At 39.8% G+C, this 144,179-nt stretch overlaps 2 protein-coding genes across 4 annotated transcripts in view; one reads left to right on the plus strand and one right to left on the minus strand.

Annotated features, from left to right (window-relative positions):
- The first annotated feature begins 38,817 nt into the window (after positions 1–38,817).
- On the plus strand, positions 38,818–97,204 carry SACS (sacsin molecular chaperone). The gene is made up of 10 exons (XM_075198841.1): positions 38,818–39,177; positions 46,423–46,870; positions 59,874–60,024; positions 68,972–69,059; positions 70,018–70,103; positions 72,302–72,413; positions 74,802–74,948; positions 75,115–76,597; positions 77,677–77,768; positions 83,629–97,204. Exons 2-10 carry the CDS (start codon positions 46,848–46,850, stop codon positions 95,172–95,174), a joined length of 13,728 nt encoding a protein of 4,575 aa, XP_075054942.1. The 5' UTR covers positions 38,818–39,177; positions 46,423–46,847; the 3' UTR covers positions 95,175–97,204.
- Positions 97,205–135,396: 38,192 nt separating this feature from the next.
- The window catches only part of SGCG (sarcoglycan gamma), a 333,094-nt gene continuing 324,311 nt past the window's right edge, over positions 135,397–144,179 (minus strand). For all 3 annotated transcript variants that reach the window (XM_075198842.1, XM_075198844.1, XM_075198843.1), the window contains exons 7-8: positions 142,715–142,838; positions 135,397–137,678 (exon numbers count right to left, since the gene is read on the minus strand). In XM_075198842.1, coding sequence (XP_075054943.1) covers positions 137,502–137,678; positions 142,715–142,838 — 301 coding nt within the window. In that variant the 3' untranslated portion in view covers positions 135,397–137,501. The remainder of the gene's footprint in view (positions 137,679–142,714; positions 142,839–144,179) is intronic.

Consider the following 144,179-nt stretch of genomic DNA (forward strand, 5'->3'; position numbering starts at 1 on the left):
TCCATTCTCATAAGCAGGAAATTCCTGAAGATTTGATTGATTATCCACTATTAATAACAGCTTGGAAAAACCTGGCATTTTGTATGTCACAAATATAACCTTGACAGTCATCATTCCCTATATATGACTTTTGAAATGCTTCCTACAATTCAAGCAATGGCAAACAAGAGGCATCATAAACATTAATGGCCTGGGTCATTAAGGAAAGTAAAGCAAAAAAAATGTGTAAATAGTACCTGGTTAAACCATGATGTATTGCAGGGGCAGCTAAATTTGTGGGCACAGATGTATAGTTGGGATAAGGCTTGTACTAGATCAACTTTAAATTTCAGTTTAAATATAAAGCTATCAAGTATTTGTGTGCTACATGAAAAAACAGCCAGTACTTATCTTATGTGCAAAATAATAAACTAATTTGCGTTGCATTGTAACATGGTTTGTCCAGGAGAAAACATACTGCTTTTTTTTCCTTTGCTCTCCTTTATGACTCAGGCCCTAACTCATTAGTTAACCTGTCTTTGAAAGAATGACTTACGATAGCCCAGGTTTTCGAAAAATTCGAATTGCCGATTACACAGACCTTCACTCTATTTCAAACTTGGCATTTTGTGAACAAAGTCTCAGAATCATTATCACCCCAAGAACCCACGATTCAATATTAAATAAACCCCTTAGCGGTAAAAGTGCCTATTTAAAGCAGTATAAATGATTGTAAAGGGCATTTGATTTGACTAAACTAAGAGCTGGGCTTTCCCATTGGTTAGAGATTTTCCATATCTTACTATTGAGATAATACTTAAAGCATTATTATATTTACTTTCTTCTTTATCTCCCAGTATGTAAAATGAAATGTTCTACAACATCTTCCATCGTGGTTACCTGTGCCCACATCAAAGATTTACAATTGGCTTTTCAGACTCTTGTTTATGAAGTAAACGTCATACCAATGAAGCCTCTTTCTATCACTGTATGTGGGATTTTCTATATATAAAACATTTCTGGAGGCAAGTACAACTTTATGCTTTTGATAGTCTACTAAATTATGCCACCTGAATGGGCAATACTCGATATAACACGCAAAACGCTCAGAGACAGAGGGCAGTGAAAAGTTATTGCTAATCATGTTGGCTGTGCCTAGAGTGTTCTACAGATGTGGATTCAGAGATAACCCTCCAACCGTGTCCACTTTCAGGAACAAATAGTTTTTACCTTCAGAATAGATTGAGCTAAATCCTCCTTACTTAAGGATAAACTAATTAAACACTCTTTTTTTTATTTGGAAAAGCTTTATTGGTTCATTGTCCAATACAATAAAGTCTTAAAATCATATTTGGTTTGGCACTTCAATCCCAGAAGCCATCCAAGGCTCCTGGCCCATATGGACTCCCTATGGTTTATTATAAAACCTTTGTGCTCATCTCCAAGCTAACCAGGCTTTTCAACCACATTCTCAGGGGTAACAAATTTCATCCTGATAGGATATGATTGTAGTTATTCCTAAATCTGGTAAAGATTGTACTATCTGTTCAAGTTACAGACCCATTTCCCTCATAAACACTGATGTTAAACCGTCAAAATATTGGCGATGAGATTGAGTCCTGCCTACTTTGATTGAATCAGATCAGGTGGGGTTTATACACTATAGAAAATCTTCTGATAATACCAGAAGGATTCTTAATCTCTTACACCATTGCCAATAGGCATAAAACCCCAATGGTCCTTTTGGCCCTTGATGCTGAAAAGGCATTTGACCGTGTATCTTGGCCTTTTATGTTCTCTACGTTGAAATCATTTGGCCTTTCAGGGGCTATATAAGCTTTATATAATTTCGCTACTGCGGTTGTTTTGACAAATGGGCAGGACTCCGATTTGTTTCGATTGCATAACAGTACTAGACAAGGTTGCCCATTATCTCCTTTGATTTTTGCCTTGTGTATTGAACCCCTGGCGGCCCAAATCCATTCCAAAATATCTAACGTGGCTTACCTTGGGCGACCGTCAGTGTAACATATCACTTTTAGCAGACGATTGTCGATTCTTACGTTGTCGGATCAGGTTCACTCCATTCCCCACCTACTGTTTGCCCTACAGAAATATGGCTCTTTCTAGGGCTATAAAATCAATGATTCAAAGTCTAAGGCTCTGGCAATTAATGTCCCTCGCAAAGCCAGGGAACACTTGGAATTTTCATTTTGTTTTCAATGGTATCTTTAGGTTCTTCGTTATCTTGGGGTACTCATTTCCAAAAAACATTCTAGTTTGTATCAACTCAACTACATCCCGTTGATTAATACTGTTCTGAGAGATCTACCTAGCTGGACAAATATGTATAACTCCTTGTTTGGGAGAATAAATGTCTTTAAGATGAATATTCTCCCTCGCTTGTTAAATTTATTTCAGACTCCCCTTACCACTCTCAGGAATATTTAAGCGTCTTGTAATAAATTTATTTGGGGTAAGAAACCTAGGGTTAGTAGCCACATAATGTCTCAAGCACCTTTAGCAGGATGGCTGGGAGTCCCACAACTTGAAAATTATTAATTTGCTGTTCAACTGAACCATGTTATGTCATGGCACATCAACTCGGGTATCAAGACCGCCCAGCCTCTCTCAGATACAGCAATCTAAAACAGCTGACTGTGACTGGGGTTACCTTGGTCACTTACCAATTAATAAACCTTTTCTGCCACCACAAAGGATTTACTATGGAGTCCTTACATTCACCAAAACCACTTATTAATCTTACACACTTAAATCACATATACCTGTAGGATGAGTGTTACTTGGCTTCGTAAGTTCACATAGAATAACAGAGAATACACTAGATTAATAGTATTTAATCCAAAAAAAAATTCCAAGGCTTACAAAATAGTTAATAATAAGACATACAAAATAGGTTGCACAAATAAGTTTCAGAAATAAAATAGGAAATAAAACTCTAACTTACTAGTGTAAGACTGGGCATGATAGGAGTACACTTTGAGAGAGATGACACACTTCTGACCTAGGCACAGGTCTCCTCTTACAAAATGCACACTTTTACTAGGTAAGGCAGTTAATTTAAACCTTTCTCACATAGCTCTCACCCCCACCTTTGGAGGTCAGGACAGATTGATACCCAGAATGACACAGGGCTTTCGAAGTGAGTTATCTATCACTGAAATACGTCTGGCATTTCAGAGGGCATGATTCTCACCTCTGCTTGTTCGGCCCGGCTGGTCAGTTCCACATCCTCTGTATACACAAACTCCTCAGAAATGCTTATCTGTCCCTGCGCCTGGCTAATTTCAAAAGACTTTTTGTCAATTGCACAGGTCACTTAGGTCAGTCATCAAAGCACACTTTGAAAGGTTACATACAATATACACATTGTCATACATGAATATTAAGGGAAAATAACAATAATACATAATCGTCAAAACGGGATTTAAAATAAGGGTTGACATTGAGAACGTCTTAGTTTCAGACCTGCCTATTTCCCGATGATGTCTACGATACACAGACCCGCCTCGGCCTACCTTTGCCCAACAGTTGCTTTTACCCTCACCTTATGGGACAAAGTAAATTCTAAATACAAATTGGCTCCTTACCCCTCACTTTTGATCCCGAAATGGAAGCATCCCCAGTTTCCTACAGGTTGCGATGATCATGTGGCGGCTATATAGAAATGTAGAAATTTTGATAGAAGTGAACAGAGGCAACTTCTAGTGAGCCGAGGCATCTTCTAGTGAGCCGAGGCATCTTCTAGTGAGTGGAGGCATTTTTTAGCGAGCAGCGGCATCTTCTAGTAAGAGGAGGCATCTTCTAGTGAGCGGAGGGATCTTCTATACATATTATGGGTGAATCTGCCCTGGCTACATTTGCAGATATCTAAGAAAAACATAATTTCCCCCTGTTGTTACACTTTCAGTATCAACAAATTTGCGGTTCTATATAATCTCATGAGAGTCATAGAGTCATGTTATTTCGAAAGGCGCAGTGACGTGCAGCCAACTAGCGGAAGCACTGCTGTGATTAGTCGCTGACTGCACTGCTCTCCTACCCACTGCGCCTCCTCTGTAGTGAAAAAAATTGTCAAGCAAGACATTAACTAACATCTATCTGGGTGGTAGGGAGGCATCCAAAAAGTGCAGGAAAGAAAGGACCCAGCTTTGCATGGGGAGTAATATGAAGAGAACTATGCCACTCCCCATGGATCCTATTGGCTGGATATCAGAAATACTTTAACACTGAATGGGTAAGTACCTGCAGTTCATAAACCAATGCTTTTTAGTGCCTTCAGCTTAATGGCTTCACTTAACATTAGTCTTTGTTCCATTTCCTCTTAACCTTGTCCTCTGGAAAATTGGTAAAAATCGTAAACTGCATCATGCGGTCAAGGAAAGCTTTTACTCTATGCTGCACAATAGTCAGTTTCTTAGTGCATGTTGTCCAGTATCTATGGCAACTGAACCACCCCCATTATGCTGCTGGATTGTGTTCAGTTTATTGCTCTGAATCTTGGATACATCTTTGTAAGACAACCTTTACATTTCCTAGTATGTATTTTTGAGGCAGTTTAAAATAAAGAGTTTAAAAAAATATGGTACAAAACAAGAATTCTTGTGGGAGATCTGCTGGTTACTCTTGAAGGTGGCTCACCCACCTAGATACAATGAACATATGTTATTTATACATATAATTAGATGTTTTGAGAGAATCTCCAAAAAGTCCTGATCATACCACATGTAATAAATAACACAATGGTTATGATTCACTGAGAACACTGGTTATGTCAAAATGATAGTTATTTTCTTGTTTGTGACTAGTCTAATGCCGCACATATGGGACCTTAACTGCACCATACTATATTGTATTACACTAAAGCTGGGTACATACTAATACAATCTTACTTCAGATTTTTGTAACGATTTTACCAATGACTGAAAGTCCTGATGATCATGCAGATTCATGCGTACACACCTACACAATTTACCATCAGATCTGAGATCTGAATCTCTCGCGAGTGCATACTCACTTCCACAGCTGCCTGACGTTGATCCATCGTTTTATTGTGATTTTTTAGGTAGTTTATAAAACCGATTCAAACGATACAATGTGTTTTGGTAGAATAAAACATGATCGTTGGTAGGGGGTGCAGGCAAGTTTAAAAAAACCCAAAACATACTCACCTGATCTCGGAGCGGGCATCCCTCCTCTCTGCTGCTCTGTGCTCCTTTCAGACTGTCTGAATGCCGGGTGTGATGGCATCATGTCATGCCCAGCATTCAGTCAGTCTGGAGCAATGGAGCACAGAGCAGCAGAGAAGACCAAGAAAGGAGAAAAGGTAAGTGAAGGGAGGAAAATGAGGGGGGGCACAGAGGGGTTAAAAAACGGAGGGGGAGAGGCAGCATGACAGAGGGGTTAAAAAATGAGGGGGGGCACGGAGGGGTTAAAAAACGGGGAAGCAGCATGACAGAGGGGTTTAAAAAATGAGGGGGGGCAGCATGTGAGAGGGGTTAAAAACGTGGGGGGAAGCAGCATGACAGAGGGGTTAAAAAATGAGGGGGGCACAGAGGGTTTAAAAAACAGGGGGGGCAGCATGACAGAGGGGTTAAAAAATGAGGGGGCACAGAGGGGTTAAAAATGGGGGGGCAGCATGACAGAGGGGTTAAAAAAGCATGGCACAGTGGGGTTAAAAAACAGGGGTCAGCATGGCACAGTGGGGTTAAAAAATGGTGGGCAGCATGGCACAGTGGGGTTAAAAAGGGGGGGATGCATGGCACAGTGGGATTGAAAAAGGGAGGAGCAGCATAGTATAGTGTGATGAAGGGGAGCCAGATGAAGGGGGCAAAAGCAGCATGGAGGGTGCAGTGTTATCATAAGGCATGGCGATGATGAAGGGGCACATTATTGTAATATTGGAGCTGGAGGAAGGCCTAATTATTAATCGTGGGTGGCATTGATTTAATGCCAGGGTTGTTTGGAATTATCTATATGTAGCTATTTTTTTCCAAATAGGGCCCCCAGCATTCCAAGATCCAGACAAGCCGCAACTAAAGAAACATGCAGCAACAGGTGGTGAAAGTGAGAAGAACAGGTAGGAGAGAACAGAACAGTATGTGAAATGTTGTGATTCTAGTAGAGACAATGTCAATTTTTGGTGAGTGTTGTGCCCAATGTAAGGTGGAGGCCAAAACTGAACTCTTTGTGTACACACTGCATTTTTTCTATACTACACTTTGGTGCTAGATGTCCTGAAAGTCAGGAGTGCTTGGACATATGTGACGCTCGGGAGAATTGAGAGCCTAGTGATTTTGATGTGTTAGCCACGTCCCAATGGCGCATTTGCCACACCCCCAAATGCATGACCACACCCCCGAAAAATTTTGCGCCGCCGCGGCACAATTTTTTTTACCATACTCAACTATGAGGGGGGTCCCATGAATTTATTGTACCGGGGCCCTGAATTCCTCTTGGCAGCCCTGAATTTATGATGCAGAAAATGATTGAGGAGAAGCAATATGTGCAGGTGCTTCTAATCTTTCCGCTAAGAGTTAATGGGTTTGTGAAGCAAGATGGCATTGTTTGTCAAGGAGCAAATGTTTGCCTCAGTCGATGCAAGGATTTGGCATTTGTTACCCACTGCTAGGCTCACTTTGCCCAAATGCATTAAATGAGTCTAAATTGAGCAGTATATTAGGAGAAAAATGTAAAAGTTTAATTTAATTAAAGGGTTGGTTCTAACTTGTTAGGAGGCTGGTGTGACGTTTACAGTTTTGCCACTTAATTGTTTTTGGTGGGCTTCTAGCGAGCAGGGTCATCTTCCAGTGATTGGAGGCATCTTCTAGTGAACAGAGGCATCTTCTAGAGCGCAGAGGCATCTTCTAGCGAGCAGAGGCATCTTCTAGTAAGAGGAAGCATCTTCTAGGGAGCGGAAGCATCTTCTAGTGAGCGGAAGCATCTTCTAGTGAGTGGAGGCATCTTCTAGTGAGCAGAGGCATCGTCTAGCGAGCAGAGGCATCTTCTAGTGAGAGGAAGTATCTTCTAGTGAGTGGAGGCATCTTCTAGTGAACGGAGGCAACTTCTAGTGAGCAGAAGCATCTTCTAGTGAGTGGAGGCATCTTCTAGTAAGAGGAGACATCTTCTAGTAAGTGGAGGCATCTTCTAGTAAGAGGAGACATCTTCTAGTGAGTGGAGGCATCTTCTAGAGTGCAGAGGCATCTTCTAGTGAGAGGAAGCATCTTCTAGTGAGTGGAGGCATCTTCTAGAGCACAGAGGCATCTTCTAGTGAGAGGAAGCATCTTCTAGTGAGTGGAGGCATCTTCTAGTGAACAGAGGCAACTTCTAGTGAGCAGAAGCATCTTCTAGTGAGTGGAGGCATCTTCTAGTAAGAGGAGACATCTTCTAGTGAGTGGAGGCATCTTCTAGTAAGAGGAGACATCTTCTAGTGAGTGGAGGCATCTTCTAGAGTGCAGAGGCATCTTCTAGTGAGAGGAAGCATCTTCTAGTGAGCGGAAGCATCTTCTAGTGAACAAAGGCAACTTCTACTGAGCAGAAGCATCTTCTAGTGAGTGGAGGCATCTTCTAGTGAACAAAGGCAACTTCTAGTGAGCGGAAGCATCTTCTAGTGAGTGGAGGCATCTTCTAGTGAGCGGAAGCATCTTCTAGTGAACAAAGGCAACTTCTACTGAGCGGAAGCATCTTCTAGTGAGTGGAGGCATCTTCTAGTGAACAAAGGCAACTTCTAGTGAGCGGAAGCATCTTCTAGTGAGTGGAGGCATCTTCTAGTGAACGGAAGCATCTTCTAGTGAGTGGAGGCATCCTCTAGAGCACAGAGGCATCTTCTAGCGAGCAGAGGCATCTTCTAGTGAGAGGAAGCATCTTCTAGTGAGTGGAGGCATCTTCTAGTGAATAGAGGCAACTTCTAGTGAGCAGAAGCATCTCTAGTGAGTGGAGGCATCTTCTAGTAAGAGGAGACATCTTCTAGTGAGTGGAGGCATCTTCTAGTAAGAGGAGACATCTTCTAGTGAGTGGAGACATCTTCTAGTAAGAGGAGACATCTTCTAGTGAGTGGAGGCATCTTCTAGAGTGCAGAGGCATCTTCTAGTGAGAGGAAGCATCTTCTAGTGAGCGGAAGCATCTTCTAGTGAACAAAGGCAACTTCTACTGAGCGGAAGCATCTTCTAGTGAGTGGAGGCATCTTCTAGTGAACAAAGGCAACTTCTAGTGAGCGGAAGCATCTTCTAGTGAGTAGAGGCATCTTCTAGTGAGCGGAAGCATCTTCTAGTGAACAAAGGCAACTTCTACTGAGCGGAAGCATCTTCTAGTGAGTGGAGGCATCTTCTAGTGAACAAAGGCAACTTCTAGTGAGCGGAAGCATCTTCTAGTGAGTGGAGGCATCTTCTAGTGAACGGAAGCATCTTCTAGTGAGTGGAGGCATCCTCTAGAGCACAGAGGCATCTTCTAGCGAGCAGAGGCATCTTCTAGTGAGAGGAAGCATCTTCTAGTGAGTGGAGGCATCTTCTAGTGAACAGAGGCAACTTCTAGTGAGCAGAAGCATCTCTAGTGAGTGGAGGCATCTTCTAGTAAGAGGAGACATCTTCTAGTGAGTGGAGGCATCTTCTAGTAAGAGGAGACATCTTCTAGTGAGTGGAGACATCTTCTAGAGTGCAGAGGCATCTTCTAGTGAGAGGAGACATCTTCTAGTGAGTGGAGGCATCTTCTAGTAAGAGGAGACATCTTCTAGTGAGTGGAGGCATCTTCTAGTAAGAGGAGACATCTTCTAGTGAGTGGAGGCATCTTCTAGTAAGAGGAGACATCTTCTAGTGAGTGGAGGCATCTTCTAGTAAGAGGAGACATCTTCTAGTGAGTGGAGGCATCTTCTAGTGAGAGGAAGCATCTTCTAGTGAGTGGAGGCATCTTCTAGAGCACAGAGGCATCTTCTAGGGAGCAGAGACATCTTCTAGTGAGAGGAAGCATCTTCTAGTGAGCGGAAGCATCTTCTAGTGAACAAAGGCAACTTCTAGTGAGCGGAAGCATCTTCTAGTGAGTGGAGGCATCTTCTAGTGAGTGGAAGCATCTTCTAGTGAACAAAGGCAACTTCTAATGAACGGAAGCATCTTCTAGCGAGCAGAGGCATCTTCTAGTGAGCGGAGGCATCTTCTAGTGAGAGGAGGCATCTTCCAAGAGCGGAAAATCTATTCTATTTTATTCTGATAGAGTTGATGTTTAAGTTGAATGTAGGAACTGAAGTGGACAACGAATTGTTCAGCTAAACGTGTATTTCAATATATGAAACTAACATTCCATGTTTTAATAATTAAGTGAATCTTGAATTGATATAATAGCAAAGGTCTTTGGTGAGTGCAAATGATAAATATGACAGACCATATAGATACAAGTTCACAAACCCAAGGCCGTTTTTGTGGTGCTTATTTAGTCTGTTTTGCCTCGTTTAGCTTCTTTTGGCAAAAAAAATACTTGGTAACATAGAATTAAAACTTCCATGTAACAAAATAAATACGATGCTTGACATCTCAAGTGCACACTTCTCTGTACTGAATATATGTGTAAATGTTATTAATAGCTTGGGATAGGCAGCACATCAGCACTCTAGCTGTTGTCCAGCATTTCAGCCAGTGAATGACACAGAGCCAGGACTGAGCATCAGGGAGGTGTAGATCGGAACGTTGCAGATTCTACATGAAAGAGTAAAATAAAATGGTACCAAGCGAAACATGCAGCAAGAAGCTTATCTTTTGCAGGGAATACCTATATTTAAATATTAAACTGGATTTTTCTGCACGAGAAAGTCACTTGTAAGAAATGATAGGTTTGTGTAATCTGGATTACTAATGAAATGTACATTTAAGAGAGTTGAAAAGTGCTGCTTGACAAGTCCTTGCTTGCTTGGCCCCGAGGTTGGCTGAACTGCAACGTAAGCTGAATGAGAAAGCCTTACACAGCTTTTCATTTCCATATCTGTGGATTTCAACATTTCAACTGTTAAAATGTATATTTCAATGAAAATCGGCCAATCAGAGCTTTGATGCTGCAACAAAATATCTGTTGAATATTAAATCAAATTCTGACATGTTTATAGTATCTATTTTAAGGACACAGCTATGCATGTGAAATATGTGTAACATGTTTTTGAAATACTGGTTTAAATTGAAAACAGTGCAAAATTTGAATTCAAATCACCATATTAATTTATTAACTAATAAAAATGTTCCCTGCTTTTTAAAACCACAGGATCCAAAATTTATTTTTGTACCCAGATTAAGGGTCACTTACTTTTAAGTCTGCACATGCATTTATGAACATGGAAAATGCGCATAATTATATCTGATCCATTTTTGCTGATCCAAGTTGGATAGTGCAGATCTCTATATTTCTACCCACATGAATTTAAACAGCTCTTTAAATGTGGCATTGAAATAAATTATTTAAACGTAATATTTGAGCATTTGGGGGGTGATATAGGAAGAAGGTACAGTTAAATTACAATTCCTCCTTCTCTAGATGTTTTACCATAAATCCATTATGCAGTACAGCAGTGGCGCACGCAGGGGGGGTTTCTGGTTCCCCAGAAACCCCTCCCCTCCGGGAACCAACGGTACTCCACAGCAGCCGCGGCGCTGTCAAAGAAGCATCCGCGGCTGCTGTATTGTAGTATAATACAGCACTGCCGCGGATGCTTCTTGACAGCGCCGCGGCTGCTGTAGAATTCAGACTCACTGAAATGGCTCTCTCTCGCTCTATTTTTTTTCCCCCGGGGGGGCGGAAACCGCCCCTTCTAAATCCTGCGTTCGCCTCTGTACAAGTATTACCTCGCTGCTTCTGTTGACTAGCTAACTATTGGTAGCTGTAACTACTTTATAGTAAATGGTTTCCCCTGGTTGCCAGGGGGAGAAAATGTATTTTAATGCATAAAATATTTGGTAGGAAATGTTAGCAAGAGTGGTCATGGTATATACATATTGTGACTTGTAAGTCTCTTGTGCCACTATAGGGGTAAAACGATATTGTTTTCGGTGGGGTTACAATATGATATCCAGATAAGTGTCAGCTGTGCGGTTATTAGTTCTGGTTTCACGTTTGCAATTGTAATCCTATACCTACAAACTAAGGACCTGATTCATTAAGGATCTTAACTTGAGAAACTTCTTATTTCAGTCTCCTGGACAAAACCATGTTACAATGGTATTCTGTTTTGCACATAAGTTAAATACTGACTGTTTTTTCATGTAGCACACAAATAATTGATAGCTTATTTGTACACTGAAATTTAAAGTTGATATTTGTGTGCTACATGAAAAAACAGGCAGTATTTAACTTATGTGCTAAACAGAATACTAATTTGCACCCCTTGCATTGTAACATGGTTTTGTCCAGGAGACTGAAATAAGAAGTTTCTCAAGTTAAGATCCTTAATGAATCAGGCCCTAAATCTTGTACCCATGCCCTTTACAAAATTAATTTTGTGATAAAACTTTACCGCTTAGCTTGTACTGATTTTCAGTGACATAGAATTCAAGAATCTCTTGCACACCCTACTCACACTGGCGTGTATCTTTTTGCCATGCATTGCACTACGTTACACTACTATTTTACACTGAGTAAATAAAAAAGCAAGTCTTTTGTGCTTTCCATCTCAGGAAACCACTATGACGGCTGGCTCTGACTGTCAGATGTTTCCTGGAAGTGGCCCACAAGATATGCACACACTGCTTGTGTCAATCTCTGTAGAATTCCGGACTATCACATTTCAGGAACATCTCACATCCGTCTCAAGGGATGAACATTTGTTGTGGGAGCACTGTGAACAAATGCTGGGATCCCTGTCATTATAACCTTTCCCCAATGTAATCCATTTATGATTTACAGATTTTCACAATAGTTATGAATATTATAATATAATAATATTAATTGCTTTGGCACGGTAAGCATTGAAGAGCAATTAAACCAATGAGTAGCCATTTAAATAATAAACACTATTCCCCTGAAGCCCTATTTTTTATTTTTAATTAACCAACCTGCCATTTAAAATTACTGCCCTCCCCAACTCATATGCCTTTCTCCTGATGGCAGGAGAACCGTGAAATTCACATATTGACATGTGTCAGGAACACTTACTGGTTGATATTTTTTCCTCAGCAGTATCTCATCCCGCTCATGAACTATGAAGACAAGAGATCAGGGCTTTTTTTGTCATAGAAAGCTCAGAACGGAGTTTCGGCACCTTTATTCCATGGGTTTTCAAAGTTTAATGAACTTTTTAACATTTTATTTATTTTTTCTCTGTGGTGCTGCTATAGTGCAGCATTGTACCTTAGTGTGTGTCCTGCTTCCGGCTCCGGCAGCGTCGGGACATCACAACGCTGCCAGTGAGAGAAGTCGCGATCAAGCAGAGAAGTGAGAAAAGAAGCATAGAAGGTAAGTACAGACTAAAGAAAGTGAAGGAGGGGGCAGAAAGAGTGGACTACAGAAAAATGAGGGGGGAGAAAGAGGGCTACAGAAAAATGAGGGGGGCAAAAAGAGAAGGCTACTGAAAAATGAGGGGGGCAGAAAGAGAGGGCTACAGAATAATGAGGGGGACAGCAAGAGAGGGCTACAGAGAAATGAGGGGGCAGAAAGAGAGGGCTACACAAAAAATGAGGGGGCAGAAAGAGGTGTGTTCCGGCACCTTTTTCTTACAAAAAAAGCACTGCACGAGACCATTTGCTTTACAAAGTGAAGCCTCTCCTTATATTGATTAATCACGGTGATCCCTGGGTAAAAGGACAACAAAAATATGAACACTTGCATAGCCCATTACAAACCTAACTTTGCTAACAGATCTAACCTTAGCTCTCAACTCTCATCCAAGTATCCTTCAAAACCAGAGACCCAAGATCTAAAATTATCTGAACCTTAGAAACCTATTTCTGATCATACCTCCCCAAATTATACAAATAAAAGTGACCCTTATTGCATATTTGAACAGATAAAATAATAGTGGAAGTGCAAAGAAACTTCTCCTCAGTAATGTATACCATCAACACAATATAATATTAAAACTCTTTATTAAAAATATGTGTTACAGCTATAAAATATTATCTGGAGTTTTTATATGAAACATAGAGAATCAAGCACTTATAGCATTAAACGCTCAAAAAATACTGTGACTGGATCACTTAAAAATAACTTACAGTATAAATTTATGTAAAGGAAATAGCGCAGGGCGCTTATTTATATAATTGCCAATGTACATATTTTTGATATTCTGTGTATTTTGGTAAAGGAAATATCTTTATTTCTGAGACCAGGGGAGGAAATTCGTTTTTTGTTTTAACTTTGCTAGAGGAAATGCATTATTTCTGAGGTATATACCTGATGCAAAAAGCATTTGTTGAGGAAGTCTGTGTATTTTGGTGTGGGGAAATAACTTGGTTGGGGTTTTGTAACTTTTCTTCAACTGTCTGAATAAAGGATCCATGTTAATCTAATATTAATTAGACCTTTTGATGTGTGAGGGTCCAACACCGGAAGGCACAGGAAGGTTTAATTAGACTTGCTGTAAGATTTCCGCTGTGTCTAAAACAAGATGCAGGAAATCACAGCAAGTTTTAGGATATCACAGATTAGTGTTAATATTGTAAGCTTTGCATTGCATGTAAATCCATGTTTGGGTAAACATATTGCATCCTGATACTAAAAAAAGCTCAGATGTCAGGGAGCTGGCTTACCCTGTGAGGCTGTGTCCAAAACTGTATAAAAAAGCACTGTTTTGTATTAAAAATTGTTCTTCTTGTTTCATCTGACCTGAACCTTAATAAATGTGTACAATTTACAAGTGTAAGTGGTAATGTAAATGTGTGTGTTATTAATCTGTGCGATTGCATCACTACACGTGGGGGTAAATGTATCAAAGTACGGTTTTTTCATCTCGCAGGAGATCTGCATCTTTGCAGATAAAATTGTAAAGGCACGTTTACCTTTACAAGCCATCACCGCTTTAAATTTTATCTGCAAATACGCCGATCTCCCGCGAGATGAAGAAAACGGACTTTGATACATTTACCCCGTGGAGTACTAATCGCAATCACACGGTAAAACAATATTAATCAATGTAGCTTACTTCATCCACCTATTTGACTGTGCTGAATTCCCGAGAACAATATTTATTTTACATCACGCTCACACTTGTCTCCATCTGGTAGAAACCCTAACTTATCATCATGTTCCAGTTTTTTATTTGTTTTTTATTTCTGTGGATGTAATGTGAAATAAATTTTTTTTTTTAATATAAACGGTATTATACTAGATCCATTTTCTCTCTTTTTTACTACTTTCTGCATGTCAATATTGAGAGATCAGTTTAAGAGGATCAGTAAACAACATCGCAGAGGAAAGGAGAATTATCAAGCAATCTGATACAACGCCTATTTTATCTCTTCTGCTAGTAAGTGTAATCACATAAGGTGGAGTTAACGGTGAAGGGAGAAGACCACAACACATTCACAGCATTAATGTTTATTAATGGCGAATTTACAGATGGTTGTCTAGTAAGTGAAATTCCATAAAAGAGACACGGTGCAGGATCATGTCACTTGGATATATTTATTCATAAGAAAAAATAATTATTTGAACCATTCAAAATATAGGATAGATGTTCTTATGTTTGAAACAATATCACACTAAGGGGTATATTTATTAAGCTGTGGGTTTGAAAAAGTGGAGATGTTGCCTATAGCAACCAATCAGATTCTAGCTGTCATTCTGTAGAATGTACTAAATAAATGATAACTAGAATCTGATTGGTTGCTATAGGCAACATCTCCACTTTATCAAACCCGCAGTTTAGTAAATATACCCCCAAGTGTTGTTTTAATTTTCTCTTTTCATGTCACATATCACTTTGAATAATTTATGTGGAGTTGATATCACAAAGCAGTGGAGAAAGGATCTACACTTCAGAAAAATCTGGGAATTTGTTTTTTGATACATTATCACAATATCCTATTTTTGAGTATTTGAGTTTATGTGAATACAGGCAGTAGCGCTGGACACTCTTTCCATTCTGTAGATAAAGGCTCTAAGGCCGCCTATAGCCCATCACTGATTTATCTTGTACAGCTCTGTTGCAGAAAAGTTGATATTTATTGGATACAGTAGAAACTCAACCTTAGTGTTTTGCATACGAAAATATTGCAATTAATGTGATATGTACCTTGGGCCTTCTAATATCTTAAAGTGGCACTGTCTTTAGTTAAAAAAATGTGTTTGGGGGAAATTCTATTTAATATATGTCAATGACTTTGCATTACTGAGTTAGAAATTGCACCTGAAATTGCTGATTTTTTACAGTTGACCAAGTCTGTCCAGCATGTAGTCTTATTTCAGTAGGGAATTATCACGCATCTTAACGGTTTAGTCCCATTCTGATCCTTGTGTACATGGGTTTCCCGTGGTTACTCCTATCTGTTGTACAGCCTGGCATTCGTCTATTCCCGGATGTCATCTTGCCAAGTATTCTGCACATGCGCAACCTGGGAACCTTTTAAAACCTCTGCTCTGTGGTGATAGGACGATTACCAGCCAGTTCCCTTTATAAGGGCCCTCTGCCTTTCTATGGGTGTCAGATCATCAGGTCTCCCTACCTGATAGGAAGCATCTTCTTTGACTCCTGTCTGTGCTCATTCTTACCCTGCTCCGGTCTTCGCAAGTTAGGCTGCTCATTCTTCGGCTGCAGCTTCACCCGTCATTGGTCCTCTTCCAGAGTTATAACACCTGTGTGGATCTTATTGCGTTCGCTCCCCGCAGTTCACCACTTCACAGCAATACCTGTTTAGCTTACTCTGCAATTAAGTCCTGTGACTATACTTCATCGCACAGCATCCGTCCTGTTCCTGAATTCCCATACACCTGAGGCTACATCTTATTTTGCCTTATAGTTACTTCATGGTTCTTCAAATTATCTGCTCTGAGCCCCCCAGAGGACCGCAACCTGTGGTTGAGAGCAGCTAAGACTATATTTCCTTTGCGAGAATCCCTGGTGAATTCCTCTCTTCCGTTATACTCCACACCTCTCTGGGGGTAAGCTGTCACTCAAGCACAGATCAAGCCCATTCCAACTATTTGGCTTTTGTGACAGGAAGACACAAAACCAAATACTGATTTTAGAATAAACGGACACAGGGCCTGTACCCACTGACATGCAAAACATTGTGAATTTCCTCTGTATGGCTGACAGAATAATCCCTTCTCTTTATGGATTGATAGCTGACATATTTAATGAGATTTTTGCTCTAGACTACATTAGAGGTTTTGACCTGTTATAGCATACATCTACAAATATCTAGCATGCTGCACTTCTCCCCAATGTGACACACGTGTAGCTGGTCCCGAAGGGTGATAGAAGTTTCATTTTAGATAGTAGGATGCATGCAAATTTGGACCTGTGAGCATGAGGCTACCAAATGCAGGTGAAAATCACCAGCCCATTAAGTATCTTGCATTACTCTTAAACCATTACACTTTATATATATGTGAATATTTACATTTTTTATTTAGCTGTGCCAACTGATGCCCTCTGTCCTTGTATTTTTACTTGAAATTGATCATGTTCAGCGCCGTCTTAACAGCATTATAGGCCCCCGAGCAAAGCAGCGCACTCAGGCCCTACCTACGCAGTCACTCACAAGAATAAAAATGTAAATTATCAATAAAATTAATCTTATATTTATTGATACCTGCAAAAAAAATCAGAGTTTAAACATTAAAAATACATGCTGTGCAGCAGAGATTAATCTACACAAATGTTTGGACAATATTACATGAAATGGTACTCAGTTGGTGAATTATACAGACGGAGATGACACAGTGCGATATAACTATGAATTATTTATTACACAGGTCTGCAACCAAAAAGCTGTTTTCATAATTTTATCTGATTCTTATTTTTTTTGGTGCGCTGAATTCGAAAATGACCACCGTTTTTTCCTGGGACGTCAGGTTTTTTTTACAATCGAAATGTGCCTTGGTCAAACAGGTAGCTGGAAATTGCTAAATTTCAAATTCATCATACTTGGTGAAAAAAAAAACTGAACACTTAAAAACCAAATTTATTTTCACTGCCAGTGCTCCCAAAAACATGAAAGTACATGTTTTTTTGATCCTGATGGTGATCACTGCATTGTTGAATGTGCTTGCTAGGGCCTGCCCGGACATGTTCTTTCATGCATTAACTTGTTCTCTGATTCCTCCACAATCTTGTATTTCATTTCAGTCGTCATCCTGCTATTGTCTGTGGGGTTCAAAATTAGTGCAATGCCTCCAAGAAAGTGTGTAAATTCGCCTGACAGTTTCTGTTTCATATGTGGAGTGCTCATGGTGAAAAAGCAGCAGTTGAATATTACGGATTTTGTTAAGAAAGTTTATTTAGTTTATTTTAAATTAAAACTTGGTGACCAAGATAAAGTTTGGGCTCCTCATAAAGTATGTAAGCGGTGCATTGAAGATCTTCGTAATTGGTCAAAAAGCAAGATAAAAGCTTTTCGATTTGGAATTCCTATGATGTGGCGCGAGCAAAAGAATCATAGTGATGGTTGTTATTTCTGTTCCTGTGATGTGAAGGGGTACAATTCAAAGTGGAAGTGCACCATCACGTATCCCAATCTTCCTTCTGCTATTCGTCCCATTCCCCATGGTCCAGACGTCCCTGTGCCCGACCCTCCTACAAACCTGGATGAAGTCAATTGGCCTGATGAGAATGGAACTGTACCTCAGCCTGAAGATGGATCAAGTTCTTCAGATGTTGAAGTTGACGAACCAAAACTTTTCTTGCAAGAGGAACTCAATGATTTGCTGAGAGACCTAGATCTACCTAAGCAATCTGCTGAATTACTTGGTTCTAGACTTAAAAGCAAAAATTTGTTGATGGAAGGTACATCTTTTGCATGGTACAGACATCGGGAAAAAGACTTTCTGTCTTACTTTTTTTCATGAGGGCAATTTGGTGTTTTGCTCTGATTTAGAGGGGTTGATGGCTCAGTTCCACATTCAGTATAAATCTTCTGAATGGAGGCTTTTCATTGACTCTTCCAAAACAAGCTTAAAAGCAGTTTTACTTCACAATGGTGGCCATTATGCGTCCATTCCTGTTGCTCATTCGATGTACTTGAAGGAGACTTATGAGAACTTGGAGTTGGTACTCAAGAAAGTGGGTTATCAAAACCAAAACTGGTTGGTATGTGGGGATTTAAAAGTAATGTGTATGCTGCTGGGACAACAGGCTGGGTACACCAAATACCCTTGTTTTCTATGCTTATGGGACAGTAGAGACCGACAAAATCACTGGAAGCAAAAAAATTGGCCACCAAGAATTCTAGTTGTTGGTGAAAAGAATGTTCTCAGAGATACATTGGTACCCCCTGAGAAGGTTTTATTACCACCACTCCATATAAAATTAGGATTAATGAAGCAATTTGTTAAGGCACTTCCCAAAGATAGCGAATGCTTCAAGTACTTGGGATCCAAGTTTCCAGGTTTAACGGAGGCAAAACTGAAAGAGGGGGTTCTTGTTGGCCTGGATATTAGAAAACTCATATCCGACAAAGACTTCATCAGTTCAATGACTCCAACTCAAAAAGAAGCATGGGTTGCCTTTACTGTGGTCATAAAAAAACTTTTTGGGAAACCAAAAGGACCCAAATTACAAGGAAACAATGTAATATAGGGAAGCACCTGCGCATAAAACCACAAGCTGCCTCTTATTCCTTAAACAAAAAATCCCCTTTTTTTTGTGACATAAGAAACCACCATACAATACAAAAGGAATTAGATGGCGCTATGGGTGTATACAACAAACATACAAACATATATAAATATCAAAATGGTGAAAAACGATCAAAATCACAGTCCCATAAAATGTGCACTTCAAACAATTAAATTTTCATGCTTAGATGATCCATCCTGATATTCTCCAAAATCCATTGGTGTAGGTTCCATGTAAAAAAAACATCCAGAGAAATATCTCAGTAAACTTATATCTGGCAACTAACCGGTAAATTCTATGAATCCCCTATTAGCCAGTGAGATAATATATAGCATGCAGCACCACGTGAAAAAAATGCTCTGTTTTCCTTTAAGGATAAACACTTACATAAGAGCAAATACACGATTCATCTGCAATGTCATAAATAGGTCCACTTCCACTCCTTTAAAATCGAAATATACTCCGATGCAATATAAAAGACAAAATATACGTTTCCATGTGTAAAAACGTACATACATTTATTTTTTAAAACAATCGGCATCAGCCGCAATGCAATGGGTAAAACTTAAAATCAGGACCGCTTGAGAAGGGTGGACTCTTACCCCCACTCAGGAAATAGCAGGCATGTAGTTTTAGATGTCAAATGTCCGATTATCGGACCGCCGGCTGTTTCAACCACAAGTCCCGCTACCGCTGGATGAAAGGGAGTTCCTTCTCAATTTTCACTGACGTCACCTCCTCCTTGCCGACGCGTTTCGAATATAGAATCTTTATCAAGGCATGATAAAGATTCTATATTCGAAACGCGTCTAGAGTTTAAAAAAAGACGATTTCACAAGCAATCTACTTGAGTGTGGTGTTAATTTTGTCGTCACCTGTACAAATGAGTTAATATTTTTCATGTAAATAAAATATTTGCGTTAAGAGATTTTTTCAAACGATGACCACCCGTTTGTTCGAAAACCTGGACAAAACGGCTGTCATTTTTGGATTCAGCACACCAAAATACGTAAGAATCAGTCAACTAATCCAAACCAGCTGTCCAAAATTTTTTTTTTGCAGGCCTGTGTTATTAATCAAGTGTTCAACACAAACATTTGCAAAATTTCTCTGCAGTAAATTGCTTTATAATTGGCTTGAAGTCAATGGTCTTCAGGATGTCTTTTTTCATAGCCTTCAACCTTAATTCCGCTCCGTTCCAGTTCTTTTATTATTTACGTTTAGTAGATAGCAGGGGGAGGCAACTGACATGGACTGTTAAAAATATTCAAAAAACTTTATTATAGTTTTACGGCTTCAAAAAATTATGTGTGTTGATTTTGTCTTGCTAATGTACAATTTGTATATGTACATTATTTTCGTCAAGATATGTATTCGCAACAGATCGCATGTACAGATAACAGTTGATACTGAGGTGATGAGTCCTCCTGAACGGTTTAATAAAGAGGGTTTGAAGGTCCTGAATAAATCTCCCAGAACAATATACTGAAAAGTTGGCAAGTCTATAGGGCCCTTATGCTCGTTGGGCCCCCGGGCAACTGCCCAGTATGCCCACTCATTCATGCGGCTCTGCATGTCAATATTTGGTTTCAAAATCTAATCTGCTGCTTTTCTAAAACTTTGGGATCAGTAACTCCAAAATTTACTGCAAGACTACTTAATTCTTTCCTCCCTTAAATAGGTCAAGACCCCTTACATCAGTCTTATTTTTAAGCATTTAAATGATATTCACGCCCTCCACTTAAAACACTGATTATTGTGTTGCAAACTACAGGTTGTTATCCAGGAGGATTCTGGCTCATTTTTAATGTGAGCTATATTAATTAAATAATTGCTTTAAAATCAACCAAAGTTCCAGTATAGGATGAAATGATAATCTGCTTTCAATTAAATAGAAATGGACGGTGGTCCTTCAGAAGTACGAGAGTCAAGTTTTTTTGTTTCGTTTTGGGGGGGAGGGGTTGTTTTATAGGCACTATTAATCAATACTGTCATATAAGTCAGTGCTATTCAAGTAAGTGCTACGCAAGAGTTCTCTGTATAGTCCAGCCAAATAAATGGAGTCAGGCTTTTGAAAGAAAAATCTCTTTTGTGTAACCTTTGCTGTGGCAGCATTACTCATACTGAATGGTAATTTCATCTTGACAGATGCTAATGAGATCGCAGTAAATAACAAATGCAATCTTGTTAATTCTGTCTTCAATGTATTGATCAATTCAAATGACACAAGTGTAACTGCTCACTTGAAATGTGTTTGAATCAGTGTGTCAATAAAGCATCCACAATTATTTAAAACTAAACAGAGAGTTGTACTTATACATTCTACTAGAAAGAAAGTGTAATTGATTACGTTTACAACAATTTACTATAAATTTCCTAAGTGCCATATAACAGAGCTGTCTAAAATTCTTACAGGTTATGAATAATTCCTAACTTTATATCTGTAGAATAACCACTAAAACTGCTTCCAAAATGTTAATAAATATGCAGATAAATCAGTTTCTATGTATATATATTATTTGAAAGGAAAACATATTTTAACACACACACAGACACAAACACACACCATGCTTTGCACAATCAGACACATTTGTGTGGTGTCATTTGATTTATATAAAGCTGTATAGCTAAGTGCATAAGCGTTGTTAATGTTGGGTCTGTGTTGTTCTTGTAGGAATATATTACATGGAAAGAATCTGTAACCTTCAGACGGATGTGTGAGTATGAAGTCATGCAGCAGGCTAAACATAAAGCATATGTCATTGTAGCCTGGATAATAGTATATATGAGTTGGCAGAAATGTGCTGGATCAGCCTGTGTTCTCCTTACATCACCTGCACATTGTTATAATCATGTCATTGAGGCTTGAAGTTCACAAGACGCTGATGCTGAACGGATTCAAAACTTACTGTTAAAGCAGATGTGACATCCCCACGTAAAGTTAAATTGATCATCATCATCATCATTTATTTATATAGCGCCAGCAAATTCCGTAGCGCTTTACAATTGGGAACAAACATTAATAAAACAATACTGGGTAATACATACAGACAGAGAGGTAAGAGAACCCTGCTCACAAGCTTACAATCTATGGGACAATGGGAGTTTGAAACACAAGGACCTGTGCTACATCATATTGCACAATGGACCAGCTAGAATACAAAGGTAAATGTATTGAGTGGGCTGTGTGTGTACCAATGTTGGTCAGAGGGTTGTTGTCTTGTGTTAGCTGTGTAGAGGATGGTAATAGGGGAGATTAAGATGGTGGTTGAGGAATATCATAACCTTGTCTGAAGAGGTAGGTTTTCAGAGAACACTTGAAACTTTAAAGACTAGAGGAAAGTCTTACTGTGCGAGGGAGGGAATTCCACAAAGTGGGTGCAGCCCGAAAAAAGTCCTGTAACCGAGCATGGGAGGATGTGATGAGAGTGGAAGAGAGACACATATCTTGTGCAGAATGGAAGTGTCGAGTTGGAAGATATTTTGAGACAAGTGAGGAAATGTATGTCAGTGCAATTTTGTTGACGGCCTTGTATGTTAGTAGAAGAATTTTATATTGGATTCGTTGAAATACTAAAATCATTAAAACATGATTTGTTTAGAACAGACCATGCATGACTATTAAAAATAAGTAAGTAATTAATAAGTAAGAATTACATGAACAAATAGCCCCATTATAAACGCAGGAAAAATTAAGTGACATCAAAATTGCAAAGTAAAACCCCATTGGTCTGATATAAAAGATTTGACTGAAGTATTTATTTAAAATAGATTGTCACGGCTCTGAGGGTTTTTTGCAGATCCCTTGCCTCTATAGAGGATGGTGGAGGCAGAACACAATGATATTCTCAGGATAAGTTCACGGCTTACAAGCATCAATAATAACACAGGAGAAAGTAGTAGTGCTGCAACGTAGTGTATTGAATGTTGGTACAACAGGAATGGAAGGAAATAAATATATATATTGGCAGAGATGAATACATGGCAATTCGTTGTATTGCAGACACAAATCACATATGCTACTTCATAGTCAGTAACCCTTGGCAACAGCATGAGATGAGATGATATACAGTTCAACGCAGTGATGATAAACAAGAACACTAGGATCCAATAGAGAACCACACAGCAGATGAATGTGAATCACTGGTACAGCTTACAGTCCCAACAGAGTAGTATATAGAACTTAGCTGATCCGAGAGTAGCGATGACTCAACATAGCAGGTGGTACTGGAATCGCTGTGATACTTATTAAGTAGAGCATTAAGCGTTAAACATCACCCAAGGACTTGGATGAACACTGACACATGCAGTAGAATGTTGCCTAGAAGTAGCAGAGACGTGAGTAGTATCTGAACCATGCGTGGAACTACAGGTAGCAGGATTCATTGTAACTGCAATGGTAAGTTCGCTGTAGTATGAAGCAACTGAACAGAAACACGTAACTTGAGCCCAAGTACTAGCCACCGGCACAACGAGTAGTTCACAATAACAGTCCAGTAAACAGGTAACAGCAGAGTAAGGATAACCCGTGTCAGACGTGGAACTACAGGTGACAGGTAACTTGCTAGTAGCTCTAACAGCGAGATGCAGCAATCTCAGCCAACCAGACGTAAAGTTGAACCAATAGATAAGGCACAGGATTAGCAACAACTCACGATACTTGTTCAACACGATAGCGGAGAGGAGTTCCAGCTTGCAGGTGAACAGCGGTAAGGAGTTACAACTTGCAGGTGAACAGCGGTGAGGAGTTATAGCTTGCAGATGAACAGCGGTGAGGAGTTTGCAACTTGCAGGTGAACAGCGGTAAGGAGTTACAGCTTGCAGGTAAACAGCGGTAAGGAGTTACAGCTTGCAGGGGAACAGCGGTGAGGAGTATAGTCCAGCGAACAGGTAACGGACACACGGAAGGAAAAGGTACACAGCCAGATCCAAATGCAACCAGAGTAACACGAAGAACAGGCAATGAGCCCATAAACATGGGAGGTTAATATAGTGCTGCAGGACCAATGGGGTTTGGGAGATGGTCCAGATCACAGTAGCCAGGAACACCTGTGAAAGTAATGTCTCTAAGGCAGAAGCAAGCAGAATCATGGTTCTTAAAGGGAAAGTCACAGCGCCGGCACCTAACTATGGGACTGGCGTGTGACATAGATAAACTGGATTATTGGTTTTAGTTCATTTGAGAAAGGGCTAATTTATTAATATGGTGCAATGTGCCCAGGTGAGATGTAATGAAATCAAAGGTCGGATTCAGATGCGGAACTACCAGCGGTGCGGCCAGTGCACGGCAACGGTAATGGGGCTCGCTGCCACTGCCGGCGTCCATTAAATAAAAAATAATAATAATTATAACTACCAATCCGGTGGCGCCTGGGAAAGGGCACCCTCCTCCCTGTTCCCCTCTCACTGCATGTCAGGGATGATGTCAATGATGCCATCAGATTCATTTCTCAGCATCAAAGAAGACAGAAGAGAGCAGAGAAAAAGAACAAAAAAGGCTAAGTAAAAGGTAAGTAAAGGAACGGAGACATTGGGCACAGTGTGATACAGAAGGGGCACAGTGTGATGGTGAAGGGGACCAGGGGCACAGTGTGATACAGAAGGGGCACCGTGTGATGGTAAAGGCGACCAGGGGCACAGTGTGATACAGAAGGGGCATTGTGTGATAGTGAAGGGGGCGAGGGACACAGTGTGTTACAGAAGGGGCACAGTGTGATGGTGAAGGGGACCAGGGGCACAGTGTGATGGTGAAGGTGACCAGGGGCACAGTGTGATACAGAAGGGGCATAGTGTGATGGTGAAGGGGACCAGGGGAACAGTGTGTTACAGAAGGGGCACAGTTTAATGGTGAAGGGGGCCAGGGACACAGTGTGTTACAGAAGGGGCACAGTGGGATGGTCAAGGGGACAGGGATACAGTGTGTTACAGAAGGGGCACAGTGTGATGGTGAAGAGCGCCAGGGGGCACAGTGTGATGGTGTAGAGGGCCAGGAGGCACAGTGTGTTACAGAAGGGGCAACATGTGATACAAAAGGGGCACAGTTGTTACAGAAGGGGCACAATGTGATACAGAAGGGTGCACAGTGTGATAGAGAAGGGGGCCAGGGGGCACAGTGTGATGAAGTATAGGGCCAGGAGGCACAGTGCGTTACAGAAGGGGCACAGTGTGTTACAGAAGGGGCACAGTGTGATACAGAAGGGTGCACAGTGTGATACAGAAGGGTGCACAGTGTGATACAGAAGGGTGCACAGTGTGATACAGAAGGGTGCACAGTGTGATACAGAAGTTGCACAGTGTGATACAGAAGGGTGCACAGTGTGATACAGAAGGGTGCCAGGGGGCATAGAGTGATGCTCTAGAAGGCCATGAGGCATAGTGTGTTACAGAAGGGGCACAGTGTGATACAGAAGGGGCACAGTTGTTACAGAAGGGGCACAGTGTGATACAGAAGGGTGCACAGTGTGATAGAGAAGGGGGCCAGGGGGCACAGTGTGATGAAGTATAGGGCCAGGAGGCACAGTGCGTTACAGAAGGGGCACAGTGTGTTACAGAAGGGGCACAGTGTGATACAGAAGGGTGCACAGTGTGATACAGAAGGGTGCACAGTGTGATACAGAAGGGTGCACAGTGTGATACAGAAGGGGCACAGTGTGATACAGAAGGGTGCACAGTGTGATACAGAAGGGTGCCAGGGGGCATAGAGTGATGCTCTAGAAGGCCATGAGGCATAGTGTGTTACAGAAGGGGCACAGTGTGATACAGAAGGGGCACAGTGTGATACAGAAGGGTGCACAGTGTGATACAGAAGGGTGCACAGTGTGATAGAGTAGGGGGTCAGGGGGCATAGTGTAATGGTGTAGAGGGCCAGGAGGCATAGTGTGTTACAGAAGGGGCACAGTGTGATACAGAAGAGGCACAGTGTGATACAGAAGCGGGCACAGTGTGTTACAGAAGGGGCACATGTTATATATTTATATTGCTTATACTTGAAATTTGAAGTAAACAAAACAAAAAGATACTATACGCTTTTTGTTTTTGCGTGCGTACTGTACACAAGTTGTACACATACTCAAAGGGCTAGATTTACTAAACTGCGGTTTTCAACATTGATAGGAGCCCGTTGTATAGCTCCACATCTTTTACCAGGTCTCTGAATCCCAGCACAGGGAGTGAGTTAGACATAGATCTTTATTAAGTAATCTGTTAGCCCCCCACAGCATGTGAATCACCACATATCTATGTAATGCCTAGTCAGGGGGCTCAGCTTAACGAGAGTGTTTCTTCAGCTGCTTTTCCTTTTCATTTAAGATGTTATCATTATTCTGTAATTGATTTGTGAAATGTGATTCACAAAGCTGAAAATTCAGCACTATCATCTTCCCCCTATTGTAAATGACACATAGCAGAATCTGCTTGTCATTGAATAATACACTCACACATCAGAGCGTAATTAAATACATGTACTTTAACCGTTTACAACATGTACAATATGCAGAAATGTGCAGTGACCTATAGAAATCTATGTAATATAAGGTATATTGTCAGAGACTTTAGGGGGAGAGTGAGATCAGGTGGCTTCGAAAGACCAATAATAAAGTTGAAATAAAAGTTGGTTCCATGATTAGCGCTATAGAAATAAATGATAATAAATATAATAAAGAACTATAAAAAATAGCAACGACGTCTCATGTAGAGCATAGGGGGAGTTCCATTTCTTTGATGTACTTGAAGCGGGTACATTAGACTACTTGCCAGAGCTAGGCAATGAGAAGGGGAATCAGGCAGATAAAATAGACAAAACCGTCTAATTGTGGATCTCAAAGGAGAAGCAGTAGTGGGTTCCTTGACATCTGACCCAATGGGACGCTAGGTGTACGCACCATTACCCTGCTGGAGAATGCAAGGTTAAGTCCAAATACTCAAGTAAGAGCACAGGCAGCTATAGAGTCATCTTTTGACGGGAGTTCCTGTGGTAAGGTTTGCAGATGTGGCATGGGTTGTGGGTCATAAGATGGGCTCTAACTCAGTTATTCAATACCTCAATGCTTTTCTTTTTGTTGCTCACAAGACATTAGTTTTTTTTACCAGTATTTGTTGAACTATATTTTTTTTTTACAAAATTTCAGGTCCCTCTCTATGGGAATAACCTATGCCATTGTCATAGTGTTAGTGAAATTGATACAGCGAATATGGTATTTAGGCTGCTGTGTTGGCGTTGTTTTGGGGGTCTGAGTGAATAGTTTGTGGCTGCCAAAAAAGTAACTTTAAAACACATGCAGTATTTATAAGACCTTCTGTTTTTGCTTGTCCTGCATGAGGTGTATCAAGAAGTCCACCAATTTTACATGGACAACCAGATCCCATGTGCAATACTTAGTAGTATGATATGCGTGTTTGCAGGGTAGTAATGGTCATTCCTATGGTCACTGAAGTTAGTAATATTGCTTTTTGTTTATTTACAGCGAGTACATGTGGCTTTGGGATGATTTTTGGGTAAGTGGGTGGGCGCAGGGTAAACAACTATATACCCTGCCCCCTGTACTGGTGGGAATGTGGTATTTGAAGATATTTTTCCTTGCTAGAACTGTTCCTAATTGTTACTGTGGCTGAGATTTGAGATAATCATCAGATTAGTATCTGGTCTGTAGACCTAGAATGAATAGAATGTCTATCGTTGCTATGGGAGATTGTGGAAACAAGCTTGTGAGCCTGATTCAAGTATCTATTGCAGCATCTACGTGGTCTAGTCATAGCAAAGCTTGAGGTGAATGACCGGCTACTACAGGTTCCAGGAGAGTAAGATATAATCCTCACGCATACATAAAGATGACATTATATTATGTACTGAAGCTATAGGCAAGGCCAGCTTATTTTACGCTCCTAGACATGGTCAGGCGTGTTTACTCGCTGGCCTTTGAAGAAGCTTTGTTAGAAGTGGTGTTCGGTAGAGCGTTCTTTGGGGCTTTGTGAATTAGTGATGGTGTTTCCAAGAGTAATAGAAGAGTGGGTGACGAGCAACTAGGAAGTAATTCTTTCTGCATCCAGAGGTGCAAGACTGATACGCTACGTAGAGGGTTGTTATTTTCATTGCAGGGTGAGTTATGACTGGTGCATGTTATTAGGCAATATGATGCACTTAAGACAGTGCAGGAGGGTCTGTCTTTCACATGGATCCTCCATGTCTTTATTTGAAGCCATCTTTACGAAATGTTTGCTAGACTTAGGTTTGATATCTGATGGCTTTGGCACACGTTTATCGTGGATCTGTGCAGTGATTGTGGCAAGTGATGACTGTCAGATGTGGAAGGGGCATTGGGCAATGGTGGTCAAGGTGTTTTAATCGTTACCATAAGCCCAACCTGAACATAGATTAATGTTTTATATTTATTTTCCAGATGCTATTTAACCCTGTGTTTGGCTAGTCTGACACTTCTAATATTTTTGAGGGTCCCAGAAAGATAAATGCCATATGTGGGCAGGAATCTTGGTTCCCATTACATTTTAGTGAACTGGAGAGAAGTGCCGGGCCTTTGTTAGCTGCATGTTCTACCTGAGGCAATAGATATTAGTAGATATTAGCGAGCAATGTGATTGTTAAACACAGGAATCAAGAAATCCACACAGTGCACTGTCTGCTTGTTTAGGTAGAGAAGCGTCACCCTCCCAACATGATAGATAATTAACTGAGAGCATGATGGACTTATTTAGTTAATTATAAATACTGCAGTTATTTTGGCTTTACTACCCCTTTAAGTTATGAAGCCCAGAGAATAAAAACAGATTTCAATAAGTTAATTAAATACACAGAATAAGAGGAGTTTTTTTCTGGGAAATTGGTAATGAATAGAAACTGGGGACATTTACAAAAACAAACATTTCTATGGACAAGTCTTTGAAGTCTAGGTCTATCCCTAGAAATTTAGGGATAGCTAGGAGCTCTGGTGTCAAATAAACCTTATTTATTGTAATAAACTGTATTTCAGGAGTAATTTGTTTGTAATGAACGGTCCACTTTCAGCACTGTAACTTACAGCAACAGCAGAGTTGGCCGCCCAAATCACTGGTATAAATTGCAAGTCACTAAGAAAGTCACAATTGCGGACAAATTCTACTAGATACCCACAGGTCTACACCAGTAGTATATGTACCCAGTGTACGCCAGGCATAAGTCACATACACCTACTCCCAGGCTTATAACCATTTATTTTGTTTGTGTGTGTTCTCACTATTAGGCATCAATAAAACCACAAAAACATCTATTACAGTAGAAGCACCTACTGTGTTGCATAAGTGAAAAATGTAAAGAAATAAATGTACTTAAGCAAAAGAAAAAAAAGCATAATATAAGTACGTACAACGAAGAAAGCACCTATCAGGGTCAGAGGAGCATTTGCAAACAGCCAATCACAAGTGGTTCGCTGTTGCCTGCAATTGTCATCATTATATCTGATATTAACTACTTGCAAATAATAACAGGAGTATATCCATCTATGTTTAGCTTGCATCTGTTCGTAATTGCGTGGTTCCCCCCTTCGCTGTCCTCAGTCTGCATTATAAAGTTCCTTCCTTCCCCTGTCCCAACAGGTGATAGTGGGTGTAAGGGCCAGAATCATGCAAATCTGCATAGACACCTATGTGTGCAGCCACTTTTATGAGTATGCGCAGAGCAATTTTGCGCAAGATGCGCTACACAAACAGATGTAGTACTCACTCTGTATCAGCCCATACATTTCTAACTGCACCTTTACTATAGTAGACGTGTTTCGAACTGTAATACATGTGTTTGATTGCAGAAGAGAACATTCAGTCATTCAAGTCAGTTTTACTTGCAGGCACTAGCTATAGGTTGTAGAGTTAGAAGTCATTTATCTTTATTCCAAACCTTTAAAAATGATTTACCTGGTATCATCTGAAAGAAGTCATGTACTGTCAGTAAATGTTATAATGAAAAATGATAAGTATCATGTATGTCACTGGCAGGACAGTCATCTGCAACTGAGTAAATCATCCTCATTAAATTACCATTACCATATTAGTTTCTGGGGATTAAGAAGTCAATTGAAACTGTTCAGCCCACAGGTTGTCATTGAATGAAAGAATATAAGCTGGCAACAGTAAATGATGAATTTTGAAATGACACTCAATAAAGAATGGTTTCTATTCATTGTGAGATATGACAAGGTGGACAGGTTAGGGCATTAACGGCAAAAAAACAGCAGTAAAAGGATTTCCAACATTTTAAAAACCACACTGACATTTTTAAATATGTTACCTAAACAGCACCTTCTGCTTGAGATGTAGTCGAAATGTCGACAATGAACATGTAGACATCAGAATGTTGACAGTCAGAATGTCGACACAGTTAAAAGGTCGACATTGAGAATGTCGGCATGCTCATTAGGTCGACAGAGTTCAAATGTTGGCATGCTCATTAGGTCGACAGGGTTCAAATGTCGACATTGAGAATGTCGACAGTCATAATGTAGACATAAAGCATTAAATTTAAACCAGCAATACTGCTGGTAATACAGTAAAAAAAACAAAAACAAATGATGATGACCCCTGGATATATTTGTTATTTTTGTTTTACCAGGCGAGCATCATTTGGATCTATAACATATGAAGACCTTTGGATGTATTTTGATTTTTTGTTTTGCCAAGCAAGGTTCGTTTGGATTTGTTACAGATGAAGAACCCTGGATGTAGGTGAGCAATAAAGAGGGTAAATGAGGGTTTGTGTAGCAGTGTTTTTATTACAATTAAAGATTTTTTACAGAGGTATTTGTGTTTTATTTATATTTTTCTTTGGTGCACTATATGTGCCAGTGGGTCATGGTGTTAGGGCACACTGCCACCTGTTCTTTTTATCTAATCGCCGGTTTAAATTGAATGCTTTATGTTGACATTGTGAATGTCAACTTTACAACCTGTCAACATGCATAAAGTTGACATTTTTAACTGTGTCAACATTCTTACTGTCAACTTTATGGTGTTAACATTCTAAATGTCAACATTTTCATTGTCAAAATTTCGTACCCAACCCTACTGCTTTCATTGTAAAACTATCAAATTCCATTTACATACACTCTCCATCCTGCCACTTCTAAATTTTCACTTCGATTACTGATGTGAATAATTATTATTATTATTTATTTAGAAGGTGCCACAGATTCCACAGCGCCAGACAACTGCACAAATACAGATAAGATATAACTAAGACAGTGAGCAAAATTACAAATACATGAGGCAGTTACACATAAGTAGCACAAACTGTGGGAACTCACATGGAATGTAGCAAAGTACATTACAGGATATTCAAAGGAGACAACCTGTAGACGAACATGAGACAGTAGATAGAGAGGACGCTGCCCGTGAGAGCTTACAGTCTAGAGAGAATATAATAGTAGTTAAAAGGTGGTTAACAATGAGACTGCTGGAGTGTGAATATATATATATATATATATATATATATATATATATATATATATATATATATATATTATATATATATATATATATAATGTCTACAACAGAGGTGCAATTCTATTTGAAGATCATTTTGTTGCTGTATTCACTTTCACTACAGAGTGTGCACAACAGTAAGGCCCTAAAACCTTCGCAAACTGTGCTCTGTCATGCAGAATATTTAGACCTGCTTATGCCATTTCCTCTTCTAACCAATTTCCTGTACCAAGTTATAGAACACAAGTGTCTCATTTACCAGCATTCGGATGGTACCTCGTTGCTTAATAGAATTGTTCAGGACGCATGACTTGGCAATAGTTGTACCGAACCTGAAAATCTGCCTTAGCACGTATAAGTACATATCTACATATTTAAATCTATGCACAGTATTAGTATGTACTTTCTTGCTGGAAATTGAAAGGAGATTGTCCTAAGGTGGAAAAGAAACAAGTCAGTTTCATAGTTAATAGCGAAGAGTTTTGCAGAGTGTAGCAAAATGTGTGATATTTATGGAAATTAGTGTAGTGAAACAAAAGTGGTGTTGCCCATAGCAAGTTGTGACTGACAGCCAAGTTCTACTGTAGTAATGAATAGGGAAGTGGCAGTAATGCGAGAGCCCAGAGTATTATATTTTCAAACAGTGGATGCTTACATGGTTTTAACATTCCAGGGCCCTAACATGCGACCCTTATGCTACAGTTATCTACTGGAGCGAGAGGACCGTTTAATGAGAAAAAACTGAGCAGTAAAAATGGAATTGAATCGCGGGTAAAGTTAACCCACTCGAAAATGATAAAAAAAAAACAGCGTTAAAATGCCTTAACGCGGTGTTAAAAAAGACCCATCACCTTCCAATTACAGACTAGCCTGCTATATAGCCTTTCAACATTGGTCTGTCGTATTGGACAAGCTGGGACTAAAATAGTGCCACATTGCGTTGGTATTTCATGTTCCCTTGGGGGATGCTTAACACTTCAGAAGCATTTTTTAACCCGCCGCGTTAAAAAACAATTGAATAGCTTTTAACGCGGTGGCCTCTCATTCACCTTATTCTTTCAATAGACCTTCTACTGGAGCGCGAGAGGACTGTTTCATGAAAAAAACTGAGCGGTAAAAATGGAATTGAATCGCGGGTAAAGTTTACCCGCTCGAAAATGATAAAAAACAGCGTTAAAATGCCTTAATGCGGTGTTAAAAAAAATCTCACCGTCAATTGAATTCCCCCCAAAGACTGTGTGACACGGTAAAAATAAAACCCTCTTGTATTTTGGCTGAAATCTCCAGCTTAGAAGCAGATAGAATAAAAACAATGGACCTGACTCATCAAGGCAGGCAAACTGAGAGCAACGTGCGTTTGCTTTAAAACGCACAGAAATCGGGCATAAGCACGCCCGAACTCAACAAGCAGCGGATCAGTGTGCACTGATGAATCTGGGTATAGGTCTGCTCAGCTCTACTACACAAGACACCGCAGGACACATCCAAAACCTATGTAGAATATAAATTTGAATGCACAGAAAAAAAAATAATCATATAACCTGCTAATAATATAGGCAATAATGAAAAAAACGTTAAAAAAAAGATGAAATACATTAGGATGATCTTAATGTCTAATGTACATAAAATATATTTTTACAAGTTGCTCCTGATTGTAAATGTTATAGCATACATACGTGACTGTCATCACTAGTAATCAGGACTTAGACTAGCCCTGTAGCTGGAGCAAGAGATACGGTAGAAAAACAAGTACCTTTGAGATGTCCAATGCTGGAATTGGACGTGGTGGTGTGCGCTCGAGCTTGGCGCGCCCTTACTGTACATTGACTACGGGCGAACGCCCCTTCCCCACCCCATTCCCTCCCAATAATCGTAAGCTGTAGTATTGTGCTTTGTGTATGCAGATGAATTGAACGTTGCTGCGTTTAGTTGCATATAGTCCAGTTCTGGGCATGATGCGCAGATCAAATTTGCAGATTATACGCACAGTATCGGCATTTACGTTCCTTGGTGAATCAGGCTCAATATATCTAAGTTTCACCAAAATACAACATAAACCTATAATAACATAAATTAGCATTATCACTTGGTTGACATTAAATAAAATCATATAAGGAGTTCCCTTTCAAGTGGAAATAACCCCTGAAATAATCCATAATAATAAATAACTAAATAACATATTATACTACCCGTGCTTAAGTGGATTAATAAGTGTCTTAGCACATAGGGGTCTATTTATTCGCTGGCGACGAATAGAGAAAGTGTTATGCACATGAGAATAGCGCTTTCCTGGTGAAGGATCCAAGGAGAGGCTTCAGCTGGATTCCATGGAAAATAACCAGTAACGCCATCCTGACATGACATTACTTTTTATTCGCGGCTTACTAAATTAACAAATGCTGCTGTCCCCACAGAGGTCTATGGGGACAGCCATAAGCTTTGATAATTAGGCCCTTGGTTTCTCCGATGTTATCTCTTTGACAAATAACAAAAAGCGACGATGATAAATAATAATAATAGTAATGCTGGCGTTTAAATAGACCCCATAATCTGGATGGATTTGTGAATGGAGGGTTGTAATAACTGATATTCTCCCATAATGCCATTCAGATGTACAAGGGTTACAGAACACTGGAACTAACATCACTGAGCTGTTTTTGAATGCCCTAAGACATTGGTTTGAAATAAAAAAAAAAGAAGAAAGAAAGAAGAAACAGTTTGCTTCCATAAAAACTGATATGGATATTTTCTTCAGGCTAGACGCTTAATAGCAATAGTTAAAGAATTTCCCTGCAGCAATACTGGAGACGTGGCGAACAATGACCTCTCATGAGATATGTATGTGATACTGTATCCATTCTCATTCCCAGGGTAAAGCACCTATGCTCACTAATGTGTTATATATGTATATACATGCATGTGTGTGTGTTACTGTATAGATTATAGCGAAACAGGCAGCTGCAAAGGCAGTGAACAATAGACTGGAAGTTATTTAATTAGTAAAGGTAGAAATTTAGAAACAGGGTTTCAGATCACTGAGCGTCCCTGTATATGTTCAGTAAAACATGTATGCGTAAGTTATACAGTGCAAATAAGATTCCCTACTGTAGTTTTATTTAATAATATGAGTAGCAATATGATGACTGATCTTATGAGTTAAATTCTGCACTCAATCTGATTCTGTAGCCACATTATCAAACAGGCGGCTTAAATGGAACTTGCTATCAAGTTCTAACTAATAGTAGTAAGTAATTTTGTATTCAAAATATATATTGCTTTACAAATAATCTCTGTCCATCTAAACTTTCCTAAGCCATAAAATAACAGAAGTACTTAAGGGAACCCATAAAACACTAAAAAAAAAAGAAATAAAAATATATTACCCTTTGGAAAACTGAAACTACGGATCTCTTTTCAAATCTACAATTAATTTGTGCTAATCACTATAGTTTGAATGCCCTGTACTGGCTACCATGCCTTAATTGCTAACTGCTAATTCATTTCAACCAAAGGAAACTCACGTGGCTTAAAAATGGCTGAGAAAAATCCCCTTTTGTGGCTTTTTTACATTTTTTTTTACTATTAATACATCTAATAGCCTAAAAAGGTCATTATGTAAATTATGTAAATTATTCTCCTGTGTTTTATCAGTCAGATACACTCTCTTTATGATTTGGATAGTTCCTTAATAGGTTTGGTGGATCATCAGGATTTAAGCATTATAGGAAAAACATCATAGAGGGCGGTACAGTTTAGTGGTAAAATAGTTAAAAAAAACCAGTGTAATACTTTTGTATAGAAAAATAACAAAAGTAATATAAAGGTGATACCTTTAATGGCTATATGTAATTACTACAAGCCCTTCCAACTGGCAAATAAACAACCCTGAAAGCTTGAAGTGATTACCATATACATAGCCATTAAAGGTATCATCTTTACTTTTTTTTTTATTCTTAATTACAGAAATATTCCATTCTCTTATCTAAGATAAACATCTTTAAAATCTTTAAAAGAAGTTAAAATTCTGCAACGGGAATGGTATCTGGTCTATAATTTAATTTAGAATAAAAGGATTCAGACAGGATTTGCCTTGTTTCAGTGTAACAACATTTCTTCATTATTATATTTTATACATTATTTAACACTAGTGTGGCAATAAAAGAATATTCACATGAAACTGGTTGGGAACTACTAATGTAGAGTTTATCTAAAATGTTCTGTCTTCATTGGGAAGGTCTGTATCCGCTGTATTATGCAGTCACTCATTTTGTCAGTACAAAGGGTTTCTTATTGGAGGTGGGGTGGAACATTAACAAAGCGGAACTTGCGACTGAAAAAATTGAACACAAGTGTAAGTGTATATACGCCGTATTCAGAGCTGAAAATGCCCCCAGTTCTGAATGTGCAGCAGCTGTCTTTGTTTGACAACAGACACACCCTCAGACCATACTTGCCAACTCTCCCGGAATGTCCGGGAGACTCCCGCATTTCGGGTGTGTCTCCCGGACTCCCGGGAGAGTGTGGCAATCTCCCGCATCTGCTCTAATTAGTGCCAAAATGCCGTGATTAGCCGGGAATCGCGGCATTTGGCCCCGCCCCCGCTGTGAAATGACGCGATTTGCGTCATTACGTCGCGGGGGCGGGGCCAAAATGACGTGATTTCAGAGTCCCGCCCCCCCACCTGCCACAGAGAGTCTCCTGGACACCAACTGAAAAAAGTTGGTAAGTATGCCTCAGACACTTACGTCCAACTTACTAAAAACCTCTTATTTGATATGTTACAAACACAATTGCTATGAAGCATTATTTAATCTTGAATAATCTAGCTAATACAGTAGGTACAACTTTACAACTTCCCGGCATGCGTACAAAAAAAATTAATCTTTCTACAATATGCTCGGCAAACCCTAATCTATGGCTGAGAGACTACTAAAGTCTCAATAAGCGTCTGCGAATGATTTGCAAACATCACACAAATTACAAGTGGTTGTCTAGTTCGGATGTTCATCAGCATCATCAACATCATCCGCTGCTTACATCGACCCTGACCACCAGCAAATAAAACCACCTTTTCAGCAGCGTCTGCGACTATGTCCCAGTCTGAATCCATACACGCCCTTATTGTACATTACCTAGGTTACAACACCCCCTTCCCTCCCGCAGGTCTGAATAGCCACAGTACGTTCACTTTCTGGGTATGCGCAATGTGAAAAAAGGCAAAGATATCCCACACAAAAGGACGTACCTCTCATTTTAAGTCAGGACTAAATTTGAGGTGAATTGTGTAGCTAAGTGACAAAGCTTTGGAATATTCTGTGTATAAAGGGCAAGTAGTGTATGAGCTGAAAGGACCAATTATTGTGTGTCCACAAGCTTCGATCAATTACATCCGTCCCTTATTGTGGCCTATTACGCTCTCTTTCCTCTTTATAACTACTCTCAAGTTACCCTTTTCTCACAGAGGCTTCAGTTATATACATAAAAAAAATTATAGTTGAAATAAACAAAAAAAACCAACTACATCCCAAAGTATCCCAATCCACTGTATAAGACACCACACATCTAAAACATATGACATATAACATGTTTAATGCTTTTGCCCATTAACTTTGGCAATGTTATGTATAGTCTTGAATCTGGCATTAATAAATGATCTAATTAGTTCATGTCCTATTAGCTTGTCAACCACTCATGTCATAGATATGATTGGTATGTACTACTACATACTTTTCTCATCGTCATCAAAATTAAAGCAAAACTACACAAATAAATGAAAATGTTGTAGTGTGCAGTATGTTAAGTTGAAAATATTATTTACCAGTGATTCAGTGTTCCTGTCCTCCGGTGGGTCCTCCAGTGCCTCTAGCAGTCCGGTATTGCTCTCCGCTATGCTGCTAAGAGCTAGTTTCAAACAGGCAGTGGTGTTATTGATGACCTACACACAGTGAATTTCCCATTTCCAGGAGAATGACAGTAACAACATCACTGCCTGTCTGAAACATGCCAACCCTTAGCAGCATAGAGGAGACCAGAACCAGGAGACCTGTTAAATCCGAAGAATGCCTCAGCTAAACTGTACTCTTTATTTAATCTTAACTTATTGAACTCTGCCAAAAAATAAATTTTAAGTGTTGGGTTGAGGTGTTCTTTAATAGCAATTTCCAAGTTCTGAGAGGTAACAGGTAGGCATATTTGTTGTACGGCCATGACATATAATATGGGTAATCAGGGGTGCCGAGGAGGGGCAATTTTTATCTGGGGGTCCTGGCCTGCCATTGTAGTGGGAATAACCACCAACCTGGTGTGGCCACACACCCTTTGGCGACTATGTAAGTGGCCCCAAGAAGTTACTGTACCGGGCCAGATTAACCTCATGGCGGCTTTGTTGGCAATAAAAATAACATCCGCAAAGACACTTAACTTTTTTTTCAGCTATAATAAATGTGCTGTTCCAAAAACAGATTATATTGCAGTATTTGATTATTCATTACTTTTATAGCAGGTTTCTTTTCAACTGCCCGTTTGTTTCCTGTTCTGTCAAGTATTTGTTTTTAGCAATTTATCATAAAGAGGAAGTTTTTCTAAATAACAAAAGCGTTGAACTGTATTAATAAAATGAAACTTGCTAGCATATTTTAGCATATTGTGAAATAAAACAGGTATCACCCAGGCACGTCACTGGTTCTTAGTAATAGCATAATCTGTATTCTTATGAATAATGGTCCAGCTCACAAAATGGCACTAATAGGTCAATATGAGTAGGTGACAGGAAATATTATTTTTTACTTTAAACATTACAATAGAAGAAGCAATATGGCCCCCAAATTAATGCAAATTTAGTTCAGACACCAGCATAACCAGGAGTGGGCGGGCAAGACTCGCAGCCTATTCAAACCTTTTAAAGGGAAAAAAATGCAGGAGGCCCATTGACCCAGTCAAGGTCAGGGGCGCACGCAAGGTGGGTTTCTGGGTCTCCAGAAACCCCTCCCCTCCGCTAACGAAGTGTCCCACATAGCGGTACTGTACTATATAGCAGCCGCGGCGCTGTCAAAGCGGCGGTGCTGTATTGTATACAGCACCGCCGCGGACGCTTCTTTGACAGCGCTGCGGCTATTGTATAGTACAGTGCTGCCGAAACGGAGCTGCTTTTTTTTTCTTGGGTGGGGGGGAAACCCCCCTAAAAATCCTGCGTGCGCCCCTGAAGGTAGCCTATTATAGGACCTGCACAGGGGGTCTCCTGGCCCCCAGCCCCATAGCATAATTTTTTCCTAGTTGTCCTCTGCAAAGTGAACAATATAAAAATAAAGGCACAAAGTACATTAACTGTCCCTAACAATGTTCTTATTTATTTTTTAATACCGACCAAATGCATATGATCCCTTCTCTTGCCCCCTATACATCTCTCAGCATCTATTATTTATGAGTTACACAAGGCAAACAATTTCAAACCACATCACACATCCAACTAACTAAACTAAACTGGGCATGAGCGACTCACTTAAACATGGCGGCGTTACCACTCTATGTGCTAACTGAGCATGCCCGGTGCCCTTAAACATGGCCGCCAGTGCTCATCAGTCAGCAACTGAGCATGCTCAGTGCCCACACCTGCCTCCGGCACATCTAACGGTACCAGGGGCAGTGATGTGCTCTCCTTACGGGAACTCCTATTTCCACTATTTAAAGAGTATTTTCCGTTGACACAGAAAGCTCAACAGAGACTGGCGAGTCCTAGAAGAAATGCAAAGCTGTGGCTTTAAGGGGAATGCATGAAGGGGGAGCTATAGCTTCTGCTGCATTGGACTTGTTTGGATACGTTGTTGGTGCAGCAGTAGCCTCGCAGCAGTATGTGGGAAACCTGCTGACTTTACAGTAGAGCTAGGAATAAGGATTCCCCTGGAGCAACCCGGTCATTGTGCACTTTATCTGGGAACACTGAGCAGTCTCAAGTGTCACCCTGCTGCCTGCAACGTGTAAGTAGCCTTCTTCCTCTTTTACATGCTAGTTTTATTACAGTCTGAACAGCTTGTGTTACATGCTTAGGATGAGTACAATGACTTGTTACATTGTAAGTGAATGGGAAATCCGTGTATCATTGTAATGGTACTGTCATTCTGGCAGTGCTGTCCATTGAATGAGTTCTGACCATTCTCTGCTCTGGAGCGCGATGCAGAACCGCAGTCCACCCCCTGACTCACTCCCCAATGCGGCAGCTCAGCACAACCCATGACACTGGCCTGGCTCTACACAGTGATGAGTTCAGTGCTCTAATTATCCATGGAATAGTGTGAAGTCAGTAACACTGGGACTGATAGTACAGCCAGAGGTTCAGATCATAATTACTGTCTGTTACAAGGGTTGTCATATGACTGCTTCTTTCAAGCGGCTGGTAGAAGAGGTCTTTTTTTTAATAGAAACAATATGTGAGAGAGTCATACTCATTTGCACATGGTAATGCTGTTGGTACATTTCTATTAATATGATCAGTATCTTTCCTGCTGGCTTGGGTTATGTAAATTCTTATCATGCCATTGTTCATAGGAGTGACTGATGTCTAATATTAGAATAAACGGGGACTGTGTTTTGTTCTTAAGTGATTAGCTCAGTTTAATATGGGCATATGGTCTCTTTTTCTTGTATGTGTGTATTATATTACACCCTGCTGCTGTCATACTAAAATATGTTCTGGGTGCTGTGTAGAGTAGATAAGGAGAGCTTTGCTGGTGTTACATGAGTATTGGCATCCAAATTATACTCACTCCCTGGCACAGCTTCCTGTCATTTTCAAATACAATCACACTGTAACTCATTGGGGTTAGGGGCAGAATTTCACTTGACACTTTGTTGATCTTTATTTGCCATCTTGTCTTTTTTTCTAAATTTCTAAAGCCTATGTGCTCCAGGATTGTGAAACAAAGTTATAGCAGACTGCTAGATGCATTATGTATAATACCTTTGCAGTGTGATTTGGGTAATTATTTCTGATTTGTGCAGTCCATGGCTGGATAAATCCCAGGATACATGTGCAGTAGCTATGGAGTCTAATATAATGTATTTCTGGCACCTAATTTTGTGGATTAATTTAGTTAGTTTTCTGGATTTTAACTGCTACCTATTCCATTGTTCCTTAAAATGACCAGCTGCCACCTAGGTCTTTCTGTATAGCTCTACATTTATACAACTTTGTCCTTGTCATGTGAAGAGCCTCTTGCAAGTGAATGGCTGATATAACTGATCCTGAGTGCAATTGCATTATTTTCTAGTCTTTCATTGTATTTTCACTCACATCTGGGTTTTAGGCATATGGATATGTAGGCTGAAAATAAAATGCAACTGTGAGTCTCCAGCTGTAGGGGAACTACAAGTCACATAAATCCCTCTCAGGATTGCTGGATTTTAAAGTCACAGCTGGAGAGCGACAGGTTGTTCACTTCAACTTTAGGGAGATTTTATACAAGAGATCATAGTTGCAAAAGTTTTAAAAAAACACACATCCATTGAACTTCATGAATTTGAATTATGTTGATCCAGAAAAATACAATAGAAAAACCCTAGTGTGGTGGTTGCTAATTTAATATTACGGGGGTAAACAATTCCTTCCTGAACCCAAAAACGACATTTGGATAAATTTACTGGATTTATCACTCCCACAATATCCTTTACTAAATTTTTTTTGCAAGAAAGACATCCAATCCATTTTTTAATTCTGTTCTTAAATATCCCACCACCACCTCTTGTGGTTAAGAATTCTACAACATAACCAGTCTGACAGTAAAGAACAGATTCACTAACATGCTTTTTTGATTATTTAGATATGAAGGTATTGTAAACAATTAAAACTGGATTGTTTTATTTTTGTAACCAAAAATATTATTTTATATCCACACTTCTACATCCTGTATTGTGGAATAGTCTGGGTATCCTGAATTTAAAGTTACAGTGGATATAACCAGTCATCGCATATTAGTGATCAGAGTTGGGGAACACTGTGGCTTAGTGGTTAGCACTTCTGCCTCACAGCGCTGGGGTCATGAGTTCAATTCCTGACCATGGCCTTATCTGTGTGGAGTTTGTATGTTCTCCCCGTGTTTGCATGGGTTTCCTCCGGATGCTCCGGTTTCCTCTCACACTCCAAAGACATACTGGTAGGTTAATTGGCTGCTATCAAAATTGACCCTAGTTTCTCTCTCTCTGTCATTGTGTGTGTGTATGTTAGGGAATTTAGACTGTAAGCCCCAATGGGTCAGGGACTGATGTGAATGAGTTCTCTGTACAGCGCTGCAGAATCAGTGACGCTATATAAATAAATGGTGATGATGATGAAGTTATAGAAACATTTTACTGTCGCAGTAAAGTTATGTTGCCTCAATAACTGTGTGACCATTCTACTTCCTCTGTATACCTGTGAACTCGTGATATTAAATATTTAACACACATATGAACCCAACCTTCAGTTTCTTTGATGCAAGTTCAATTCATATGTTTTGGAAAAACAATAGCACTTTTCAGTACTGGAAAATGACCGCTATTGATTATAATGGCGAGATGTAAATAAAATGAGCATTTGTTGGTATATTAAAAAAAGTAAAAATATAATTAATAGCCATTATTAATATTAACTGTGTGACTTTATTGAGGGACAGATTTTACCGTAATTACACAGCATTATATTTAAATGTATATAATGCAATGCATTTGACAGCCATGTGTGGTTAAATTTGCACTTTGGCTAATTTGATTGGATATACTTATAAGGACAGGAAAAGCATATTTCTGTAAAAAAAACAACAAATAATAGAAATTTTATAACAATTTCCAATATTTGGCTTCTGACGTTTGTATTTGTAACCTGTCCACAGAAAACTATACAGATGTGTCGTCCTATAACTGTCCTCACATCCTGACAAAGGCCCCTATATTACCTGAGACATTGATAGGTTCATGTCTGACACGCTGCAATACACACTACATCCACTGGGTGACTTATGCACCGCTGTATCTTGATATCAATCTTGGGTCTATTTGAGCCACTGTAGAAATGTGTATATAGAAGGGATGGGGACAACTGGTTGTTAGCATAGGCCCTTGTTTACACAAGCGACGATGTGCCGAGGGGCATGACGTAAAACAATTGCTACACACAGTGCACTGTAATAAATAAACGGGCTGCATGACACCTCCCCAAATCTTCAAACAACCCCAAGGCTAGATAGCCTTGGGGCTGGTTTTCACTATTAAAGGTAGATATGAACATAAGGTTCCCCTGCTGTAATGAATACCAGCACCAGGTTGGTCAACACAAGGCTTGGTACCTCTATTGGAGGGAAGAGGGGACCACAAAATATAGTGTTCCCCCTCTCTCAGAAAAGTGCTGTGGATCTTACCACCCCACCCCCAAGCTGTTTGAGTAATTAATAAGATTGGGACCCCTGGGGTGGCAAGCTTGCTATCCAAGTGGTCCAAGCATAGTGGGCAAGAGTCCGCAAGATCTTGATCTCATGCAGTCCACATCAGCGGGGTAAAAAAAACGTCAAAAATCCCCATTAAAGAGTATAAACGAATGAAGTAAAGTAATTAGAGATGGGATTCCCATTCACCACCAGACAATCCCAAATAACCAGTGCAGATAACCAGTTATGATTGACTGGCAGCGAATGAGATTCTTGGTTACTCTCGGTCATCGTTATTTCACATATGTCATTGTTTGAGTTTTTTCCCGATATGAACTACATCAGGTGAAGAATGAAGAAGAAAAGAAGCTTTGGACTATGACAGGTCAAAAAAGAAGAAATATGGTTTCATTTTATATTTAATGAAGGGATGAAAATGGGTTTAAAGTTTATTTTAAAATTGTGCATGTGTTGTTTATCTTCACTCTTTTGGTAGAATGGGCAAGGGTCTAAGCGTTCCCTTTCCTTTATACTGGGAACGCTAGAGTGACAAAGTTGCCACCCCAGGGATCCCAAATTTGTTAATTACCCCATCCCAAATAGCCTAAGTATGTTAGAAAAATACCCAGTGCTTTTCAGTGTGTGGCATTTTTGCAGTCCCCTCTTGCCCTCATAGTGGTAACAGCACTATGTTGACCAGCCTGGGGCTAGTTTCACAATGCTTACTGTACAGAAGGCTATACATGCAACAAGTTTACATAAGTGCCACCTGCTGTCTAAAATCATAATTGATTGCCTGAAAATGAATGATAGCTTGTGATACATTCATGTAAGATGGGGCTTGTTGAGTCAAAACAAGATATGGAGGTTCTGGGAAATTTCTTGCTTAAATTATATTAATAATATTAGGTTACCATAAAGCATAGTTAGGCAACCTTGGCTTTCCAGCTGTTGTTGGACTGCAAGTCCTGCTAAGCCTGTGGTTAAATATTAGCACAGCAGCCCGTCCAGTCATCAATCTGACGCACGTGCACTGATCGCTTTATTCATTTCCATGGTGTAGTTTCTTGGAGAACTGACTTTAATGGCTAGATTTTGGGGTGAGTACATTGGGAAGACATAGAATCCTCTTCGAATATGCTATTTGGTGCGAGGGGGTTGTCTCATTAAAAACAAAGACGAGATTTTGTTGGTATAGTTGTTATTGTTGGAATAAATTTTGTTAACGTTGGTAATGCTCTGATTGGTTAGAGGTTACTACTTATAGGCTAACGCACAGACCAGTGAAACAAGCCGGATACCAGATTTATGTTAAACATAACAAGCATATTTTAACTACCCCCGTGTTCCAGAACCTTGTCTATTTTCTATGTGATTAATTATTATTATAATTATTATTATTATTATTATAAATAATAACAATATTACTACTATCTATAATAAATGTTTATCAATTTAATGAAATGCATACATATTCTAGTAGCTGTGGATTAGCGCAGTGTTGCTTAGTTTTCTGTAGGGATACAAGTAAGATAGTGATAAGAGTTGAGAAGATCATTGTGACCTTGGACTGGCCTAATTATATCTAGCAGAAAGATGAGCTGACGGTGGGATATACCATATGCAGTTTTGTCCATCTTCAGAATAAGAAAATTGCTATGGAATGCATTTTAATTTGAGGTATTCATAGCAAAGCTATTTGCATCTGCTCCAAATATTGTATATCACTCTCTGGTGTATGAAGACATACATTCCATACCTAATACTGCGTGACTCACTGCAGCTTAATCCATACGCCACATGAACCCTTTATGGAATAAAGATGTTTTACATACATACAGGAGATATATCACACATAGATATACTATGCCTTTTATTATTATATGTTCAGAGGACTTATTGTTTGTTCCATTGCTACCTGGTTTATGATGCATGGTGCACAATTATGATATATAAATGTACCTGTATGAAACATTAGAAACGTCTATCAAAATCTTTGAAGTCTTAGGGCCTAATTCATTAAGGAAAGTTAAGTAAAAAAAATTGAGTAAGTAGTCTCCTGGACAAAACCATGTTATAATGCAAGGGGTGCAAATTAGTTTTCTATTTTGCACCTAAGTTAAATACTTTCTGTTATTTCATGTAGCACACAAATATCAACTTTAAATTTCAATGTACAAATAAGCTATCAAGTATTTGTGTGCTACATGAAAATACAGACTGTATTTAACTTATGTGCAACTTAGAAAACTATTTTGCACCCCTTGCATTGTAACATTGTTTTGTCCAGGAGACTACTTACTCAATTTTTTTTAGTTAACTTTCCTTAATGAATCAGGCCCTTATTTAGTAACGTGGGACAAGTAGCCAAAGTGTTTAGTACCGCTTAACAGCTAATCATATATTATATTTGAGAAGTCTTATACAAGATATATATATATATATAGGAAAACAAATTTCTTGTATGTAGTATATTTAATACAACAGCTCCATTCTTGTTGAAACCTATTAAGGTTTCTTTGAATTCTTTGTTTCTTGTATACCATGTCGTTATTAGTAGTTTTCAATTCACTGTGTATTTTTAAACTGTGCAATAAAACAGATTAGATGAACTTCATGAACAGGCATAAAACACCCCACAACCTGTCTCATTTCGTTTCGTTTTTTGCCTTTTCTAGTGGGTCTCTTTGTCTGTTCTTTTTTAACTTGTTTATGACCAATCTTTGTACCTGCCAACATTCCTGTTTTTCCCATGGCAGTCCCAAGTTTCCTGTTCTAAAAGTGGCAGAGCTTCAACCTGCCTGAATGTGATCTTTACCAAAATGAAAGGGCCTTGGCAGCTAGGGGCGTGGTTTGACCAAATTGGGTCATGGCCTAAATTGTAATTTTCCATTGGGAATGTTGGCAAGTAGCCTCCACTCTGTACCTGGGTCTACTCCATTCATTCCCAGTCTTTCTCTTTCCTTCGCTGCCTTTGCTTTTTTTTAGGTGTTAAGCTACTGAGTAGCACATAAAAATCATTTGTGTTTTTGATTAATTTTGCATTTGGCACAATAAATACATTTCAAGAAGTCTTGCTCAAAGCATGAAAACTATTTCAGAACGTGTGCACATGTATGTCAACAGGCAAACGTCATCACCCGAAAAATATTAACAGTAGACGCTTCCACAGGCCCGTCAGTAGCATATCCATGATGTAGACCTTGATGATCTGCGATACATCTCTACTTGATTTGTGTGTGGAATTTTCGAGGGAATGTAACTGAATGACTGCATTTGACATTTGTCAGTTAGTTCTGTCAAATATTGGCCAACATTACGTACCTGATGTTTATGGTGGATTCATTTTAAAATTTAAACGGGCAGCAAGTATTTCTGGTTTGAAAGCTAGCCAGATGAGTGATGGCTGTCATGTCCACACTGGGGGCTAGATTTACTAAGCTGCGGGTTTGAAAAAGTGGGGATGTTGCCTATAGCAACCAATCAGATTCTAGCTTTCATTTATTTAGTACATTCTACAAAATGACAACTAGAATCTGATTGGTTGCTATAAGCAACATCCCCACTTTTTCAAACCCGTTTGCGTCATTGGCGGCGGGTCCAAAATGACGCACATTTTGGAGCCCCACCCCTGTCACGCCCACCTCCCCCACAGGCTCCCGGAATCGAAGATTATAAAAATGGTAAGTATGTATTAGTGTGAGAGAGAGATTTTGCTGAATTTAATTTTTGCACAGTTTAGTTTTTATGCCTGGACAATTACAATTTTTACACGGTTTTATTTTGTGCTTACTAAGAATTTTATATTCTATTCTTCTCTTGTTCCAGATGTGTTGTTACTGCAGTCCTGGTCCAGATTGGCCCTCGTGGATAGGCAACAAGTCGAATTCCACTCTGTGAATCGGCTACATTGGCTGAAAGAGAAGAAAAATAAGCAACACCCAGAATAATATCCTGTATTGTTAGCTAAGGGAAGTTGAGAGATGGAAATGTGAACTGTCAGAAGAGCTGAACTCTGATTGTTTGAACCTCTTGTGTCTGAAGAGACAAACAAGCCCGTACTATCATCGCATGCATGAAGAGGATTGAGGAGTAGCATGGTGATCTAAGGCAAGATGTATGCTGTTAGGTAGCACACAATATCAGTCAGGTCAGGAAAGTGTCGCAGGATCCAGAAAAGAATCCAAGAGGAATTGTGAAACACTAAACAAGCCAATGTTTTCTTTGTGCACATTAAGAGCCAGTGGACGAGTATGATGGAACCTGTGGATATAAAGTAAGTTATGTCTACATATGTGTATTCGTGTGTGTGTCATATATGTGAAATGACTTAATACCTTGGACAAGAGGAAATGTAGATGAATTCCTTGAGCCAAAGTAGCCCAGTTCCTTCAGTGTAAGAAAAAAAATAAATTAAAATTAAGTTGGTAAAGTGGATTTGGTAAATGCTGAGATAATGAACCCATGATGAAGTGGGCACGTTAACAAAATAGGCTCATACCACTGAAATAACTTTTTTTTAGGATACTTTTCTTCTTTTTGTGTAGCAACAATTGGGGGGGAATTCAATTGGCCGCATTACTGGTAAAAGTAACTCGGCCTGCGCATTATTACGGTTATTACGGTAATAATTCCCTTAATTACTGTTATTACGTTAGTTTCAACGCCGGCTTTTTGGGAGCTGCGAGCAGAAAGCCGTGTTAAAATTAGCGTAATAACGGTAATGGCTTTAACGCTGTGCTAATTCCGGGGCAATTGAATTCCCCCCAATGACTAAAAAAGACCACTTAAGAGTAAACACATAGGGCCTAATGCATTAAGGCCCACAAAACGACGATCGTAAATTGCGTTTTTTTAAAAAAATGCACGTAAATCAGGCATAAGTACGTCTGTGTTCACCTGGGATCTAAAGATAGGTCTGTTGTTAAATATGGGTCTAGGTATGCTCTGCTCGAACAGACAATACACTGCAGCGTACGTCCGAAACATATGTGGAATATAAAGTCCCAAAAGAAACAACAGAAAAAAAATAATAATATTCAATTAATATCACCTGTTAATAATATAGGGCCTGATTCATTAAGGATCTTAACTTAAGAAACTTCTTATTTTATACCCCATTCATACTGCACCAAAATCCCAGGTTTTTGCCGGGGCGAGCTCAAACGACCCGGGTCTTGGTGCAGTATGAATGGTACAAGTCAAAAATCCTAGGTCTAAAAACCCGGGTCTTCAACCTGGGATTTATCAAGGGGTAATTCCCGGGTCGGACCCGGGTTGCCTGCACTATGAATGGTGCAACCCGGGTTTTTCAACCCGGGTTGCACAGAAAACAAGCTGATTGGCTGTCTGCCTGTCTCTGGAGGATCACCACCCACTTTGGCATCATCTTTATGCGTCAAAAAACCAGGCACCTTTCAATGACATCACCATTTTTCAGCCAATGAAAACTGCTCTGGTGATGACTCCCACAAATTGCCAGGGCACAGACTTGTTCAGTATGAATTGGGTCAACCCGGGAAATTCCCGGGTCCGAGGTGCAATATGAATGGTGTTTCTGAGCTGGGACGCTCCGAGCCCCGGCAAAAACCCGGCTTGAAAAACCCGGGATATTGCCGGGGCGGCAGTATGAAAGCGGTATAAGTCTCCTGGACAAAACCATGTTACAATGCAAGGGGTGCAAATTAGTGTTCTGTTTTGCACATAAGTTAAATACTGACTGTTTTTTCATGTAGCACACAAATATAAACTTTAAATTTCAGTGTACAAATAAGCTATCAAGTATTTATGTGCTACATGAAAAAACAGTCAGTATTTAACTTATGTGCAAAACAGAAAACTAATTTGTACCCCTTGCATTGTAACATGGTTTTATCCAGGAGACTTAAATAAGAAGTTTCTTAAGTTAAGATCCTTAATAAATCAGGCCTATAGTTGTTAATGTCAAAACATATTTTTCGTCTTCCATAAAATATATGCATTTTTACAGTTGCTGATTGCAAACTTATGTTCTAGCATGTATACACATGCTAGGCACATATCACTATCACTCGGCACACATACGTCATCACTATCACTCGGCACATACCTTTGAGATGCCCAAAGCTTGAATTGGGAACTGCTGTGCTCGGGCTTGGCTCGCCCTTACTGTACATTGACTACGTGCACCCGCCCTGACGTGAGGTACAGTCATCACACACGGCTCCTGTAATTGCTGAGCCTTCCATACTGGTATTTCTGTGATCCCAAAGAGAGAGAGAGAACCCAGCAGCCCGCGGCCTATGTAGCATATTGGGGTAACAGTGAGAACCCATGGGATCTGATGCAGTCGCTATTACTGTTATCACTATTTAATACTTCACCAGTGGGCACCGTTTCACTTTGTTGATAATATAAATTCAGTAGTGAAAAGTAAAATATACGGAATGCAGATATTTTAGGTATATTTCCTTTAATTACCAAGAAATTTTGTGTAAGAGCTCTCAAATCCTGTTATTAAATCAGTGCTGTTGCCTTCTGCTTTGTAAAGGCTGCACATTCCTAAAAAGAGAAGTATTGCATAGTTCTACCTCCTTTGGCAGCGTGTGGTACTCGCCTTCATATCTCGGGCCCTGTGCTGAAACAGCACAAATAGGAAACAGCTTGAATAGCATTTGCTCTAAACATATGTTCTATTGATCCCCCGGAGTGAGATGAGGTCATTTGAGTTCTTGTTTTGTTTTTTTTTTGCAATTTTATTTTAGTAAGGAAGAAGTTTAAAGCACTTAATACTTTGGACTTTTTTGGTCTCTATTGGCATTCATGACCCTCTCTGCTACAGATGTGGGGGGAGAGCCATCAGTAAACAGTGTTATAAAATGCACTCGTGTCCCACAACTAATCCAACACTGACATTTTATTGTTATTAATATCACCATTTATTTATATAGCGCGACTAATTCCGCAGCGCTGTACAGAGAACTCACATCAGTTCCTACTCCATTGGGGCTTACAGTCTAAATACCCTAACACACACACACACAGACACAGACAGACACAGAAACAGACTAGGGTCAATTTGTTAGCAGCCAATTAACCTACCAGTATGTTTTTGGAGTGTGGGAGGAAACCGGAGCACCCGGAGGAAACCCACGCAAACACGGGGAGAACATACAAACTCCACACAGATAAGGCCATGGTCGGGAATTGAACTCATGACCCCAGTGCTGTGAGGCAAAAGTGCTAACCACTTAGCCACATCTCATTGGTCAACGAAGGTGAACATGCATTGCCCATGGTATGCTGTAGTCTGACCGTGGATGATGGGCTGTAACAGTGTTTATCAGGTAATTAGGCATACCATTATTTGTAAAAAGGAAAAATAAAAGCATTTGTTCCAGAACAAAGAACACACCATCCTCACTGGCACAAGCTCCATTTGTTTGTTTATAGGAGCATGTTTCATTTACAGTGTGCTGTATTAGCAAGTTGGCTATTCTTATGCTTTATATGACCTGAATCTAAATTTAGGTTGTAAGTCGTTTTTTGTCTGCAGTCTCTGCACAGCTTGGTGACCGCAGCTTCTGATCCTCAATGCGCTTTTTCTGTGGCCTTTGCAGAGGCAGACTGTAGCCGCACAGCTCAGATATATGTCCAGTATTTAATCATGCAGTATCTGTGCTCTACATGAAAAAAAAACAGCCAGTATTTAACTTATGTGCACCTATTGCATTGTAACATGGTTTGTCCAGAAGAAACATTGCTGCTTTTTTTTTTTTTTTTTGCTTTACTCGCCGTAATGATTTAGGCCCAGTATCTTCTGACAGGGTTTAATGCAAAGTTTTCCTCATAATATAAAAGAGAAAATCAATTGAGAATGAAGTATAATATATCTTAGTTGGAATGTGGGTGGTGCCCACAAGAGAGTTCAGGTGAGAGACACACACAGGGGGACAAGTGACAGTGCTAAGAGGGTAGATGAGAGTACATCGTGCAGTTGTAATGAAGCAGTTGAACTGTGCCAGTGAGAGATCCAGCAGGATGTACAATTCCAGCTTGGATTTGACGACTGTTGGTGCGATTGATGCATGTCGGATGGAGTACCAGAGGTAAGCAGTCATGTGTGAGAGATATGTAGGTAATGAATGTGCGGGAGGGGGCGTGTCCACATTAGGGGCGTGTCCGCATCACATAGGGGGCATGTCATGGTCCTCCGCTATAACACTATTGAGCCCCCCTCACACTTGAAACACATTTCTTGCCCTCACTACTCACTTGTGGCCCTCACTACTCACTTGTGGCACATTTGACCCTCCCCCTCACCTCTGTAACACATTTCATACCCATGTCTCCACTGTAACACATTTTCCCACCTCTGTAACTCATTTCTTCCACCTACCCCTCACCTGTAGCATATTTCTCACCCTCAGCCCTCTCCTGCAACAACTTACCAGTCCAAGTAGTGGGAACAAGGTGACAATGTGGAACAGGGCAGATAGAGGGAGGCTGGTGACAGAAATACTACTGTAGTATTTCTCTCCCAGCGCCCCCAGTCCTACTTGCTTTGGGCTGTAATAAATTACCTCACAGGCATCAGGCAGCCTCTGGTTGTGCATCCGAGATTTGATCCATTTATCTAGCTCGGCTCCAGCAGAACAAAACGTTTTATTAATATAAATAGACATCACATCCCCTCTTTGATGTCTGCATTATGAAACTGCTAAATTAATTTTGGCTGGTCATTGGCAATTACTCAATTAACTTTTTAATATATTTATCCATTTTTTAATATACTATTGTAGTGAACATCTGTAAGCCATGATCAAAGGGATGCAACATAAAAGCTAGTTCACCGCATGTACCATGTATCATGATGGCATTCTGGCCTCATTCAGAGATAGGAATAAATTAAGTTAAACTGCAGGGGGGGGGGTTTAAAATTTGCAGACAGATTTAGATTTGGAGGGGGGGGGGGGGGGGCGTCCTAGCTCAACTTTCAGTAGCAGTGTAAAAATAAAGCTGCCCAGTGTTTGTGTGCTACATGCATAAGCAAGCAGTATTTTTTTAACATGTTAAAAAAAATGCCTTTGCACCCCTCACATTGCGACATGGTGGGTTCAGGTGCAAATTTGTACCTTTTAACTGGATTTGGATTGAGGCCCTTTGTATACCAGTAATCCAGATTTGGATTTAAAATAGAATGGATCTGAGTACACAAGGCTTTTCTACCATGTATGACAGGCATTAATTATTTGTATTATAAGCAGCTAAGGTAAATTTGGGTTTAACTTTACTTTTAGCTAAACATTCATTTCATCACCATCATCACCATTTATTTTTATAGCGCCACTGATTCCTCAGCGCTGTACAGAGAACTCATTCACATTTCGGGTTTCATTGATACTCCATACTTACCAACTTTCTGCCATTGCCTTCTGGGAGCTGCTGTGGGGGAGGTTGGCGGGGCTACAAAATCGCGTAATTTTGGACCCGCCCCCCGTAACGTAATGATGCAAATGCCGCGATTCCCGGAGAATCGCAGTATTTTGGCCCTAATTATGCAGATGTGGGAGATTGCCATACTCTCCCGGGAGTCCAGGAGACTCCCCCAAAATGCGGGAGTCTCCTGGACATTCCGGGAGAGTTGGCAAGTATGACACTCCCCAACCCAAATGAATCGCCTGTAGGGAAATGATCTTGAGCCAACATAATAATGTATTGTGCTTAGATAAAGGTGATGATAAAATCCACGTTTGATTGAAATAAGCAATTTCCAGGCATAAATCACTTGTTATAACTTTCCTCCCCGGTGCCACCTGTCTGATATTCTTATCCCCGATCAGCTAGGAGGGTGTTACATGCTCCCTCCTGGTTTGGGTTATGTAAGTGACATGTTTTCGAGATGGAAATAATAACTGTAAATAATTACTGCTGCAAATAATTCACCTTCAATTCTCTTGACTTTATACTGAAAAGACTCTTTAAGGGGAGATAATCAGCGTAATGTGACTTCGGAACAAATCTACGTGAAATATCTGCTCATCCTCCCCATCGGGGGGCGCAGAAAATTAGCGGGGATTCCTTACCGTAATGTGTACAGCCGGACAACGAGGAGTTGGCCGAGACATTGCTCTGAGTTGAATCTCCCCCTTAGTCCTAATTATGCATGAGTCTATTATTATTGACTTAGATCCCTTATTATCGATTCAGTGAAATTACACTTCACAAATCCTTGTCACTGTCTCTGAAGACCCTGTCCCTTTGTGTATTAATGAGAACAATCTTATCTAGTGACTTCAGACATGAACTTTGACCCTGTCAAACTGTTATGACTTAGACTCTTATTTTCTCTGACCTTGCACTGTTATCGAAAATGGGATATGTCTTCCCTGATAAGTCATATAATGGGGCTGATTTAGTTAGGTGCAAATGTTGCCTGAATGCCGAATTTGATTACGGAAACAACATGTTGGGTGCAAATGCAATTAATATTTTTTGCATGCATTTCAACGGGGGCATTATTATTTTATAATTTATTCAATGGGTACACTATTATAAATTTATTTTGGAAGGGGACCTGGTCCTTAGAAAATACATCACCAGTGGTTTGAACTTTCACCCTCCAATTTGAAAAGCGCCCAAAAAGTACATTTTAGTAGTTCCTCCCTCAGATCTGCAAAGCTGGTAGAGACTTACCCAAATAGACTCACAGCTGTATGTGCCTCTGCCAAGTATTAGACAATAATCAATTACATCCATCCTCCTTGTTGTATTTGTTGTTTGTAATTATGAAAAATCTATTTGAGTTTTTTCTTATTTGACCTTGGAGTATTTAGTGTCGATCAGTGGAAAGAATTTCAGAATAAATCGATTCCATAATGTAAGAAGAAAATTTAAAAATGCCAAAGAGGGTGGATACTTGTTATAGCCACTGTATCTGTTGTACAGATATATAATGGTTTATTAAAGTGATAAAAAGAAGTAAATATGCCCTATTTTATTAAGTGATTATTTATCTTTATATGGACACAGAGTCCTGACATTTCATCATGGCATGTAATGTCTGTAATCATTGCTATTCCATGTACGGTAGGCACACGTTTTCCCTTTTAGGTAAGTTTGCTGTAACAATACAACGAGAAGAGTATTTAGTTACTTGTATACTTTAGGTGACCCTGCTTGATTGAGTACGCCCCAGGCTACTGTACACGTGGAAGAACATTCTCAAGCAAGATAGAGATGGTTTGTCTTTGTAAACTATTTGCAATGGACTTGTGGACGCGGGGCACTGAGTGATGATGAATCTAACAGAGTGCTTAGTAAGGGATTTTTTGAGGAAAATTATTAGTTTACTGTTTTGATTATAATTCCAGATAATATCAAATTTCAAAGTTTGAGAGGGAAATATTCAGTGCATTGACGTTTACTTTGAATACAAGTGATTTAAGTCATTCTAGAACACTATATTTCAGACCTGTGTAAATGAACATGGCCTTTTATTAGGGCAGCACGGTGACTTAGTGGTCAGCACTTCTGCCTCACAGTGCTGGGGTCATGAGTTCAATTCCCGACCATGGCCTTATCTGTGTGGAGTTTGTATGTTCTCCCCGTGTTTGCCTGGATTTCCTCCGGGTGCTTAGGTTTCCTCCCACACTCTAAAAACATACTAGTAAGTTAATTGGCTGCTATCAAAATTGAACCTAGTCTCTCTCTCTCTTGTCTGTCTGTGTGTGTGTCTGTGTGTGTGTGTGTATGTGTGTGTGTGTATGTTAGGGAATTTAGACTGTAAGCTCCACTGGGGCAGGGACTGATGTGAGTGAGTTCTCTGTACAGCGCTGCGGAATCAGTGGCGCTATATAAACGAATGATGATGATCATTGTTAATAAACGTTACTTAAATTGGCTGCCAATTGAGGCACCGCGTACTGGAAGATTAATGTAGCCTAGAACTGGATAAGGTTTACACTGGTTTGGGGAACTCGCTAATAAACAATATGGTGGTGTTTGACAAATGGTTTTGGTAAGCAGTCTTTTGATCTCATCTAGTAAAAAGAGGTGCAGTATGTGAAATAAAACCTGGTACAAGTTCTCCAATCCTGCAGTGCATCTAATGGTAGCGAGAGGTCCTCTCTCCTGCTCGGAACAGGCTTTATTTCATATCTCCTGGTGGCAATGTCTAGGTGGCTCCAGCATGACCGTCCCAATCATCCTGACAACACCAGGGGTATATTTACTAAGCTGCAGGATTGAAAAAGTGGAGATGTTGCCTATAGCAGCCAATCAGATTCTACCTGTCATTTTGTAGCATTTACTAAATAAATGACAGCTAGACTCTTGTTGCTATAGGCAACATCTCCACTTTTTGAACCCACAGTTTAGTAAATATTCCCCCAGGAGTTTGGGAAAAGAACAATAATCTAGAACTTTCAAAGGACACAAGGGGCAGCTGTGATAGCACAGTGTTAGAACAAACAGTGCAGGAGATAAGAAGATAGAACATCTCACTTCTTCAGTTAAGTACTGAATTCGGGAAAAGTTCAGAACTGAGAAGGGGAGGTTGGGGTGGGTGGTGATGGAGGGCTGAGAACTTCTTTTTGTCCTGGACTGTCCCTTAAAAAATGTTTTGAAACCATCCACAACTTAACAGTTGTTGCACCTAAATTTATACTGAACGTAAGGTGCTCCACATATCGTAGTGTATGTTTGTGAGTGGATAGCCAACCCATCTCCTTGCTCTGTGGTTGTTGAGTCATTTTTCCTGCCAGAATAAATCCAGTTTTCCCATCTGTACTCCTGTATCAAGCTTGGTGTTGATGTCACTTGGCTGTGAATGGCCAGTTTGATTCACGGCACAATCTGCTGACCTGATAGTAGTAAGACTCCCTCATAGTGACTGACACTGAACAGAGCTTTTCATAGCTGAAGGAGCGTGAGCTTACGCTGTACATACAGTATGCCGTCCGGCCCCTTGAAATCTCACTACTAGTGAGTGACTCATTCATGGCCAGTACAATAATGAATGAGCAAAGCCTGCACACACATCAGTCATACAATGACTTCATTTTCTATCTATCTCCATGTAAAACCACAACATGCTGAGAGAGTAACTGTTTTACTGGGCAATGGAAAATACCTTTCTTCTCTCTTACTTCCTGGCAGATTACCAGCTGCGCTGGGAGGAAAAAATAACTCTAAAATAAAGACACGTGGACAGCAGCACATTACATTATAGCAAATAAATGCCGGGTGTCTGGCTGACACATTACGTGGTTATGGATGTTTAGATTAACACAGGCGGATCAGTGTCCTGGTGTGTTACATTCTGACTATACTGAGTGAGCTGCTCACTTTTCCTATTGCTCAGGGACTTAGCCTCTGGGTCAGGACCCAAAAATACAGGACGTGATTAAGGGTTCAAGCCGCCCTAAGCTAATATGCTCGTAACGCACCCTTTGCCTTCCTCTCCAGGTTAATATGTGGTAGGTAAAAACTAACTCATCCTTAATTTAAAATTAGGCTTCCTTCACCCCAACCGTCCTCCACCAATGTTTATGTTGCAGTGTTTTCAAAAATCAGCTCCACTTGGGTTTCTAAAAGGATCACAGCAATCTTTGTTATTTTTCATTAAAATCAGAACTATAGCAGAACGTAGGTATGAATGTGCACTGCTGGGGGGTGAAGGTGTAAAGGTGAAGGTGGCTGTCGCTGCTCTCCTTGTTTCTCGCACTCGCTTATCCTCAAGCGCCCACACAAGGATGACCCATTGCCTGTAGCCTTTACCATGGGAAGTCATGATTAAAACCTTACTATGTGTTTCTTTCATGTTTTAGTTTTACTTTGGAGAATAACTGTTTTCTTATATTTCAAAATAAATTTCTCTCTGTCACACTTTTGCTGCAGCCTGGTCAGCTCATTGGATAATCAGGCAAAAGCACTTTCTTTCAAAACTGTTGTCAGGGCCATCTTTTCCATTGGGCACGATGGGCAGCTGCCCGGGGGCCCCACGGGCAAAGGGGCCCATAGGCACGGCTCTTAATGAGAATAAATAATCCTGCAAAAGAAAAAAACCTGCAAAAAAAACACCTTCAAGGGTCACTGAGCAAGTACATCTATCTATCTCTATCTCTATATATCTATATCTGTATCTATCTATATATCTATATCTATATCTAGGGGCCCCGGTGCACTGCTTTGCCCGGGGGCACATAATGTTGTTAAGATGGCCCTGACTGTTGTCAACTACAAAATCAATCAACTGGTTACTAATTATAATCTATAATTATAAACCTAAAACGGTGGGTTGAGAGAGTTTATTCAAATTTATTCCATGGCTCAAAATTGGCACACTATACGGGTCAGCGGATCCTTTTATGGGTTTACCTAGTCTGGCGCCACCTACTGGGAGGCGTGGAGGCTGACGACACAAAAGGTTTTCACCGGTGACCCCCGCAAGGGGATATGGGCTTGGCTGCTTTTGTGCCGCAGGTCACGGTTCTCTGAGTTGGTGCTAAGTGAAACCCAGTGGAGAAACAGCAGAGGAGAGGATATAGAGCTGCAGGATACATAATAGTACTGGTAAAGCCTAGGAGCACAGTAACAGGAGTACAGGGTACAATGGTCCGTGGCTGGTAGATGCTGAGGTCCAGGGAAGCTGGATCAGAACGTAGCAACAGGATTACAGGAGCCAGAAGAAATGGGTGAAAAACAGCAAAGAAATGGCAATTGAACAAATGAAAATGGGTGCATTATTTGATTGCAGTCACTACAACATTATATTTAACGTTTTGCTTTGTCTCATGTGCACGTATTTTATATCACTATTACTGTTTGCCAGTGTTGGATCTACACTCTGTCTTGTGTATTGCAATTAGTTTTGAAAATTAAAAATTAAATAAAGATTTAAAAAAAGGGAAAAGAGGAAGTGTGAGGTTGTTGCCATAGTGAAAGGTTCTATTTTTTTGAAACTAAAAAGTCAGAATTCACTTTCTCCCTTGGTATAAGCAAGTGGGCACAGCCGGGAACATGAGTAACAGTTGTCCTGGCAGCCACTTCAACAAACTTCATCACAAGTGCAAAATAGAAACAGAAAAACCACCTGAGTGAGATATTATAGTGAATGGTGGACGGAGCTGAAAAACCATCAGCACAAAGAGGTAGGCGGAGCCCTGGACAAAGGAAACCGTTGTCCTGACTACAGCTCTAACCACTAAAACACGGATGTTAATAATTAAAAAAAATAAAATTAAGCCACTGGCAGATATAAGTGACATTTCAAATAAAAACAAAAGACAGTGAAAAAAAATAAATTTATATATATATATATATATATATATATATATATATATATATATATATATATATATATATATATATATATATATATATATTATACTAATATCATAGCACTCTTAACGACATTCGTAATAGAAAGATATATAAATAAATAAGTAATGAAGAAGTCCTAAGCCTTATAGGATGATTAATAATTGAAAGAGCATACATTAAAAGTTACCATAACCAGCCCCCGCTATTAGGGGGGGGTTAATAATTTATGACATCTTGAAATCTTCATTAAGGCCATCTGGGGCCAAACTATGCAATCTATATATCCAATTAAGTTTCAATGGCGACTGATCATGTACACCCCCCCCCCCCATGTCTGAGGGACAATACTCAATATTCTGCCATGCTTTTTAAGTCCAAAAGTCTTTTCCCTGCCCCTGCAAAGTGATGGGCCACCACGGCAGTGGACGTGTATAAAGTCAGAACTATGTAGATCTTTTTTTGATAGAACACCAATGTAATGAATGACGTTCCTTAAACATGACTTTTGTTTTACGCACAAACATTTTCACTGGGGCAAACAATTAGATATATGACACAATGACTTTCACAAGTCAAACGTTGACGAATCTGAATGTGTATGATAGGTCGTCATTCAATGTAGTTCTTTCATTGAATGATAACAAAGTGAGAATATACTCCAATGTGTGGAACCAATTATATATAATTCTTTGTATATGGGACGTTTGTTAAAAAAAAAGAAGCTATACGGTACTTTTCAGCTGCCTACCTATATTGGGTTAGGGTGATTGCTGTTACTATACAGGAGTGAAAATAATAATAGTTTTGAGTGTGCACCTCCTTAATATATACAAATATAATGAAAAATGAAGCTCACTCCTCAGAAAAATTGATGCCAATATTTTACCTGAACATTTATAAAAAATGGAAACACTGCTTATAAATATTGCGTATTTTCCTTTTAATAAAAGAGGGATTAATGTCCTTTAATACAATATCACACTACTGGATAAATCATCCTTAAACAGATGAAACTATATATGGACTCTCGTCAAGTAGGATGCTCTCTGTATGTCAGGTTATAGGGGACTTTTCACAGATCTCAGACCAGTAACAGATGTCTCAGAGATCAGTTACTCCTCCATCTGGTTTTTATGACTAGACACCAGGACGTGCGTGTATTGAAATCACAGTGCCACATGGCTCTCCAATTAGCAAATGAAAACATGTGCCACAGCTATTAAACATTGTGCTCCATCTGACATACGTAATGTAGGTTGGAACTGACTTAGTGTAGGAGGAATATCGTAATATAATTCCAGCATTTTTCATTTAGTTTATTTCTGAAACTTGTTTTTCTTAGTATTTGAATCGATAAGGCTAATTTACTACAATATGTGGACATGCAGGACGTGGCCTAATTGTCCTCTTGGCACGTAATAAGGTGCATGTTCAACTTGTGAGATCCCATTATGCAACGGCTTTGTGCAGCCATTTGCAGGATTGTAGACCACTATGGAAAATGCCTACGGTGGAAAAAGTAAATGTATCGCAAGTGTATTTTATTGGATCTCCACCTTAATTACAACTTTAAACTTGTTCTTCTAAGATGTTGCTTGTTTGAGTATAATTTATGTCTTAAATATATCATAAGAGTGTGAGGACTTCCCTTTCGGGAGGTATGGTAGGAAAATACATTTTTGGTGTGGCTTGATGGTGCAATTTGTCATTAAGCTGCTGCCAGTCGGTGCTTACTGAGGGGGATGGGGCAGTTTGCATCATGTCCCTGCCCACATTTTGGCAGGTAAGTGCTCTCCGGGGTGAACCATTGATGCGTGCCACCTATAAGACAGATCCGATCCGGTGCAGGAACCTTCATAGTGTATCCACATTTACCTGACCGTTCAAGAAAAACAATAGCTTCAGTTTTGTAGCTGATCCACCAATACGTTGTGCATATGTAGTCCATTGTAATAATGTTTTCTTTGTCTTGTCAGGTTGTCCAGGGTGACTGTCCTACATGAGTATGTCGGGTGTAGGACATATGAAGTGCCCACCTCAGCTGATATTGAAGACATCAAACAGCTGATCTACAGAGATGCAGATTTTCCAGTTTCCGAACAGCGTCTACTGCTCTACAACAAAGAGGTGAGTTCTGAACGGGTATTTTGATGACCTACTTGTTGAACAGTGTGTTAGTACAGTGGTTCCCAAACTGTGCTCCTAGGATCCCTGGTGTGCCTCGGCGATCTCACAGGGGTGCCTCAGCCAGGGCCAGTGGTAAGCAAGACGGGGGACTACTTTGTAATTATTTTGGCTTAGGGGTGCCTTGAAAAAATTATGGAGACCCTAAGGGTGCCTTGAACTGAAAAAGTTTGGGATCCACTGTGTTAGCAGGATGATATTAGCCTCCCTAACACCGTGAACATGGCTAGGGAGAGTTGTAAGCTACTCCATTGGGGCAGTATGCAGATAAGCTACTCAAATCATTTTAAGCTGACATTTTCATGGTAGCTCTTTGAGTCAATGCTTTATCCTCTCCGTATTCTCAAGACCACACGGACCAATGGTGAGATAGAATTGCCACCTATAGACGGACTGATTCTTATTGGGTGCCATTAGTACAGGATAACAGTTTCCTGGTCAACATGTGAAGAGCTACGGAGACAGCCTACATCAAATAATTACTGTGGCTTATTGTATATTTTCCTTGGAGAGTTCCCTTTTGGGTCCAATAATAGTAATCTGTTGGACAAAATATTCCCTGAAAAGACTGCTTCATAATTAGCATTTCTCAAACAGCCTCCTTGTCCCTGGTGCGCATGCTGGGGGAAATGTTTTTACTGTGTATTATAAAATGTAGTTATATTAGTATAAATATACTTAAACGTGAAATCGCTCACCTGGTGGTCCACTGGAGAAGATCCCAGTGCTGTCTCCTGTTCTCAGCAGGGACTGGAGAGAGCCTGAGCAAGGAGTCCATACAGAAGCTCCTCCAGGATTCAGTGCTTGCGGGAGGGCCCAGTGTTGTCTTGGCTGCTGCAGTCCGATCCCCAAATCAGGACCTGTTGAGCAGTACTATGCAGCAGCACTGGACGGCTTCTATTGAACCTAGAATATGTACTGCCTCCTAAGACTCCCAGCAGGCAAAGCGCCGCAGCCGAGCACAGTGATCTCTGGCTACGAATAAACAGGGGGGTGAACACGCACCTCTGCCACTATAATTACAGGTAAAGTGAACGATCCAGGCTGCTCTTCTTGCACAGAGGATCAGCCTTGGTTGGTTAAGGAGACTAGTGACACTGTGTGAATAAACTAGCTGGAGCACCCATGAAGGAGGTAGCAGCTGCTCACTACCCAGAAGCGTTAAGTGGTTCCAGGTACTGATATAGGAACCTGGTGGTGGCAGCGTTTCCCTCAGTTGCTGGTTTGGCCAAGCGGCACCATAAGGAGCGTCGATAGCAACAAGTTGATGGCAACTAGCAAAACTTCATAAAGCGTGATGGCCGGTGAGGTGGCAGAGTAAACCCACCATGTGTCAGTTCTTCTCCTAAATACAAGTGGCTTATTTGTAGGATAATTTTATTTGATTACTTGATTATTTATTAATGTAGAAATCAGAATCTGTTGTATTACTGTATTAAATATTCCAATCTCCTGGGACCCCCACCTTGTAATTGGTGTCACTCCCCACTGTTTGTTATTTGTCAGCACTGAAACTAAGGAAATAATTACAACACAACAATTAGCACAGTCAATACCATAGATGGCTGCCATCCTTCAAAGGCTGTTTTCTCAAAATTAAATACCCCTTTAATAAATATAAGTAACTCTTGACTTATGAGTAATTAATGACTTCAGAATACAAAAAACTTCACTGAACCACATTTATATAGAATATTAGTGTGCAGTAGATACCGTTCTCAAAATGCTCATTAAATTTATTTATGATAGACCCTGCAGTACAGTTCTGGGCACCACTCTATAAAAAAGTTAATTTGGAACTAGAAAGGGTTCAGAGAAGGGCGACAAAAAATTGATAAAGGGTATGGAGTCATTAAGTTATGAGGACAGGTTAGCCAGTTTAGGCATGTTTACTTTAGAAAAGAGGCATCTAAGAGGAGATATGATTACTATGTACAAATACATTAGGGGTCAATACAGAGAGCTTTCATGGGAACTTTTTACCCCAAGGTCCATACACAGGACACGTGGTCACCCCCTAAGGTTAGAGGAGAGGAAATTTCACAACCAGCAAAGGAAGGGGTTCTTTACAGTAAGGGCAGTCAAGATATGGAATTCATTGCCAGGGAAGGTTGTGATGGCAGATTTAATAGATATGTTTAAGAAAGGGTTAGACAAATTTTTAACGGAAAGGTGTATCCAGGGATATGACCGTTAATTTAAAATGAAGGATAGTAGTGGATATAGGGTAAAAATAGGACTGCAATATTGAGTCTGGGGGGATTTTCACAATTGAAACAGATTGGCGGTTGCTTACTCTGGATTAATTTCAAATATAAGTGCAGGATCACAGGAGATCCAAAATAGGTTGAACTTGATGGACTGGTGTCTTTTTTCAACCTCATCAACTATGTTACTATGTTACTATGTTACCCTCTGCCAAGTCTCAAACTATGTCCATGGATTATCTTTTTCTGATATAGTAGTAGATCAAAAACTAATTCTATAACATACTAACTATAAATGCTTATAGTTTACTTATCTTTAATAACTAACTCTTGTTTGCCAACATGTGCTAATTGCATTCTAAGCAGAGGACATGAGGGAGACCGATTTAGTACATATTGTTGTTTAAAAAGAAATATGGACCCTGACACTAATTCTGTGGTGGGAACAAATGAAATGTGGTAACTCGTTCTTTTCTGTTTTAGCACACAATTCAGTACCTGTTTGTTTTAAAATACCAGATATAGTTTGAAGTGGAGAGGACTGGTCCATTTGAAGAACGCAGTTCATTGCTGGGCACAGCTGGAGATTATCTCTCCTGTGCTCTTTGCCTTTTCTGCATAACCAAATTCTTAGCAACGAATTCTCACTTGTGTCACGTGAGACACAATTTCCAAGGAGGCTTATGAGCTGGAATATAACTTTACACAAATTGGCCAAATGCCATAACTTTGTTCAATGTTAACAGACGTTCAGTGACTCCCCAGTGATGTGAAACAGGTGCCCAATATACCAGAGGTCACGAGATACAGAACTGTATCTAATATGGAATCATTAGATAATGAGTCACAGATGCTCAGGTTAATTCAACTGTAGCTATGTTATTATGTTGTATTCTGATATGGAGAGATACCATTTTAACTATTGCATTTAAAAGTTAACTGTACTGTATGTACAGACACATTACTTGTCATCCTGATTTATAATAAAATAAAGAATAAAATCTGGTTTTCCCATCACTGATCCACAAGCTATTTAAAAGACCACTAAACACCAAAAACTATTTTTTCTTTAGATATTAACCAGTGGGTAGGATCTCAAAATGCTGAAACCTTATCCCTTCAGACAGTCTGTATTTAGATTAGAGGGGCCCGATTCATTAAGGGAAAAATAAATAAATAAATAAATAAAAAGAGTAACTTTGCACTTTGGCAAAACCCATGTTGCATTGGAGGGAATGGTCAATTTAAAATGTGAGGACAGAATTATAGTTGGGGTAGAGTATGTCCTAATTCAACCTTAAATTTCAGTGTAAAAATACAGCTATCAAGTGTTTGTGTGCTACATGAAAAAACAGACAGTATTTATAAGTTTAGATTTATTAAATTAACTTTGTCTATCATTAAACTGAAAAATACCTTGTGAAATCCAGAGGTGCCCCAAGGAGCCAATCATTCCTGGTATAAAGTTAGGATGTGTAATGAATGAGTTCATGCTGTATAATAGAGAAAGAACACTTCCATTTACACGATTTTCAAATCTCCAGGGTTAATGACACTGCATATAAAGAGTACCGTGCATGAAGGTACAGTACAGCATTGTCTCATAGGAAGGAATGAGGGTGAACATCACACTTGATCTGTGCCCACCAACATGTAGGTTAAACAGGGCAGCACTTGACACAAATGTAATACACTGGGCACTGCCATTCCACCTTGTGTTGGCCAAGAAATTATAACGGGTTGGGTACGATCTTCCGACGGTGAATCTGTCAACACTTATCATGTTGACCCCAAAATGGTGACAGGGCAAATGTCAACAGATTCATTCTGTTGACATGCTTAAAATGTAGACATTGTGATTGTCGACAGTCATAATGCCGACATTAAACGAGCAATGCCGGCGGCTATACAGCACCGGCCAAAACAGTTATAACAAAGAAATGAAAATACTACTAAAGCTTAAAACTCCCCTCCCCCATAAAAACTTGTGCTGGCAGTTTGGGGGAGGGGGGCAAAAAAACATGGGGACCCCAAGATTTTACTAGAAACCAGCACTAGGTTGTTCCTGCCGGGGCTGGATTCCATAGGGAGCTGCGTACCTTTTCCCCACCCCCCTGGGTGGTGAGTGTGGGTTTGATGAAGTATATATTTATAGTTAAACACAAGATTTTGTATTGGTGGACTACAGGTACCAGCAAGCCCAGGCTGCCAGTAACCGTTTAGGCATGCTGGTGCTTGTAGTATCACAAACCACAAGTGCCAGCATGCCCTGGCACCTAGGGCCCACTATGCCCTGTAGTGCACCAACACAAAGTGTTAATAAACCACACACCTCATTTTACCAATAATGCCACTTTCAAACTATCACCCCGGCATTATCCCGGGTATATATTGCGGGGAACAGATCCTCCAACCCTGACAAATACCCTTCCTGGGTCTCCATGGCAACATCACAAGAGGAGCTCTGATTGGCTCCTCTTGTGATGTTTTTTTTTTTAAAAAACTTATCAATAGGTGTCGGTGAGACCCAGGTTAAAAAAAATCCCGGGTCTCACCGTTCACACTGGAGGCTACCCGGGTCGGACCCGGGAATAACACTCCAAAAGACCCGGGTCTAATTATACAATTAATAATTCTAATAATAATACAATTAATCCCAGGTTGGTAAAACAAAAAGTGTTTTTTCTTCCAGGTTGGTAAGCCAAATAATACACCAGAACATACTTGGCAAAATAAACAACAATTACAAATGACGCACACTAGCTCCTGACTGGGACTCCCCTCACAAAATAAAGAATGACAGTCACTTGATCTATTTATAACCCGGGGCTTTCAGCTCTGACAGCATGTAAAAGACCCAGAGCATCCAATTTAGCCCTAATTCATTACTAATAAGTCATAAACATGGTAGGAGGGAGATTCATTTATATTAAGATGTATACAAGAAATAAAAGAAAAGAAAAAGGCCGAACACTATGTTTATAGAAATATTTATATACCGCCACTGATTTTGCAGCATATTAATAATAATAATAATAATAATAATTAATAATAATAATAGTATGGAGTGTAGGCTTTCAGAGTAAAACACTGGAAGGTGCAATGGTGAAACAGTCCAGTATAACAGCGAGCAGCCGGAATCAGAAATCTGAAGAGATGCAGGAAACACATTGGTGGGACACAAAAGGCTGGCTCAAGCTGAAGATCATAGGAACAATGACCAGCAGTGACCAGTGCAAGGAGCAGGATTATAAAGCAGGTAATCAGGTGACCGAAGCGATTATCCCCTCACAGGTAAAAAGTCCCCAACAGCAGCAGCTCTGGTAGAAATGAGGAACTGCACGCCCACAAAATGTACATGACACAATCCTAACAATAGTCCTTGTTAAACAGCTGAGACAGTGTTTCGTTTTATTGGCAAAAATCAATCAATGAGTTCAATAGTCTCTTCAGCCATGAATAGTTTAACAGTGGCCTCATCCATGATTCTGACTAATAAATGTTCGTCTTCCTGGAACAGGACAGGTATACAATGCCAATTTTTCATTTAAATCATTCTTTCAGGAGTATACTGGGTCAGTTTACAATCCACAGGGGGATTGTTAACCGGCAGGAATAAACCTGATTGATTATAGTATTGGAAATAGCAGCGGAACACTAATGAACTGTATACTTGCTTGTGCAATGCTTATTTATACTAATTTTCTATACAGGTGTTTGAACCGTTCTCTTTATATACTCCAAATGGTAATATTCTTACTGAACTGTGTTTCATATCTGATGGCAAGGGGTGATTCTAGGTCTAGCAGCTGCCTATTGCACATTCCTCATCCTCTATAGTGAAATGTATTATGTGCCTCATATTATTTGTCTCTGCTAAATCAGCTCTACAAGGTTCATTTCTATGGGAGATTATAAAAAATACAACATTATGAGAGTTTAGTAGATTTGAGTAAATAATTATTATATTGAATTTGGAACGTTCTTCTCTCATGCTAGGTAGTACACAGTTGTCCTTTATAAATATATAATATAATCTGCTTAGTAATAATAGTACCTATAAGACAGATGTGATGTCACAGTATAATATCCAGTACAAGGTGTGTGCGCCTGTGGATAGGGGAGTTTTACTGTAAGCTCCACTGGGAGAGGCGTTAATGTGAATGATGAAGCTTTATATGATTGTACAACTACTCTGTGTCAACAGCAGCTACAATAAATAATAATACAATAAATAAAGCATAAAAATGAAACAAATTATCATTATTCTATTACTGTAAAAATAAAAGGCAGGGGTTATGGAATCATGAATGTGTATGACTTTCCCCTCTTCGTTACCTTGTGTAGCAGTGCTCCTCACGGTGACTGTAGAAAGAGGAGCACAGTGGTCATGTCTGTGTGTGCATTCATTGTGTAGCAGTGCTCTACATAGTGATTGTAGCAGTAGGAGCTCAGGGATCACGTCTGTGTGTATGACAAAGCATTACATTGCATTACATTGTGTTGCAGTGCTCCACACAGTGGCTGTAGAAATAGGAGCTCATGGATCATATCTGTGTGTATGAGTTCCCTCAGTACCTGCCATCCTCTTTACCCTGGGTTGCATTGCTTCCTTTTGCAATTTTTGTGGAAACCAGGGGGTATATTTACTAAACTGGTGGTTTGAAAAAGTGTAGATGTTGCCCATAGCAACCAGCTTCTAGCTGTCATTTTGTGGAATGTACTAAAAAAATGATAACTGGAATCTGATAGGCAACATCCCCACTTTTTCATGCCCGCAGTTTAGTAAATATATCCCCAGGTCATTGGATTACAGATTCCAGATTCCTTCCATACTTCCATAGTAATTTCAGAACTAAATGCCTTGTAGTAAATCTGTTTAGAACAATCTACAATAAAGGCATTATTGCTGAATTGTTTGTTATTCTTTGGGGGGGGGGGGGGGGCTGGGACATTGCTGGCGATTACGGTAGAAATATCTGCTCAGTTTTACCTTGCGTCTCTATGGGGTGTGAGAAAAATTAAGAGGAGAGTTCTATGAAATCTCAAGCACTCCAACACTTTGCAGATAGTTGAATCCCCCCCCATAGACCACTGACTGGCTTGATGTATTGATATCTCTGCTTGAGCTCAGTGAAACACTTGATATTTCAGGTAAATAAATCCATCCACAGCTACCTTCTATACTGGCACACTTTTAAATTGTCGCCTTGTACTTAATACATATTATTTTAAGACAAACTCTTATGAACTCACCCTGGGCAAAGAGTGTTAAAAAACCAACCCCCCCTCCTTCCCTTGAATACTTAGGCAAGAAGAACTATTGACATCTTCCAGATGTCAGCTTCTGTTACTGATTGACTAGGTCCCTAATGTAAAGCAAGCAACAAAGAAAAGCATTGCTCATGGATATGCCACCTAGTGGCAGGCTGGTGAATTTCAACCTATGTTCTATGTGAGAAAGTGATTTTATTAATCAGTGTTACAGCCTCTTCCAAATTTCTGGGTTACTCTGGAGTGCAAAAATGTTGAGCACATTGTTAACAGAGTGTGTGTTTATTTTTTTCCCCACTCTAAATAACGTAAACAAAATAAATGTGTTCAGTGTTTTGGGTGTTTTGTTTTTTAAAAAAGGGATGAGTATCTAACCATACTCAACTTTTTAAATCTACCTTCCCTTCCCCATCTACAAGACTCACATGGATCCAATGTTTAGGAGCCCGGCCGCGAAGAGGAAATACTAGAAAACAATATTTATGTTAAGTGAAGCCATTAAGCTGAAGGCACTTAAAAGTACTGGTTTATGGACTTCAGGCACTTACCCATTCGGTGTTAAAGTTTTTCTGATATCCAGCCAATAGGATCCAGGCATAGTTTTTTCTTCAGATTACTCCCCGTGGAATGCTAGGTCCTTTCATTCCTGCACTTTTCGGATGCCTTCCCCCCCCACCCAGCTAATTGTTTGTTATGGTTTTATTTAACAATCTTTTTTCCCTACAGAGGCGGCGCAGTAGGTAGGAGAGCGGTGCAGTCAGCGACTAATCACAACGTGCTTACGCTACTTGCCCGCACGTCGCTGCCCCTTTCGAAGTAACATGACTCTTGATCCTTCTGCATGGAGGATCCCTTGACGTGCTTTGCGTGGCCGCCAATGTCCAGTCCAGAAGGGAGCAGTCACGCTGACGCCTGATTTAGCACTGACCAATGTTAAGGGATTATTCCTTGGTCTAGTTTTAATGCCATCTTGGCATTGCACGATTTGGTTTTAATGATTGGTTGTTAGCTGACTGCGTTTGCTCTCAACATTCATAATTTTGCAATTAGTAATTTGTTATTAATAAAACTGTGACCTATTTGACAAAAGTTAATACGTGTCCATGTGGTTATTAGGTTTTCCACAAGGTTACACTTCTAATATACGAAGGTTAATTAAGGTGCGTAATAAGACAGACATTAACCATATGCATTTTAAGCACCGGAGGCCGTCTTCTTTCAGAGGCTGGATTGGTTTTGACGTGTTGAAAATTACTATTATTATTGTTGGATATTTTATGTTAAGGGCGCTGTTTAAGGCATTATCATTTTCATCACAATTATATTTATTTCATCTTGAAATGTAATAACAATCCCTGATATAGTAAATTGATTTTATTTACCCTTTTCTCTTTTTCTTTTTTTTAAAGCTATGTGACTGGACCAAGATTGGAGACGTGGCTTCAGGAAAAACAAATATTTATTTAAATCTACAATCAAAAGGACTAAAAGGGGGAGGTAATTGTCTCTAAATAGTGTTTTCATCTATTTTTTTTAATTTTTTTTATCATACTCGCTGTAAAATTCGTGTCACTGAAAATACACCTTAAATATGTGACAGCATCCAGACAGAAGAGTTATCTTGGCGTAACCACAGTAAAGATACAACACTCACCATATCATCAACTAACGTTTTAAAATTAGAGGAATTGGATGAATAAATAAATGCATCAACACCCCCCCTCCCCCCCTCCTCAAAATAAATAACCAGCAGTAGTGCCATAGCCTAGGCTCGTTACCGCTAATGCAGGGGTACAACAAGCGTGGGGTAAAAGATACAGACAATGAACATTGTATTCGTTTATCAGAAATAGGGCTGTCATAGTGCGATTAGCGCAGCCTGGCATAGTCTGGTGCTGGTTGCTGCCTCTAAAGAGTCCCCATCTCCAGGGAGGATGTTACACTTATGTGTGCACACCCCTACTTCACACAACTTGCGATTGCACGCTCCCGACCCGTCCCTCCAGGCGTATGGGATCGCCAGTGCAAGTTACGTGGTATTGAAAATTCCGCTTTGTACTAAAGTGCTTGCACATTAAAGCAAAGCAGATTTTTGTGTTCCACAACAGGATTTTCATCCGACTCTAGATGAGGCCCATGTGATTTGGACAGAAACATCCACCTTGCAGCTTCAATTTACCAAAGCAATTTTAGGTGTGTTTTATCAAAGGCAAAAATGATATAATGCACTTGCCGGATCTGCATGTCTGTCTGCATGCGGCTGTAAATAGGCCCCTCCCACTCGTGTGATCTCACTCTGTAAATGTATTCTATAATAAAACGTGGAACAGAATAATTACGATTCAAATTGCTTAATTTCAAACCACCATCCAGATATGAGGATTACATCATACAACTTGCTCATGTATCTTGTGTCCAGACTTTATCATAATATATTTTGATTTTTTTGTCATAGGCAAATTTGGACAGACAACCCCACCTTTGGTTGATTTCCTCAAGGATATTTTAAGGAGATACCCAGAAGGAGGGCAAATTCTAAAGGTAAGGAAATGGCCCTTCTTTGTAATATTCTACCAGGGGTATATACTATTATTAGCTGTTTTCCTCTGGTGAGAACAGATAGAAAGCAACAGTTTCCTCATGCAGCTAAACTCTCTCAGCTAAAGCGGTCTGAAGTAGAGATGTTCTAAAATTGGTTCTCAAACCAATTCTAAAGTTTGAAAATGAAATTTTTTTTTTTTAATGTTTGAAGATTTGAGTGAAATTTGACCCACACAAACCAGTTTGCCCTATGTCGATGTGGTTCGAACATGTTCGAGCTTGTCCAAGGTTAATGGCTACACTGTATAGTATTTTTTACCAGATCTCCATGTCAACATTGAACTTGAACACAGTAATTTTTGCTGTTAAAATTTAAAAAAAGTGTTAAAATACTAAAAATGTAGCCATGAAATAGGAAATATTTATAGTTTATTTAAACATGTTTAAGAAAAATGTACGGGGGAACATCAAACTACCTATGGGTGCTCAAGGTTTGGTATTCAAGGGCAGGACGTCTGCGGTAGTTGAACCAGCACGAACCAGCTGATTGTACCAAGCAACTCTACTCTGAAGGCCTTCCTGTGTGACAGGGAAGCAGAGTTTCCCATGCTTTGCATGAGGTTCATGATGCCGTGCGTTCCAATACTCTCTGACATTAACTTTTAGCTTCTACTCCACACTATGTTTTTGTAGGTTGGACCAGGTCTTCTCCACTCTCCATTTAACTCTTTCTCCTTACCTAATTATTTGTGCTAAGAATGAGACAGGAACTAAATATAATATAATATGGTAGTAACAGGAGAAGGTAAATAAGTATAGAGAGACTTATTATTATTTGTTATTTATATAGCGCCACAGAGAATACAAAACGCACACACTATTGTCCATTTTAGTCAGCAGCCAATTAACCTACCATGTATACCTTTCGTCTGTGGATGGAAACTGGGGCCAGAGGAAAGGCAGGCACAAATGTTATGCCCCCTTCAACCTCATAACAACGCTCGCCTCTAGGTGATGCCAGTTTATTGTTTTGTTTCAAGGGGCACCTGCAGGGGTTATAGGGGCATATATAGAGGAGGATCCCCAACATCCAAGAATGAGGCATCGGATGTGCAGGGTGCATCCCGGCTGCCCTGAGAGGACTTTGATTGAAGATAAAGAGAGCCCCAATAACTAGGAGGAAGAAGCCCCTACCCTTAGGGAGTGTCAACACCCCGGGTGTGGGTGAGTGGTAGGAGCCATGTGGAGCATATGTTACAGTACAGAGGGAAGAAGCCCCCATAGGAAGAGAGTTCCCACGTGTAAACCCTGAATGAGGGAAATGTTTTACGGCCCCATATGAAGAGTCCCATTGGAAGTATCCCCATATTGTGAGGGAGGGTCACTACATGAGAGCAGCTTTTCCATAATGAGGGCTAAGAGAGAAAGCCCCCTTGTAAAGAGGCTGTGGTATGTGATCGGTCATGTCACTACCGTTCCCAGCAGCTGGTATGTAACCTGATGTGGTTAAGAACATCTAATATCTGCAAAGAGACTGTGCAGGAGTGAGAGGAGTTTATATAGCGATCTCCTAAACTGTTGTGCTGCAGGCGTTTGGCGAAGCCGTGAGTGTAACCGTTAAGATATCTGCTGGAGGAGTTTGATGTTTGTGTATTGTGTTTCATTGTAACCGATATGTTTATATGCAGGAGGAAAGAAGTGTAAATGAAAATGTTCACTTGTTTATAACTTGCGCTGCAGCAACACATTGTACCACCATACTATACACTAGTAGCTACTCCATGCAACTTGTGTTAAACGCTAAAGTATTCTGGTCTGTACTTGCCTAAACCCACAAGCTAGCCAGGGCGAAGGACTACATATGGTCATCAGACCAGACCACCAGAGGGGTCTTCACACAAACTCCACACAGATCTGGCCCTGGTCAGTCTCAGACTCATGACCCCAGCGCTGTGAGGCAGCAATGCTAACCACTGTGCCATTAGAAGAGGGTTGATTACAAGTTCCTGTGTATTTATCTACTGTTGTGTTACTATAAGGTCATACAACTACAGCATGTCTGCTGACTAAAGTTGTAATTGTAATAAATCCGTCTTTTTCATACCATGCTTTTGCTTATTGCAGATCTTTTACAAATATTGAAAAAGAGTGTTCCTAGTACATGAATTAATTTTACATTTTAAAATGATCCAATGTAGGAGCTGATCCAGAATGCGGAGGATGCTGGTGCCAGTGAAGTCAAATTCCTCTATGATGAAACACATCATGGCACGGAATCTCTGTGGTCAAAGGATATGGCCCAATATCAAGGTGTGTACATTGGTGCTCATGTAAACGTATGTAGTCGCTGGTCAGTTAATCATCAATATATTGTGATATCATAATCATAATATTGTGATGTTAATTGTCCCAGCAGGAAATTAGCTCTAGTCTTTATACAGGAAATTTGCGCAGTCTTGTCTTTAAACACTTTATAAAGACCAATCCATATATATTGCTTCTCATTAATAAAACGTGTGTTTTATAGAGGAAAATGCACTCACTACTCTAAATTACTCTAAGTTATTATGGACATTAGAAGTCACCGTGGATTTCTGTTTACCTGTATTAAATCACTAAACCCACAGCCTCATGCATCTATATGGATATTATGACTTGTACTATCCATATAATTTACAATGGGGTGTGCATTAACATATATATATATATATCTAAAAGTAAATGAGAGGAGGCGCACAATAGTGTAGTATGGCAAGTAAAAAAATCCCAAAAAGGAACCAAACCACCAGAAATGAGTGAGCCAGAGCTTCCCACCATGTGGGTATCAACAGTATCTAAAATAGATATGTATAGCTCATAGGATAGAAAGTCACACACAGCCAGATGACGTTCAAAAAGGTATAAACAGGTCACACCAATGAAGATGTATGCGTACCAGAAGCCAATTGTTCAATGGCTTATCTGTAGGATATCCCGTAGACTGTGAGGATGTATTCAATCTTCAGCCACAAATCAAAGGTTATCCCATAGGTTACCTTTGATTTCTGCTAAATTGAAATGCTGCTGGAAGGCCTGTGTGGTAACCTATGGGATATATATTGTTTTATAGCATTTACTGTGTATTTTTATCCCCAGCATGGTATACTGGGAACGTCTTTAGCACATTCTACCAGCACAATGCCCTTAACATGGTTTGACCACACTGATTCCAGCATATTATTTTAGCAATCCCCATATGCATAACAACAGTAATTGTCCACCAGTTATGAGAACTTCCCTCCACATATGAACATGCAGTGTCCTCCACATACTGGTGTGCATGAGACCACCACTGTTTCCTGGCTTCCTGTGCCACACATTTATTTAAATTTCAGTTCCCAAGCAATTGTCCTGTTTATGTCCTTAGTCCAAAATGTTCACCTGTATTGTATTTGTAACTGTGTTTTTTTTTCTGCTTATGAAAAGTAAACTGTTATTTTCACTAAATAAAACCAAAAAAGTATGCAAGGCGCTGTTAGTAAGATAAACACGTTTTCATCATGTACTCAAAACAGATGAAAGAACATGTAACAATGTCCACTCTAAAATCTCTTTCTTCTATAAATCATATAATCAAATAAAATAAATGTCCACCATATAGTCACTTTCTTCTATGGATCATATGTAGATGCCTCCTAAAGTTCTTTTGTATATCCGAGACGCTTTCTTCTATAGATTGTATATTCAAAAATGTGATGAGTGCAATATTCACCATAAAGTCACTGTTTCTCACGATATCTCCCAGCGATGGTGATGAGAGAATTTATCAGGCTGAAGAAATTGAGAAGTACTGGATTAGTGGATATATCTCCAAATGTGTACTTCAAAATATCCATAAATACCGCTAAAAGGCTGTGTTGATTATTAAACAGCAAACTACCACCATATGTGCGGAAAGATGGTATTGCATGCAAAACATCAAAATAAACTTACACTTATATTCATAAGTAAGTCTGCTTCCTCGATATCACTTCTGTCCATATACAGCTCAAAACCCGATCAATGTATAAGAGAAAGGGGAGAGGACATCTAGTGCATTATCTTTTGATTTATTCATAAAAAATAACAGACTACAAACAATATAAAAACTCTAAAATGAATCCCGATATCAAGCAGCTAAAGTACTAGTACCGGATAGAAGATATAAGCCAGCTAATAGATGTAAAATTCCCGGGCACGATCAGCTGGGCAATTAATATTCCTCCGTGTGTTGAGACGCTGCTGTGGCAGGACAACCAGTGTTCACTGACGCGTTCTTTAATCTGTTTTGAGTACATGATGAAAACGTGTTTATCTTACTAACAGCGCCTTGTACACTTTTTTGGTTTTATGCATTGTTGAATGTAGTGGCAGTCTTCATGTATCTAGGCAGACAGCTAGCAGGGAGCGCTGTGTTTGGGAGATCTATTTGTTATTTTCACTAAATAAATAAAAATGCCGTAGCACATTCTTCTGATCATATACTAAATAGTGCTCTTGGATGACAACACAAGTCTTACTTGTATCTTTTTTTTCGATTTTGCTTGAGTCACACAGATGTTTACAATTTGTGTTTTTAGGTTTACATATAGTTCTCTGTTACCCGAATTTGCTTTGTTTTGTGCCGTCACTGATCTTTCTTTAACACGGTAATGTATTCACCACTTTATCTTTGTTTAGGGCCTGCACTTTACGTATACAATAATGCAGTTTTCACTCCTGAAGACTGGCATGGCATTCAGGAGATTGCAAGAAGCAGGAAGAAAGATGACCCGCTGAAGGTTGGAAGATTTGGGATAGGGTTTAACTCTGTCTACCACATAACAGGTAGGAAGATGTTGTTACATTACTGCTCTGGTAATGTCAAAATGATCATAGAAATACAGTAGCCTACAAACGTTAATGCATTACTGTTTTCTGCAGGCATGATTTTATATAGTCCTATAGAGACAGTACATGATACTGATGGCATTTTTCTATTTTTCATGTATAGATGTTCCCAGTATATTCAGTGGCGGTCAAATAGGGATATTGGACCCACACCAGGTACTCTTCGGGCGCCACGAGTCGGGACAGTGCTGGGACATAAAAGAAGACAGCAAAGAAATAAGTGAACTTGTGGACCAGTTTGCCCCATTTATTAACATTTTTGAGAGCACAAAAGAAACCCTCGCTCAAGGTTTTTTCCCAGGAACCTTCTTCAGATTTCCTCTTCGCGTCCAGCCGTCCTTACTAAGTAATAATTTGTACACTAAAGAAAAGGTTCTAGAACTCTACGAGTCCTTCAGAGCAGATGCAGACACAGTGCTTCTGTTTCTTAAGAATGTTCAGAAAGTGTCTCTACACGTTAGGGAGGCAGATGGGTCTGAAAATCTCATCTTCCGGGTTACTGCTAGTGAGAACAAGCTGCTAAAACATGACAGACCAAACTCTATTAAAATTCTTGAAAAGTCTATTGACGGCTACTGTAAAGGAGTTCCAAGTAATAGTGTAACATGTGTCACCTACCATGTAAATATTATTGTTGAGGATGAGCAGGTCAAGGAGACAGAAACCTCGTCTTGGTTGGTATGCAATAGTGTTGGAGGCCGGGGAATATGCAATGAATTAGACTGTCTTGCTGATGACCTAAAATTTGTTCCTACGATTGGAATTGCTATGCCTTTGTGGAACAACGGAGATGAAAAGGGAGCCAGGTCAGAATTTGTTGGAAGAGCCTTTTGTTTTCTTCCTTTACCACCAGGGGACGAAAGTAAAACAGGCCTCCCTGTCCACGTCAGTGGATTCTTTGGCTTAACAGACAACCGTAGGAGCATCAAATGGAGAGAACTGGACCAGTGGCGAGATCCTGCCGCTCTTTGGAATGAACTTCTGGTCAAAAACATTGTCCCAAAAACATACGCCACTCTTATTCTGGAAGCTATCAAGAGAATGGGGACAGGAGAAAACCCAGGTTTCCCTTTGTCCGCGGATAGCATTTATAAAGTATGGCCAGAGATGGACAAAATAAAGACACACTGGAAACCCATCATAGAACCTCTGCTGAAGGAGCTATTCCAGAATGCAGTTATCTACTCCGCCAAGAAATGCTGGCTGAAAGAATCAGATGTGAACTTCACAGAAATAGATGAAGATCTAGAGTATACGAGAACCATCCTGAACTACCTCCAGACTTCAGGTACTCAGATTGCCAAGGTGCCGGATAATGTTGCTGCTGCTTTAAAAATTCCAATCAATAATTCAAAGCCGGTGAAGAAGGTTTCCCCAACCCTTGTCCGCCAGGTCTTGAGGAAATGTGTACACAGAGGACCTTCTCCCGAGAAGCTTCACATCCTCGAGTTCATACTGAGTGACAAAAATTACTCTGAGCTGATTGGGCTTGAAATACTTCCTTTGCAAAGTGGAAGCTATATCCCTTTCTCTTCATCTGTATCAGATAAGGATGTTGTTTACATAACCTCAGAGGAATTCCCCAGGTACTAACAGAATACATTACTGTAAAAATAAAAGTGCTCTTACCTGCTTTATTGTGGCTAGTACGAGGAATGCATATGTTAGATATAGGTCTGTGTTAGCTGCATGTACAGGTGTTGGGTCTATCATTATTGTGTTATGAGATGAATATCACACATGGTTGACAGGACAAATTTCAGAGAAGACATAGTGGATTGTAGAATAAGAACAGCAACAATGACTAATGCATAAGAATCAGTAACACCATTATAAAAGTCAGGGAAAGAAAGGCCTGCATCAGGAATGTTATTATCTAATCATGTCTTAATATTCCCATTGGATAATTACAAATGAAAAATGAGGAACAAGATTCGGAGTCTTTTCATACATTTAATGCTATCAGTCTCTTTTTATTAAAGCGATGCATTGATTATTATGCTGTTGGTCCGGAGGACCAATTACAAGCCGCAGTCAAGAGATTTTTGGCTTGCGGTCTGTCCTCTTGCTCACCTCCCCTTGTAGCCATATAACATTGATTAACAAAATTAATTTGAGAGCTTAATTTAGCACTGCTTAGTTATTGAACTTTCATTTACCGTATATACTCGAGTATAAGTCGACCCGAATATAAGCCGAGGCACCTAATTTTACTACATAAAACTGGGAAAACTTATTGACTCGAGTATAAGCCTAGGGTGGAAAAGAGCGCTTATTTAAAAACCTAAATAAAAATGATAGGTTCAATCTATGAAATCATTTTAAGCTAAACCATAAATAACAGTAGATGACAAGGAACATTCATAAATGATTATAAAATCATTGGCATTGGGTACAACCTAACCTAAATAAAGGGGTATATAAGGGGTAGGGATATAAATGTATGAACATGGTGGCTGTATTGTTTGTTCGTTATGTAATTGCACTGTAAATTAAAAAAAGGAGAGAGAGAGAGAGAGAGAGAGAGTGAGTATGCTGAAAAACTCGGCTTATACACGAGTATATACGGTAGTTAAAATTACAGACAGTTTGTATTGAACAATTGAAAATAAAACTGAATCAGAATTATTTAAAATAATTGAACTAAAACTAAAATATTTTTCAGGGCGCTGTTTCCCGGTCTGGAGGGAAAACTTCTATCGGAAGATTTAAAGCCTGAAATTCTAACAGCCTTGAAGGAAGCGTCTACCAGTAGAGGTAATGGCTTAGGAATACTGTTGGATACTTATTGCTCTCAAAACTGAAATCCAAAGCACCATCACAGCCTTTTACCGGATGTTTCTTAAAGAGTGCATGCAGTCTTGGTACCTGTGTTCTTTACCAAAAAGCAAGTAATAGATACGTAGCACTCTTCATTTCCCTCCATGGGGCTTATTCATGGTTTGGAAAAAAAATGGCCACTTGAAAAGGTGATGTGTTTTTTATTTTAGTCTTAATTTGCCTCAATAAAGATTTGGCTGTTTGAAGCGATTGGGGCAGGGCTGTGACAATTACTTGCTGTTGTTTTTAAATAGTAAGATCAATCTAATAAAATGTAGAAATGCATTCTAGACATGCTGAAAAGAATTTCAGAATTTGGAACAAAATCGTCTTTTGAAATTGTCAAAGAACAAGTTATAGAAAAAAGTCAGTAATAATAAAATGAACCCATTTACATTCTAAATTATTTTTGAAACCCATAAAATTTATTTTAAACAGCCTTTTCTTAAAACCAGTAATTGGAGATTTTTAGGGAATGACCGACAACGAGGATACCTGCAATAAAAAAGATCACTATAAAACCAACACTGATATATTATAGACTTGCGTAAAAAGCGGCACAGCACATTTCCGAATAGAGCGACACGCTGACGGCTACTAATTCCAAACACACTGCTTGGCGGCACTTCATTATCACGTCAGGCAACAGAGTGACATAGAGAAATGTGATTTTTAAAGCAGCAATGTTGTAAGCCCTAACTGTATTAGTAAGCTTAACTGGTAGATTAAAATGTGTCCTTTCGGGGTCCTGACATTGCCGCCTTAAATTCACATTTCTCTATGTCACTCTGTTAGCTGATGTGAAACTGAAGTGCCGGCAAGCAGTGTGTTCGGAATTAGTAGCTGTTAGCATGTCGCGCTCTCCAGAAATGTGCTGTGTTGCTTTTATGATTTTACGTAAGTCTGTATTATATTCATGTTGGTTTTATAGTGATCTTTTTTTTTTTTTTTGTAGGTATCGTCATTGTTGGTAATTTTAGAGTCTGGAAAACGAGTACCACTGTATAAAAGGCAAACATTTAAATCAAGAATTCATTGTTGAGCCTATTTCTTAAAATATAATTCTATGTACTGTTTTTTTTATTTTAAATATCAGTGAAAAAAATGAGATTTACTCATAAAGTAAAAATGTCTTTAACAATATATTGTATTGCATTGTAGCACAACAGCTTCTATGGGGATACACAGGTGGAGTACAGTGTGCTTGTAGAATTGGTTTTCTAAAGAATGTTGCAGTGTCATATCGCATCCAATTTTTTTTTTTTTTTAAATCTAACGGAAGTTTGGATTGTCTTGAAAGATTTTCTATAATTCCATATAATTCCAGTACTAACTATTTAGTTGTATTTTCTTTCAAATATATAATACATAAATAAATGCACTAAAGATTATTAAACAAAGAAAAGGAAAAAAAGGCCCAAATTGGCAAAAGTTGCATTGGTAAAAAAAATATTAATATTTGTTTCTAATATGAGAAATGAAACTGTAAAAAATTGAGCTTTTAATTAAGGTTTAAAAAAACCAATGCTAATGTCAAAATTGTCTTAAAGACTAATTAACTGAGATTAAGAAACACAATTTTTTTATTAAAAAGAAATAAATTCTCAAATTTTCGTTCATTTGGAAATTTGACTCTAGTTACCATTTTTAATATTTTTTTTAAAGATAAAAATGTCACTTTTGTCAATTTAGCATAATATTTTTTAGGCAATATTAATTAGTGTTCATTTACATTTTGAATGTAAACACCAGGGGGTAAATGTATGAATCTCCGGATTCTTCATCTCCGGCGTGTTAAGCCTCTTCAGCGCTTAAATTTAAAGCGGCGCTGCATTGTAAAGGGAAACTTCCCCTTACAATGCAGCGTCGCTTTAAATTTAAGCGCTGAAGAGGCTGAACACACCGGAGATGAAGAATCCGGAGATTCATACATTTACCCCAAGAAGTGAAATTTTGACATATGAAACATTAACCTAAACTTCTAGTAACACATCTAATAAAGACAGAGATACAAATATTTAACTAATGGTGGTTAGAACTGTAATTGGAAATACAATATGAAATATCATGGAATATCAATTTGCGAACTCCATGGCTAAAATGGTTATTATACTTAAAAATGATGTTGCCTAATTTAAATCATTATACTGAGTACCACAATTTATTAGAATAACTCCTGACATTAAATATGACTTTTGCCTGAAATTGCACGTGGAAGACTTTTAATTACACTGTTGCTGCCATTTGACAGATTGGCTCTGAATAACTGATCTATTTTGTAGCAACATTTGTAGCTGTCGAAACAGACCATGGACTACATTGATTGTTTCCGTGGGTACAGATGTTGCTGAGGAGGTCATTATTCACAGTTTGGCAGAAACAGTGCGTTTTTGAGCTTTAGCAGACAATTTCAGTCAGAATGTAGTTATTCTAGTAAATTGTAGTAAATAGCACAATTATGTTAATTAGACAATATTATTTTAGAGTGGAGTTTACCCTTTAACCTTTTGAAGTTCTATGGTGGTCAATAATAGCACAATTTAATTTAGTTCTTTCTGCTTTCAAAACCAGGGATATCCGACTGACAGATCTAAAAGGCTTTATTTGTGACATCTATCTTTCCGTTAAAAAGTCATAGTGCATTATATCATTTTTAATATGGAATTTTGCCCATATGCCTTCTATATATCTGTCCATGAAAAACATAAACACCAATTCTGCTTAATGTAAACTAGTGGATACATATGCAAATATGTAGCTCTTCTATTACTCTGTATCTGTATTCAAATGGTTGAGTTTCATCAATGTGTAACTACAGTAGATTACAGTTCTCTAAACCCTGATGGGGTTTGTCTAAAATTGAGGTTTAAAAAAAATTACGTGACCTTTTTAAGTTAAAAAAAAAAATAATAATAAAAAAGAAATTACGTCAAACCGCAGAGAACCGGTTGTTTTAAATAACCGCCGCTCGATAAATATACCTCTGAGTCTTAAACTGTACACTAAAAAGACATGTACTTCTTAGGTAGGAAAGTCACCTGACTAATCTGCAGTTTCAGTATCTATTGATCATATGGGAGTACAGTTAGTAATAACATGCATGAATGCTGTGTTTTTAAACTGGAAATTCCATGTTGAGAACTACTTAGCATGGAGTTGTGTTTGTTTCCTGCATGCATTAGTTTTTTTGTCTTTACTTGAGTTGAGTAGGGAATGACCCTTTTTTGCTGTAGTTTTTTCTTGGATAGTTCACAATTTACTTATGAAACCTAACTTAAAATGGCCGCTTGCTGAGATATATATTATAGTGCTACTATCTCTTCTCCCCCAACCTCTCCCCTTCTTTAATATACCATGTGTCCAGCTCTCTCTGCCATCTCCACAAGGTCTACCTAAAGTCAGTATATCCAGAACAGATCTCCTCATCCCCTCCCCCTTACACTTACACACTCTCCTTCACCTTCGGTGACTGCATACTCTCCACTGTCCACCACACCCACTTCCTTGATGTCACTCCTGACTCCACAGTCTCCACTCCTCACATCCAATCTCTTTCGCAGGCCTGTTGCCTCTACCTTGACAATATTGCCATACTTCAGCCCTTCCTCTTTCTTATACGCAACCAAATTTCTTGTTCAATCTCATCATCTCTTGCCTCAACTACTGATACCTCCTCCTAACTGGCATTCCTGTCACCTGTTATCCCAGCTATTGTCGTTCCTAAATGCCATGGCATACCTTGCGTCTTAACAGCCACCTCACCAATCTGTCACTCCATACACTGACTCCCCATACCCTGTAGAATCCACTTCAAACTCTTCAATCTCACCCACAAAGCCTCAACAACACCTTCATTTTTTACATCTCTGAATTCAAATCCATGTGCACCCCCCTTTGATCTCTTATATTTCTTAGATCTGCTTCTGGAGTGAGCCTCATATCCTCTCTCATAACTGTCTCTCACACTCTTCTCCAAGATTTTCCCATACAACTACCCACCTAAGATATTCCCTGTCATGCCAACCTCACTAGATTGTAAGCTCTCACGAGTTGGGTCCCTTCCTGCCTTCTCTACCTTTGTATGTCCTTGTATCACATTTTAAGTACACTCTGTATTTCCTACTGTATAGCACTGCAGGCTATTGAGGAACTCTACAATTAAATGGTAAATAATAATAGGGATAGGTATAGACACAAAGTGCGGAATTAAGATCATGTAAACATTATGGGGTAGAGACACTGGCTTGACAGTGTTAGTAGTAAATACTAAAGTCTCATTACCCTATTTATAAACAATATAATAATGTAATGAGGTGTCAGATGAGGTGTCACAAGAGAATAGCTTATGGACAGTGTTATTAATAAATGTATGTATAATTACACACTAAATACAGATCAGAAGGAGCTACCAGCGTAAAATGCGCCAAAATCCAGGCATAGTTTTATTTGGTGCTCACATGCAGTATGGAAATACTTATCTTACGCAAAAATAATAGACATACATCCAACTCTACATGAGCCCCTGTGTGTGTTTATGCGTGTAGTGTGTGTATATGTGTCGCACACACCAGTGTGGGTCATCGGCCACCCACTTTTCGATGTGTGTGGCCCACTTAAGCCTCAGCCTGCTCAGCACTATTGTATGGTTTTACAATTTAAGACTGCAGTATTCTATATATATTTTAATATATTTTATATTCACCATGAAACATTAAAATGCTAAATTGTCATCCAGCATAGTTGTTTGCAGCTCTATCAATTACAATTCCTAGGTGTAAGAGGTTTTTTTTTCAATTACCTTGTTGTTAGAATTGTTTGTGTTGCTAGCTGGGACAAATGAAAATATATTTTTTGCAAAGGTTTTACATGAGATGAACCATTTTACCAATAATTATTTTAGTTAAGCTTCTGTACAACTCATGCCCTTTATGTCCTTCCCACTCTCCCTGGTCAATCTAGCAGTCTGACTGAATAGAGCAGAGTAGAAGTGCTTCTTTCTATTTTACTGGATGGATTGAGTTCAGCTGTGATTGCATTAATTTAAACATTGTGGTGTCTGTGCAGTTCGCAGGTGAAGGAGAGGGTTCCAGGTGAGAATTTTCAGTGTTATGTTCACTCCCTAGACATAACGCATTTGCATTTATTAATAAAGGGGCTGATTCCGTTTTGATGGCAAATTGGAAGTAAATTTCACTTAAAAAAAAATAGCACGGAAAAATAGCACATATCCACCCATGTGCAGAGCCGTACATATCTTGACCTATAACAGGTGCAAAAGATACACATCCTAACAGGCATATATGCGTGTTTCTGCAGGTCAGCATGAGCCATATTTGCGTAACCGATTTTACGTTACTCGGCCAATGTTAGAACGCCCTTCTCTTCCTCGTTCTGCCTCTCCAGACTAAGGTGGGCAATAGTGCCGGAATTATGCAAGACTGCATACACTCGTATGCATGCGCCTATTTTCTGCAAGATACGCTATGGAAACTGGCGTACGTCCCACTATGTATAAGCCCCAATGTATGTATTTAATGAAGGGAATGTGTAGTATGTAGCTTGGTAATGTCAAACTTGATTAAGTAAAAGTAAGTCAAGTAAAAGTTGGAAAAAGTATGGAAATCATGTTTATCTTTTATAATAATTTAGGAAAGCATATTCATGAATATTTCATGGTGCTCTGTCATTTAAAACCAACTTGAATTTTTTGCTCTGAATTTATTTTTATTTTATGTAAGCTTACTAGACAATTGTGATAATTGCTGATTCCTAACATGTTTTTTTTTTCCTTTTACAGGAAGACCTTGTACCCAGCTCCAACTCTTGAATCCTGAACGTTTTATACGTCTTACTAAAGAAATCATGAATACAAAATGGCCGACGAGAGACTTGGTGGTAAAATGGCTCCCAGGCAAAGACAAAAAACATCCTTCAATCTCTTGGATTAAAATGGTCTGGAAACTGTTATATATACATTTTTCGGAGGATTTGACATGTCTGTATGACATGCCACTTATTCCAACAAAACTACTGGAAGATGAGGAAACCTCGCTGGAACTCATTCGTCTGAGGACACCTTCTCTTGTCATATATGATGATGTCTCTGACATTCAGCTGCCAGAAAATTTGCCTGAAATTATTACAAATCTTGGTGGAATTGTGCTAAGGCATTTAGATCCGGTCATACAGCATCCTCTTCTGAAAAAATACGTCCATCCTCCCACACCTAGTGCTCTTCTACAAATAATGGACAGGATGTCTCTTCAGAAACTCTCCAGTCAGATTTCCTCATTGACCCCAGTTCATAAAGACACACTGCGGAGGTTCCTTGCTAGCCTAACGGACATAAATGAAAAAGAAAAAAAAATCATACAGGAATTAATGGTGTTTAAAAGAATAGAACAAACGTCAGACCAGAAGAACTCGTATGTGTTCTTACGAGGCTGCAAGGTTCTTCATCACAACGCTAGGCTTCCTCCAAACACCCGACTTTCCTTCCCTGTAATTGACAGCAGTGACGAAGAAACTATCCGATTGACCAAGATGCTGAAAGTAGAACTGCTGAAAAGCACAGACTGCCTGAAAATTATCTTGCAAGACATAGACAAAGGTTTTTATTCATCTGAAGAAAGAACAAACATCATGCTCTGGGTTCTGGAAAATTTGACTTTTTTAAAGAGTGAAAATCCTGTTGTAATTAGCTGGTTGTCGAGTCTTAAATTTTTACCTGTTTCCAAAGACAGAATCGTTTCAGCAAATGAACTTTTTGACCCGGAGATACATGTCCTCCAGAACCTTTTTTGTTCAGAAGAACAGTTGTACTTTCCTCCTGCTGCTTTTACGTCTTCAGACGTTTTGCATTCCCTTAGACAGATAGGTCTCAAGAATGGCACTCATGTTTTAGAAAAAGACCTTGTGCAAATAGCAAAGAAAATTGAGGCTTTGCATAGCGGATCTGGAAAGAACGATGATCTTGTTTTAAAAAAGGCAATCACTCTTTTGACAGTTTTGAAAAAAGATTATAAACTGATACAGTCACCTGAAGCAAAAGCCATATTAAAGAAGATTAGATGGATACCTGCTATAAAAGAACGGCCACCAAATTATCCCAATTCTTTGGTTTGGTTGGGAGACCAGTTCAAACTGTATGCTCCCGGAGATATGTGCAACTTGTCCTATGCTGTTCTGGTGGGGTCTTCTGTTCCATTGGTGGAAAACATGCATGACAACATTGAGAAGGTCCTTGGTATTTCAAAAGTGCCTAGCATTGAAGCAGTGTTGAAACATCTAAAAGTTGTCGTTGACTGGAATAATTCCAAAACAATTACTGATGAAGACTATTATCAGTTTCAACACATTTTACTGGAAATCTATGGATTTATGCAAGAGTGTCTTGAGAAAGGCAAAGAACTGTTTAAAGCACTGCCGTTCCCTTGGGTTTGGACGGGCAAAACATTTTGTTCTCCAAAACAAGCCATAATTACGTCTGTACACAGCCTCGACTTACAGCCCTTTTTGCACAACATACCAAACACCATGGTGAAATTTCACAAGTTGTTCAAATTTTGTGGTTCAATTGAGCAGCTGACACCTGAACATATCTTTGAAGTGGTTGAGACAATATATGAGCGAAGCAAACAGCCCATGAACAAAGAGGAGAACCAGCAGAATACTAACATTATGCTGAACATTGTGAGATGGATGTACAGTCATCAGATTGTAGTGAGTCTAGATAAGCCTTTACCGGTGCATTATAACAAAGACCCTACTAAACTTGTAATGAGACCCATTCATGAATGCTGTTACTGTGATATCAAAGTGGATGATCTGAATGATCTCCTTGAAGATTCCGTGGAACCAATAATATTGGTACATGAAGACATACCAATGAAGACAGCAGAATGGCTAAATGTGCCATGTTTAAGTACACGGCTAATTAATCCAGAAAATATGGGATTTGAACAGTCAGGGCAAAGAGAACCTCTCACCGTGAGAATCAAAAACATTTTGGAAGAATACCCTTCTGTGTCCGATATCTTTAAAGAACTCCTTCAAAATGCAGATGATGCATCAGCTACTGAGTGCAATTTTATGATTGATATGAGAAGAAATATGGATATAAGGGAGAATCTCCTAGATCCGGGAATGGCGATATGCCATGGCCCTGCTTTGTGGTCTTACAACAACTCTGAGTTTACTGACAAAGATTTTTTGAACATAACTCGACTTGGAGAATCCTTGAAAAGGAGTGAGGTTGACAAAGTTGGAAAGTTTGGCCTCGGTTTCAACTCCGTATACCATGTCACAGACATCCCCATTATAATGAGTAGAGAATTTATGATCATGTTTGATCCAAATATTAACCACATTAGCAAACACATCAGAGATAAATCTAATCCAGGCATCAAAATTAACTGGAGCAAACAGCAGAAAAGACTCCGTAAATTTCCCAACCAATTCAAGCCATTCTTGGGCGTTTTCAATTGTCATCTACCGCTTGCTGTAGAGACTCCTTACAGCTACAAAGGTACACTTTTCAGATTGTCCTTCAGGACACAGCAGGAGGCTAAAATGAGTGAAATTAGCAGTGCCTGCTACAACACTGCAGATATTTATACACTTGTGGATGAATTTAGCTTGTGTGGTTACAGACTAATACTCTTCACTCAGAATGTAAACGCAATGGTGTTGAAATACCTAAAGCCTGAAGAATCTGACCCAGATTTAGCACAAGATACAGTAACTATAAGAAAATCCGTTTGCACCTCAAAAGTTTTAAGTCGCTCAACAAAACTACTGAAGGAAGCTGCTAAAGTAATGCACAACTGCAACATTACAAAAAAATTTCCAACCGAAATGCCGAAATCATTGTGCATTCTGCAGATTGTTGTTCAAGAGTTTCATCATGTGTTCAGGCGAATAGTTGATCTTCATTCTCCTTTATTCCGTGGCCCAGAGGATGAGCCAGCTAACATATATGAAATGACCAAGTCTGGACAGAATAAGAGAATGACAGAGGAACTGCCACAAAAAACTTTGGACTCCTCTACCTGGTTCATATGTTCTTGTATGGATATAGGTGAAGCGTTAAAGTTTGCATTAAGTGAGAGCGGCAAGAGACTTGGACTTGTGCCCTGTGGTGGTGTAGCAGTGATGTTTTCTGAGAATCAAGATGGGAAATGGACAGTGAAACAATTGTCCAGTAATGTTGGAGAAGTTTTCTGCTACTTACCTCTCCGGATAAAAACTGGGCTTCCTTTACATATAAACGGTTGCTTTGCTGTGACTTCAAACCGAAAAGAAATTTGGAAAACAGACACCAAGGGAAGATGGAATACAGTATTCATGAGACACGTCATTGTTCATTCTTATCTAGAGGCTCTTTGTGTTTTAAGGGATATGTCTATCAGTGGAGAACTGCTCAACTATAACTACTACTCCGTGTGGCCTGATCCTGACTATGTGCATGATGACTTTTCCATTATTTGCCAAGGACTATATGAAGACATTGCAAGAGGGAAAGGCAAGGACCGCATTAAAGTATTCTCTGATGGAACATCCTGGGTTTCTATGAAAAATGTGAGATTTCTAGACGATTCTTTACTTAAGAGACCAGATATTGGACCTGCTGCTTTTCAGATTTTTTTGAAGTACTTAAAGAAGACTGGCTTAAAAAACCTGTGTGCTGTCGAACTACCCTCCTGGGTTAAATTGGGGTTTGAGGAAGCAGGATGCACTGATGTGCTTCTGGAGAATACATATTCCGAAAGGCAGTTTTTTTCTGAAGTGTTTTTCCCACATATTGATAAAATCCAGCCCGAGTTACGGGACCCATTAATGCTCTTTGTTTTGAATGAAAGGATACAGGCATTTAGTGAAATTCTTCAAGTAACACCATGTATTCCATGTTCCAGTGATAGCCATCCATTGGTTGTACCTTCAAGACTAATCTATCCAGAAGGTAGAGTAGCAAAACTATATGATGACAGTGACGGAAGGTTTCCCTTTGGAACATGCCAGAATTACTTAAACCCAGTCGTGTTGGTAAAGCTAGTGCAACTCGGCATGGTAAAAGATGACATTTTATGGGAGGATTTAATTGAACGTATTGATTCCATTCCACAGATTAATAAGAGTGATCATGCTGCAGCTTGCTTGAGAAGCAATATCATTTTAAGTCTGATTGATGAAAAACTGAAATTGAGAGACCCAAAGGCTAAGGAATTTTGCCAGAAGTGTCAAACTTCTCCTTTCCTGCCATTTTTGACCAAGCCAGCAGGGTTCTCTTTATCCTGGAAAGGAAGTCACTTTAAAACTGAGGAAATGCTGACAGCTACTGAGCTGTATACAGCTGAGCACCAGGACGTAGTTTGTCTCTTGAAACCAATTCTTAATGAAAACTCTCCTTCTTTTAAGGGTTGTGGGTCCATATCATTGGCAGTCAAGGAATACATGGGTTTACTCAAAAAGCCATCACCTGAATTAGTAATTGACCAATTGAAGGAAGTTGCTAAATATCCAGATGGAAATACCCTGTACCAGGAAAACATCACAAATTCCTGCTATAAATTTGTCAATGAAGCCGTTTTGCTAAATGAAGCCACAAAGACTGTGGTTGTCTCCGAATTAAAGTCATTTCCTTTTATTTTTGTTGAGGGCATCTATGTCACTGCGGAAAAAGTTTCCTTCCAACTGAATTTTGACGCAGCACCGTACCTCTATCAGATGCCGAACAAATACAAAAATAATTTTCGGGAACTGTTTGAATGTGTCGGTGTGAAACAGACCTTCAAAGTGGAAGATTTTGCATCAGTTCTTGAAGCTATCAAAAAAGAAAATATGAGCAGAAAAATCTCGGAGAATGATTTCCAACTTTGTAGACGCATTGTTAGTGAAGGAATATGGGGACTTATCCGGGAGAAAAGCCAAGAATTTTGCGAGACAAATTATGGTCAAATACTTCTTCCAGATGCCAATCTCAATCTACTTCCAGCTAAATCTTTATGTTACAATGACTGTCCATGGATTAAGGTTAAAGACACTGCTGTGAAATATTGTCATTCTGACATTCCAAGGGAGGTGGCTGTAAAGCTTGGGTCAATACCAAAAAGACACAAAGCTTTGGAGAGATATGCTTCTAATATTTGCTTCACTGCACTCGGTTCTGAATTTGGGCAGAAGGAAAAACTTACTAGCAGAATCAAAAGCATCCTGAATGCTTATCCCTCAGAAAAAGAGATGCTAAAAGAGCTTCTTCAAAATGCAGATGACGCAAAAGCCACAGAAATATGCTTTGTCTTTGACCCAAGGCACCACGTTTCGGACAGAATATTTGATGAGAAGTGGGCACCACTGCAGGGTCCTGCCCTTTGTGTATTCAACAACCAGCCATTTACAAATGATGATGTGAGAGGCATCCAGAACTTGGGAAGAGGAACAAAGGAAGGTAACCCCTGCAAAACTGGACAGTATGGCATAGGATTCAATTCAGTTTACCACATCACCGATTGTCCTTCTTTCATCTCTTCTAATGACATTATTTGCATCTTCGATCCTCATGCACAATATGCCCCAGGGGCAACGTCGCTAAGCCCTGGTCGCATGTTTCGAGATTTGGATGCTGACTTTAGAACACAATTTTCAGATGTGCTAAATCTATATTTAGGCGATCATTTTAACCTTTCCAATGCTACAATGTTTCGATTTCCACTCCGGAATGCTGAAATGGCAAAGAGCTCTGAAATTTCCCCAGTTCCCTGCTCTGATAGGATGGTCCAGAACCTTCTTGATAAGTTGCGTACAGATGGCGCTGAACTTCTTATGTTTTTGAATCATATGGAGAAAATTTCCATCTGTGAAATAGATAAGTCGAGTTGTGCGCTAAAAGTGTTATATTCTGTCAAAGGGAAAATCACTGATGGTGACCGGCTAAAACGCAAGCAGTTCCATTCATCTGTCATTGACAGCGTTAAAAGGAAAAAGCAACTGAAAGATATACCTGTTCAACAAATTACTTACACTATGGACATTGAGGACACCGAAAACAACCTTACGACTTGGTTGATTTGTAACCGTTCCGGCTTTTCCAATATGGATAGAGTGTTAAAAAGTGTGGTATCTGCTCACAAAAATAAAGACATTACGTTGTTTCCACGAGGAGGAGTTGCAACTTGCATTACTCATAATTACAAGAAACCCTACAGGGCATTCTGCTTCCTTCCTCTTTCCCTCGAAACAGGACTTCCTTTTCATGTCAATGGACATTTTGCTTTGGACTCGGCAAGACGCAATTTATGGCGAGACGATGATGGAGTTGGAGTAAGAAGCGACTGGAATAACAGCTTGATGACTGCCTTAGTGGCTCCGGCGTACGTGGAGCTGTTGGTGCAACTAAAAAAGCGAAATTTTCCTGGCACCGATCCTACGATCTCTGTTTTGCACAATACACCAATTCATACCGTAAAAGACATTTTGAAAAAGTTCTTAGCCTTCTTTCCTGTAAACAGACTCGATTTACAACCTGACTGGTATTGTCTTGTGAAAGCTGTTTACGCTTGTATCTATGCAGATTCTAAACGTCTCTTGCCTGTAGTGCGAGCTCCAAATGTTGACTCTTCAGAATCGCAATCAGCTGTCATCATTACATGGGTCAACATGTCTGCAGTGAATTCTGGCAAGCCATTCTTTGACAATTTGCTGCAAGATGAGTTGCATCACATGAAAACTATTGAATACAACATAACTACCCGTAAAACAGTAGCCGAAAATGTTTATAGGCTTAAACATCTCCTCTTAGAAATTGGGTTCAACTTAGTTTACTACTGTGATGAAACTGCTAATCTTTATCATTGTCTAGTTGATGCCAACATCCCAGTTAGTTATGCAACTCCCTCTGACGTCCGCAACTTCCTGATGACTTTTTCGTCTCCAGATACAACCTGCCACATTGGAAAGCTACCTTGCCGCCTTCAACAGACCAACCTGAAATTATTTCACAGTTTGAAACTTCTTGTCGACTATTGTTTAAAAGATGCTGAAGAAAATGACATTCAGATTGAGGGACTTCCACTTCTAATTACTCTGGACAATGTCTTGCAAATTTTCGACTCAAAGAACTCAAAATTCCTAACCACTTACCATGAATTAATCCCGTCTCGGAAAGATCTGTTCATGAACACTCTTTATTTGAGATACAGCAACATTCTACTTTCGAGCAAAGTAGCAAAAGTCTTTGACATCAACAGCTTTGCTGACTTGCTGTCATCGGTTCTTCCCAGAGAGTATAAAACAAAAGTCTTTGTACCATGGAAAGATAACTTTGCAAGTGAATCGTGGCTAAAAAACGCTTGGCATTTCATCAGTGAGTCAGTTAGCGTTAAAGATGACCAAACTGACATGTCCACAATATTTGATACAGTTATAGAAACATTAAAGGACTGGGCTTTATTACCAGGAATAAAATTCACTGTTTCACCTGGTCAGTTGATCATTCCAGATGGGGACGTGTTGCTACCATTAAGCCTGATGCATATTGCAATATTTCCGAATGCACAGAGTGATAAAGTATTTCATACATTGATGAAGACTGGCTGTATTCAACTGGCATTGAATAAAATCTGCTCAAAAGACAACATATTACTTACTTTGTTGGCAGGACATACAGCAAATATAGATAATCCATTAAGCATACTCAGAGCTATACAACACATGATTCAGACGTCAACATTCAGGACTGAAAAAATTGCTGAAAATGACTTTGATGCACTTTTAATGTACTTTAATTGTAATCTCAACCACCTGGCATCAGAAGGTGCTTTCAACATTTTGAAGTCGCTTCCATGCTACAAGTCTGTCAGTGACCGTTACATAACCCTTTCAAAGTTTGGGACATGTTATGTTCTTACAAAGAGCATACCAACAGCCGAGGTGGACAAATGGTCTCACTCATCGTCCTTTGCTTTTCTTGAAGAGAAAATGCATTTGAAAGAACTGTACAGTGCACTGGGATGTGTTCCTGTGGATGATTTAGAGATTTATTCAAAACACCTGTTGCCAAAATTTGAAAACCTCTCCTACAATGCTAAATTAGAGCACTTGATCTACATAAAAAATCGATTGTGTAGCCTTGAAGAGACTTCTTTATTGAAGGAACAACTTTATGCAAAACTGGCAGAACTGGCCTTCATTCATGATGCCAGTGGGCGCCTCAAGGCTGCAAAGCACTTCTATGATCGGACTGTCCGAGTTTTTGAAGTGATGCTCTCTGAGAAAATGTTCATACCTTTGGATTTCTTTAAGAAACTGGAACAAATTACAAAGCCCAAGAACCAATCTGCTTTCTTCCTCTCATGGATCGAATTTCTTCGCAAAATAGGCCTAAAGTATGTCATTTCTCAACAGCAGTTGCTGCAGTTTGCAAAAGAGATCAGTATGCGAGCCAATGCAGAAGGTTGGACAAAGGAAGTGTTGCAGAACGCTGTCGATGTCATTCTTTATCACGTCTTCCAAGAAAGAACAGATTTACTCTCAGGAAACTTTTTAAAAGAATTATCTATGATACCCTTTTTATGCCCAGAACGAGCGCCTGCAGAACTTATACGCTTTCATATACAGTATCAAGAAGTAAATGGTACACTCCCTCTGATAAGATTTAATGGAGCACAAGTTAACCCAAAGTTCAAGCAGACAGATGTAATGCAGCTACTGTGGACATCTTGCCCAATTCTTCCTGAAAAAGCAACTCCTTTAACAATTAAAGAACATGAAGGAAGTAGCCTCGGTCCACAAGAGCAACTTGAACAAATTTTAACGATGCTTAATGTTAATGTGGACCCGTCTCTTGACAAAGTTATTAACAACTGTCGAAATATATGTAACATTACAACAGTTGATGATGAAATTGTAAAAACAAGATCAAAGGTTCTGCGCAGTATCTACGAATTCCTTAGCACTGAGAAAAAGGAATTCAAGTTCCAGCTGAGAGGAGTTGCTTTTGTAATGGTTGAAGATGGGTGGAAACTTCTAAAACCTGAAGAGGTTGTAATCAATTTGGAATTTGAGTCAGATTTTAAACCTTACCTTTATAAACTGCCTCTAGAGTTAGGAACATTCCATCAGCTGTTTAAGAATTTAGGCACAGAAGATGTTGTTTCAACAAAGCAGTATGTTGAAGTCCTTGGTCGCATTTTCAAGAATTCTGAAGGAAAACAGTTAGATCCTAATGAAATGCGCACTGTAAAGAGAGTGGTTTCTGGCTTACTGAAAAGCCTTCAGAATGATTCAGCTAAAGTACGTAATGACTTTGAAAATATTCGGGACCTCGCACTTTATCTGCCAAGTCAAGATGGAAGACTCGTCAAGTCCAGCATATTGGTGTTTGATGATGCACCTCATTACAAAAGCAGAATTCAGGGAAACATTGGGGTTCAAATGCTTGTTGATATGAGCCAGTGCTACATGGGAAAGGATCATGGTTTTCACACAAGAATTATAATGCTCCTCCCTCAAAAGTTAAGACCACGACTTCTCAGTAGCATACTTGAAGAACAGTTGGATGAAGAGACACCTACATCCTGCCAGTTTGGTACATTGTGTTCTTTGCAAGGTAGACTTCAGTTATTGCTGTCTTCTGATCAGTTTATCACTGGACTTATTAGAATTATGAAGCATGAAAATGACAATGCATTTTTGGCAAATGAGGAAAAAGCCATAAAGCTTTGCAAAGCATTGCGAGAAGGTTTAAAGGTCTCCTGCTTTGAAAAGTTGCAAACCACATTACGGGTCAAGGGATTTAATCCAATCCCTCACAGCAGAAGTGAAACCCTTGCGTTTTTGAAGCGATATGGCCATGCAGTGATATTACTTTACATACAACACTCCGACAGCAAAGACATTAATTTCTTGTTAGCCTTAGCAATGACCTTGAAATCTGCAACAGACAATCTCATTTCTGACACATCATATTTGATCGCTATGCTCGGATGCAATGACATATATAGAATAAACGAGAAGCTTGACAGCCTAGGGGTTAAATATGACTCATCAACTGAGCAATCTAAACTTGAGCTTCCTATGCCTGGCACTCCAATACCAGCAGAAATTCACTATACGCTGCTCATGGATCCCACTAATGTTTTTTATCCAGGAGAATATGTTGGGTACCTGTTGGATGCTGAAGGTGGAGATTCATTTGGAACATACCAACCAACATATACATATGCGTTAATTGTTCAAGAAGTAAACAAAGAAGATGACAACTCGGGTACCCTGGGCAAGTTTTACCAGATAGATATTGGATATAGTGAATACAAGATTGTTAGCTCACTTGATTTGTACAAGTTTTCTAGGCCAGAAGAGAGTGCTCAGAACAAAGAAAGTGCTTCCTCAACACCCTCAAGCCCAACAGAATGTCCACCTCCTGGCCCTAGGACTGCATCTTCTTTTCCTAATAAAGAAAGTAATAAAACAAACTCTGCCAAACATCAGTCACCTAAAAAGATAAAGTTACATTTACCAGAAATACTAAAAGAGGTTTCTGCTGTAATGGATCAGGCCTGGAAGCTACCTGAATCAGAAAGAAAGAAGATAATTAGAAGACTTTACCTAAAGTGGCATCCGGATAAAAATGCAGAAAACCTTGACATAGCAAATGAGGTTTTTAAACACCTGCAAAATGAAATAAACCGACTCGAGAAGCAAGCATTTGCAGACCAAAATGCTGAACGAACAGCAAGAAGGACCTTTACAACGCAGTCCACCAGGTTTCAATCAGACAAATTTTCTTTTCAAAGGTTTTATTCATCTTGGAATGAAGAAGCAACGAGCCATAAGTCTGAAAGACAACAATACAATGAAACATTTACTTCCACGACAGGGTCTTATAATTCCAAACGTTTCTTCGTGCCACCTACATTCAAGTCAGTGGGCAACCCTGTTGAAGCTCGGAGATGGCTTAGGCAAGCCAGGGCTAATTTTTCAGCTGCAAGAAATGATCTGCATAAAAATGCAAACGAGTGGGTGTGCTTCAAATGCTATCTCTCCACCAAATTAGCGTTGATTGCAGCCGACTATGCTGTTAGAGGAAAATCGGACAAAGACGTAAAACCAACTGCACTTGCACAAAAAATTGAAGAATACGGCCAACAGCTAGATGGTCTTGCTAAAGACGTTCAGACTTTAGAAGCCTATGGTGTGGACAGCTTAAAAACTCGTTATCCAGATATGCTTCCTTTTCCACAGATTCCAAATGACCGATTTACTTCAGATGTTGCCATGAGAGTAATGGAGTGCACTGCTTGTATAATAATAAAACTTGAAACATTTGTACAAAATAAGATTATTTAAAGTTAAGAACATATTCTTCTACAAATGCAAGTGCAGCAGATCTAATTATAAAGCCACATAGCACAGAATGTCCTTCACATAAAGCCACAAGAATGGAGTTTACTGTGAAGGTCTCTTATGTAGTCTGTGGGAAAATAAAAAAGTAACCATAATATATCACTTATTTAAAAAAAAAAAAAGCAAAACATTATTTGCAAGGCTCTTGTTACTTTTTAAACTGATTATGTAGTATCATACAGCATCTCTCTAGTCTGTGAGAAGTAATGCCATCCCATTCACACCTTATCAAATGTGCAGTTTCACATGACTCTTTAACAAGTTTAATAGCTGAACTTTGTTTTATATAGAGGTTGCGCTTGACATCATAATGTTCCTGCACCAGTATGGTGGGAGCCTTACATCACTAGTCTGTGCTGTTGGGGGACCCTACTCCATCCACTATCTAAATATCATGGGGTGTGCCTTCATTGAGGCATCGGCTGTTTCAGGCAGCAAGTTTTGGGGGCAGCAATATAAAGAGACTTTATTTAGAATATACCAATTTTCTTGATGAAAAAGTATATATTAGTTGTGTTTTGCCTTATTGCTAATAAAAATGACACTACTTGCCCTTAAACTACGTGATATTCGTATACAAATGTTTATGGTAGTTTTGCCACTTCAGTCGCCTCCTGAGGCAGGAGAATGGCTAAGCACACCCCTTTCAGTCTCTAGCTTTTTGCTTGGCTCCATTCCCCATCTCAGATCATGGTCCAGTCCTGACCTCACTTGCTCAGACACTAGTGGACACAATGTCAGACTGTGGTATGAAGGGCCCACCAGGGAAAATAGGGACCAGTGAAATAACTGGAGGGCATGTGCCAATAACAAGAGAGGGAGGCGTGGTTAGAACTTAACTTGTCCGCCCTCCAACCAGCGCACTCCCTTTCCATTATACCTATTGTGACTTAGGATACGCAACACGGCCCTCACAATCCTCAAGGTTATTACATTAACCCCCTTAAATAATTTGTGCTGCTGAGAGAATTTCAAGGGTCTAATTGGCTACATTGTTTTCTATCCCTGACCACTCCTACGTGCCCATGGAAACACTATTTTGAAGACAGATAACAATACAAGGTGATCTAACCCTAGTCTTTTAGACGTTACAAATGAAGGGATCTCAATTGAAGACACATCCTACATTGTACTGAACAAAACCCTACACTTTTAAAATGGAAGAAAAAATCAGACTAAGCTATTTTTTTAGCAGATTCATTATTTGCTCAAATGATAATAATGCAGTATCTGAGCTTTAAGGCAACATGTGTAATGTGAATATGTATATACAATTGATTGTCTGTTATTGTGCATACTATAAAACAGCACTTTATGTAACCAAAGCTAAGTAGCATATTAGACAATCCCTTCATGCAAAAATGTCGTATTTGTTTAGTCTCAGCATTGCTATAGATCAGATTCCCATGTTAGCTATTTTTTCTCAGCCTCCTTTTGTGTTTCAGTAGGTTTTCCTAAACATACTGCTATAATCAGCTGGATCTGGTTTTGATATTGCAGTTCCGAACTAATTACAGTTTTCTAATTTACTGCAATCTCATGGCATATTTTTGCCTATAACTGCCTTGCTTTTTTATCTGTCTTTGCATTTTATACTGTGCAAAGCTGATTTTCATTGCATCTTTTGGAATACACGCAATATACAATGAAAAAAAATACATGTTAATAATGATCAGAGAAGTGCACTGAAATTAGCTTTGTTATCTTGTCAGTTGTTAAAATGCTGGAGCCTTAATAATTGTTATGTTTCCATTTTTTATCTAGAACAAATGTATAAAGTATGTAGATTTGTTTTAAGTTATACTTGTCTCATTGTATTGGGTATTGCATCAAAAATTAGGCTATTAGTTAATTCAAATTTTGTTTTGTTTCTTTTGTACAACCCTTAAAATGCTTTTGTTTCATCCATGTTGGTCATTTGTAATAAAATTAAAAAAAGGTCATACCGGATTGGTTGTTTCCTTTAATATCCATTTTCCTTGTCTATGAGTATTCTATCTGTCTGTCTATCTGTCATCTATCTAGGACATAGGAAGTGCCCCTCCCTGCTTCCTAACTTGTGTTGAGCAAGCAGAAGAGGCGGCGTCTTTTGCTTTTATGTGTCTTGCCTATGACATCATTGCGCAGCGCTATACTTCCAGCCAATTGCAGCAGCCAGTGACTTCACAGGCAAGAAGCTGTCGGTTATTGCTCCTCCATGTCAGCGACGCACCATGTCAGTAATTCACTGTTTTAGGCGCCCCCTAAGCTTTGTCGCCCTAGGTCGCTTAGAAGTAGCACTGGCCCTGCTTTTATCTATTCATCCATCCAACCAACCCGCTCACTTCAACGTTCCCTGGACTTCTAAGATGTTTTATACGCATGGTGCACCTCCTGACAAGATGTTTATTTATAATGTTAAGGTTATTATCATCTTTAATTTATTAGGTGCCTTTGCTTACTACAATGCTATAAAATCATAGCAATATCAGCATGCAATGACAGAAAATGAAGTAGCCCCGGACGAACCTCAAATATAGCAAAAAGGATGTGCTGTATCAGTTGCTTAATGACCATGAATGTAGCAGCCACTAAGCTTCTTTGTGATAACACAAAGTGCATTGAGGAATACGTATAGTTGTGTAGTGTTACACAAGTGTGGAGAGCAGAAATGATAGAGGGTGGAGTTTTCTATTGAACTATATTTAGACCTGGTGTACTGTTGCCTGAAGATGCATATTTTCAGGGAACAATTAAAACTTTGAAGGCACTTGGGGCAAAGTAATACATTGCAGAGTATAAAGGCAGCAACAGAGAAGTCCTGTAGGTGGTGGTGGATAATTGGGTAGGTATCTAGAGACTAGTGTAGATATGTAGGATGGTGCAACATACATTGTGGAGAGCTTAGTAAGTGTGAAAACATATTTGAAATGGAGCATTGGAGGCAATGAGTAACCCTTGCCATGGGCAGGAACACAAGTTGGCTGAGGAGACAGCTAAGAGACATTGAGAAGGATACAGTTCAGTGTAGGAAGTGTAGAGTTTGATATTGTCAACATAGATGTGAAATTCACCCAGTCTTCAAACCCACGTCGCCTCTTTGCCACTTTCAACTCACTTTTCTGCCAACCTGCAGCTCCTACCCATTCCTCCCTCACAGTCCATGACTTTGCCACCTACTTCAAAGACAAAATCGACACCGTTTGACAAGATATTTTCTAATACCAAATTTCACACACTCTACCCACCTTCATCTATACTCCCCAATCCACCCTTATTTAATTCTCTTTAATAACTGAAGACAAAGTCTCTGCACTCCTTTCATCTCACCCTAACACCTGTCCCCTCCCAACTTATACACTCACTCTACCCCATTGTATGCCTATCTCTAGCTCACCTTTTCAACCTGTCTCTCGCCACTGGCACAATTTTATCCTCTTTTAAACATGCGTTCATCTCATCAATTCTAAAGAAACCATTTCTGGATCCAGCCTCTCTCTGCTCCCCTTTGCCTCCAAACTTCTTAAGCGATTAACTGCCTGTCTAGTTTTCTCTCCTCTCACTCCATTCTCGACTTTGCGGTCAGGTTTCCACACCCAACATTCCACTGAAACCGCTATCACAAAAGTGATCAATGATCTACTTACTGCGAAGTCTAAGGGCCCTTTCTCATGTGCATTCTCCTGGACCTCTCTGCTGCTTTTGACACTGATGATCACCCTATTCTCCTATATACCCTTCAAGCCATTGGCCTTTGTGACATAGTTTTTTCCTGGTTCACTTCCCTCCTATCGAACTGCTTCTTTAGTGATTCTACTTCTGGCACATCCTCCTCTCCACTCCCACAATCTGTTGGGATCCCACAAGGCGCTGTTCTTGGCCCTTTACTTTCTTCACTGTAGACCTCTTCTTTTGGGAAACTAATTTGCTAATTCAGACTCTAGTATCACCTCTATGTTGACGACACCCAAATCTATATCTCTACCTCCAGAGCTGTCCCCTATTGCATTATCTTGTGTAACCAACTGCCTTTCTGCTTTCTCCCAATGCTACCTAAAGAACATGCCCAAAACAGAACTTATCATCTTCTCTCTTGCAGAGTCACCACCTGCCCTCAAATCTCCCTCACTGTCAGTAACACCACAATTCCCTCAGTCTCCCAAGCCAGCTGCCTTGGTGTCACACTTGACGCCGCCCTCTGCTTTATTCCTCACATCCAGACTCTCTTCCAGTCCTGTTCACTTCACCTTAAAAACATTGCCAGAATACGTCCTTTTCTTACCCAACATGCTACCAAATCTCTTATCCATTCTCTCATCATCTCCCATCTTGACTATGCAACCTCCTGCTATCTGATGTTCCAGATACCCATGTATCCCCACTTCAATATATCCTAAATGCTGCTGCAAGACTGATCTTCCTCTCTCACCTCTCCAGATCTGCTGCACCACTTTACAAATCGGTACACTGACTCTGTGTCTTCCAGAATTACTCACCTTTACTTACAAAACCTTCAACAACACTACCCCTTCATACATCTCATATCAAAATACTCGTAATCTTAGATCTACCTCTGACCTGCGCCTTGTCTCAGCTCTGGTAACCACCTCTCACTCCTGCCTACAAGACTTCTCCCGTGCTGCTCCCCACCTATGGAATTTCCGACCTTCAAATCTTTAGATACGCTCTGAAAACACATCTCTTGTTTAGAGCTTACCTTATCACCGATGATACTATTCACACCAATGCACCCTCACAACTGACCCACTGTGAGCCATAGTCACTCCTGTTGTTCCAGCTGTGCCCTCTTCCACTTAGAATGTAAGCTCTCTAATGAGCAGGGCCATCCATACCCTTTGTTTTCATGTCTGCATTTATTTGGTCAACCTTGTATGTCCCTGTTTTATGTATGTACTGTTTTCCCTACTTTATGGCACTGTGGAGCACTGTGGCACCTTACAAATCGATAGCAATAATAATAATATTGGAAAAAGACTTGCTGACTATGCTACAAAGGGAGAAGCGTAATAGAAGAGGAACCAGGACTGCACTCTTGCACATTCCAAATAATAAAGGATGCAAGGAAACGCTGAAGGAATAGTTAGAGAGGGGAGAATGTGAACTATGGAAGGGTATAAATAGTTATCATGACTTAGGGTTGACTCTCCATTGAAAGATATTTGAAATGTAATAGACTAATCTCTGCCAACTAGATAGGTGAGATTAGCAAGCTTATTAAAAATACAATTGCCATTCATTATAATGATTAGAAATATAAAAATGCAATGTATTATAGAAGTTTGAATACATTAATTAACCTCTTAAAAACCCAAAGGTGGCTTACACCTCAATGACCTATTTTCATTTTGTTTTCCCTGTGTCTCTTTTTTTAGTTCTTAATCTAACATATTTGTTTGGACATATAAGGGGCCCTCCTTATATTTGTTGAGAAGGGATTGACATAATTATATTTGAAAGTGTACTGTGATGGAATGTGTAAGTCTGTAAAACACATTTGGATATGGGGATCGCCACATGAAAGCAAAGTGCTTTCCTTCAAATTTAAATTATATTGTATAATAAGGAATTGTACGTTCTACTGTAAAATAAAAAGGATATTAGAAGTCACCTTTGTGGCCCGTAGCCTTGTGCTTTATAAGGACGTTGAAATACTTGTGACTTCTAACATCTTTGTATTTTGCAGCAATACGTATCTTTTTCCTATTTTCAATTTGTCACACCGTGACATCACTAGTTATCAAAGATAACTTATTTAACTATGGTAAGGGCCGCCGAGAGGGGGGGGGGTACTAATTACCCGGGCCCGGGCATGTCAGGGGGGCCGGCAGGGCCCTTGCGCTGCTGATTTTTTAATTTTTTTTTCAAAACGTTTTTTTTTCTTTCTTTTTTTCTTTTTGCGGTGGGGGGGGCTCAGTCGTTGGTGGGGGGAGCAGGCTAGTTTTAAAAAAAATCAAACATACTCACCTGATCGCGGATCCGGCATCCCTCCTCTCTGCTGCTCTGTGCTCTATTCAGACTGTCTGAATGCCGGGTGTGATGTCATCATGTCACGCCCAGCATTCAGTCAGTCTGGAGCAATGGAGCACAGAGCAGCATAGAAGACCAAGAAAGGAGAAAAGGTAGGTGAAGGAAGGAAAAGGAGGGGTGGCACAGAGGGGTTAAAAAATGGGGGGGCAGCATGACAGGGGTTAAAAAATGAGGGGGGCACAGAGGGGTTAAAAAACGGGGAAGCAGCATGACGGGTTAAAAAATAAGGGGGGCAGCATGATAGAGGGGTTAAAAAATTAGGTGGGGCACAGAGGGGTTAAAAAACGGGGGGGGGGGGGGGGGGGTGCCACAGCATGACAGAGGAGTTAAAAAATGAGGGGCACAGAGGGGTTAAAAATGGGGGGGCAGCATGACAGAGGGGTTAAAAAATGAGGGGGGCACAGAGGGGTTAAAAAACGGGGAAGCAGCATGACAGGGGTTAAAAAATGAGGGGGGCATAGAGGGGCATACAGGGGTTAAAAATGGGGGAGGGCAGCATGACAGGGGGGTTAAAAAATGGGGGGGGGGCAGCATGACAGAGGGGTTAAAAAATGAGGGGGGCACAGAGGGGTTAAAAATGGGGGGGGGGCAGCATGACAGAGGGGTTAAAAAAATGAGGGGGGCACAGAGGGGTTAAAAAATGGGGGGGGGCAGCATGACAGAGGGGTTAAAAAACGGGGGGCAGCATGACAGAGGGGTTAAAAAATGAGGGGGCACAGAGGGGTTAAAAATGGGGGGGCAGCATGACAGAGGGGTTAAAAAATGAGGGGGGCACAGAGGGGTTAAAAACGGGGGCAGCATGACAGAGGGGTTAAAAAATGGGGGAGCAGCATAGTATAGTGTGATGAAGGGGGCAAAAGTAGCATGGAGGGCGCAGTGTGATCATAAGGCATGGCGATGATGAAGGGGCACATTATTGTAATATTGGAGCTGGAGGAAGGCCTAATTATTAATCGTGGATGGTATTGATTTAATGCCAGGGTTGTTTGGAATTATCTAAATGTAGCTATTTTTTTCCAAATAGGGCCCCCAGCATTCCAGGATCCAGACAAGCCGCAACTAAAGAAACATGCAGCAACAGGTGGTGAAAGTGAGAAGAACAGGTAGGAGAGAGCAGGACAGTATGTGAAATGTTGTGATTCTAGTAAGGACAATGTCAATTTTTGGTGAATGTTGTGCCCAATGTAAGGTGGAGGCCAAGACTGAACTCTTTATGTACACACTGCATTTTTCAGGAGTCAGGAGTGCTTGGACATATGTGACGTTCGGGCGAATTAAGAGCCTAGTGATTTTGATGTGTTAGCCACGCCCCAATGGCGCATTTGCCACGCCCCCAAATGCATGACCACACCCATGAAAAATTGGCGCATTTTTTTTTACCATACTCAACTATGAGGGGGGCCCCATGAATTTGTTGTACCGGAGCCCTGAATTCCTCTTGGCAGCCCTGACTATGGTGGCCACGTTAGTACATCCCTCATCAATGACACTGTCAAATATAATATACTTTACATTCGTTCATATGTTGAGAACGTACATTGGGACAATTGATGAGACAACATAATGTAACGCTTATAAAACATTAGCTAGCAGCTCATAAAAACTTCTGTAACAATAACTTTAGTTATAAGATGACCCGATTCCCTGAGGTCAAATGCAGAGGGGACAGACAACAACGCGGGACTATACAAACTACTGAGATAGAAGTAGAACAATTAGATAGGTGACCTGTATTTGTATGAGGAGCATTTTACTAATTATTTGCCTCAGGAAGAGGCTGATGAATATGCAAATTCTTTGTGACAAATTGTTAGAGTGGGCATTTTATCCCTGATAACTGAATACAAGTTATATTTTATTACCAAAAAGTAACTCGGTTTTCCACCCAAACTGCTTAGTACAGGCGAAGACTTTAATTTACCTAGCTAGTGTTAGGAATATATTGTGTGACTTGGTTGTGTCATTAGAATTATGTTAGAACTCACATTTATATGTGTGCCTTTCTATCTGTAATTAATATATTAACTGTTGTATTTTATTCTAACTTATTTATATATTGCCAATTAACTTTCATTTGCATCTAATGGTTTTATAGTATCAACTTACAGCTCCTACCACTCTTAATTATTTTTTTAATTTTTATTTATTTTTTTAATAAATTTTTACTGGATTTTACATAATAAACATAATAAATATAATGCACAATGAAAATCACATTACTAGTTAGCTCCTGATATATATAAAGTGGAATACATTCAGATTACAATAGGAGCATGTATACAAGTTTATCTCAAATAATAAAAAAATAAATATACCTCGCCCCCTGCTGACCTCGCTATCACTGTCGACAACACCTCTATCTCCCCTGTCCCCCAACTTCGCTGCCTCGGTGTCATCCTCGACTCCTCTCTCTCCTTCGGCCCCCACATTCTCTCTCTCGCGAAATCCTGCCGCTTCCAGCTGCGTAACATCGCTCGCATCCGGCCCTTCCTCTCCCAGGATGCCACCAAATGTCTTATTCACTCTCTGATCATCTCCCGCTTGGACTACTGCAACCTCCTCCTTACTGGCCTACCCCAATCTCATCTCGCTCCCCTTCGATCTGTTCTTAACGCAGCCGCTAGGCTTATCTTCCTTTCTCGCCGCTCCGCGTCTGTCTCCCCCCTCTACCTATCCCTTCACTGGCTCCCCTTCCCCTTCAGAATCCTCTTCAAGCTTCTCACTCTTACTTACAAGGCCCTCGCCAACTCCACTGCACCCTACATCTCCACCCTCCTCTCTATTCATGCTCCTTCCCGCCCTCTCCGATCAGCCAATGACCGTCGCCTCTCTTCTCCCCTGATCACCTCCTCCCATGCGCGTATCCAAGACTTCGCCCGCGCTGCCCCCTCCACTGGAACAAGCTCCCTCCTATCAGAACCTGCCCTAATCTGTCCAGTTTCAAACGGGCTCTAAAAACCCACCTTTTTCTTAAAGCCTTCCAGTCTCCCACTTAACTCCCTACCAGATCTTCTGCCTCTTCTCCTTCACTCCCCTTCCCTTATCCTCCTTCTCTCCCTCCCTCGTGTCTCTCTGTCTGTCTACCCCACCCCTTAGATTGTACGCTCCTTCGAGCAGGGTCATCTTTCCTCCTGTCTTCACCACTTTAACTCTGCTCTCCAGCTACCTTGCCCTCCTCCTCCCCATTCCCTCTTGCTCCCTCCTCTCCTCTCTGGGGGTTTCCCTGCCCTCCGTGCCCTCTTGGGCTCCGCCGTATGCGGGACCTTCCCCTCTCCCCTCCACCCGCCCCTCTAGCTGTGCTTTGAGATCTCGGAGTTACTGTGCATTTTGTTTACTGTATCGTGCTGTCTCACCTTGTATTGTACTTTGTTTGTCCCTGTACGGCGCTACGGATACCTAGTGGCGCCCTATAAATAAAAATGAATAATAATAATAATAATAATGACAAAACAAGAACAGATAACTTAAGGACAGATAGGGGTTACTAGATGAAAAGGAGGAAGGGGCAGGGAAAGGAGGGAGTAGCAGATCCATTTTTAAGATTCGGAAAACAAGTCTCTATCAACCAGAGGTTCCAAATGATGAGCTTTGTGTGTGTATTAAAAATAAATTAAAATCTATTTAAGCTGGAAATAAAATCCAACCATGGATCCCAAATTGTGTAATACATTTACAATTTATTATCAGCCAAAAGAAGCATATCATCTATTGACCTGTAGAATTCCAGTCTTCTAAACCATTCCTGAATTGTAGGGGATGATGTAGATCACAAATGATTGCCTTTGATATAAATAAATGGTGGTGGTGATGATGATATGAGAAATTTCACATAAAATTTCTTAAAGTCTGACGGGGGCATGTTTGTTTCATGAAGGAGCCAAAATGAGGGAGAATCAGGAATGGTCTTCCCAGGATTTTTTGAGAGAGAACAACAACTTGAGACCAAAAGGGATGTAATGGAACAGTCCCACCATATATGTAAGGGAGTGCCAAGAGCTATATTACATCACCAACAGGTATCAGAAACTCCTTGATATATTTTAGATAAGTGTGTGGGACATCTGTACCACCTTGTGAGAACTTTATATTGAGTTTCCAAAACTATGACACTGGTCGAACATGCACGAGTCATCTGAAAAATGTTATGCCAATCAGAGTCTTTTACCATAGATCCAAGATCAATCTTCCAGTCCTTAGTAAACTTCGGTAAGGAACTGAAGAGAACCTCTACCAGTAACATATATAATTGAGAGCAGATGTCGAGTATAAGAAGACACTTGACTATTCTAACTGCTAATTAATAAATACACCTTGTTTGTTTCTGCAAGTTTGTGTGTTATAGGGTCTATGTTTGTGCAAGTTGACCCTGGTGGTCAACATCCACATCCCCACAAAACAGCTGACGAAGACTTGGGTGTGGAGGCACCACTTCTGGAGAACTGTGAGAGATGCACATGCAAGCATACAACACGCCTTAACACCCATCCTCATCTGTGTGAGGGGGTACCTCCCAGTATTGCATATTGCTTCTCAAGGCATATATGGTAGGAGTGGTCCTACACTGGCTTAGGAGCGGAATGTTCAGTCCAGTGGTATATGGGACATATAGCCACCAATGGATAGCCTGCTGGTCACTTATTTGTTCTGTTAAGAATAACAGGGAAATAATGTCAAGATGTTTCAAATATAATTTATATGTACCGTATTTCCCCATGTAAAAGACGCACCCATGTATAAGACGCACCTTAATTTTGGGGCCCAAAATTAAAAAAAAGATGTATTACATAAAGTACACTAGAGGAGCCTGCAATTTGTCACAGAGCACACTGGAGGAGCCTACAATTGTCACAGAGCCCACTGGAGCTTGTAATTTGTTTAGATTCACTAGAGCAGCTTACACATTCAGACCAAAATGAGGCAATGAGCGCTACTGCACAGTCTTGCTGACAAGAGACAAGTCACGTAGACACGCCCCAAGCGTGTCTACGTGACTTGTCTAATGTCAACAAGACTGTGCAGCTTTTGTCAGGGAAACACGGAGGAATCTGCAGCGGCGATCATCGGAACTGTCAGTCACATGACTGACAGCGCCGAGACTGTGGGAGGCGCCTGCAGGACCTGAAGGTCCTTTTGCAAAGTAACGGTGGAGCTGCTGGAGCTGATAAGCGGGGACTCCTCACACAAGATGCCGACTTCTTAAATCAGGTAAGTAGCGCTTGCAGTGTTTAAGACGCACCTTTTTTTTAGACCCAAAATTTGGGGTAAAAAGGTGCGTCTTATACATGGGGAAATACGGTACACTGTGACCTTTGTACGTTGTTAATTTATGTTTATCTTGTGAATTTAAACATGCTTTGAAGAAAATATAAAGTATAAAAAATAAATATATCATTTATACAATTACAGTAATAGTAAAGTTGAAAAAAGACAGGTCCATCAAGTTAAGCCTTCTAAAACTACCAATTGTGTTTGATCCAATTTAGTTTTGCCGGGATAAAAAAAATTCCACCCCAAAATTCATATACATTCCTCAGATTAGTCATCCCCATTTTATTCTCTAGAACCTATTTAATTGTAAGAAAGGCATCCTCATCCTTTTTACATTCTCTTAGTAAATTTACTATCACCACCTCCTCCTCATTAACCCCCTTAAGGCCCTTACTCCCTATGGTTGCATTTGCGAAAAAAAATGCAACCGTCTTTTGGTAATGCATGTAAATGCCGTAGATTTTCACATGCGTCTTTATAAGCATTTGATTTGCGGATAACATGCGGTTGATATACACCGGACACACACTTTTACAAATCCATCCAGAATGCAAGTTGTATGGAACTTTTCTTATTGTTTTCAATGGTCCATTCATTTCAGTGGAGTTTTGCAGCATATGTGCTCCATATAAAAACATCTTAACTCTAATGGGCTATTGGAATTATATGAAAGTTCCATCTTAGCCCCTCAACCATTATTCCTCAAGCACTCAAAGTCAGCCAGGATTGATTACTACTTAAACAAGAGGGGACAGAGTGTGGGGTCCTTCTGCTATAGTGAAATTCAGCCCCATGCTAGACAGTCTGGGCTCACTATCGCTAAAGCAGAGGGACAATGTTGTCTGCCCCTCTTGGCTGTGGGGACCTGGGAATGTTCAGCATTGAAACCTGTGGACTGGCTGCCACCTCAGTGGCCCCAGTATAATGGTGAGTGGTCCATAAGGCCCCTTTCCATTATACTAACATAAAAAAAATCAACTAAAACAGACACAAGTGTTGAATCAATATTCATTGACATAAAAAACCCTCCAATCACCCTTCATCCAATTTATTAATTAAAATGATTTGCTATCCAAGGAATTATCTTCATGTGATCCAATGGGCTCATCTTGTGTACATGGAAATTCCTCTTAATTTGTAAATCAAGCAAAATATTCTTCATTTATAATTTAAGTCAATTCTTTTTCTTATGATCCACTGAAAAATCTTCTTTTAACCCATGACAAACTTTTCTGGCAATTCATGGAAACTCAAATAAAAGCCCTGATACACTAATCAGATTGCTCTACTAGGGACCCCACCAATGACTGACTGAGCCAATCACTAGTGGTTTACTATGCAAGCTGTGATGTAATTGGCTAGTAGTGAGGGGACCATGGCACTCTTTTTTGAGCAAACTTAATTGAATCGATTTGGGGAGGGAAACAATTAACAATTATGGGTAGGGTGCAATCATATCAATGGCCTATTCAAATACACCAGGTACACAGGTAGTCCAAACTGGCAGATAAACGCAAGAGTCCCCATACAGCACATAAGAAGAAGATGTTGGTGCTTTATAAATAAAGAATACTAATAAAATAGTCAATTCAATTGGGTTCTATTTGTAGCACACAACATTGATATGATTTGGCCATTGTAATGATATGAATGGGAAAAATTCAGCAGAGAAATGTAAATGGTCTTGATAGCCCATGTACACAAGGCACCCCAAATAGATACATTTTTTGTGACATGCTGTCAATGTATAGAAAAATAGATAAATAAATTGACCCCTTGGTGCACTGTATATGTATAGATGAAACGTGTCAAAGATTAAATCAATTTTCAATAGTGAAATATATATATAAGTATATCAAGAGGCAAGCACAATGATCAAAGCGAACTATAGCCAAAATCGCTTCTGTAAGGAACTGTGTGTGCCCCCAATACGCAATCAAATGGAAAGAGTAAATAGAACAGCGCTGATATTGGCTCAATACATTTACCAACACAGTGAGGACTTATACTACCAAATGTATAAATACATATTTTTTTTAAAACACATTTTTCTAGCTAATTACAACAATATCAATAGGCTTAGATAAAACATGAAAATCAATTTGAGTGTAAAATCAGTGATTTCTAGAGGGATGTTTCCAAGTGTTTGATTGGTCGCATCAATGTCCTGAAAGGGAGCAAAGCGCATAAAATATGGTGCAAACCTATTGTACACAGCAGTATGAATGCAAATGGGATGGACACATGCAATTGTTTTTTATTTACATGCATTTCTATGTTTTGCACTTGCTTAAAAGTCAGGCACAGTGTACAAACACCACTGAGTAAGGCTCTTACAGTAAAGAGCCCCTTCAGTTTGCAATTGAAGACCCCTTTGGGGGCAAATGCAGGATTTCTAGAGAGGGGTTTCCAAGTGTTTGCTTGTTCCCATGTATCACAGTCTTACAGTGGCTGTTGTGTTTGACCTGACACAACTACAATTAGCCCGTGAATGCTTGGCTAGGGTTGCCCTCGATGAGCACGGGCTGCCCTGCCCAGCGACCATGCTCCACCGCTAGTTAAAAATAAATGATTTATAAAATCTGGGTAACTAATTACAATTTTAAGAAATGTGTAAGGTGTACTGAGAAAGGTCAGTGGCCAATCCACCCCTGATGTTTACCCTTTACACACACCCCTGGCCCACAATATGTTAACCCTTTACATACACACACCAATCCCCATAGTGGGGGCAGGGCATGTGCCAACCTCCAGGAAGAGTATCTGTGCTTGGGCCATGTAAACCCCTCTCCCACTCCTAGCTGAAACAAGAAAGATGAGGAAAGTCCCTCTTTCCTTCAGGCCTGCCCAGACAGTCCATTATAGGACCAGCCTGGTAAGGCATATGCCACCCTGTCCCATTTTCTCAGGCCCCTATGGAAAGGGGAAGGAGTCCTCTGGTGCCCACCAAGGATTTCCCCGGTGGGCCAGTACTGAGGATTTTTGTGACCATATAAAAGCAAAAATATGGGGAATATTATTACTCAATAAAGAAACGGCCCCCCTAAAGATACACAAAGATACAGATAGACGAAGACTGACACATAGACTGAAAGTGACACACGAAATTACACTGATACACAGACCCACAATGACAGTGGCTGATACACTGACACACAGATGTGGTAGAGGGTAAGTTGAGCTGACCACTCCCCCCCTCTTACTCCACTGTTGCATCAATTATTTGTTAATATTCTGAACATTCCAATGACTTTTATAGATATTATGTGTTCCTTAATAGATCTGGGAAGCAACTATGATTTTTGATTATCGTATACTCTTATTCTATGAGTTCATATATCACTTATGTGAATTCATACTACTACTAAATAACGGTCATTTTGCTGCACACCTTACTTTACAGTGTACTTTGTATATGTGCTTATCTATAGGCAGTATCAAAAATCTTATTACACTTGGGCTAAGTCTGCAAGTTGTATAAGTCTGATGTTGAGAGTCATGGTATTTTATAGTAATACTTTTTAAGCATATTCTTGGAGCCTATTCACTTTATTTAGACTTCTGCCATATTCCTAAATTTATACTTTTGACCCCATGCTGCCTGGTGCTCTTTCTGGATTTTTTTTAAAAAACAATGTGATTCAATATACTCAGAGTAAGAAATAAGCATTGGGTGTCATGACATTAATGTTATTGTATGTAATATATGTGCATTAATTCCCTCCACCGATTATGTATGAGCCATACTACAGAGATGTTGGGAATATTGTTGGGCACTCACATGTATTACATAAAAACTAGGAGAAACGAACATGGATAAAATAGCCTTAAACATTCATGCAAGAAGTCATATTAATAAACTGACACACTTACACTGCACACACACATATTGTATGTATGTGTATGTGTGTATATATATATATATATATATATATATATGTAATTAATATATATGTAATTAATATATATATATATATAAATATATATAGTAAAATATATATATTATATATAAGTAATTAGCCGGCAAAATCTATGCCATTTATTTTTAAGTCATTGTCTTGATTTGGAGTCTGCATTACCACATTCTAACATTAGATGGCAGCATTATTTTATATATAACTATCAATGGCAAGTGATGCAAAGAACTATTAGCTAATAATAGTTTTGTCAATGTAGGCAATATAAACAGGGGTGTGACTAGACATTTGTTGTGGGCCACATAGGACATTTTTTTAAAGGACCCTCCATGTATATGATGGAGCGGCGCACCTAGTTACCTCATATTACACAGCAGCCCCAAAAATGTGTCCTTAAGTAGCAGTCCCATTAACCCTGTGTTACCCTGTATATTGCACTGCAGCACTTCCAAACTTGTCTCCCCCTATGTTACACAGTTGTCCTCTTAAAACTATGTCACCCTACGCAGGCTGTGGTCCCTTTCCTTTTATCATTTATTTTGGTCAGAACAGCTCAGTTTAATCATAAAACAATTTATTTGTAGCTGACAGAAGGCCAACATTTCTCATATACCAAGTCACTGATTGGTTTAAATGAAAAATGTTAGTAGCATTAGATGCTAAATCAAATGTGGCATGTCCTATATTTATATCATAATTTAATTTATTGTAACAAAAATGCAGCGATAGTTTATAATTTTTACCTTTTTACTTTGTAAATGCACAAAATTAAAGTTTGCAAAAATGTCACAACTTCAACTACTAGGTTAGCAAAGTCAGGGATGTAACTAGAACTTTGGGATCACTATAGCAACATTTTTAAAGTCGCCCCCCCGAGGTTTATTTGGCCCCTTCCCCTCCTCACCCTCATTGAGCCTTTCTTCCTCAGTCACTGCGACTGATCTTAACTTTATTTTCTGCTTATAAAGGAAGCTCCCATCCTCCCTGAGCGGAATAATCCCTTGTGGTGTCGGAGGTCACACTGCAGGGAGCTCATTACAATCTCTGCTAACTGTGGAAGCCTGAAAGAAAAGCAGGGACTAGAGTAGCACAGGTGGCGGCGACATGGGGACTGACCGCCAATGGACCTTGCAAGGTAGCTTTGAAACCTGCTTTATAGTGATAGTGACCGTGGGGGGTCAAGCCACTCTAAATTAGTAGGCTATATTGGTTTTCCTATCCATTAAACAATGGATCATCATCAGGTGGACCCTTGATCACACACGAGAGACTCCAAACACCTTCTTGGAGTTGTCGGGGTCATCTCCAGGTAAGGTCTGCTCTTTATTGTGCAATAGATATGCAAGCCAATGTGGCCGCTCTCACTGGTATATAGTTATATAAGCCACTCTATATAATTTAACTTTGCCTTGTTATGTCAGATGGACCTATGTATTGTATATGATTGCAAACCTCTATTCAATTCTCTTAATATTTATATAAGGGAGGTATTTTTATTATTTGTCCAATATGTACTTGTTGGATTGTCGTCTTGCTGTGCACGTTAACTTGAGTTTAGTCAACAAAAATGTAAAAGGATACCATGTAAAAATCACATACCTAACCAACTGTCCTGAATTTGGAGGACTGCCCCCCCTTCCCCATTCAGTTAGGATGCTTGTAGGTGAAGTATGTGAAATCAGTACTGTCCTGCCTAAATCAGGACAGTTGGGAGGTATGCAGAAAACTGATAGTTAAGATGATCTATTTGCACAATATGTGTGTTGAGGCCGGTGGAGGAGAAAAATAAGCTTGTTCAGTAGGACCAGGGGAAGTGCAGAGATCATTGATTGCAAAATACAGAGCTTAGTGCAGGAGGATGTGCAATTGGTAGCTTACCAGAGTCTGTGAGCAGTGAGGGAAGAGTCGTAACCTTTAGTAGTCGGCAGGCTAGTACTTGATTAGGAGCTGAAAGACAGGGCCGGATCACCTGTTAGGCAACCTAGGCCCCCTCTAGGGTCCGGCAGGTCTTCCCAATGCCACAAGACAGTGGTGTGAAACCTAGGTCACTTGCTGAGTTATCCACATCACAGGGATTATTGGGGTTGGCCATGGACTAAAGGGGCTTGACCCCACTGGTGCTCTCCTTTATGATGGCTGGGATCTACCAAAGTACTAGCCACCAATGCACTGCACAATGGATCAAAGATCTGTTTCTTCCCATTCCTTCTCCTCCTCTCTGGCCCTTCCTTCTCCTCTTCATTCTATCTCTACCCTCATTTCCGCTCTGCACAATATATTATTGTTATTTGGGGAGGTATTATTGATATCTACTTGTGTATTAATGTTGTGTGGGAGCAGTTGAAATAATGTTCTGCAGGGGTTGGTGTGAGGTGTATATTAATCCTCTGGTCAAATCAATCAATGGTTTTGTGCTTTTAGAACACTGGGGCACAAATCGGGCAGTAGTACCCACAGAATCCCAAGAAGGACAAAAGCTCCCCCAACTTCATGGGTCTTGGCCATTCCACAACAGCCTCCCTCTTGGCAGGATCGGTTGCTATTTCATCTCGACTGACTATATTTCCAGCATACACTATATGGACAAAAGTATTGGGATGCTTGACCATTACACCAGCAGGGACTGTAATGACATGTATTCAAATACATATACTTTAATATGGAATTGGACCCCCTTTTGCAATGATGACAGCTTCCAGTCTTCCTGGAAGGCTTTCCACGAGATGTTGGAGTGTTTCTGTGGGAATTTGTGCCCAATCATTCTGTAGAGCATTTATAAGGTCAGACACTGATGTTGGACTAGAGGGCCTGGCTCACAATCTCCCAGACGTGTTCAAAGGGGTTGAGTTCAGGGCTCTGTGTGGGCCAGTAAAGTTCTTCCACACCGAACTCAACAAACCATGTCTTTGTAGTCCTTGCTTTGTCCATTGGGGCAGTCATGTTGGAATGGAAAAGGGTATTCCCCAAACTGTTGCCACAAAGTTGGAAGCATAGCATTGTCCACAATGACTTGGTTTGCTGAAGCATTATGATGGCCCTTTGGAGATAAGGGGCCTAGTCCAAACCCTGAAAAACAGCCCCTTACCATTATCCCTCCTCCACCAAACTTCACAGTTGGCATAAAGTAGTCAGGCAGGTTGTGTTCTCCCAGCATGAGCCAAACCCAGACTCGCCCATCTGACTCTCAAACAGAGGAGTGTGATTTATCACTCCACAGAACACGTTTCCACTGCTCCACAGTCCAGTGTCAGTGTGCTTTACATAGCTCCATCCGACACTTGGCTTTGGTCTTGGTGATGTGAGGCTTGCATGCAGCTGTTCAGCCATGGAAACCCATTCCATTAAGCTCCAGCCGCACAGTTTTTGTGCTGACATTAATGCCAGTGGAAACTCTTTAGCTATGGAATCAGTAGAGCGTTTTTGACTTTTATGCACCATGCGCTTTAGCAAACGTTGACCCAGCTCTGTGATTTTACGTGGTCTTCCGCTTCGTGGCTAAGTTGCTGTTGTTCTTAAACGCTTCCACTTTCTAATAATATCACTTACATTTGACCATGGAATATCCATCAGTGATGAAATATCACTAACTGTCTTATTGCATATGTGGCATCCTATCACAGTACCACGCTTGAAGTCATTGAGCTCTTCAGAATGGCCCATTTTGTATCACAAATTTTTGCAAATGGAGACTGCATGACTAGGTGCTTGATTTAATACACCTCTGGCAACGGGTCTGATTGAAACACCTCAATTCAATAATTAACGGGTGTGGCCAAATACTTTTGTCCATATAGTGTACTTCACCGCAGTCTGACAAAAATGGTACTTATCCAAGGATAGCTTCATGCCGTGCTCTTGCAGTTGATCGAACACCTTCAGCAGCCTTTAGTTATGCTTCTCCAGAGTACTTCTGAATACAATGAGTTTGTCTGGGTACATGAGTAACTCTCTGAGGAGCATATCACCAATTCAATTACTCGCTCCATATACCGCTAAAACATGGCCGGAGTAGCCCTCACTCCCTGTGGCCTCCATTTATACTGGTAAAACCCCAGGGGGGATTTAAAGTGCATCTTTGGCACTCATGGAGATCTGGTAATAGCCACTGTGTAAGCCTAACACTGAAAACCACCGACTTCCCTGTAGGCAATCCAGGGAATGGTATATTGGTCAGGAACCGTTCTATGATCTAGAGAGTGGTAGTCTACACAGATCCTTATGTCACTATTGTTTTTCCTTGCCACCGCTATAGAAGAGTCCTCATGATGAATCCTGTATCCCTCAGCTTCTTCAAATACTGCTGCATATCATCCAAGTTGGCTGGTGCAAACCTCCCGGATCTCTCCATTCCAGTGTCATTGGTTATCTGGTTTTGGTGCCCCACACCTTGGGGCCATCCAAGGTCCCAGTCATTCAATGAAAAGACAAGAACTCTCCTCATCTTTACTCTTTCAAGATGCGATTAGTCACATGAAGAGATATCACTGGCATCAAAACATGCTCAAAACCCTCAGCCTCTAGGACCACCTCTTTCTTTATGTAGACAGCCCTGCACATGGGTGCCCTCTGAGAATCCAGGTATTTTTCTTCCCTTGAACCTTGCGGTACCACTGGGCTCAGGTACAGAAAAAGTTGGCATTGGTGCCCACAATTACTGGCACATGTTTGGGTTCATCTTCTGGGTATACTAATGCACAGGTTTCCAGCTCATACTCAATTCCAGCTATCTGCTTTGGAAACTTTTGGGTGATCTTGATGTACCTCAAGTAATAGTAGCTGTGCTCAGTCAACCCTTATAAAATGAGCCTAGATAAGGGATGGATGATCACATCTGGCAGATTTTTCCTGTACCACTTTTCAAACACAGCGGACAGCTGGGAGCCGCTATCTAATAACACAGTGCTGGGTTGTCCATTAATGTAAGTGGGGACATGTGGAGCAGGAAAGCCGTTTGGGATCCCGTATTTCCCTCCTGTCAAGGAGTTCTTCATGGATAAGTGTCTATATTCTGGGAAGGACCACAATGGGGTTGACAGGCCCATTTCTCATTTCCTGATGTCTGTGCTCTTCTAGAAGACCAAGACATTCTCTTATCTGGGGTGCCCCATTTGGGACACTGGTGGGCTATGGGCTCTCTCACAGACAAGGTATTAACGTAATTTTATCGCTTACCAATAAAACATTGTCAAATGTGATTATTGTGGTTCCAAAGCACAAAGATATTTAATTGCAAAATATAGCAGGATTTACAACAAGCCATTATTACGCATAAAAGATATTACAATAAAGCAGGAAAGTATAAAAGCACCAAATACATTACATATCCTCTAACGCTTCGTCCAGGACAAGATAAATTCATGTTGTCTGTAGTCAGGATCAGAGACAGTGAGAAAAATGAGACAGGGTGCTTATATGCAGCTTGAATTAGCATAAACAGTGATGATGTCACGAATATACACAGATAACATCAAGAGAGGTTAAGGGTTAAAGATGTTCCAGTTGTCTGTCATAGGTCAGTTTCTTTTGATCTTTTCCAAGGGTGGGGGGCAACTTACTCCAACTATTGCCTACATCTCTTGCCGCCGAATAACCAGTTTAAACTAACCCATAAATAAAGTATTTTTGAGTATTAATCTCATATTGCTCATAACTTGCGACCTCTAGATACGATCTCTACTCTGTTGAAACTGGGTTAATGCTGGTGAAATAAACTTTAATATGAGACCAAACTCTTTACCTTTTAGAGGACCTGGACCATAAATACCTTAACTTTAATATTATCTATGTATAAACAATCTCTAATACATTTTACTAATAAATAAATGTGGATTGGAACCTTAATAAATGTGTTATTTCCGAGTGTAAGAATGAATGTAAATGTGTGTTATTTAATCCGTGCCATTGCATCATAACACGTGGCGTACTAATCACAATCGCACTGTAAATCAATATTAATCAATTTGGTTTACTTCATCCAATGATTTGACTTCCACAATAGCATCCTCTCCTTCTCTGCTCACGCATCTCCTGCTCACCAGCTGGTTCTAGCAGCACCCAATTTTGGGACAGCCTGGATTTCTCACATGCCTACTTTAACAATTATTAAATAGAGCAATTAACTAATAAACTAGAGCAGTGAATCTCAATATCACCACAATCACACTTGCAACAGGACTCTGACTCTGGCTATCTAAAGCAAATAACACATTAATATATATCGACTATATACATCATTGGGTACCCTTGGTGCACTTATTGCCACCCCCGGCTTATGTGAATGTCTTTAGTGTATATGGCTACTCGTATCCACAAATGAGGTAGCAATTAATAAACCTATCAGTGTCTTTATCTGATGCAATTAAATGAGTCATTAATAGTCCAACCCAGGAATAAGGAGAATTATCTCCTTGCAGCTTGAGCATATGTGTTTAAATGAATGAATACACTTATTTTCCACCATGGAGACAGGACTCTGGGCATGCTGCAGCCGAAATCCACTGGGATCAAACCTCATTTTGCTTGCAGTCCTCTTTGGGTACCCATATTTCACACAGGGCTCACGCAGAGGTTCACAGTCACAGGTCTCTTTCAAAATGTTCTCCACATCCCCCACTGACTCTCCAAGTCTCTCCACCCTTCCTCACTGGCTGGAGTTTTACTAGCGTGTCTGCTCGGCTCTAACATCTCTGTTACACTCTTTCCCTGCTACAGCTGCTCTACTCTCTCCCAAAATGGCTGCTCTGCTTCCTCTCCGAGACAATTTATCAAGACTATCTATCTTCTCCATTTTCCTGATTGGCGCTGGTGGTATTCTAAGTTTCCTCCTCCCTACTTCTCCATTTTCTCCCCCACATATCCAGTATCTTTGGAGAGTTAGACACAGTGCTGCAATCGGCGCCATTTTGTTGGAGATCATGGGTGCCTCCATTTTGTTTTAGCCATGTAGTTGCGGAGGTCAGACACAAGAAACTGAAGGATGTCCTGTTGGTGAAAAATGTTCCTCCCCTACAATTTTTGGTTTCTCCATATACCTAAAATTCTAGCATCATTGCTTTATGTTATTATGATTTTACAAGAAGGAATCATTTAGCTGATTTATTTTGTGTCCTTTTTTCACAATGTGATTTTGAAGTGCAATTTATAAGTTATAAGTAAGTTTTAATGATCGTCAGTAACCAAAAGATGTGGAATTAGCGTTTTTTCTTCTGTGAACAGTGAATAAAACAAACTTTACAGATAACTAGAAATTGGACACTATAAAATTCAGTTCATATATATATATATATATATATATATATATATATATATATATATATATATATATAAAATCAATATTACGGTTACAGATTAAGTCACAATGTGGACGATAAGGTTTAGTCATTCAAGGAAAATTGTCATAAATTTGATGTTGCAACTCAATGTCAGTCCTGTATGAGTGAGTTAAACAGTTGATGGAATAGGGAACAGGTGGCACAGCATTAAAATGTTTTCCAGTAATGTTTAAGTACCTAATTATCATATTAATATAACAGGAAATATTTTTTTATGGGAAGAAATAATAATGCAAAACCTGCGCAATGTTTCCTTAAAGACTACAAAGAATTATTACAGTCGTATTTTTCCTCTCAGGAGTCTAGAGTAACACAGCGTACAAGAATATAAAAGGACGTTCAAAGGTCAACCAAAGAGCTGACATGAGATTTAAATTGGGTTAAACATCTTGAATAGCTGCTACTAAAATAAAATTGAAAGTAAAATATTCTTCATAGTAATGTGCGTATTATCTAACAGGAAAATTCAAAACACTGCAAGATAGCAACTATTATCTTTATTAATATACAGGACACACATAAAAGCTCAAGGTCAATGTATGGTAGTGTATTTGTCCTGTTTATGTGCTTAGCATAGAAATACAAATTATTGTTATCTATAGAACGATTTTTTGTTGTTGCTGTAAGGATAAAATCATATAGTTTACTGCCAAAATCTGGTAAAACCTTATATTTGGAGTCTATAGTCCTGTTTACAGCTATCGTAAATGAGGGAACTTTTATTACGTTTGAAATGTGTATATATTTTGCTGGCTCAGGAGCAACAAATCATTGGAAGGGGATATAAAGAGCCCCAATATAGAAGTAAGGTGGTCGGCAGAGTTCATTTAATACAGAGATGCACTTGACACCAAAATCTTTCTGCACTGCCCACTTCATCACTCTACATCTGTGAGTAATCAGGTTTGAAATTAAACATAATAGGGTAAACGCACATAAAATGTATGAGGTTATTCTTGTATCTTGTTGTTTTTTGCCTTTCACGATAGTTATGCATTCCGACATGGAACACTTTCTAAATGAAAGTGGTTCTGATGCCAAAAGAAAGGGACCATAGAATAAACAACAAAAAAACGTGTGTGCCACGAAAAGCAGCCCCTATCTTCCATAGAGCTGATAACGCTCACAGGTAGTTAATTTCCCTCATTGACTTTTGCATTTGGTTTTAAGCATTTGCAGGCATGATTCTATTCAGACACAAAGATAGAGACAAGGTCAGGAACAGGGAACAATATAGGGTACAGGGGATCAAGGCAGAAGATATAGGAAAGAAAAGTAAGTGTAGCTTACACTAAGGTCTGAGAACGCTGGAGAAGGTGGTCCGCAGGTTAGCTAAGACAGGACCATTGGCAGGTTCAGGAGACATATCTAGGAAAGAGGTAAGAGCAGGCAGCAAGTAAGCTTAGCCAGAGTCAGGGCAGGCTGCAGGCTACAGAGGTTCAGAATATAGTCAAAGTCAGGACTGGCTACAGAACGGAAAGGGTCAAAGGAGGCAGAGATCAGACATGGTCAAAAACAAGCTGGATACAGAAAACATCAGACAGACACCTATATCCAAGTTTACTGCGCCTATAACGGGCAGAAAAAGATTAAATTAGACCCAGTAAAATAGAATAAAATAAACATTTTGCTGGTATAAACATTGATATTCAGGCCTGCAATCCCCAAAATGATTGTGCAAAATATTTGCATGTAGGTACTTCTTAATCATCATCATCATCATCAGCTATTTATATAGCGCCACTAATTCCGCAGCGCTATACAGAGAACTCACTCACATCAGTGCCTGCCCCATTGGAGCTTACAATCTAAATACCCTAATATATACACAAACACAGACTGAGAGAGACTAAGGGCAATTTAATAGCAGCCAATTAACCTACTAGTATGTTTTTGGAGTGTGGGAGAAAACCAGAGCTCCCGGAGGAAACCCACGCAAACATGGGGTGAACATACAAACTCTGCACACATAAGGCCATGGTCGGGAATTGAACTCATGACCCCAGTGCTGTGAGGCAGAAGTGCTAACCACTAAGCCACCGTGCTGCCTATGATTAATGCTTGGGCATGTCGTGTTCGCACTGTATGTACACATTGTTTATCTGTATAAGTTACCATTATTGATGTAAGTACTGTGGACCTAGTTAACAAGGCGGTCTTGTTTTGCACATGTGCACCTAGATGGTCCCCCATGCACACAACAAAGTGCAGGAGATACACCTGCAAACTAGAAGTTCTCTTAGATATGCAGAGAGGTGGAAAAATCTTAAGAGAGGCTGTAGATGTATGTTATGTGTGGTTGGCGGAAGTGACATCACTGCCATCCACTTGCAATTCAGGAAGTGCTGGCTGACAGGAAATACCTGGCAGCCATCTTCAGTTCTCAGTATATACCACACAGTGAAGACTTGTTCTCACAGTTCTCCACCCTCTTCTTCTTGATTTGAACTCAGACAGTTCTACATCTGCACTCTACAAAAGTGTTACATCACATAACGGTAATAGTGCACAGGCCATGTTACTTTTTCAATTAACGTGGTCAATTGACTCCCCCCTTATAGTCTATAAATAGAGCTGGAATTGTTAATTCATTCTGCTCTATTATGCAATTTGACAGCGCCGCGGCATGTGCAGCAGCTCTCTCGGTTTTTTTGGCGTTTTTTTTCGGTGGAGGGGAACCCCCCCTAACAATCCTGCGTGCGCCCCTGGAGGTGTCCAGTTTAATCAGTGTATTGAATGTGCAATCTTTATAATTGAGTAACGCTGACCAATATGTCTTGAATTAATGAAAAAACGACAGTAAATGAAGATGGTTTCCACTTTCAATATTTTTGCCACATTCGATAGTGTGAGGAAACGAGGGGTTCATTTTAAAACCATCACTGCTGTGCCTCATTTTGCTCACATTAATATTGATTGTAAAAACATGTACTTTTTAGGGGTAAGTGTATCAAGTTGTGTGTTTCTGCAGATTTCAATAGTGGAGATGTTGCCTATAGCAACCAATCAGATTCTAGCTTTCAGTTTGTAGAATGTACTAAATAAATGAGAACTGGATGTAAATGTATTAAGGTCCGATTTCTGCAAATCGCTAATATTCGTTGACTTTGCAGGCAAAATTTAAAACAGCAATGTGTTTAAAGGCAAGCAGAAATCGGACCTTAATACATTTACCCGCTAGAATCTGATTGGTTGCTATAGGCAACATCTCCACTTTTCAAACCTGCTGGAATCTTGTAGCTTGATACATTTACCCCTTAGCCTTTAATTCCCCACTTTGTTTATAACTTTTAAAGTAATCTATTTTCTATATCTCTGATATATTTCTGATAAACTGGCTGTGCAGATAAGATCATTGCTCTGACTGACCAAAGTAATTGCATTAACACTTCTGCAGAATAGGGGATTCCCTGCCATTTATTCCAACTAAACAGACAATGCTTTATTTGCTACAGATAAGCAATTAAGTGTGTGATTTATGTATAACCAAGCATGGGCCTCAGACAAAGTAACCTGTAATCTTTAGGAGGAGTGCGTATTCTCTATAATCAGGCTGCAATTTTATTTGTTGATATTAAATGTTTATTATTTTCAGAGAAATATCTGTCTGTTGAATAATCACATTGAAGACCAATACGTTGGATAATGCCACCAGCAGTGATTAGCTTTGAGGCATGGGACAATGCTTTGGGCTAAATTCATCTACTGTCATTGAATGGACATCATTTTGGAGAAGGTGGACCGAAATTGTATATAAGACAGATACCAGAGCAGTTGTGAGTGTGTTTCTGGAGTGACTAGGAGTTTCGACTTCACCAGCAGATTTAACCCTACTCCAGGGAAGAACTTGGCCAGCTAAAAGGGATCGGATTGTTGCTGTGAACTTTGCTGTGTTCTGGGGACTGTCATGCTCGTTAACCGGAAGGAAAGTCGCTTTGGACTTGGTGAAGCTGTGTGCCCACCTAAGAAGGGGGCTGACAGATAACCTTGTTCCTACCAAGCTGGTGGAGGCATAACGATAGCTGAGTATGGACCACAGAGCATCATGACAATTTTAAGTCACTGAGCTTTACCACCCAGATGATTGGACCCGGGGAGATTTTCTGACTATTGGTAGACTGGCTCTGAAATGTCTGGTGCGGACGGCCAGCATCCTTAAGATGGTGATCTATATTTGTATATCAGGCTGGAGTGGGCAGTATTATGGTCACAGTGACTAAAAGTACTGAACATTACGTAACACTTTGTTAATTTTATTTGTAGAGATGTTCACTGAGCCCCGTGTTTTGGATTTGGTTTTGGTTTGGATCTGGATTAATTTCGTGTTTTGGTTTTGGCAAAACCGCCCTTGCGTGTTTTGGTTTTGGTTCTGGATCTGTTTGTTTTAGAAAAATAGCTAAAATATGCTAAAATCACATATATATTTCTTTTTTTGTTCCTACATTATTAACACTAATTTCCAGTCATTTCCAGTCAATTTTCACCACCTCACAGGTCACAATATTATTTTTATCCACTTAAGGACAAAGACTGCAGCGACCTGGCTGGATGCTAAGCGACAGAGCAACGACAGAAACACACAGTAGTTCATAGCACATCTAGGAAACATTTGCACACAGCAGTGGCAGAAAAGAAAAGTGGTGCAAGATGGAATTGTCCCTCCCACCCTTATGTAAGATATTGAAAAGGACATGTACAGTTTAACAAAGCAAGCACTCCAGCGACAAGCAGTGCTACTTTTATGGCTGAAGTGCTTGGTTTGTTTGGGTCCCCACAAAACAAGCTACCAATAGCTTAGGTGCCTTAAGCCCAACAGTGCTGTCAATGAACTCTACATTATTAAACCATGTCTGCTCGTGCTGCATCTTTAATCTCCTTCTCCTCTCCCTGCATCATCAGTTGTCGTGCTTTGTGAATATTACGTGTCCATTATTCCTATTCCTTCCATGAAGGGTTTTCTTTCATTTTGGTCAAATTAAATCAAATTTCTGATTGGTTATAATGAGTTATAGAACAGAGTATAATAAAAGCACATCCAAACATTGACATATGACAAAGCTATTACTGTGCATTGCAAAAATATCTCTTAATTAAGAGGCCTCACAAAATGATGGTTGTCTTTTTATTGTTTCACCCTCTAGTATCCTGTCTGTCATACTGTAATGCTTTATTTATAATTTGGTAATTATGTATCTGCATTAGCCTACATGCATGTATAACATTAGTGACTTTGTCATATGTTATGTATAAGTATTGTTTTACTCAATAAATAGAATTTGTTATTATTATTAAATTCAGGGGCGGGCTGGGCAGGGGGGCCCCCCGGGCTGCTCAGTCTAACCACTGTTTGGGCCGGCCGGCCGCCTCCCCGTGGATGCAAGCGGTGCATATTTCCAGTGTCAGCGCACAGGCGGCCGCATCACATGACACGCGATGCGGCCGCGTCAGAGCACAGGCGGCCGCATCACATGACACGCGACGCGGCCGCATTGCGTGTCATGTGATGCGGCCGCCTATGCGCTCCCCGGGCTGAAATTTGCCAGCCCGCCCCGGATTATATTCCATATTAGATTTGTTTGAGTGGTGCTATACAGCACTTATAATAGACACCCAAATTCTTTATTAGATGATTAGTGTCTGCGGTGTGGCTGATAACAATTTGTATGAAAGGGGTTATAGTACCTTTATCTGCACCAGTCATGAAACCCCATCCACCTCAGTGAGTAGGCAGGGGGTGATAACACAATTAGTGTCATCATATCCTGTGTGCCCCCCGGGCTGAAATTTGCCAGCCCACCCCTGATTATATTCCATATTAGATTTGTTTGAGTGGTGCTATACAGCACTTATAATAGACACCCAAATTCTTTATTAGATGATTAGTGGCCGCGGTGTGGCTGATAACAATTTGTATGAAATGGGTTATAGTACCTTTATCTGCACCAGTCATGAAGCCCCATCCACCTTAGTGAGTAGGCAGGGGGTGATAACACAATTAGTGTCATCATATACAGGGCCCAGCCCACTGATGCAAATGGCATCTTCAAGTCATGCCCACATATTTTCGTACCTTCCCTCCGCATCTCTTGGGGGTAAGATATGAAAAGTAGGCAAGTATGAACATTTAATCCAAAATACAGCTTATATAAAAATAAGGCACCTTGTAACATTCATAAATGTTTCATTGAACTATATTAAGTAGGTACATTCAGTGGCCACTTTATTAGATACACCTTTCTAGTGATAGGTAGGACCCCCTTTGCCCCCAGAACAGTGTGAATTCTTTGCGGCATGGATTCAACAAGGTGCTGGAAATGTTTCTTAGAGATTCTGGTCCATGCTGACAAGATAGAATCGCACAGTTGCTGCAGATTTGTCGGCTGCACATTCATGCTGCAAATCTCCCGTTCCACCACATCCTAAATGGGATCTATTGGATTGGGATATGGTCCTTGTGGACGTCATTGGTACTCATTGTCATGTTCATGAAACCAGCTTGAGATAATATGTGACTTGACGTGTTATCCTGCTTGAAGTAGTTATTAGAAGATGAGTGGACTGTGGCCATAACATCAAGCACATGGTCAGCAACAATACTTAGGTAGGCTGTGGCATTTAGACAATGCTCAATTAGTAAGAGGCCTAATGTATGCCAAGAAAACATTACACACACCATTACACCACCACTACCAGCCTACACCCTTGACACAAGGCAGAATAGATCCAGGGATTCATGTTGTTTACACCAAATTCTGACCCTACCATCTGCATGTCCCATCAGAAACTGAGATTTGTCAAAACAGGCAACATTTTTCCAATCTTCAACTGTCCAACTTTGGTGAGTTTCCTGTTCTTAACTCAGTGTGGTTTTCTGCAGCTGTAACCCATCCACTTGAAGGTTCGATATGCTGTATGTTCAGAAATGCTCTTCTATTTACCGCTCACTGGATGTTTTTTCTTTTGCGCACCATTCTCTGTAAACTCTAGTGGGAGCTGTGTATGGAAATCCCAGGAGATCAGCATACACAAAGCACCCCATCTAGCTCCAAAAATCATTCCATGGTCAAAGTCACTTATTTTGCATATCTTCCCCATTCTGATGTTTGGTCTGAACAACAAATGAACCTTAGACTCCAATAAGGCTCAATGCAGTGTCTTGCAACATGTTTTGGTAAGATCTTCTAATATTAGTGAATTGTATTAATATATATTTTATATAAAACAACTTGTTTTATTCTGTGAGTAGGAAGAGACACCTAGAAGTATATATTCTTATGTAGTGCCCTGAACTGCCCTACAAATAAGTTTTAGTGTATAAGGATATTACAATAAAAAAAAAAATCAGAAAATACATAGGAATGTTTGATATTTGATATTCAGTTTAGAAATTGTTTGCAATAAAGTATAGTTTGAAATATTGCTTTGTGAGTTTCCACAGAAACATCTAAAGATCAGCAGATAGTGACAATTGAAGATACAGAGTGACAGTTGAAGATAGAGATAGAGCTGACAGGAATCAGCTGTAGAGAAATAAAGAGAGCTGAAGTCAGTGAGAGAGGATAACAGAGCAACTACAGAGAGCTGCAACAGGAACAAGGTGTCAACTGTGTCTGATCCAGTATCTGAAAATATACCTCCCAGAGAATAAGTGACAACACTTATACTTGTACATTACACTTACCAAAGATCATAAATTGTACATATAAGCCCTGGCTAGGTAAAAATATTGTCAGAGTACAAGTAGCCAAGGTGGGACTGCCCATATGAGCAAAACTGCACCAGATATAGACTCTGGACTCAAATGTGAGGGGGCAATAACTTCAAGCTCCAGTTTACTTAGTAACAGAACAGAACTGTGATACTCAGGACTTAATTGTGGTCTCCCATAGGACCTATGGTTCTGAATACATACTGTGTAAGGCTGTTAAGAGCAAATAAGACTACTGCATCCTTATCAGGATAAATAGAATATTAAAAGTCAGGGCCCCAAATAAGATATTAGATTGATAAATAGTACATGCCTTCCCCTAAGATAAAAGTTGTTGTTTTTTTGTTTTGATTTTTTTTAAAACGTTTGCTCAATTAGCCCAGTGGGAGGTAATTAGCAGACATTCTGTCAGGAAGCTAACTTAAGATATACAGATCACAGCCATGCAGTGTCCTTGATTCTGTATTTCCTATTTAGAGGAGACTGTTTAATTAGGCAGGGTAAAAACAAAGGTGTAAGGTGTAAATTTGGGAAAGCTTGGTGCTAGTTTAGGTCTATACAAACCAGAAATATTAACTTCAAAGAAAATGCCTTCATATTTCAGATTTTGGGATATTAGTGTATTACTCCTGTAGTCAGGGACAAAAGTCGCACAAGGGTTGTGAAGCATAGATACCAACTATATAAGAAACAGCAGTAGTCACGTGTGTTTTGAATTGATATGTGATATTGTGGTAATTCCATCATATTTGGTATGGAAATGTGCAGGAGGCTATGACTGGTTTAGTGAAGGGATTGTCATGTCTCTGGGATATATCTGAGAAAAGTTCAGAAAAGTCAAAACTTTTGTAATATTTTTGGGCAAACCCTAGTTGACACCCAGGTGACATTTCCGCCATCCACATTAGCATCTACACTGCCTGTGTGTGAAGGGACAAATTTTCAGCTCTTGGGGTTCAGTCTAATTGAAGGACTGTCCATCTCTTCTGTCTGGCCCAGGCATATAGATTATTATATACAATACAGATATATTATATACAGGTTATTATTATATACGTTTATTCTCTGTAAATTCATCCAATTTGTTTTTATAACTGTTAGGCATTTTTTATTTGTATGTCAATTGTTATTGGTTTGTTTTTATATCTAAATGCCCTCTAGCTTTGTATATTAAATCTAAAAATGTAATAAGTCATGTCCTTGAGGCTCTAACAAATCCATTAGCCGGTTATGTAGAATATCGCTTGACCATGTTAACTTTTTGAATCCTGGTGGATGAATTGTTAATACATTTGACTAACAAGCCTAATGTGTGCTTGCGAGTACATTTGTGTAACACAGTCTCGAGGTGTTAAAGTGTTACCCCTTTGAGTGCTGGTGTGTGCCTAGATTACCTGTGTGTAACAAGGAGCATAGTGTGTCAGTGGGGGACAGTATATTGGGGTCCTATTGCCCTTATTCAATAGGTGGTGACAGGACTGAGGTGTGTGGGTGTGTGAGCTCTGTTTTAGGGGCGGTTCAGCAGATCTATAACCTGTGTGATAGGTGATTATACCATTAGAAAAGTACCTAACTTCATGGTTTGAACTATTGTGATTATCTAAAAATCAACATATTTGTGATTGTTTTTTAGAGTAGTGCTCTTATTGTATTGATTGCTGTTAAATTAATATATTGGGTAAGTTAAGAATACAGCATATCTTTTTATAGTAACTTAAGTAAGACTTTAGAGACTTGTCTGTACTATTGTATTGTATTTAAGTGTTGTGTGAACCTACCCCCCAAATCTGTCCCCCATTAAAAACCTATCTTGACATGGTAGCAGACCATCCCGCTTCCTTGGGGTCTATGCCCAGCAGTGACCTGGCCTCTCTGTCTCAGGGAGATGCCATCGCCATTGGGCCACCTTGTTCTATCCAGGTATACAACATCACACTTCTATACAGAGCACGTTTTCTCTCTTCATGTTTACGTTTGGTCATATAAGTAACCATGTTCCTGGGTTTGTTGTGACAAACTTATTTAAACATGCTTTATTGTTTATTTATTTTTTTAGAATATGTCCCCTAAAGACAATGGTCTTAGAGTACACCTGTCATCTACATGAAGGCAGCCATTATGTGGACTGGACCAATGTTCATATAATGCAGCCTGTTAATGCAAAGTGCCTTCGTGATGCCACTGGTTACCAGTGAACTGCATTCTCCTGAATTGGTTTAGCCTGCATGCAGTCCATGATTATACTTTCAATGTGATTTAAATTACAAAAAGGAGATTCTGTATGTACTGATATCTCTGAAAATCGTCACAAAATCAGCTTTCTAACGCTGCCTGTAGTGAAATTATAATACCAAAAATACATATGCCACAGTGCACAAATAAAACATTTTTTTATTAAGGGATTTATACAATTTATTTTACAATTGTTATATTTTAGCATTTTGTGTACAGTGTGAAATCTACATTTTCAAATATTAAACTAAAATACATTAAAGAAAAAGGGTCACCAACATATAAAGGCTTCATTTACGAAACACAAAATGAGGGGCTGCAGGAAATTCTCTTTAGTGAGGTCACGTACCTTTGTGATTTACACTGGTCCCCTACATTTCTTGGTTTGACAGCGTGTACAGAGGAACAACTGTTTACTTCTGCCATTAGCAGCATTTGGCCGGAAAAGTTTTCTTTGTTGAAAGGGGTGGTATTAAAATGGTAGAAGGTTGCAATTTATATGACATTTAGGGGTATATTTACTAAACTACGGGTTTTAAAAAGTAGAGATATTGCCTATAGCAACCAATCAGATTCTAGTTATCATTTAAAACATTCGATAAAGTGACAGCTAGAATCTGATTGGTTGCTATAAGCAACATCTCCACTTTTTCAAACTTGCAGATTAGTAAATATACCGCTTACTCTTTTGTGCAATGCAAATCTTCAGATTTTTCTGCAAAATCAAAATGATTGAAAAGGTTCCACTTCCATTGTGAATTAGTCTGCTAAGTAAAATGAAATATAATATTAATGAACACTGCAATTTATAGAACTAGAAATATATATATATGTTACAGTGAAATTCACAAGTCTCTTCCTAGAGAATTCTAAATTTAATCTTAAAATATTCTTATTAACATGGTGTTCACTGAGATATTTACACTGTTTTGAACTTATCTGTTTACACCGAATTACTATATATATATATATCATCATTTTTATTGTTATAAATTCAATGGTAATTTTTTTAAAAAAAAACATATTAAAGCATAGTAAAATCATTAAGAGTACCATACACAATACATCTATATAATTATGTTGAAATAAAGTGTTTAACCAAGGAAATTCAATTTTTTTAATTGTGATTTTAAGTAAGGAGTTGGATTTAAATGAAGAGCTATTATGCACAAAAACCTTGGTGAATAGTCCCGTAATTTGATCACTCCCACTTTAGGATAGTACATTTGTAAACTAACATTTACATTGATATACATTTGTTATTTGTAAATTGTTTGTTAGAGGGAAAAATGCTTAAACCATACAGCGAAACACATGTAACAAATGTCTACATTTTTCTCATTGTCTTTTATTAAATGTCATATTTTCTTATGCATTGTTTTAATATTTTGTATAGTCTGATTTTATTTTTATTTTTACACTTCAAATATCACTGTTGCTGATGACATCCCTTGTGAAAAAATACTATGATAAAAAGAAACAGGATTATTATGGTACATGGCCAATTTTGAAATTAAATTCTGATTTGGACATTTACCATGGTACTTGTTTGTATGAGGTCAGAGACATAGATAGACTAACATAGATAGTAATATGCTAAACAGGATGGAATCAGAATACAACACTAAGGGCTAGATTTACTAAGCTGCGGGTTTGAAAAAGTGGGGATGTTGCCTATAGCAACCAATCAGATTCTAGCTGTCATTTTGTAGAAGGTACTAAATAAATGAAATCTAGAATCTGATTGGTTGCTATAGGCAACATCCCCACTTTTTCAAACCCGCAGCTTAGTAAATCTAGCCCTAAGGGTTAAGTATATCAAACCTTATAAAAAGGAAAAGTGGAGGTGTTGCTCATAGCAACCAGATTCTAACTATCATTTTTTAAAATGTATTAGATAAAATAATCTGATCGGTTGCCATGGGCAACATCTTGACTTCTCCTTTTTAGAAGGTTTCATAAATCTACCTGTTAATATCATCTAAATGATGTGTGTAAAATTATAAATGTTCTTCTAATTTAAACAATGTTCAATTTCCAAGTTAACAACCAAAACTAAAATAGAATAACATTTCTAGAATAAAAGTTTCTGGGTCACTTCACAAAGTATTAGCAATAAAATATCATTTGGATGATATAAATTACAGTGTTGTGAAATAGTACTCAATTTGCAAGTATCATGGTTGCCAAGCCTTGAAAATAAATTTACTTGCAATTTCCTATACATTTTTATTGATGACTAGTTTTTTTCTGATACATTATTATGCTGTAGAAAAGAATCTGTGCATAATTGATAATAACAGCTTCATCTACATAAGTGATCACAATCCTGCATAATCTTACAGTCAGTGGTATAGCATTTCTGTGGATAGTATTGTGGCATTGGACACCAGTTTAATATTACTACTAGTTCCTTACTTATTGTTAGGAACCCCTCCAGCCGGCACGACACAACCCGGAGTCTACTCTGCCAATCAGGTGTTCACTGGAGCCCCTGATGGTGGGGACAGACTGGGCTGCAGACTGACAGAGGGTCGTGAAGTGCGTACCGGCTGGGGAGAACCCAGGTAAGCGGAGTGGATTCCAAGCAGAGGTCAAGGGCAGGCAGCAGATAGCAGATCCGATAAACAAGCCGGGGTCAGGGGTCACGAGCAGACAGGATGGTTGGTATACAAGCCAGAGGTCAGGGTCACGAGAAACACAGGCAGGGTCCAAATCCAGGCAAGGGGTCATACACGGGTAGTCTATAGAATTTCCAAGACACAGGAACAAGACACAGAGCAGGTCAGCAGACTGGAACAGAAACTATAACCGGCAATGAGGCAGCAGACCTCATTGCCTTAAATACAGGCATAGACCAATCAGAACGTGTATACACACCTGCAGAGTAATTGCTGGTACAGAGCAGGACCAATCAGGGCTTGTTCCTGAAACACACACAGTTGCAGGCTAATGTCCTGTAGTTCAGCCCCCTTCATTCAATCAGCCCACAGGCTATCTATTGCGCACCCGGCTTCTAGGAGTGCCAGAACGCATCGCTACTGAAGAGGCGTCCGGCCGTTGTCTTGACAACGGTCGGCGTTGAAAGGGAAGTGACATCTCGGTCGTCATGGTGACGGCCGGGACGCTGGGGCAGACAGGAAGCGAGCCGCGGCGGCTGTGAGTAACGCTGCGGCTCGTGACACTTATATGTTATGTTTCACTTTCCAGGAAAGTGCTGATTGCGCCATTGCAGCAACATATATAAATCACATGAAAATCAACTCTTCTTAAAATGAATTTATTGTTTTTTGCAAATTCGCATTTACCTGGAAAAGAAACACATTTAATCATGTTTCTCATATCAAAAACATGACACACAATTTTTTTTTTAAATTCTGCAGCCATATATTTGCTTGTAAATATAGTTGGGACATCGAAGAGTAAAATTTACTAACAAGGGAGACTCATAAGTCATTTTGATCGTGCAAGATATTACAATAAAGCAGGAAAGTATATTAAAAAAACAAAATAAATTACATTTTCGCTAGTGCTTCACCTGGGCCCAGGTCCATGTAGTTTTGCAGTCAGGAAGGTAGAGAGAGCAATGGTCCAGGGAAGGTTGCTTATATGCAGCTTCAGTTTACAAAAAACACACTGATGATGTCACTATGTACACAGATAACACTTAGAGAAGTCTTCATTAGTCCAGGATTCACAATGTTCCAGTTGTCTGCTGGTCATAGGTCAGTTCAAAGGATTCCTCTGATAAGGTGTGGCCAACTCACTCCAACCGCTGAGCACATGTTGTGCATAAGGGGACTAACCTAATCCAGGTTTTTACCAACCTATTTGCATTCCAAACACAATATCATTTTGAGCATTAATCCTTTATTTTCCATAACTAGCGATCGCTTTGCCGATAGTAGCGGATTCCTCATGGTAATGTGTATATCAAAATGACACTAAACATGATACATTTGCTATATCCTGAGCCTTAGATACCTTTAATATATTATAATTTATGTTCAAATAATCTCTAATACATTTTTCTAATAAATAAATGTGGATTGGAACCTTAATAAATGTATATTATTTATAAGTGTAAGTGCGAATATAAATGTGTGTGTTATTAATCCGTGCAATTGCGTCATAACACATGGCGTACTAATCGCAATCACACGGTAAAACAATATTAATTAATTTAGTTTACTTCATCCAATTATTTGACTTTCACATAAGCCCTGGCTGTCAGCTTCCCAGATGCAGGCCATGGGCTTGATCCGACACAGGCTATGTTAAGGTTGAGGGGTCTTTTCAATGGAGAACTTATCAGTTTATTGTAAGAACTATGATGAATATATCATACAAGTTAACCCGTGCATGATAATCATGCATTCTAGTCAAATCAAGCTACTTAAGGTGTTAAAAAGGTTCTTGTCATGCATTTGGGCCATAGCCCAGGCCTCAACCACCAACCACTCCCCACTGTCACCCCCGGCAACCACCAACCACTCCCAACTGTCACTTCTCCTTCAAGAAATATATATATATTTTTTTAAAATCTTTATAAACACTTTTAACAATTAACAAATTAAATGAACAAATTAAAAACATCTTAGTATACCAAATTTCAGCCCTTTCTGAATTTTTTTTTCCCACACACACTAAGAATTTAGTAGGTCAGTGTATAACTCTGCCCAGCAGGTGGCGCTGCAGCTTGTTTTTATTTTTTCCACACACACACACAGACAGACAGACTAACACATGCCACTAGACATTTATATATTAGATGATGAGCATGGTGGCTTAGTGGTTAGCACTTCTTCCTCATGGCACTAAGGTCATGAATTTGATTTCTGGCCATGGCCTTATCTATGTGGAGTTTGTATGTTCTCCCTGTGTTTGTGTGGGTTTCCTCCCACATTCCAAAAACATACTAGTAGACTAATTGGCCGCTATCAAACTGACCTTAGTCTCTCTCGGTCTGTGTGTGTGCATTGACCCTAATGTGTGTGTGTGTGTGTGTGTGTGTTAGGGAATTAGACTGTAAGCTCCACTGGGACAGGGACTGATGTGAATGAGTTCTCTGTACAGCGCTGCGGAGTTAGTGGCGCTATATAAATAGCTGCTGCTGGTGATGAAATATAATGAATCACTCCAATTTATATACAAATATGTGTAATTCTGGGTATATTCATTGGTTTGTATGATTTACTACTCTTCAGTATGGAGAGCTTACAGGCATTACATAGATATTAAACCCTCCATTAAACCCAAGCTGGTTTATTGCAGTTTCTCAACTTATTTGCAACTATTAACCCATTTTATTTCATACCTTATTTAGCAGACATCCACGATTATGAGCTGTGCCACCAAGAATAACATTTTCATTTCATATTCTACCCCTGTCAAGTTGATATTTTTCTTATACCCATACAGCTTTTTGTAGCATAGTCATATGATTATTTTTATTTTATTACCATTGTATAGGGAAAACAACTCCACTTCCATGGTTCATGGTGCTGGGCGGTGATTTGGAAGTCACAGACAATTTAAAATCAACTTTTTTTCTTTATTAGCTTTTATTTATTTCGTTTTTATTTTTTCTACTTTTTTATAAACTGTTTTCTTTTCACTAGATATGGGGTCTAATTTTGGTCTCTCCTGCATTTCAGGTTTGTGCACTTGTTTGTAAGAGCGATCCAATGTCGGTTTACTCTAGTGCCTAGGAGAGTGTTGTGTTTTTAGTCTGACCTGAAAGAGGTGCTTATAGAGAGAGAGAGAGAGCACTTACCTTGGGTCTCTTCTCAGCTACCCTTTTTACTGGCTCCTCTTTACTGACAGCGGCACTCATCATCGGCGACACTGCAGGAGTCGGGCGCTTTTCTTCTTAGTTGCAATCTCTGTGTAGGGGGGGGAAGTGGTGCTGTGGCAGCATGGCATAAATTTCAGATGGATGTGATAGGGGCAAAGAGTGGGCGGCTATGGCGCCCCGTTGGCGTAGCGCCCTGGGTGGTTGCACCGGCAGCACCACCCTCCTTACAGCCCTGCGCACACACACACACACACACACACACACAGAGTTAGGAGGCAGAGACTGACACACACACAGGGAAGGGGGACAAGGCTGATGACACACACACACACACACAGAGGGAGACACACAGGCTGACACACACACACACACACGGAAGGGGCAGAAGCTGACATACACAAAGGGAGGGTGCAGAGGCTGACACACACACACACAGAGGGAGGGGGGCAGAGGCTGACACACAGAGGGAGGGGGCAGAGGCTGACACACAGAGAGAGGGGGCAGAGGCTGACACACACACACACACGGGGAGGGGGGCAGAGGCTGAGACACACACACACAGGGAGGGGGGCTGAGGCTGACACACATAGGGAGGGGGGCAGAGGCTGAGACACACACACTAGGAGGGGGGCTGAGGCTGACACTCACAGGGAGGGGGCAAAGGCTGACACACACACACACACACACACACACACACACACACACAGAGGGAGAGGGGAGAGGGCAGAGGCTGACACACACACACACACACACACACACACACACACACACACACACAGTGGAAGGGGGCAGAGGCTGACACACACACATAGACAGTGGGAGGGGGAAGAGGCTGACACACACATAGGGAAGGGGGCTGAGGCAGAAGTACATTTGGGTGAAGCCCCACCCACTTTTGGACAAGCCCCGCCCCTCTGAGGTTCGTGAATCGGGAGCCATGGACTGTCACACACAGAGATAGGGTTAGCATAAGGGCAGAGAGACTGTTCCAGGGAAGGGTAGGAGAGTGGCTGACAGACTTAGTGCCCATGAGCGGGATCTGAGTCTCCGATGTCAGAATTTATAGAGCATGGACTCTCCGGCAATCTGCAGCATGCTGTCACAGAGACAAGTAGCGGGCGACTGCTGCGCCCCCTTGAGCTTGCGCCCTGGGCGACAGCACCGCCCGCACCTGCCTATGCACTCTGCTTTCCCAGACTGACTGTACATTTCTCTCACTGTTACTATGCCAGAATTGGGACCAATTGTAATTTGATGCTTTGTGTCTGCTCCGTTCTGTTGTGATAACCCAGTTAGGACTTGTAGTGGACCTATCATCTGCACACAGACATTTTTGTGGGCTGAACCAATACCCTCTCAATAAACTAGAAACTAGCTACCTCACAAAGGTATAAGGCATTTGTGAATTGACGTATTGCATTATCATGAATCATTTTTCTGCCCACAAAACAACTGTTGGTCATTTATAAAGAGCAGAACATCTTGCGTGCAGTCCAAAAGCAACTGAGGAGCATGGGTTGACGAGAAGAATGATGGCATTTGCAGAGGAGCAGATATTTGCACTGGTAACAGGGAAGATATTGGCAGAGTGCTGTGAGGAGGAGCTCATAACATTTTCCACTCCACAAAATGACTTCAGTTTAGCACTAGGTCAGAGCTGGAGGTCTTCAGTTCTCATCTGTCTACTTTTAGTCGGACCCGTTTTGTGCCTCCCTGTTGCGGGGAAGAAGAACTTTTCAGAAGAAGTACTCCCAGCAACATATTAAAAAGCTTCACACACATATAAAATTGCCACATGTAACACAGACAGTACTGATGTGCGCTCACTGTCTCTCTCATAATTAAATTTAAGCCATGAATAAAGCCACAAATAAGAAAAACGAGCAGCATTTTAGGGGCATTTATTTATTAGATGCACTCTATATAAGGGCATTTCAAATGGTTGCCGGATACAGCCATTAACATTCTCACAGAGAAAGGGCCTGATGCTGAGTTGGTTGAGAAAAGCAGTCTGTAAAAATAGTATTTTTACGCCCTGAGTTATAAGCTTCTCAAGTTGAGTCCAGCTCTGAACCTGCAGCATACACTCCAGGTTTCTGCCAGGCACACACACACCCACAAATGCATACACACAACCAGATCGTAAGAGCAAGAAAAGTTTTGTTAACATTTGTTTTTAGAGCGGAAAAACACATGGATATAATCTTCCTTAAAACGTGTCTTTAAATATGACTACAAAATCCTATAATATGTGCACGAACAATGAAGAAAGAACCTACCAGGTTCAGAGATGAATTCGCAATCAGTCAATAAAATGTGTGTATTTGAACCTGCCTTCTAGCAGGAGCAAAATATACGGCTCCTGACGGGCGTATACGCATCTTCGTGCTGGTCTGCCTCATCCGCATCTGCAGTGAACCTGCCCTTACTGTACTCAACTTACCTTAGACCGTTCCTTACGATTGTTCAGCCTCTTCAGTTGTAAGGAGGCACAAGTGCCAAATGCGTGCCTATATATGCGCTCTCTGTGTGGGCATCTGCAGTGTAAATATTTGGCCGTTTACACTAAACAAATGGGCTAAAGTCCAACTCAGCATCAGGCCAAATGAGCCGTAAGGCAGTAAAGCATTTAATAGTATCTTTTAAAGTAAATTCACCAAAATGGAAGGGAGATTAGCTATTTGAGTGACGAGAATTTAGATGTGCACAAATATAGAAAAAAATCCCCCAGCACGCTACTGTGAAGCAATAAAAGGACTGCTATTCTACTTGTACATAAAAATGCGGGTTCTCAGGTACACACATTTACAAATGTATGATAAGCCACCCATCATGTCAAGGCAGTTCTTCTAATAGGGAGGTCCTAACCTTAAAAAATGAGAGTCCTTATATTGGGTCATACATTTATGTGTTTTTAAATTGAGAGCTAACTTACCAAGAGGTACCCCAGGAAACTCCAAATGGCAATAGATGACCAGCACTCCCCCTCAGCTACTGATACCAAACATGCCTCTCAAACAACAATATAGACATGGAAGTTGCTCAATCAATTTATAGGTTCACAGCAGGTGCTTGAAAGGGTAGAAAGGCACAAATACATGTGTGTTTAGAGTTAGACCCACCCTATTAGCAGAATCGTCTTGATGGGACGGGTGGCTTTTCATACATTTACAAATGTGTGTAACTGAGGTTTCTGCATTACATGTAGAATACATATAGAATAGCAGCTCTTTCACTGGTTTACAGCAGTGTGCTGGGGGATTTTTGTTTGTATTTGGGCTTTCTGGACAACCCCACCCTTTCAAGCACCTGCCATGAGCCTATATATTGACTGAGCAACTTCCATTTCTGTATTGAAACTTTAGATGTACCATGACATTTTAACAAAATAAAGTGCCACCTATCCAAGTATTGAAAGATCATACATATAAAACATACAATCCAATATTATATACAATAAAGACAGCAGACCATGAGACATGTAAGTACAGGTCAGGTTGCATAGTATATTGCTGGCACCAATTCATTTTTCAAATATTGGAAAAGGGTAATTTGGATCAAATGAACACAACAAATTGTAGTATAAGCAGAAATATACTTGAATTAGGAGAAAAGTTGGAACGGTTTTCAATTAATTACCTGGTTCAACAATCACGTAACAGTTCAGTGACGCAACAAAATACTCATTTCATTAGGTGGCTGAGCTCCAGAATCTACAGCCTTTCATTTTCTGGCTTTAGCCAAGACCTGTGGATGATGACTCATCTCCAAGTCAGAATTAACTTGTGCTATTTTACACTGGCTAAAAAAATATTGAAATATTCTTCTTAAAAGTATGTTTTGATATACAAATATGCATCCCACACAAATGTTATTTTAGTATCTAAATCCTTATAGCAGTTTTTTTTTTTTTTTTTAAAACAAACAGCTGAAAGTCACCAGGGTTTATAAAACGCGTGGCTAATATATCCAACGGCTTAGAAATGTCCTTCACTGACAGTCACGACTGTAATCCTGGCAGGTGGATCCTGACCCAGCCACTGACAGATAGAGTTTTCCATCTGGACAAACGCAAATTTCGTACAGTTCCTGAGAGCTGCCGCCTGACTTAGTCTTTGCTCCTTGAGGCAGTTTGGGCATAAATATTTTTTCTGCATCCAGCACCACCTGTATAATAGAAGGAAAAAAAAGGTACAATTGTATATTCTGTAAAACCAACTTAGATTTCAACAGATTCCTAGGAGTAAATGTATCAAGCCTTCTAAAATGAAAAAATGGAGGTGTTACCCATAGCAACCAATCACATTTTATCTAGCATTTATCTAGTAGAGTCTAGAGAATATCTAGAATCTGATTGGTTGCCATGGGCAACACTTCCACTCATTCTTTTTAGAAGGTTTGATACATTTAACCCTTAGGCTGGGTACACGCTACAGATTTTTCAGACAATTATTGGGCCAATCACACGATAAACCACCGATATTGCATTATTATGCACGCTCAAACGATGAACGATTATCGTTCCAAAGCACATTGTGACATTTCATTTGATTTTTAAACCAGACAAAAATCTTGTTGAATGATGGAACGATGTCGTTCCAATTCTGCAGTGTGTATGCACTCAGGACCGGGAGTGTCCATAGACCTCTACGGTGTGTACAGAGTCACCATTTCCCCAGCCAATGATTATGACACATATCTGAAGGTAAACCTTGCAAAAAGTGTTTAGTGTGTACACATGAATCGTCATCCTACTTGCCTACTCTCCCGGAATTCCCAGAAGGCTCCCGAATTTCGAGGAGTCTTCCCGAACTCCCTGAAGAGTAGGCAAAGCTCCCACATTTGCCGAAATTCACGGCATTGAATGGAGGGGGCTTAACCGCGTCACTAAGTCCCACCCCCTCTATTCAATGGCCTGAATTTCGGCATTCTATAGTGGGGGCAGGAGCTAAGGTGATGTGATGATGTCACCATGCCTCCTCCTACCCCCTGTCACATGATCATCATGCTGATCGGGACTTTTTTGTTTTTGTTTTCAGTCATTGGTAAAATCGTTAATGATATTGCATCGGCAGAAATTTTTCATCAGGCTATCGCTATGTTTCATCAGGCAATAATTTAGAGTAGTGGTGGGCAATTTTGATACACTTGTGGGTCAAATAGGCCGCACATCACCCTTAATCTCAATAACAACAAGCTAAAACAATACATTTACTCAAAGAAAAAGACACCTATCTGTAATAAAATATGAGCAGCATTTTAAACAAGTGTCACAAGCTATAACAAAGAAATCTAACAATAAAGCAGGAAGGAGTTGGCAGGCCACAGGTGAATGCTCGGAGGTCTGCATGCGGCCTACCCTAGGGCAACAAGTGCCCGTCACGGGATTTTCAACCTTCAACAACTTTCATTTCTGGCTTTTACATGCTCACGTAATACATTGTTTTATTTTACTTGCTTCCGTCTGCATTGTTTCACCAATGCCATTAAATCATTGGCTAGAAATATGGCACAGCTCAACTCTGCGCATTAGATACAATTATATCTATGGGCGGTTTTGTGTTGCATCCAAGGGAAACAAAAATAAACAGCTCGAACTAGAATCAAATAAAGAGTTTAGTAAAAGAAACACACAGAAAAAAAGGTCGGAAAGAAAGATCAATATATTTAATAAATGTTGCAGGAAAGCATGATCAAAGCAATAAACTAAAGTTTGGAGGAGGTGAAAAGGTCTTCAGTAAATATACACTACCTATTAGTAGGGAAGAAAAAGTGTTTATCTACAGCATCTATGAACTCATTTTGCTGCATGTGGTGCAAGGAACCAGCGTCTTGTTATTTTGTTACAACATGTTCATTTCTCTTGCATTATAAAATGTAAGATGAATATTGTCCCTTTAATTAGTATTAAATCTTTCACCAACAGGTGTATTTACTAAAAGGAGGTGATAGGGCTAGTTAGTGTTTATCGCAGCGATAGAAATCCTACTGTCGCCATGACTGACTGATAAAATATTGCCGCAGCAGCTGATACCAGCACCGGTAAGAACAGTCTTATCACTCCGCCATCCTGGTGCATCTGCGCATGCGCAACCCGGATTGTTGGTTCACGCAAGAACAGTGGGACTGGAAGCCCAAACTTCGGCTTTCAGTTTCACTTGCACAAAAAAGAATTTTAAGAATGAAAATGTTAAAATATATATCTATATTTTACTTTATTACATTTTAAGAGAATGTTTTACTGACATGGCCACAGCGATAGGAGGATTGCTGCAGTAGAGGTACACATGTTATCACCGGAGGTAGGGTTTTTCTCTACATAATAAATACGTCCCAAAGAGAGAAACTATGAAGGGTAGTAAAAAAAAAATCTGCCCCCATACTTTCACACTGTAAAATTGTGGGTGACAGTTTTCACCACATATTTATATATTTATACCACTGTGTTGTGTTGTTCTAATTCTTGAGCCTAGGCTCATAGGAATAAGAAGGATCAAACTCTGAGGAGTAAATTTATTAAACTGCGGGTTTGAAAAGTGAAGACGTTGCCTATAGCAACCAATCATATTCTAGCTGTCATTTTGTAGACTGCACTAAATAAATGAAAGCTATAATTTGATTGGTTGCTATCGGCAACATCATCACTTTTACAAACCCGCAGTTTAGTAAATATACTCCTATATCCTCTCTCTTATCTTTTGTTCATATTGCTATTAGAGGCTATTATGCTCACAAATGAGTCACCCTCTATACTTTATATTGACTTATATTCTCCAGCGATCATCAGTGGCAATAAACAATAACAACATTTTGCAAATAAAAGAGTGTAACAGATATCTGGGCCTGATTCATCAAGGCACGTATCTACTGATTGTGAGCGCATCATATGCAAAATCACTCTGCACATGCCCAGACATACGCTTGTAAATGCAACCCTGTCCTCCTCGTCTTCAAACGCAAACCACATTTACTTCACTGAGATTCCGGGGAGTGATCAAAGCGGTTAAGGGGCCATTTTGCTGTAGTCAATGTACAGTAGGAGCGTGCCAAACTCAAGCACACTCAGCCACGTCCGAATCAAGCCCTTAGCGTCTCAAAGTTACTTGCTTTCCTGACGTATCTCTCACTCCAGCTACAGGGCTAGCCTAAGTCCGGAGTGCTAGCGATGACATGTCTTGTATGCATGCTACAACATGTGTTTGCAATCAGGAGCAACTGTAAAAAAATATTTTATGTTCAGTAGACATTAAGATCATCCTAATAAATGTATTTCATGAGAAAAAAATACTTTTTTTACTGTTTGGTCACTAATTCCTTTACTTTTAACTGGTGGCATTAAATTAATATATATATATCCATCCATCCATCTATCTATATCTATTTTAATTGGATGTATCGTGCAGTGTCTTGTGTTCCAGAGCACAGCAGACCTACACCTGAATTCAACAGCGCTCATATCCTGAGATTCATTGATGAATTCAGGAGTGCGCAAAACCGAAATATGTGTGTTTTAAAGTAATCACAGGTTGCGCACAGAACGCGTGCCTTGATGATTTAGGCCCACTGTGAGCAGAGTACACGTCTTTATATGTATATTTTGTGCACATGCTTCAGAGGTTAATAGATTAACCTTGCCAGAGCAAATAACGTTAGGTAGTGATTAGTGCAAATGTCTGTTGCGGCTCCCATACAGAACTGTATATTGACTATAGTAACATTTACTTACTTGTGACTTTTAAAACGTTCAAAATGTTACTATGAAATATGCAGGGAACGCTGGGTACCGTCAGGCAATTTTTACAAGTCATTATAAATAATGACATTTTACCAGGCTATGCCCAAGTGTGACTTTGGCAAGGCTTCGTAATGGCCACAGTGCTATTATTTTGCAGTATGAATATAAAAATGTCAAGTGCCTTGTTCATCCTGGAAACTGATGGGTTTGTACAATGTTCAAACCTTAGAGCAGTGGAATGATTTGTATGCCATAATGCTATATATTTTCATCAGCAAATATTCAACATTATAAAAATGTTAATTTTAATTAATAGAAATAGGGGGTCAGAAATGTAGAAAAATAGTCAGACTAAATAATTGATTAATGTACTGAACAGGATAATGAGATTTAAAATGGAACAACATGCAATAACAGAAACACTTATTTTAGGATTAGTTACAAGTGTACAACTCTGTGCACCCGCAGCATAAGAGCCTAGAGCTGCACAAATGCGCCGGAGCGCGGTCAGCCTGGTGAGCGCACTTCTGTGTCACCACTAATACCGCAAGACGTGTGAAGCCTCAGAACGCCATGCATGTCAGCCTGCATTCTAGTTCTCCAAAAGTAAATTCTGCCCAGAAGGGAAGGGAACCCTGACCAGAGGTGGGCAGTCGGCTTGGCAAGATAAGTGAGGGGAAGGTTGGAGATGGGTGAAGACAAATGTGAAGGGTGTCCCTTCCTAGAAAACTTTGTGGTCTCTTTCAAAGATTGCTCTGTAGGTTTTTAAAAGTCACCCCTGCTTCTACTAGGCACAAAGTACAATAAAACATAGACGACTATTCACTCTAATTCTGCCAGATGTTCCAGGAATCTCAATGTTATGTACATCAGAATTCTGAGTTTAGAATTTATGACAGTTCCTGGATCCCAGGGCACTATGGGCTGCACCATAAGTAGTTCTAGCCCTGGAAACAGGATACTTTGACTGTAGTCTATAGTGAAACACAATTTGAGTAGGAATATCTCTTGTAACGTGCTGATAAATATGTATATTACTATTAAAGGGCGCCTTTCACCAGCACTCATTGGAGGAAGCCATTGAACCAGTCTTAATGAGGATACAGCTTTCCTACTAAAAAGGAAGCAGTGACATCACTGGTTGATAGTGACTTAAAATGGTGCCTTCTCATGAAGATTGGTCTACAAAATGGCGGCCTCCATTGTATGCATGTGACAGGTGTCATCTTAATTTCAACAGCAGTATCTAATTAAGTGGCATTTAAGACTCCTACTTGTTGCACCTTCTCTTCTCTATCACATTTTTTTACATTTTAGAACTGCAGTTTCCTTGTCGCATGGATGCAGGAAATTTGACACTAGAGGTAAAACAGCATCCTGGATTATTAGTGAGCTCTTTCTATATGTTTGCTTTTGCTCTGTTACATAAAATGATATCAAAGTGTTTAAATGTATAATGATTACAAACCATTCCATCGCTGCTGTGTAAATGAATGTCCCTCCGTGAAATCGCTTCAATTTCACCAGTCTGCGCCTTTATGTAGACTCCTTTTGGGGCATCCATGCTCAAAGATCGAGTAGGTGACTCCAATCTGAAAGATGAATAGTAAATAACAAATTACTATGTCACAATGTACATAATAATCAAATGTATTCTATGCGAAGAACACTTGTTCCTTTTCCTGTGTATCTCAGGTCCTACCATGCAGATTGTATTCTAGATAAGCAGTATCCCACTTACCTGGTCACTTTACACTGACCTGCTATTCCCCCTTAGTGGACCCCCGGGAGCTGCACGCAGGACCGGGGCTCCTCAGTTTCTGTCACATAGGGCCCCACAAATCTTTTTGAGGGGGTTGTGAACAGGAAGTCCAATAAGAAACAGTAATCTGTGATTGTCGTCTCCTATTGGTCCATGTAGTCACACCCCCTCCGCAGATTTACACAAGGGCCGCTCTATGCAGTTGTTTTTCCGGTGCCTCTCACAAGGGGAGAACACTTAATAATTTACCCTTACTCCACTAATTCTATATTTATTCTGTCTTCCTTTCTGCACAAAGTATTGCTGAGCCAGTTTATTACTTATTAGGGATGCAAGAAATCTAGAATTTAGGGTTGGGTTGAACAGTGTATTGTTTTACAATAGATTTGGATGAATACCAAACCAATTCCTATCCTTATATGGGTGTTATAATTAAGGAGCAGTGTGAGTGATACGTGGTATATTAGCTCCTGGACGAGGTAACATTATGTCATGTACAGTAAAATTGTAGGGAAATCTAGGTTTGCAGTCTGTTGACTGGATCCTATGGGATTGACCACACCGAAAGATTGCTAGAAACTCTTAGGATTTGGTTAAATCTTGAAGCAAAGGTTTCAGTGCATTCATAATATACACTCTGTATTATAGATCTAACATGCTGCCTTACGGTCACTTAAGGTCCTGGTAAGATCTTCTTTTATGAGTTCTACAAATGGAAGGTTCCATGAATGTGGCTTTATATCTGGGCTGCACTTCTGACATGTGGAACACAATGTTATTTGTACAGACTATACAAAGTGAGAAGAGAGGAATCGGCAGCAAGGGATTGCTGAGCGCATCAAACTATTTACCTACAACTACATTCTGTAAAAAGAAGTTAGGCCAAAGGGACCAAGTTGCCTCAAAAGCAGCTTTTAAAGAGTTTTTCTACCTTGGAAAATCCGCCACACCTTATTGCCATTTGGCAGGTTTGTAAGAAATGTGTTGATGCATTCTGATACCTTTACAATGAAGCTGATCATAGAGACATGTGGATTCTAACTCCAAGTACATCAAGCAGTATATACCTGTTAAATGCAGGGACAAGACAAGACAAGTACAGAGTGATAGCCACTGTTGATGTCTAAAGTATTTTGATAGGATGACTAATGAAGATTAATACCATCTGTGG

The sequence above is a fragment of the Mixophyes fleayi genome, chromosome 2 (genome assembly GCF_038048845.1).
Source record: "Mixophyes fleayi isolate aMixFle1 chromosome 2, aMixFle1.hap1, whole genome shotgun sequence".
Classification (NCBI taxonomy): Eukaryota; Metazoa; Chordata; class Amphibia; order Anura; family Limnodynastidae; genus Mixophyes; species Mixophyes fleayi.

What these genes read in the sequence shown, in the direction of transcription:
- SACS (XM_075198841.1), top strand. Translation starts at nt 46,848, where the DNA reads ATGATGGAACCTGTGGATATAAA. An exon ending in AAAAGGACTAAAAGGGGGAG is followed by an intron (nt 69,060 to 70,017) that starts GTAATTGTCTCT and finishes TTTTTGTCATAG; the next exon opens with GCAAATTTGGACAGACAACC. An exon ending in AAGGAGGGCAAATTCTAAAG is followed by an intron (nt 70,104 to 72,301) that starts GTAAGGAAATGG and finishes GATCCAATGTAG; the next exon opens with GAGCTGATCCAGAATGCGGA.